The sequence below is a fragment of the Dermacentor silvarum genome, chromosome 2 (genome assembly GCF_013339745.2).
Source record: "Dermacentor silvarum isolate Dsil-2018 chromosome 2, BIME_Dsil_1.4, whole genome shotgun sequence".
NCBI classification, from domain to species: Eukaryota; Metazoa; Arthropoda; class Arachnida; order Ixodida; family Ixodidae; genus Dermacentor; species Dermacentor silvarum.
In genome coordinates this window covers 170095824-170240002 of record NC_051155.1, presented here as the reverse complement: position 1 = coordinate 170240002, position 144179 = coordinate 170095824, and the positions used below count along the sequence as shown (strand labels likewise).

The window sequence follows — 144179 nt, the reverse complement described above, 5'->3', positions numbered from 1 at the left end:
TTTATAAAGTAAATGTGCTATGAGGCCTGCAATATAACTAAAACAAGGCCAATAATAAAAGCATAATACGCACCATCACCCCCAATGACATTGTTGCAAATGTAGCATAGGTTCCCAAACAGCTGGTGGTAGTGGGTCTCACAGTAGGCTAAGCCTTTCTTCTCGTAGTGCCGGTGGCCAAGGAATGGCTTTTCACACTTGGCACAAACAAAGTGCTACAGAGAAAAAAGGACACAAGGATCTTGTGAAGTAATGCATTGGGCATCATCAGAAGCACTAGTCATCTCAGAGCCAAAAATTAATAAACCTGCTACAAAGGCCAACATTGTTAAAAGCGAATAAGCATAGGTGCTACAAATTGTTTTTATTGTAAGACGTAAATTCCACAATCTGCATCGAATCCAAGCAAAAAAAAAATGAAAATAGAATGATGCAGTGTTTGCCTGTGGTATCCCTATACAATTGTATAGTAACTTCCCAAGCAAAGGTCATGTCATGCCCCTTTTGTGAAGGATTGAACAAATAAATGCCACATGATTATCAAATCCAGCTAATATCACGTTTGCTATCTGAATCTTGTACATAATCAAATGTGATGAACTTCCTGTAAGAACTAGAGGTGGAATTCAATAAAACATGAATGGCAGTGTGGCAGGCAGGTTAAAAATTAGGTGGCAAGAAGCCAAGCTAAAGCAACCCTAAATATCACATGTTGAATTAGCCGAACCTGTGCTAAGGTAGAGTGGGAGGGAGTTTGACCTGTCCGAGTCGACAACTCGTTGGAAGAAACAGTGCTACAAGATGGGGCAATACATGAAAAGGAGCATGCAAATACTGAGATATCAATCCTTACAACTTGCCTACACAAGTGGTAATATCTTAAAATGTGAACTCAGTGCTACATGCTGATTTCCCGTGTTTGGCCCCGAGGCATAGGGAGTTGATGAACCAGTCAGACGTCTAATAAGCAGGTATTCATGAAGTTTCAGAGTAATTGAAAACAAGCTTCCCATCTGCATTCCCTCTAACTTCTGAGTTACTGACAGAAAAGCCAGGAATTCATATCATAAATAGCAACAGTAACTAAAATTTGCCATGTCGCCATGCTTCAATGAATTCACAAATGAAAATGATGAAATACATTGTGTCTACCTCGACGTGCCAGTTCTTGCCAAGAGCAGTAACCACTCGCTCCTCAATTGGCCGTCGGCAAGCGCCGCAGATGGGGATGCCCATCTTGTCGTGGCAGCGGAGGACAGTACAGGTCGCCTTTGACCTCGCGTGCCTCAGCGGTCAGCTCCACACTGCATGGAAAAGACAGTGCAGGGGCAACAAGGTTTGAAGCACAGCTCACGTGACACAAGTAAATGCTCCATCTATGCACCTTGCATCACATGGCTAGCTGTAAAACCTCAATGTTCCTCTTATGTACAGATGGTCACACTTTTCAGCTGGCCAGTTTCAAACCTTTAAAACCTGGCCAACAAGATTTTAATGGAAGTTTAATCAAATCTCAATGAGTTGAGACTCAATGAAATCAAGCCTATGATAAAATCCTCGAGAAATAAAGAGAAAAAATCTTAATGATTTGCACACTCGACAACTATTTACATGGAGCTAACTGACTAGACCATCAAATTTAAAACAAGAAAAATATGCATCAATGAGTAGTACCATATCTTATTTCCTATGACAATTTCTGGCTTGCATTTCTGTTTGTTTAGATATGTGCTGTGGTTTGTGCAAGAACGTTACACTACCACTCTGCAATGGCTTTGAATGAGGACCACGGTACATATCAAAGTGAAAGTGATTAACTGAGTTATTGACTGATTGATCCTACAGAGCTGCATGAGAAGCCACAACTAAATTCACCAGGTGGCATGAATGCATTTTTGTGCAAAAACGTTACACTAACACTCTGCTATGGCTTTGAATGAGGGCCACGGTACATATCAGAGTGAAAGTCATTAACTGAGTTATTGACTGATTGATCCTACAGAGTTGCACGAGAAGCCACAACTAAATTCACCAGGTGGCATGAACGCATGTTACTTACACTGATCTTTAGACCCATAGGCAGACATGGCAGCGATTAAAACATTAGATTGATACCCTAGAAGCAAGTACTACAGGACGAGAGCATGCAGCACAAATTCTTACCAGAAGAGCAGAATCAGCTAGGAAACAGAGCAGGTTTTGTGTAATGAAGTCAATTCTTTAACATGTATAAAACCTGGTGCAGAAAATCCAATTTATTTTGCATTTATGCACCCCATTACCCAACTCAATTTGCATTCTCGCTTGGCAGTCTGCCTTTGTAATTTCAGAGATAATTCCAGATTACAGGCTTTTTGGAATTTATAAAGAAAATTGGCAAAGAATGTACAGTAAGCAGACAAATTTACATTGCATCTATTTAACATACCAATCAGCTTTTGCTAAAGAAACTGCACAGATACAAATGCAACCAAAAGTACTCTGTGCAATAAATGTCCAATCTTACAAGCATTACTGACTCCCATTCAAATGACCCCCCCAGCATAAAACATTAAATAAATTCAATAAAAGAAATTTATTCAAATACACAAAGATACTTACCCACAAGCAGTGCAATTGAAATGGTACGGGTGATAAGGCTCACTGCGGAACTTGAGTGGCATGTCATCAATGATGCCGCTAAAAAATAAAGTGTACATGAAAACATTTGTACAGTTTGCAGCAGAATTAACAATGCAGTCAAAGAGTTAAACAAGGGATTGAGCAAGCTGTGAACGTTTCAGTTATGGTGAAGCAGTCAAACAGTTAACTGGGATCACCTTGCAGCACTTTCAGAGTTGGGAAAAGGAAGATAACTTTGCTACGCTCAATTACATAGGTCTACAAGTCTACACAGATGTGACAGCCTGTCAATACGATGCAGGCACCTCAGAAAAGAGAAAGTTTCACAGAGAGCAATAACCAGATGCTGATCACACAAATACCAATCTCTTACTTCAGATTTCAAATCTCTCATGGTACATTTGGGTGGTTCCTACCTGCACTCAGATTCAGATTGCACCTATGTGAAGCCCCCTTTTGACTGGAGGCAGAGAAAGTTTGCCCGAGTTGAACATTCAACTGGTCCCAGATCAATCAGGCACCACGTCACCAGAATTCTATCGGATCTTGGTCACGTTTCCAGGAAAAACGTGATAGCACCTCGAAACACTCCGAGCTGAAGTGGGGAATTCTGAATGAACTAGGCGAATGCATTCCAACCGCTCAATTTTAACCAGCTGAATGTAAAGCATGCCACCAGAGCCAGTTGAATGTACCATTAGCCTACAGCACGGCAGCATAACTTGCAACTGCACCCTCACTTTGCTATCAACATGCCAGCATGAGCTGTCACTGCACTATCAGATGAGTGAGACTTACTGGCACTTGTAGCAGATGTATTTGCCACAGGCTGCAGCCTTCTCCTTTGCATTACACTCATGGCAGAGAGCCCTGCACAAATATGAAAAAAACAAAAGGCACAAGGTGTACAAACGAACAATAAGATTATCTCACAGGAGAACTGTTATACATGAAGTCAAAACCAATAAAGACGAGCTTTGAATGAATATGAATGAATATTTGCCCAGCAAGTAAACTGCAGAACAAATATGTAAATTTATAATGAACACACACAGGAACTTACATTCTCATAATAAAAAATATAGATTTTTCTTACTGCTTTGTTTTCCCTCAAGTTTTACAGCAGGATGATGTTTTCTGGTTAAAACTGTTCAATAAAAATACTTGACATCTTGCTTGCCTGGTTCATCCAGAAGAAAATGAAAAACCACTACTGTATCTGCACCTCGCTGAAATCAGAAGTGACCGGGGCTATGGACTAGTTTTGTCACATGTTGGCAACTGAAGATCTGGATAAACCAGGTAAAGAATGATGCGAAGTCTTATTAAATGACCCGGACCTAGATGTGCATACTTGTTGCAAGATTTGATTATAAACAAACAACAATAAGCAAAATTTTCTTTTAAAGTATTTTGAATAATAGAGAGCTTTAGTTTGTCTGTAGATGTGTTAATGTATACACGGTATACCGAGTTACCAGAGACACAGATGCAAATTCAAGTGCCATCTTTTGGCACACAGTTTAAAGGAGTACTTGCACAAAATTTCAAGGTCGAAATAATTTGTGAGACTGCTTCCTGTGAACACACACACAACATGCACAAAATATCAATAGCGAGTGTAACTTGAAACATTTAAATTAAATGTTAAATTTCGTGCACTTACCTCTGCTCTCTTCTTAATAAATTTTTGCAGAGAACCATATTTTATGGCCCAGATCGTACTCCTTCAACCCACGAGGACAGACCGATAATACTGCAGTAGTTGCTGATGTGAAGCGTTGGCAGTGATGTTTTTTTTTAATTTTCCTTAGATGAGAATGCCAGCCAACAAGAAAATTTCTAACATATTGTTGGACAAACCATCATTAGATGTCCCGAGCACGTTGTTGCTATGTCTCCAGTAAACCACTACTCCGTGAAGGGCGACACACATACGGACAAACTAAAGCTCTCAATTTATGCATATCATTGCACAAAAACTACCAGGCCGAAGCTATCAGACCGATTTTCATACATTTAAAACAAAGCAACCTCCATCAGCTGCTGGTGTGACCCACCTCCCAGCATTCTTGATGAAGCCTTGGTCGGCAAGTGGGATAGTGCAGATCTCGCAACGGAAACACTGTGGGTGCCAGTTGTTGTTCATGGCCTTGATGACACGGCCAATGATGAATTCACCACACTTTCCACAGCAGGGTGCGAAGAGAACGTGGAAGTCATGCTCACAGTACTTGCGCCCCTCAAACTGCAAGAAGGAAAAACACACACAGGAAGAGTGAATTGGCAACATCACATTTACATTGCAACTCCAAGAAAACAAACATAAAAATAAGCATGATTGATTCATGCTGAGTGACATGCACCATGATTACTCTTGCAAAATGAACTTATTCATAATAAAGTGCAAGCTTCAATAAAGTGCAACTGGTAATGATAAAATATGGCTACCAACAACTAGCCAACTTTTAGCAAGTAATCAGCAAGCTGCATGCAACAAATTACTACCAACATGGACATGTAAAGTGACATGTACATTATCTGCTCAGACAACAAAGCTTCAAAAATCTCTTGAGCTGGTGAGAGCCAAGAAATAGAAAAAAAAAAAGAAAGACGTTAAAAATCTGAGGCTGATGAGTAAAGATTCAAGTGCAGAAAACATCAATGGAACTATTGAGATTAACAAGCGTTCCTAATCTAATGGAATAAAGCTCAAAATTAAAAAATTAAATTATAGGGTTTTACATGCCAAAACCAGTTCTGATTATGAGGCACGCCGTAGTGGGGGACTCCGGAAATTTGGACCACCTGGGGTTCTTTAAAGTGCACCTAAATCTAAGTACACGGGTGTTTTCGCATTTCGCCCCCATCGAAATGCGGCCGCCGTGGCCGGGATGCGATCCCGCGACCTCGTGCTCAGCAGCTCAACACCATAGCCACTGAGCAACCACAGCGGGTTGGAATAAAGCTCAGTTCACCTAACAGTCAGTGGAAATTTCTGTCGTGTGAACCTTTTTTTCTAACACAGCTCTGCATCTTTCCCTAATTCTTGAGTCATATTGCACTTTTTGTAACTGTGTATACACTTTTTGGAAATGGGCATACCATAACATCTTTCTGGTAGCTATTGTGTTGGCTCTGAGCTGGTATCGCCACATGCTTCATTTTCTATCTGTAGCCAGAGCTAAGTTCGATTGAGCTAGATGATTAAACCCGAGCCACAGCCACATCTGCAGCCAGAAAGCAATAATGTACAGCTGGCATCAAAACATTACGGCCTGCAGGATGTGAGAAAACAATGTATGCTTCCACGGCCTGCATAGGCAGCCTGATATTCAGGTTTCCAGCCTGTACTAAAACATATGCAATGATAGGTGTTGCATGGCTTTACTGGCTATGATCGCAAACTGCACAAATATTCCACATTTTCACAGATTCAATGGTCAGTAAACTTTTGATGCCAAATGAACAGTGAAGGCGGCCATTCTGAGCTACTGATCGTTGCTCGCCACAAACAAGTGTATCCAATAGACATGCGAGTAATTTGGCACATCGAATAGCCATAAAAATCTGATATGGTCAGTGCGGAAGCAAAGCATAACAAAATTGTTGCAAGGTTCTTGATGGCTATGTTGTCTCAGAACTGGAAAATAAATACTTTCAGGTGATTTTAACATTATTTTACTATGCTTGGCTGCAGGAAGCTTTTGTATGCATGCTTCCCTAGATGTTTCACCTAAAATCTATTTTGGTTATCCCTGGAGTTTATTCAGGTGAAGTGCATACGTTTTACAAACAAAACAGGGTAATGAAGAACCTCCATCACCTACACTGTACTGAATAGAAATTACAGTCCTGCTAACCGAAGTTAAAAAAAAAAGAAAGAAATGTGGAGATATTTTACTCACCTCATAAAAGATGCCTTCGGGAAATGGCCGGAAGCACTGGCAACAGCTGGCAAAAGATGTGAAAAAGGATGGCATGTTAGACAAGTTCACAGCTCAGCAGTGCTGGTAAAGTGGCTTCCGGGAAAACCAAATGACTGCTGCGTGCAGCATTTTTCGGTTCTGCAAGCACTCAAATTAATGGACCTGTGTCCATGCAATCCAGCTGTTACCACACTTGTAAATTTTTTATTGAAAAGCAATGTACATGGCACTTAGTGTTGCTGCCATATATGTCCATGAGAAGTGTATCCTAAACCCAGCCTATGCAAAAAATAAGCACCAGAACCAGCCGAGAGTCCCGATGATGAAATTTGCGTTTGCAGAGGTTACGAAACGTGGAAGACACAAAGGGAAGGCAGTACAGAAAAAACACACAACTACTAGATCTTAGTTTACTGTTAATTTTCTCTGCAAAATAATAATTGAATATTACTTGCTGTTAATAAAAAGTAGCCCTGCAAGCATTTCACACTGTCATGCAAGTGAAGCTAGAGATTTCAGCCATGGATGGATTGAAAAACTTTATTATGGTCCATTGGGTCGCACTAGTTTCCTAGCCTGAAGCGGGCCGTTCCCACGTTGGGACCGAATGGTCTAGCCTATCGGCCGCTTCGCGGGCTCGTTGGACGGCCCATAGCTGTACTGAAAATTTGGAATAAATGCAGACAGCTAATCACACAAAATTTCAGCCATGTCCGGTAATTAACTGTCTGCATTTATTCCAAATTTTCAGCTAAGAATGAAGTGTTAAAAACTGCAGCTGACGAAACAGAAGTTGCTCAGTATCTTCTACTGTGTTAATCGACTAGCAGAGACAGAGAAAACAGAAGGGGTGCAAAAGTGTGGCATGGGACATGATGTCATTGCACTGTAACACTCGTGTACTGCACTGTGGCAATGGTTTACAAGGTACGCTTAAGATGCAGAAAAGCAAGTGTAGATCAGACAGGAATTTTGTGTGAACCACAGACTTTGTAAGCATGAAAATGCCCATTAATAGAAACCAAGAGGTCAGGAAATCCGGCAGATCGCACGAAATGCAGTAGAGCAAGCCCGGCTTTAAAAAGGCTAAATTCTTCGCACACCTGCACAATAAAATAAGCAGGGAATAGAAGCATATAGAGCAATATTGGTAAATACAGAGCAATATTGGTAAAGCAAGCACTAATGGAGGTAACAGTCTCATTAAAAAAGGAATTACCTAATTAGCAAGGGAGCCCACGGAGCCAAATGCGAGAACCAGGAAAACCATGGCTATGTGACTGGTTTGTGCAGTCACCTCAAAAGTTTGCCGACTCTAGGACCCGACAAAAAACTGAATATTTTTTTTCTTTATTCGAAAGTTTGCCCTGCCACATAAAACTAGTAAAACATCTAATATGTACACAAATAGTTTGTTGTCTTCAATGAAGTCTAACTGGGATCTATGCATTAGACCATAGATCTTCCACAGCCTGGGCACACAGCCTAGTATTTGTATATGCAGTGTGTAGTAATAACATATGCGAACAGCATAACGGTGTAAAGTTTTACTCGCTATCATCACAAACTGCTAGGAAATTCAATATGAATGTGCCAATAGATATTTTTTGAGACCAAATCAAACACATATGGCACCAGAAGTGAATCGAATATCAAATATTGTTTTTATACTTTGCGAATAATGTACAGCCGTCTCACCATTAATGTAAACAATTTCGACATCCTGGTATTCACAAAATTATAAAGTTTCTGTCATTACACTACACATTATAAAGCATGCACAGAAGGAGCATTAGGAATCATTAACTGAGCAGTTTGTTTGCAAACTATGGGCTCTACGGAGCATGTGTGGTCATGCATAATCATATAAAGTTTAGGAAGGCAGCCGCAATGGACAATTGATATCTGTATATATGTCTGCGACCAAATCAGAAATGTATTAAGTCTGCGGCAGCGGCAGAGTGAAAAAAAAGCACTTTTCGTGGCAGATGGTGCCATTGTTGTATCAAGTGTGTTGTGATGAAAGGTATTCATATTTAATCAAATGATAGGACACAGATGCTGCATCTATAAATAGCACTAAACAATACCCTGCCAAATGTCTACCAAATTGCGTGTCTAGACAACATCTTATTGCTGATCATATCAGTGATCATATTTAGCTGAAAAAGTCTGGCTGTCTGAGCGACTCAGCATGCTGTCCACTGTGCAAAGGATGAAAGTGATTGCATTTTTGCTTCAATTTATGTTTGATCGTTTATACAGGGTGTCCCAGCTATCACGCAGCACGATTTAAAAAAAGAGGAACGGTGCTATGCAAAGAAAACCTAGTTCGTATTGTTTCCAGTGCAGTGAAGTAGCCGCCAGTAATTTTTTCGTTACTGAGATTTAATTAGCTAATTGTAATTAATTATCTAACTCGAGAATTACTGTCCTAATTATCAAAGTTCAATGAGAAAGTTGTAGAGCAACATGAAAAACTCCCGATACAGATTTATGTTCCTCAATACGTGCTACATAAATGTGTTTTTCCGAGTGTGAAAGAAGCCCGCGAATACACGCTGAATTCCCGCGCGACTGGCCGCTCGAGGCACTTTGCGTGTATTCGCGGGCTTCTTTCACGCTCGGAAAAACACTTATGTAGCACGTATCCAGCAACAGAAAGCAGTATCAGGAGTTTTTTCATGTTGATCTACAACTTTCTCATTGACACTTTGATAATTAGGAAAGTACTTCTCGAGTTAGATAATTATTTACAATCAGCTAATTAAATCTCAGTAACGTAAAAATTTACTGGCGGCTACTCCACTGTACTGGAAACAATACGCACTAGGTTTGCTTCGCATAACATCGTTCCTCTTTATTTAAATTGTGCTGCGTGATAGCTGGGACACCCTGTAGTCAGTGACTTAAAGTACTCAAAACCCACTAGAAAAATATTCATATTTTCGAATAGTGAATATTTGATTCGAGGGAATAATTGAACAGGACAATATTTGAAACATTATTCTAAGGTTCCGAATATTCAAGTACCCTTAAAATTTAACATTTTCTCAGCTAGCCTTTAAGGACATTTTTCCAACTGGAGGTATCAGCCAAATTGAAACTGGCATTTATTGTCACTGAGGCATGCTGTCATTAAAAGAAAGCACATGCACCATTTGTTATTGAATGCACATTGTTTTCATTATTATTTTCTGCGTGGTGAACAGTGATGCATAACGTTATGACTGTGTCGGACACTTAACCCTACTGCATGAACAGCATGGTGTGGACAAAAGCACGGATGTTGACCAGCACCAAAAACACTAGAAACTTCTCTACTAATGTAGTCAAGTGGTACAATGTGCTGTGGCACAAATGTAGGCTACTAATATTTCAGCCTTACACAAAGCAAGCCTGGTGCCAGACTTCGCCGTGGGAGTTCACGATCTTCTCGTGGGGCTCGAACCCGTCTCCACAACGGGTACAAGCCATATTTTCAAGGGACATCAGGAAGTTTGCCTCACAGTCTCTGCATCGTGAAAAAAAAAAAAAAAAAGAAGAAGACAAATGAGTAACACGTAACACAGATCTACAGTACACATCACGACATTACAAAACTTGGTCCAAGAGATTTTACTGCAACAGCAGTACGATGTAACGATTTCACCTTTCTGTTAACCTAAATTCTTTGACAATTGCTCCAACTATGTGCTTGCACTATGTATGTGTTAATGTCCCCATGCAGGGATCCTGCCAGAACTTCTGCACAGAAATTACAACACTTGTGATGCACATAATGACACCACAGAGGGTCTGACAGCAATTCATTCATAATCTCAAGTGAAAAATGCTTCCAGTAAACAAAACACTTCACACACAAAAAAAATTGTAGGTACATGAAAAGCAACTACGATGTCATCAGTAGTAAAAAATTGGGTTGGTGGTTTATAAGATAACAGAATTCTCTCCTGGCATATCCATCTAAAGGTGCCCTGTACTTCTAGTAGCAATACTAGAAGAAAGTGGACCCTCGGTCTTTATAATCAAGGTTTAACATACGAATGAATGTCTAGTATTAAGAGCAGCATTTCAGTACAACAGAATACACCTAACAAAAAAAATCACTTGACTTTCTGGCCATCTGCTCATCATTTAAGCAAAACCTGGGCCGGTACAACGTAAAACTATTCCAATCTGTTTTTATTCCAAATTGGCTCCTGCTCTACCCATATGGGCAGAACTGGAGCCGTTTTGACCTATCACAGAGGGCTAATGGCCGATTTGGAATAAAAACAAATTGGAATAGTTTTACGTTATAAGGGCCCTGATGCCCGAAAAGCTTCAACATATTTAAAGCACATGGAGATTGCTAAGCCCCTCCCACCTTAAAGTTCGCAGTTTCCCTTGCACACACAAAAAAAAATATCGCTAGAGTATTTTTTTCTAAAAATAAGGTTGTTGAGAATGACAACAATTTTTCTTGCAAAGATTCAGCTAAAACAACATATTGTCAATGAGATAAAGGTCTACAACGAAAACATTTAATGGAAAAGAGGACCAAGCATATTAGGCACAAAATTTTAAGGTCTGCAATCTCAAATTATTATGGTAGCAATGCTGCAAATACAAGAAAGGCAGATGTAAGACAGTTGTTTACGTTCACAGCAAACTACTTGTCGACTACCTCCTGAAAAAAGCTGCTATGTTTAAAAGGCAAATGCATAGCGCCAGGAGTTGTATAAATAGTGGCACAGAGACAGGACGGGGAATGTGAGGAAGACTGAGGAGGAAAAAATCAAGATTAAGGCAGGGTACTCAAAGGACGGCCAATGCCTTTTTTCTCCACAGCAGTCGCTTCATTGTGATGCCTACATTGTAAATAATGTAAACATAAGTAAAATTATAATTATCCACTATAATTCACCAAATGTTGTGAAGCCGCTAAATATAAAATAAGAAAAATTTACACCAAATCCACAGGCAACAGTACTCATTCCTTAACATAGATTACAGATATCTATGAAACTGCCATGCAGGCTCCTAAATACAGCATCAAAGGAAAGCGGGCAGCAACACAAAAGGCCACTCCTCTCACCCTGCCCCTTCCTTCCGCTCCTAGTGGAGCCTTATCTATGAATTTGACTCTGAGCCAAGGCATAGGCCACTTGGGGTCACTGGACTCCTGGGCAGCTCTATATATGTATGGCTTAAAGTGGTGAAAATGCTCAAGTGAACTGCTTTAAGCCATAACTTAGTGTTTTCCAATAATGTCACAATCACTGGTTGCTTCTACTACTGAATTGTAATTCCAAAGCTCCATGGTATGTTGTTAGGTGTTTTTTACTGTTCCTACACTTGTCATTTTTTTGCCACTGTGTTGGTCTAAGCTGTGATATCTCCAGCATTACCAGTGCCCTTGGTCCACTTACGGTTTTCTAATACACAGAATGAACTTCGCTCATGTTGTGCTCCTCAAGAAGCACACAAACCTAATTCTTTTGGAGACAAGCTAGCATATGTGGCGACTGATTTGATGCAGTGTTGCCAAGGTTCATCGTAGGAATTATGCAGTTGATCGAAGTAGACTATCAAAAAGCAAACATACTCCTCCACTGCCAAGGGAGCAAGTGCCGGTGCTCCAGGCGATGCATAGAGGCCATCATTCGATCTGGAGGAACTGCCAGCGCCGTAACCACCGCCCCCTCCTCCATTCCTGTACTGCAGGGACGATGAGGAGGTGGACGCAGAGTCGTACGAAGCGGTCATGGACGCTGAGCTCGTCCTCTTGGGTGGCTCGGGCGGTGTGTTGTCGTAATCGGACGAGTTCCGCGGGTCCTGTCGTTGGAGGTAGTGGTGGTTCCTTCCCGCCAGCGGAGTCTGCCGCGTCGTCGGGCTCGTGAATGTTACGGGGGGCGGTGGCGGAGGTGTCGTGGGCTCGCTCACGTACAGAGCGCGCATTCGGTCGTTCAGATGATCCTGCCTCCTTATGTAAAGCGGGCTGGAGTTCATCTGCCACGGGATTTCGTTGCGCCGGGGATTCTGCCGCACGCCATCGGACCCTGCCTTGTAGCGGTTGATCGACATGGCGGCGGTAGTCGCTTCTTTTATTATTCGTCCACAAGCTCGTAAATCTGTCCTTTGTTTTTCTTTCCGCTACCACCGTCGCTTCTCCTTAGAAGGCCAGCGGCTTCAAGGCCATGTCTAAGTGCCGTCTGCGCTGGCCAATACAGGTTTCCTCGTTTCGCCGCTCGCTCGCGCCGATTGGGGATGCGCAGCAGCTGCCGTCGGCCGTGTTCGTTTTTAGAGCGTTTTCAAACTCGAGGGTCGGGCCCACTCACCGGGGAACAGACTCTCATCGATTTCTCTTGGAAGTCCTTCCCGTGCACCTGATTGTTCCTTTCAACGATCCCGATCGTTTCGCGCGCACTCCACCTATTACGAAGAACTCTATTCACGAAACCGAGCGGGTGAATTCTGACGAAGAGTGCGGCAGACCTTCCCCGACGTGGCTTCAGCCTCGAGAGCGGCTTTCGCGGAAATGTGGCACGGATCACGCACGTTGCGGCGCGGGCGAAGTCGACATATGTTCCGGAGCAGGGGCGCACACAATGGCACAATTATAACAGCAAAACGCGGGGCGTCACGCCGACGCCTAGACGGAGGGAAAGTAAAGAGACAACAAAACGCACACCGCGGCGATCAACGGAAAGGAAAACAGAAGGAGGCCTCTCCGCAGACACTCCGCGTCGCGGCAACAACGTAACGATGCGGGCGGAGCCACCAAAGGGCTTCAGTTGCGTGCACAGATTCCGCAAAAAATTCCGCCGATAACAGCGATAAACGATGGCACAGTAGATTCTTTCCGGCGCACCCGCTCAGTGCGAACACTTGGCGGCACAAAGGAAGGCGTTGCTCCGAGGCTGAGTCACACGGGGTTGATGATTGCGCCTCCTCCGCCCCGATGCCAGATGATAGAGGGGCTTGCAACCGAAAGGCATTCAAAACAGCACGTGCGCGGTGCACCGCACGTGTTGAGGACGCGGAGATCGCCGCTGCGCGTTCAGGCAGATCGATCCTCGCAGCGTGTCGTCATGATGTCCAGCCCGCCGAGCTGCGATCGCACCGCTCACAAAAATCGGCTCAGCAACGGACGTCTAGCCTAGCCAGCCCGACCAGACGCTCGCGTCACCTCCTCACCCCGCCGCTCATCTCACACTCTCCACAACAGTCTTCATTCCCGTGGTGCATTGCTATCACCGGAAACGTCCGTTCATTTTCCTGTTTGTGAAAGCGAAAGCGAAACCGAACAAAGCGACGCGCGCAAGAGCGCGCAGATATGTTTAGCGGCGATGGAGACGTTTCGGCTTGGCGGCAGTTGTGCGAGGCCACAAATGAAAGCAGTTCATAAAACTTGTTCTGCACATAAACGAGCATACAAGAAGAAGAAAAAAGACAGCTTCCTATGAGACTGCTAAAAGATCCCCCGAAATAAATCGCAAATAGTCGCACACTGAATAACAAAAAAGAATGCGTCTCTTTTTCTTCCCTGAACACAAATGCCGAGTAATGAAGCTCCACACTGGCTGGAAGTGATTGGGTGACGCCTGTTTAGCGTCCCCGAACGATCCAAATACGCAGCTGCAGCGCTCTACGAATATTCAAAACGCAGGTCTCCCACAGATGCAAATGAGCTCGGTGAAAAAAAGTATATATATATATATATATATATATATATATATATATATATATATATATATATATAATGAAGAGAAAGCTTCTTTTTAAAATTTCTCCTGCTTTTGCCGCTTTTGCTCGGAACGTCGAACGATCGCACGGTTGCACCTCCCACGAAAGAAACATAAGCAATTTCCAGGAATTGATGTTCCGGAAAGCTGCGCGGCACATCATTCCAAGCTGCATGGCGGACCGATAGAAACCAACAGAAAACGCATTTCCGAAACACCTCAAGATCCACGACCAGTCTGTAGCCTATACAATATATTTTTTTATGACAGTAAAAATGTATGCCTACTGGGTACGATCTGGCAAAAAGAGACAGCTTGACTTGTTGAGATATGCTGCTGTAGACACTTATTGGTGGGTTCTATTGGTTAAAAAGTACTAAAAAGCATGTTTGGCATTCGAATACAAGAGAAAACATATTTCCGCTACGCGGGAACTCAAATACAAAACCCTTTTCCAGCTGCCGTTTCAGGTCTGTCCGAGCGCCCGCGGCCACTATATAGGTGGAGGTACGGTTTTTATACAGTGTTTGCCATAATGTCGATTACGGTCGAAGCACACGCTGTGAGACAAATTCAACGGGCAGAGCGCCCATGCATGCGGAACGCCCGCGTGCGGAAGAGTACACATTCTCATTCTCCTAGGTCCTCCGCAAAGCGCAAGTGCGTTATTGAACTAATTTAATTTCTCAAAGTAAACTGCGTCAGAAAATTTGTAAAGTACGACTTACACACAAGCTGCAAACATGATAGCTTCAGATCGTAATTGGAATATACGAGAATAACGGCATCGTCACGTGACGATATCGCCTGATGACGTCTTCGGCAAGTGATGATGTCACCTGATGACGGGATGTGATGCCTCTTGGAGAAGCAGCAAACTGTGCGCGTACCGCTTTTTCTTTGCACTGTCTCCGGGATCGGCCCACATTTTTGTTTGAGCACGACGCACGCGGACACAAAAAATCCCGACCAACTAGAGGCTACCAGCTTCGCTGTAAAAGCCGGCGTCTGTAGCAGCGAAACAGCACCTAAATTCCCACTGGCTGCGACGCCACGTCACGACGGCGCCTCGACGGAGCATGCAGAGCGGGCGAAAGGAAACACCTGCTCCCGCAATAGCACGCTAGGTGTTGCGTGAGGAGAGGGGGCACCGCCGCGACGCCACGTCACCCTCGCTCTTGGAAGCCTGTGTTATCCGCTACGTTCCTCGTCCGCGCAAGCTTGCGCTTTAACTGCGCCTCGGCAAGGCCAAATCAAAACGCGCAAAACGTCTCAACTCGCTCGCTTGCCCGCAAGGAGCGAGTTGCTCGAAGGACCGCTCCTGCAGAGGCGTTCAATTGGACATTAATGCTTTCGCATTCGCAATTCATAAGAAGTGCTTAGGTGTCCTCAGATATTTTTAAATGTACAGTGTAACGAGCGCACCACACAACTCCCAATTCAGCACATCACATCGAACGCGCATAATATTTATGTATTTATTTTGTATTAACAGGCATAAAAAAAGGAGCGCGCAATTTTTTTTTAAAGAACACTTCTAAAAAAATAAACAGAGCAAATTGTTTTGCTCAGATGAATGTCCACATTAACATTATAAAAATAAACGTGCATATAAAATATAAAAAATGCAAACTTTGAGCATGTACAAAGACCTGCAGCGATACGTGTATGCACAATGTATGCATAGCCACGTGCGGTGCACATTGTACACGCAGCCGCGTAGGTATATACAGTAATAGATTATCCGCATTTCTGAAGTGAAGTAGAAGGGAGCACATCGGAAGGAGGAAACTTGATAGGAGAGGCAAATGCATGAATGCGAGCCAGAAATAGCAGGAGAATAGACGAAGAATACAGTCTCAGTAGAACGTATGGCATTTTAAAGAAGACTTCGTAAGAAAATTAAGGGACACATTTGCGCTAATCTCGCACCATCCGCTAGCGCAGTCTGCCTCGACGCGGAAGTAAAGTCGAACGCCTTCCCAACGAATGCCTCTACAACGAAATTACCTGTATAACGAAGGATTTGGTATGTCCAGGCCAAATTCCTATCTTTCATGTATATTGTGAATTCATCTACAGCGAAGACCGCTACAACGAATTTGCCTGTACAACGAATGAATAGAGGCGTCCCCGATGGCTGATTTGTTAATGTACAACGAACGCACGTACTGGCACCGCCACTTCCCTCAGTCGCCACAGGGCAGCGGAGCATAGGAAGAGCCGGTCGACACCTCAAGATAGACCGTGCCGGAGAGTCGGGACACCGCAGTAGCTATGGTAGCCCCCTCACACCCCTTTACTTTCGACCGAAGTGGTTATCTGCTCGGAAATGACGACTGAAGACATCTTCGAAGCCATCGAGGACGGAATGAAAGCGAAGGTCGCCGAAAGCAGCAATGAGCCAGTAGACGAACCAAAAAGCTTAAGAGGCAGGTTAAACCGACTGGACTCGAGACCGTTCTCTGAGTCAAAGATACTCGGACCGTGGCTACAACCGTCACTGGCACAAAAAGCGATGCGTGCATTAGTACAGTACTTGAAGTGCACCGGTTTAAGAGACCGCCTATAGTGTCCCTGTACATCGTCCCACGTGTACTCAGTAGTCATTCTCTCCCTATTTTTCTCTTTCTATTCTCCCTTTCCATTACCCCTAGTGCAGGGTAGCAAACCGGACGCTCTTCTGGTTGACCTCCCTGCCTTTCCTCTCCTTGCTCTTCCTTTCTCTCTCTTGAAGAGGCAGGTGATAGATAGCGGCATTCGAAGCTATGCAGCTGTACCTTGCTTCACTCCCGGATTTCGTCGCTAAGCATGCCGTGAACCTAAATGCCATAGCGTCGGCTGCATCGCCCATTTCGCTGGATGAAGTGTGCGTAAGAAATGAGCGACTAATTTCACAAGCTATCCGTTCAGTTGATCTTAAACAAATATTTCCTTTTGCTGGACGTACATGGCCTGCTCCACTGCGAGCGGTACGATGAGCGACCTTTACAACGAAAAGTGACCTGTATAAAGAAGGATTTTGGACGTCCCAAGCACATCGCTGTAAAGGCGTTCAGCTGCACCTCCCCGAGCGCTACACCCGGAGCGAGCCACGCACCTTCCTAGTGACGGCACTGCTGCTGAGGACACACATCGTGTCCTGGTATCAGTATCAGTCCACTCCACCTTTGATTATACACTGTCTACGGGATCAGCCCAGTTCACCGAACCAGGCAGCCGTCTACGCTAAGGGGAGAAGAGCCAAAGAAAGCAATAAAGAAAAATTGTCTTCCCGCGTATGACCATCCAGCGAAAGAAGTGATCTTGCCTCCAAAAACAGAGAGGAAGTGAAAATCAGTACAGAAGCTCTGGCGAAGCTAGAAAAAAAAAAAGAACGAGAGAGAGAGAGAAAAAAAGAAACATTCCCCCCATTCAGGAACGCGACAGAGAACGTTCCTCGCGAAACAGCAGCCGTTGATGATAACGTCGGAGTGTTTGTGCCTGCCGTGCATTCGTGAACGCCCCGCAGCCGTAATCGGACAGTCGTGTAGAAAGCACGAAGCCCACCACCCTTTCGGCAGTGAGGCCACCGAACGGCGGAGATAGCTTTTCCAGTCGGCCGGAGTGCGAGGTGGCACGATGGGGCGTCGGACTTGCTTCCAGCCATTGTAATGTCGACACGCGCATCCCTGCATTCAGAACTTATCGAAATGTCGCAAGGGCGTCGAAGATATGCAACCGTATAGTATAGTATACTGAGCAGCTGAACGCCTCGACAGCTATATTATATACTGCATGCGTAAGGATTGTCCGCGGGTTGATAGGGTGCGGTCACTGATCACTCCTTCATTGACGACCTAAGTACCATTCTACTCGATATCAAAAACCAGTTTCCCTGCGCTAACCTCATGATTTGCGGTGATTTTAACTTTCCAGACATTGATTGGGACAACCTAACTGCATCTTCACGTCATTCCAGATATCTTTTGGATCTTATTCTTATTTCAACCTCGCTCAAACTGTCGGAATACCAACTCGTGGTAGTAACACCCTTGATCTTGTCCTTGTGTCAAATCCTGAGCTAATTTAGTCACTGTCATCCACCGACAGTCTTAGAGACTTAGCGATCATATGTTAGTGTTGCTCAACCTCGCAATTTCAATTCCTTCGCGCCAACGTTCAGTACAGTACATTCGCGACTACAGCAAAGCAGATTTTTCCCAAATCAATGAGGAAATGGTCGAATTTCTCTAACACTTTGAACAATCAGCTCCTAATAGGTCTATTGATGAGAATTGGTCTTCGTATAAAGAAAAAAGTATCTCTAATAGAATCCTATATATGTACCCCTCGTTCGCATTCGCGGTGATGCAGGGAAACCATGGTTTACAAATTAATTAAGAAAATTATTTAACCAGAAAAAGCGGTTGTTCAGGGAAGCCAAGAGCTCCAATTCAGCACTAAAATGAGAAAAAAAGTACTTGGAGTGTCTGCATAATTATACGAAGTTGCTGAGGAGCACGAAACGGCACTTCTACAACAAGGACTTACTTGACATCCTCCGAAATAATTCCCCAAAAGTTTTGGACTTTGTTAACTCCCAACCGTAGTGGCTTGCATAACATCTCTTAATTATATCAGGATGGTTCTGTCAATCCGAAGGAGCTTCGTTCTGACGTTTTCAATGCGTACTTCACGTCCGTTAATTTTCACCCAGGAACCAGCTGCTAATATTCCTACGTATACCGCTCAGCTGAAATTTCCCTCAAATGCCACCAGTCAGTATCTCGGCAGAAGGAATTTGTAAAATAATTGATAATTTAAAGATATATCCAGTGCCCCTGGGCCTGACAACATATCTGCTAAAAATCCTCAGAGGCACAAAAGTAATATCCAGTCGCGTACTACAAATAATTTTCACGCAGTCTATTTCCAGTGGCCAAATCCCGTCCGAGTGGAAGGTAAGCAGAGTTGTACCAGTTTTCAAGGCAGGAAGCCGCTCCGATCCGTCGAATTATCGTCATATCTCGTTAACGTGCACTGTACGCAAACTTATTGAACATATATAATTTACTCCCACGTGGCTAAGCACCTGGATAATAATTCCTTTTTCTTCTCAAACCAACGCGGATTTGGGTCTGGCTTTTCGTGCGAATCTCAACTTTTTGAATTCACGACTAACCTGCACTTAAACCTAGATTTTTCTAACGCTTTTGACCGTGTTTCCCACCAGCGCCTCATGACTAAACTTTCTTGCCTTTCACTGGACCCGCTGATAGTTTCATGGATTCACTGCTTTTTAACTAATCGTTCGCAGTACATGCACCGTCATCGAAAGTCATCCTTCTGCCTCTACTAACGTTATCTCCGGAGTCCCTCAGGACTCTGTTCGTGGCCCGCTTCTGTTCCTAATCTTTATCAATGACCTTCCTGCTGAAATTTCATCATCCATTCGTCTGTTTGCGGATGATTGCGTTCTCTACCGACGTATCTCTACTATTAACGATCAGTCATTGCTGCAGGATGATTTAACCTTAATCCGAAATTGGTGTTCGACCTGGCTCATGCAGTTAAATGTATCAAAATGTTTATGCACGTGTCTCGTAAAAGATCTAACCTACACTTCTCATACACGCTAAACAGTACCTCGCTATAACAAGTGGATTCTTATAGGTATCTAGGCATAGAAATAACAAGTAATCTAAGCTGGTCAAAGCACATCAAGTCGCTTTCTGCAAGCGTTTCTAAATCACTAGGTTTCATCAGACGATCACTCACGTTTGCTACGGTCACGGTTAGACTAATCTCATACGAAACTTTCATCCGTACCAAATTTGAATACGCATCCCCTATCTAGAACCACCATCAAGAGTACCTAATCCAGGCGTTAGAGGCAATACAAAATCGAGCTAGTCGTTTTATAACATCAAAATATACGATTCTCGGTTGAGCGTTACTAACATCAAAGCTTCGATTGGTCTAACCTTCCTGGCAATCCGTCGTAAGATAGCAAGTCTTTGCCTTTTTCATAAGCTATATTGTGAGAGCCTAATTCTGCCGCCCATGAGATCATCACGACGTCTGTTTAATTGTCACAGTGTTCAACGCATTCATGGTTCAACTAACGCTTTCAATAAATCATTTCTGCCGACTGCCATATCGGATTGGAATGTAGTTCCTGAGGGTATCGTCAATGAAACAAATTCTGTAAAATTAAAACAGTTATTATTACACCAGTGTTGTCCACAGCCCCAGTAGTAAGCCATTTTTATCGGCTTTTTCATTTTCATGTGTTTACTGTGTTACCTGTTTTTGCAATCTGTATTAATGTGTTTTATCTTTGTGACCCGTGGTTACCATTTGTTACCCCCCCCCCCCCCATTATGTAATGCCCATCAGGGGCCCTTAAGGGCAAATAACTGATGATGATGATGGTATGCTTGTTTGCTTCAGGCGCCAATTAATTTAGTCAATTGAAAATTTAGTTTTAGCACATTTACTGTGTCTTCAGAATCATGAAAAGCGTACAGCTGCTGAATCGATCAAGAATTTTCAGTGCTTGAGAGAGTTTTGTCAGGTTTACAGAACGTGGACTTCATGCGATAATTCTCTACAAGAACGTCAGATAAGAGCACAACTATATTTTCATGTCTAGCATACTTGGAAATAATATGTCCAGATTTGAAAAGTATGCCTGTTGAAAAGTATCACTGTGAAAAGCGATACTGACACTGATAGCATGCAGACACCCAACCACCTACCTTCCTACAAATTTTACTAACACTTTATACATTTATTATTGTAACTTTCTGCACAAGTTCGATCAGAAGTGTTTCAATATGCATGCGACATGTTTTAAATATTATTTCCATCATTGGCTTTTACTTTTGATGTATAGTACATTGACGTGCACAATTGTGCACACAGCGTCTAAAGGGGCTCAGAGACTTCGCAAACGCTTGTGCCGAGATGTAAAGTATAAGGGAGGAGTCAGAGAGAGACGAACAGGAAAGAATGACAAGGCCTTACAAACCTCCCCACCGACCTGCACCCCGACATGCGCATACTGTCCGAGTGTTGTGCAAATGTGATTTGTATGGAAACATTACAAATGACGGAGACGTCCGCCCTCATTAAATCTAACAGCGCGCTGTATCCAGGGCATACGGATTATCTCGAACCGAACATACATGTGCTCCTCTTATTTCTGACTTCTCAGGGCTCGGAGCCTGCAGCGGTGTTTAAAAAGAGAGCTCTAAGCGCAAACTAAGCACCGGTATGCGAAGTGTGCTGTCGAAACAGCATATCCTTAATATGTAAACTTCATTAAAGCATAAAAAGCTTTGTGGCACTTTACTAAACTCCCAACCACGTGGCCCACACGGGCAGTCTTTTGACATCTTGTCAAGTAAACGTGACGTGGGAGGGTGGAAAAGGGGAAATCGGGGCTCGAAATGCATTGGTTCACAACCTGATCGCATAACAGCACAAAAGGCAGCTGAGCGTCTCGTTTAGGGCGTTGTTCCGGCAGCTAGCGTTGCCAACATTTGATATACGGTGATCACGTATACAGGGACAAATCGTCCCTGTCACTATCCAAGGAGGAGTTTGAATTCATGCGCATGCGTTAAACATAGTTTTCTCTGCCTAGTCTACAAGTGTCATTTTATGATTTTGCCATGTGCTTTGTTGTCTTGCCTTAGTCTGCAAGTACATTAGACTATCATATACCGTGTCAGTAGACACGCGCTTGTGAAGCGAGTGAAAAAAGTGAGGCTATAAAAGTGGCGTCCGTCCCGGAAATAAATCGATGTTGGAAGTTAGCGCCTGTGTGTCTCTTCGTTTTTCTTCTACGTCCGTCCGTCCGTCCGTCCGTGTGTGTGTGTGTGTGTGTTTTGCGCTACAAGAAGCAAATCTGCAAACATTTATAAAGCTCTACTGCAACTCTATTTTCCTTCGCCGACTATACAGCTCACCTCCTCACTGGTGAGGCTTGACCTGGCCGACTGAAGAGACAATAGGCCCGGAGTTGGGTTTCTTATCAGTAAAGCTTGTTCTCTATCTCTCACACTCGCTAAACGGCGGTCACTACGCGCACTGCGCGACCTCAATGCACCTCTACGGACGGTACGGTACACCTTTCGCAAATATACGCAGTTGGGTTTTACGTGGCAGTACCGACGTGTCGCACGGGACGGCGACCGCGCACACTGCACTGAACCGGTGTCAACGAACTCGACAAGCGCGATCTTCACCATTGCAGTCGCTTTTCTGTCGTGCTTTTCGTTCCAGATCTCTGAACAGCACTGCATCCCGGTTCCGCACTTGTCATCGTTGCGTGACTTCGACGCGCTGTAGTATCGCACCCAGGAATAGGGGTTTTGTGGAAGCAGCAGCGGCCATTTTGAAATTTAATTTATTTTTGCGCGCGAAAAAAAAAAGTTATGGGGTTTTACATGTCAAAAAGGTTACATACATCCCCGGTGGACCATTAGAGTTACAGAATGGGTGCCAAGAGAAGGGAAGCGCAGTCGAGGACGGCAGAAAACTAGGTGGGGTGATGAAGTTGGGAAATTTGCAGGCGCAAGTTAAAATCAGCTAGCGCAAGACAGGGGTAATTGGAGATCGCAGGGAGAGGCATTCGACCTGCAGTGGACATAAATATTGGCTGATGATGGTGACATGCCAAAATCACGATACGATTATGGGGAGCGCCGTCGTGGGGGACTCCGGATTAATTATGACCACCTGGGTTTCTTTAAAAGGCACCCAAATCTAAGTACACGATGCGTTTTCGCATTGCACCTCCATCCAAATGCAGCCGCCGCGCCGGGACCGGACCCACGATATTGAGCCAAGGCCGGTGTAACGTAAAACTATATCAATTTGTTTGCATTCCAAAAGCGCCACTAGCCCTCCGTGATAGGTCAAGGTGACTCGGGGCCCGCCCATCTGGGCTGAGCCCGGGCTATTTTGACCTATCACTGAGGGCTAATGGCGGATTTGGAATAAAAACAGATTGGAATGGTTGTACGTTATCCCGGCAGCAATGCAACGTCCTAGCCACAGAAATACCGCGGCGTATATTGCACGTGAATCGAGCACATCGCTGAAATGTAATAGTACGGTCGACTCCCCATTATTTGATCTCGATTAATTCGACTTTTCGCTTAATTCGAACGCACGGAAAAATCCCGACGAGGAATCATACATTCCTTTGAAGGAAAACTCGTTTAGCTCGAACACGAAAGGTCAATTCGGCCCTCACCGACGACCCCTCATGTGCGCAGCCGGTTACGAGCTAAAAACTTTTAAACACAATGAATTCAGCCGACGGTGCTACTGCATGCATCCCTTGGCGACGACAGTGAGGGCAGGAGCCTGTCCTGCAGTGATGATAACGACTTTCGCTGTGCCCTGCGCGATGTCTCGTTTAGAATTTTGTCGCAGCCGACGAAAGTGTAGTGGCCTGTGGGCGTCTGGCCGACGAAGACATATGTATAGTTATTGTAATACTGCATTGAAGTAGTTGACATGACTATCCTTCAACTCAATAAAAAATTGTATTTATTTTGCCGCTTTTTGTTAATTCGACCTTTCGGATAATTCGAGCGAATGTTGCGGTCGCAAAAGGGTTAAATTAACCAATATTAACAGTATAAATATAATATATATTTTGGCGTATACATGAAATGACAGATGTGTAAGTCATGCTAGAATATTGCCGCTGCAATAATTTCGGGGAGGGGGGGGGGATTGCAGAGCCATAACCCTCCCCCTGGTTACGGCCCTTCAGAACCTGCCATTTTTTTTTCTTCACTAAGAAAAATGGCGGTGTGTATACCTGCTATTATTATTGTAAACGATCACAAATCATTCGTATCGGGGCCCCGTGGTCTACCGGCTCCCGTGTTGCAACTCATGTTAAACGCGATAGTGCATTCACGTCTGCATGGAGACGTTCTATAGCGTTATCTGCGTTTTTGCAAGCTAATCGCACACGACCACATGTTGCGCGAGAGTATGTGCAACGAACTGACGGGCGAAACGGCATATCGTGTACGAGGACATATGTGGGCTCGTCTTTCTCGCGTTCAAGTGCTTATAGGACGCTCTTGGAAACATCTGAACGAAGATCCTCGGAGGGGAGTTGCTGATGTTTCTCCTCTGAGCAATCCTGCTACCATTGTGGGGTGCAAACGACGACCGTGCTGTACTCCTGTTCCCGCTCCGGTATGCGACCCGTGTATCGCTCGCGGCAGCACCGATGTGGTCGATTGAGTTACCGGCACCGGCTGCCAGTGCCCCGGGAAATTGATTGCTTGGATCGCACGCGAGAAGCGGAACGTGACTGGAGCAGGCCCGTCGATACCGCACGGGTCAACGCGGCGGCGCCGCAGTATGCCGAAAGTGCAGGTGGTCAATTTCACAGCTGTCACGCCGCGACAGACCGGAGAGTTGGCAAGCATATATCATTTATGTATACAGATGTATATGCGCCACTCTATACTCCAGTTAGTCGTCAGTCCATTGCTGATGTGATCCCGGACAGCAGCAACTGCACCCTTCCTCCCCACCATAAGTGAGAAACACATCCGTCTAACGTACTGCTTTTAGACAAACTCCACCGTGTGGATAGACTCGGACCTCTGAGAATGCCTTGACTCGGCCGGTCGCTGTCGCGCGGGAATTTGACAATGTGCGCCCGGAATAAAGGTTGTTGTGGAAGGTACATCATGCATCCCATGACAGAGCTCCCCATGACAAGCAATATAACAGCTCGCTCAGAATATATATATAAGAGCCTGAATTGCTTAGAATTGCAGCCCCGGTGCAGATGCTGACAAAACGTTGATGACAGAGCAGCACCAAATGCTTCTGCGCACGCACGCAGAGAGAGAGAGAGAGAGAGAGGACAACTAGATTTCGCCGGTTTCGCGCTCGGCCAACGGTGAGGCGTACAGTCCTGTCAGTCACGGTTGTCTACTAAGACCATGACAGCTGTGCTTTTTGTTAGTTTAGTCTTGGTTTCCTGCGTGAAAAATGGCCGGAATTCATCACGCGGCGGAAATTAGCAGCGTCAGCTTTTTTGGATTTATGGATGAACTCCTGGGATGATGGACTTGCATTAGTGTTGCAACGCTGCATTAGAACCAATCGCCGGACTCTTTCGGTTAAAAAGTTCATTAGTCTAGTTTTCACAATAGATTGTTTAATTACAAACTCGAGTCATTTTTAATACGTAAGCCTCTGCGGTAAAAGCAATTCCGAGAGAATCGCTTTTAATTATCGCACCTTCCTTAGTCCCAAGGAAATCGGACGCATTTTCTGAAACACACTGTATAAAGAGAACACTAAATGTGTTTCGATAAACGAAGTTTTTCAAGACTACGGTTCCATTTATTCGAGCTTTAGTGGAGGAAATGAAGGCACAAGTTGTCCGTCTTTCACGCCGGAACCGCGGCGCATACATCTTATAGTATGACTTAATTGCTGTACGACCAGATATTTAAAGTGAATTAGACGCACAGCATCAGAAGAAAACTGCCTATGAAAATGCCCTATCGTCGGTTGTTTCTTCTTCTGATGCTGCGCGTCTAATTCACTTTAAATAGCATGCAGATCCGCGTGACGTCACGAATTTCAAACTATTTTCACAGTGTTTGTGCCATTTTTGTGCGCAGGAATTTCTTAAAACTAGCTAGGTTGAGTCTTTCATTCATTTAGAACGCAATGTAACCCGCAGCAGATGCTGTCAAAGTTAATGGCGTCACGGCCATTAGCCATAGTGCGGGAATTTCACGGTGGCGTCGCCCACCACTGTTTTACTGCTGCAGTTTTTTCTGTCTCACCAAGTCACCGCACTAGATATTTATAAGACTGACATTTCCGGTTTCCCTCAGTAGTTTATACATATATATTTACAAATCCAGATTTACTTGAAATATTTCTCGAGCGTTGGTGCCCTTTTAATGCATATGGATGGCATCGCGATAAGCAATCTACTATAGCTGAAGAAAGAAAACTGACGTGCGACCCGTTAGGCGACTAAGAGGAGAACAAAACCGGAAGAAGCGCAAAACTGTGTCGAGAACAGCGACTCGCGCGCTCTATTTATACGTTCTTGAACAATGTCCAAACACATACGACGCGGGAGGGCAGGAGCAAAGGAAGACGCCGACTGACTCTACACGTAATTAATGTACAAATGCAGCTCACGACAGATTTACAGGACCAATATGAGGCCACTGAACGAGGACCCTCAAGCATGATCAGATGGACGTTGAGAGCAGCACAAGAAAAGTGGAGCAGCGACTACTGCACGCATGCGCTCGCTCGGCCAAGTGACAATTCTGTTTCCCTACCAGCATATAGTTGACGTTCGCGTTGACGCGGTCCACATATCGTGCATTTAATTAATTAAGCGCGTGCTTCATATATAAACGTATAACGGCGCGCTACAGTTTATATGTGAGCAAAACAAACTGCGATTACACTTATTGGAGAAAATATCTAATTGAGAACAGATGTGCAATAAATCTTGCGTTCAAATACGTCGTCGACCAAAGCGCGCGCGTGCCTCGTCAACTTTTTTTTTTTTTTTTTTAACTGGTAGATCGTGGCCTAGCATCGTGAGCTTGTGTGGGAATGAGTCGCATGCAGAGTATCATATGAAATGAGAACAGCAGCCTTTTCGGAGCTACGGATATGAGCGCGAGACGACGCAGAGAGGAGAGCGAAGTGTGTGTAGGACGTCCGGCCGTAGAAGGTCAACTCAAGCGCGCGCCGCGCTGCTTGGGCTTGCGAGGCCTGCGTCAAACAGTGGCAATATGACTCACATATTACAATTACTGACGTTGTTTACGCACAAGATGAGCGCCTAATAGACGCAAATGAAGAACGAAGCGTTAATAATAATAATAATCGCGATCATTATAAGAAACCAAACGTGCAACGAAAGAAAACAACGAAACAAGCAGCTTTTCTCAGCACCACTCTAAAGACATTAGAATTTAACGTAATGAAAAGACACATACGCTGTCTCACGTGTCCAAATACAACGCGACGAAGCCTTTGATGGGCACGATAATCGTCTACGCGCAGCAGACCGCTCGTGTTACCGCGTACGTGATGAGTCGCCCACTTGACACACCCAGAAGAGAGCGGAGGATGGCTTTGAGAAATTTCAGTTTATTTTAACTATCGGAACCGACACGGAACACAGAGGCTTGTCGCACGACGTTTAGGAACACTATCTAAATGATAACGATGCACCGATGCACTGTTTTCAGTGACACCGAAACCAGAATCACAATCGCTCTGCTGAGAAGCCGCGCAACTTCTCCTGAGGTAGCAGAAGACACTCCTGTGAAATGACGGTATTCAACAGGCCGCTCGAGACAATTATTGTTAAATAAAGTGTTCCACTTACCTTATGTAGAATAGATGAATTTGGACGCCTCAACAACGCTACTAAGGGACTTCAACGCCTATACATACAGCAGTTGTCGCTTCCCCTGCAATCGACTACAAATTTGGGCATGGGCCATATTAATACCCCGCAGCATATTTATAAAAATTAATTTACAAATAATAATACTTTTATAATAAAAATAAATCAAGATTATTTATATGTGTTTAAAACTATTATTTTTAGTTTATTTGTTTAATAATAAAATTTTATTATTTTTGTGCGGAGCTGCACACATATGATTGCGATTCGGCTATGGGCGGTTGCGTGGGGAAGTATTCCATTCGTCATTGATCTGTTTGTGGCGCGTCGGTGCCGCGACAAGAATGCGGTCGGTGCTTTGCCACTGGGAAACGGAAAACACCGCGGAACATCGGAGTGAGCAATTGCGCGGCTGAAACCAACGGAGTCGCTGAAGCTTCTGTGATCACGTCAAAATTTGTCAACGGGCAAATACGCCGCCGCAAAGTAAAATACAAACATGGCCGTCAGAGAAGAGAAAATATGCACGCTCGCCGCCTCATTTCTGGCGTTTCTGGTTGCCGTTTGTCGAGCCAGCGCTCCGATGGACATTAAAATGGACGAGAAGGCCCACAGCATTCACAGGGTTGATACGGTGAACATCCTGGTCTACACTTCTCTGCTCATCCTCACGGTGTGCATCATTTGGCTGTTCAAGCGACGCCGTGCCCGGTTTCTCCATGAAACTGGACTAGCGATATTGTTTGGTGAGTGCTTGTCTGTTTGTCTATGCAGTAGTTTGTTGCCTTGATTGATAACTGACTGACCGTCAGGTAATAAATTTGCAAAGCTGTGTAAGCCGGCTACATTAATCACCGAGAGCAACTTGCGAATTCAGTTGATCGCATTCGTCCAGTTTGCTTGCGTATACCTGTTGACATAAGGATTGGACAGCCTCTTTGATTTCCCGCTGTGTATACCTATGCATTTTCCTAACTACATATTGTGCAGCAATTTCTTATAGTTACTACCCGTGCCGCATCTGGATCAGGCTGCTCTTCAAGATAAACGAGCTTGCGCGACACATCTGTGCCGTTGCAGACGCGCTGCATTACAAAGCGCACGACATTTGCTCTTTTCGATATATGAAACAGCCGTTTGGCTGGAATCTCTGCCTCGAGTCCTCAGTTGCCGCGCGAGTTGCACGCCCCCCTTCTCCCCCTCTCTCATTTCCCTCCTCTGCGCTCGTCTGTACCGCTTTTTCACGATGTCGTTTGCTATGGCAATTCTGTGTTCATGGACGGACTGGGATCGTCAACCTCTGTAGTATAGTGGCTCAGCGATTGCAGGTGGCTGTAAAATTTGGAAGCAAAGTAAAATAACGGCCGCCTTTACGGCATTGCAACCGTTCGTTTCGTTGATCACCTTGCGGCGATGCCGCGTCGGCAGCTGGCGGCTTTCAGCGCCGTCTCTTTGACTTGTAAGCTGAGCGATATAAGCCGGCAAGTGGCAGCCTGTCACTCGGCAGCGGCTCTCGTTGCCTCGTACTCCTAGGAGTCAAACCACTGGCCGCGCCTCGCCACAGCCATTCCAATGCTGGGTGCGGAAGAGGTGAGGCAGGATGTATGCGCATACGAGGTGTATGTAAACTCGTATGCAGGCCTCGACAGCCCCTGCAGATACAGCTACTCTCGCGACGTCGTTTACGTTTGGACTCATGCATCGGCTGCATATGTGTATGTTATGTCTACATTGGAAATGTGTCTACGAAATTAAATCTACTTCCCTGCCACTGTCTCTAGAAGTATGCAATTTATGTTTGTGGCAGAAACATAAAAGTTTAGTTAGTACGTGGATGTGACTTTTGAAAGCTGAGCGAACCAAAGTATTGCGAAAACTTCCATAAATCCCTTGGTTACATGCCGACACGCATTTTGTGTTTTTTCTTTGTTTTTGTGGCTAATTGTGTTAGCGAAAAAAGACACCGACGAGCATAGAGGGGGCAGGGTAAAATATTGCCTACCTATTGTCCACACCCCTTGACCAGCTAAGTTATTTTCCCTTCAAAGCTGCGTCTTTGTCTGAATTTTATGTTGCCACATTTTTCATTGAGGTGTGCAGGTTTTCAGCGGATCTTAGTACAAAACGTGGACATATAAAGAACAGGGCAGTAATATGAGCTGGGCATTCTATAGCACTTTTGCCAACATGCTCGGAAGTTGTGGTCTAGCGGTCTACCTGCGATACAGTTTCCCACTTAAGACAGTAAAGTTCTGTGGTGTTCAAAATAATTTATTGCTTTAAATATTTGTTGCTGATCTTTATACACTTAAGCCCACTTTGCTGTTTGTTGCCATAAACAAACACACTCTGGTCCTCGAAGTTTGCATGTATGCAATGACACTATACCTTATATTTCATTTTTAAGTTTTACGAATTTTAAAAAATTGCCTGTGGGGGGGGGGGGGGGGGGGCAGGTAGCATAATTCTTATCATTGAGCTGGGTTATGCGATGAGGCAGACATTAGTAGCACGACAAATCGAAACACATTTCGGAAGTGTTGAGCTGCAATAACCACACAAATCGTTGAGCTGGATAATAACCACACGTTGAGCTGGGTTATTCCAGCTCAACAATGTGTGGTTATTCCAGCTCAACGTTTCCAATTTGTGTTTCGATTTCTCGTGCTACTAATATCTGCCTCATCGAATAACCCAGCTCAGTGGTAAGAATTATGCTACCTGCCACTGGCATTTTTTTTCAAATTCCGTAAATCTTAAATATGAACACCCTGTAAACGAATGTTATGCTGACTTGCGAGTTAAATATGGGGGAACCTACTGTGGTGGCTATGGTGTTCTGCAGATAAGCACAGGGTCACAGGTGCAATTTCTGGCCGCAGCACCTGCATTACGATGTGGGCTAAGTGCCTCCGAAGCAAGTGTGCTTAGATTTACGTCCACGCTGAAGAACCCATAGTGGTCATAATGAATGTCTTCAGTTGATGCATCTGGGTCATTCTACGCCAACTGATCCAGACTTTGCGCTCGACCATCTTCGATTTCTAAAAAAAATCATGACTTATTGCGTTACTTTGACAAACAATAACCCAGCTTGGTTTTGACAAAAAAAAATTTTTTTTTCACGCCGTGGCCGCCATCTTAAATTTGCAGCGGTCACAAAATCTAGTCTAACAAAAAAATTTGTCAAAAATAAGCATTTTTACCAATGAGTAGGAAACTTTTTTATACATGTAAAAGAGATTGTTTTTCATATTTATATATATATGAACTTGAACTGAATTTGTTTTACTTTTGTTTAAATATAAAACACGGAAGAAGGTACAAAAAGGTGGAAATTCGAAATTTTAAATAAAATTTTGTTTTCACAGCAGTCATTCCAGCTATTTCTCCATGTTGTCCAGAAGGCGAAGAAGCCGATAAATATGTTTGAGATGAAAAAACATAACGTGTGTGTGAAAAAAAATTGCAAACTTGAAAAAATTTGCTTTTTGACGCATATTCAGCCGTCAATTGCATAGTGAGGTGGTCCAAGTAAAAATATGGAAGATAGTAAGTTACACAGTACAATTCAATGGCATTTATTTCTGAAAGTTTAATCGGAACAATTTTTGTTTTAAGCGAGAAAATAATTCTGGAAATTGAGTCCTTGCGTTCATCACCAGCGTTGCTCCGTGCTTGCTCTTCACTGCAGTGCACGCTAGAGCCGACATCAACGAGGCACATAAAAAACACTGCACCGTGCTCCAAGTGGAAGCTCTTCATATTTTGCTTTTGAAAACTTCGCTGGCTTGTTCATTCAGATATCGTCACTTTTTTTAACTCTTGGGTTGCCGAGTATGATGTAAGTCCTGTATGCACCATTGAGAGGGATAAAGGCTTGATGTGGTAAAAGCTCCGTATTCCTTTCAATGGTAGCGCTCTTGCAAACTGCCCAGTGAGGTCAGCTTTGTTTTGCTGAATAATTTCTTGGGGTACCCAGAGGGCTACGAAACATTTGATAGTTCTCTTTGACCATGTAAACAGCTCATAAGGGGTGAGTATTTGATCTTTGTATGGCCTCTGGATACTTGCTCTTGCTGCCAAGCGCTTCACAGTTCCACCAACGCCATCGCAAGCACTCTTGCCATGTGAGGTGGCAAAAAAACTCCATTCCGCTGAAAAATGGAAATCGTTTTTATGGTAGCAGAGGTTCATGACATTCTTTTTATTCTTGTACTGAAAAGCTGCACCATCGGAAAAGTAATGAATTTTCTTAACTTCTGGTAGATCATTTTTCAACTTCTTCAGCACTTCGTTCTGAAATGACCAGACAGCAACTGTGTTGTGTTCTAGGCAGTATGAAATCACAACAAACGACTGCACTGAAATGTCTGCACTGTTCTCTCGTGAACGGAAGTATATGACAATTGGGTGCAACGTGGCCTGCGTATTTACCCAGTGGTATGATTGCGGGGCGTCTTGAACAATAAAACTATAGTTCTCTGCAAACTCCATGAGTGCGATTGCATCGTCTAAGTAAAACAGTGTTCTTTCATTCCACCGCTATCGGAATGCGGCCGCTGTGGCCGGGAATTGAACCCATGACGTCACGCTCAGCAACAAAATGCCATAGCCACTACGGCAGGACTAAAGTGACTAGTTGGTTAGTTTGAAATGTCTGTTTCTTGTGTACTTATAAAGCCTTCTGTTTTCTGTGGAATTAATAAAAGATCTTGACAAAAACAACCTTGTTTTAGACCAGAACTCTGCATTGATGACACACAGAAAGAGACACATGTATCAGAACTCGGATAATGATTGTTACAGGGGAACAGCTCAGAAATCTGACGGAGGCAAGGAGATGCAGGAGTGTGCTGAACTGGGCTTGTTGGTGCACATTGAACGAAATCGAACATTGCAAAAGACAACATATATTGCAGACGACAGACACAGCGCTGGGTCTGTCATCTACACTGTACATCCCGTCTTTTGTGCTGTTTGATTCACTTCAACTAAGAGAGGCACAAATAAGACACACAGTGTTCTTTTGCACTGTTTCTCTGTAACAAATAACCAACAAGCCCAACTCAAAATGCTACTCAGAGAATGACATGTGGGAAGAAAATGGTAGAGTACTTGTGGCGCTGCATAATTGAGGCTTCAGCCCTATCTAATCTCAAAATGACAGGCTCTGGTTAATTGACTGCCTTTTTGTTTCACAAGTCTGTTAAAAATAGATGAAAGCATGCGACATAACTTTGGCTGATACGAAACATAACATACAGGGTTCTTGTGATTTGGACTTTTGTTTCTATGGAATCCAATGTAACTGTCCTCGCATTCATTGTAATGTAATGATAAAGATGTTCATGATAAATATTTTAAAAAATGCTTGTGGTTTACATAAAATGATGGAAATGACAACAGCTGTGCAGGGGCACTAAGCTACTCTCAAAAGCATTTTAATACTAAAGAGAGTGAGATCAACTGGCTGAGTGCAGCTGTTAACATACCATGGGCCTTTAGTCTTCCGTGGGAACATTTCCAAAAGATTATGCAGCTTTGGAATGTGTGACTTGTTTTGCACATTTTATACAGACTTTTCTTGCCAGTCTTGCTTTTAAAGCTACCCATAAAGTGACTGGATAAATTTATTGTGTTAAAATCTGTTTACCTTAATTTCCTTTATAATGATATACTAGACAAAATGCGAGTTGTACCCCTCTAGAAACAAAAGAACACTTCCTTGAAGTGCAGTAGACCCTTTTCATAATTGTAAAGCTAGCTTTCCTGCTAGGTAGTTTGCCAGACTCATGGCGACGTAGTCATTTTTGCAATGTGCACATACGAGCGCAGTTTGTCTTATGTATGACATGGAAAATGTAGGTTTGGCCCTTGTGATGAGGACAAGCCCCAGCATGTGCAACTAGTGCTTTTGCTTCACTTGAAATGTGACCGATGACATCAGTAGTTATGCAAGTAAGCAATGCAGGGAAGCGCACTTGGAAATTTGTAGAAGAGTCTCTTGAAGATGCATGTGACTCATCTTTAGACTGTAGTAAAGTTAATGCTGCAAGGCGTACAAGCTAGTTGACTCCCAAAATTTAAATTCCACAGACAGGCACACTACAAGAAAGAACCTGTATAAATGTACTGATCTTGCAACCGCTTTTGCAGCTTCTTGGAACCATTTATTTTGTGTTGAACGCCTAGTTTGAACTTCATGGAGGTTTGTGAACACACACATCCTTGGCATGTGGGAAACTAATAAGTTCTGTAAACTGGCAAAAGTCACTAGTATGTTGTAGCTCTAGTATATTTTGTTTCTTTTTGTCAGTGTACTGGTTGATTGGGATTGGTTACAATTGAAAAGTGTGCTGTTGGCTCTTTGTATGTCTGAAAATTGTTTAATCTGTAGTTTTTGCCATGCCATCTTTCTTGAAAAACATTAGAGGGTGTATTAGAGAATGTGCCAGACTGAAGAAGCGGTTGTGTTGGTTTCCTCAGCATTGTGACACTTTCCCTTCGATTTGTGTGGCAGTGGTCAGTCTGATTTTCAAGCTACCATTCATAACAACTTCTCAGGCTTGTCTCTTAATATCAAGTCCTCAGTGTTTTAATTTCTCTGTTCCAACATTTAAAAGCAGCAACTGCTAGTTTCCCAAGGTGCCATGGCAGTAATGTTAGTCTATGTCGCTATTATCATCTTCACTTTATGGCACACAGAAACATGACTCTATGTGCTGTCTGTATTTCTCAAGCAAAAGTTTTGAAAGATTTTCTTGTGACACATTTTCTTCTCCCACACAGTGACATCAAATGTTAGTACATCTGTACTGCTATGTTGTTTCTTAGGTCCAACTGCTGGCAGACTGTGTGCTAAAAGGGTGCTTTTTAATGTGTGCTGTTGAATCGCGGCCTTACCTCCCTGATGCTACTGTCTACTCTTGACTGTCATAAGATCCAATCTCTCTCTCTGTGTCTCCCAGTGACAATATTTGTCTTGTCTTTCTGATTGCAGGTCTCATAGTTGGAGCAATAGTGCGATATGCAAGTGAGGAGACTGAAATGTCACATGTGCGTGTGGTGCCCGTTCAGGGCAGCAATTACAGCGATGCCGTCCCACCAGACAATGTGTTTGTGATGTTGGAGGTCGCCAAGAGCGACATAGGGCACAAGGAGAACAAGACCTATGCGTACACCTTCCAAGGCGAGGTCACCGATGTCGAGAGCAAAAAACTGAACCAGAAAGTAAGTCATCTGTGTGTGACTCTGACAAGTTTTTGTGTGTGTAAATTTTTTGCATGCATGTAATATAGCTTGAGCTAAATATATAGCTTGAGCCAAAAATGCTGTGTAGGAGCCTTCATTTAGCTTGTCCTTTCACTGATTTAGTTTTGTGTGGACCTGTCACGGTGAGCTGCAGCTAACTTGCGCTAACTGGTTCTCATGATTTTGCTACATTACCATTCCGCATCTGTCTTCCTTTTTTCAAACTTACCTGTTGGTTCCCTCAGCTTAGGCCAGTGGCTACGAGTAGGTTGAAAAAGAGGAAATTGTACTGTGAACTTGGTTCACTGTTTGGTCTCTTATGACTGGTGAAACAAAATTGCATATTTTATAACTTTGTCTTGTAGCTCACAGATACCAGTCACCTGGGCATGACTAAATCGGGAGAGAAAGCTTACACGACACAATACTGGATGTTGATAGCATGTCTAGTTGTCTGGCAATGACTTATCAATGTGTCTCCACATATGGAAATTCCAGTGAAGCTGAAGATTGCAAGAAACCTGTAGGACTGCATCTGTTCAGTAGCAGACGTTACTAAATTCACCTCCACAGCACCAGCAATCTTTAAGATGATATACAGTGTTAAATTGTTCTATTCTCTAGGGAAAAGGCACACAGTGAAAGGAAAAAAAGAATATAAAGTCATGGTTTTTGTGCTAGTGATAGTTGTTTTTTTGCGACAAGCCCATAATTTTCTCCCTGAGACAGGAGATGGCATGGTTTTGGACTTTTCTCACATCACATACAGATGTTTCTGGGTTAATTTGAAATATTTTTTGTATCAAGAATTCAGGTCAGAAGGTTCAGCTACATACTAGAAAATTGCACAGCCATGTCACTTTGACATGGTAGGCGACAGTTCTTTGTGACAATTTCAGTACATATGGACATGTATTTTACCACACACAAAGGAGCTCACCCTTTGCATATTGGTAAAGGGAAAAATATTTTTCAGAGAGTTGTGTTAAGGTGTCAAGATATCTCATTTTTATGATACTTATTTGCTTATGGTTATGCAAACAAGCAGTTACGGTTACATTGGCTGTCAAGATGGCCAAATTTTGCATGTTGGATCTAGTAAGCATTGTTTTCATATTAGTGTCTTGTGTGTCGTTTACTTTAGAAGTGCAGCATATGTTCTATCTAAACCCTATGTGGTTATGCCCCTTTCATCCATTGTGTGCGCACCTATCATTCTGACAACTGTTTAGTAGCGATGGTGGCACTGCTGCTGTGGTTTAGAAAAAGTGATTGAGAAAAATAAGAGTGCTAATTTCCAACTTGAGTTGGAAGTCTGTGCACTTTCGCTCTTCCTGTTCCTTATTTTCCTGAACTGTTACTATGTTGTGGATACCGTTAGAAAATGTAGTGCTGACAAGGGCAGGAACGTATGAATTTCTGTACAGATTTTCAAGACTTATTTCTGAGTAGTTGGGCTGAGCACAGGATTCCTGCTAAATAGATATTGCTTCATCACTGCTCAGCTTCATTTCTGAAATCGGGACATGTGCCCTAAAGTGATTAATTAGATATAATTAATGACATTTTTTAATTAGCTAACATGCTGCAATTTGTGTCGTGACCAGTGTCCACTTATTCAAGCAAACCATCGATAACTCAGTATAAAAGACTGATTAATCCTACAATTCTAGCGATGTTCGAACCCCAACCCTTTGCTATAGCTTATGTGGTAAGCAGTGTTGTGTTGTCCACAACAAGAAAGAGTTTCGCAAGAAGGCAGAGGCTTGAAGTGATTAACAGTGGTAAAACAAAGGATGTTGCTGAAGCCAATGAGTTGACAAGGGGCCTGACAAAGACAAGTGCCCTTGTTGAAACGTTGGCTTCAGTGTCATTCCTTATTTTAGCACTGTTAATCAGTGTTGTGTTGTGGTACATTTTTTTTTTTCTTTTCCATTCCTTGCACTGTAGTCCAAAGTGCATGCTTTCTGCTTGGGACAGGGGTGCAGTATGTTTGTGGCTCAGTGGCACTCATGTAGCATACTTTATATTAGGCATCTGAGTGTCACATTGTTTGTGCCATGATTGGTGCCTCTTTGCTAATTTGCTGTCTCGTTGCAGGCGACCTTTGATCCAGAGATATTTTTCAACATTATCCTACCACCCATTATATTTAATGCTGGGTACAGCTTGAAGAGGGTAAGTTCCAGTGCTTTCAACATTGTTTAGACCCGCCACAGTGGCTTAGCAGCTAGGGTGTTGCGCTGCAAAGCACGAGGTCGTGGGATCAAATCCTGGCCGCGGTGGCCGCATTTCGATGAGGGCGAAATGCAAAACACCCGTGCCCCGTGCATAGGGGGCACGTTATAGATCCCCCTGGTGGTCAAAATTAATCCGGAGTCCCCCACTGCGGCCTGCCTCATAATCAAATAGGTCTTTTGGCGCGTAAAACCCCAGAATTCAATTCAACATTGTTTAGGCTCCCAAGCTGTTTTGAATTTACTTTTAAAGAGGTATTATTATATATTGTCTTTGGCTAAAATGTGAAATTAGGTATATAATGCCGAGCTCTCGAAATGTTTCATGAACAGTTGTATAAAACTACAGTGACCACATGTTCTTCATTGACCACATTCAGGGGAGTTCAAGCTTGTTTTGAGCTGATTCTTGATTTTGGTGTAAATGCATATTTTAATAACATGAATAGTCTGGTACTATACCTACGATTTACCTGTGAGTGTTGCTGGTAGCATAGTGTAAGGAAAAATATATAGTACATGCTTTCCTTTTTTTTTTTTTTTTAGAAATTCTTCTTCAGGAACTTAGGCACAATAATGACCTATGCCTTTGTAGGAACAACAATATCCTGCTTTGTTGTTGGGTGAGTGACCATTACATTTTTTTCCTTCCTAGTTGGAATGAAGTTATGCAAGTTAACAGCGTGGACGTTGACCAAGGACATGAAGATTGTAAACAAAGAGGACAAGTGCTGTCCTCGTTTACAGTTAGCTCGTCTTGACCAGAAAACCATTGCTTGTAGCTTTTACTGTGCCCCAATAGGGTCCACAAGCAGTGCAACATTTATCACTGCATGCTTAGCTTCAGCAAGATGTTGATTTGAGGCCAATACATAGGCCCAAGAAAGCAAGAATTCCTGACATGTGGAGAGCACTTACATGCACTGTTTTTATTCTAAGGAACCTTAGATTGTAGACTACACAAGCTCTGTTGGTATTTTACTGCTGCAAAATGTGAATACAATTCATTTACGTCCAGGTACTTTATGACAAGTCTGACTGAGTGACCCACTTCTATCGAGGGCATTCTGCTTGCTGCATGTTTGCGGAGTGATTGCATGTGCAACTGCTGCCAGGCACAACATTGTCAGAAGCTCCTAGGATGTAAGGCCTGCTCGTTAAGATGCCAACCATCAACAACTTGCATCTGAATTAGTAGCCATGTAGCTTTCACTCCCCATTGAGAATGCATGTGCGCATGAACTGCATGTGCAAAAAGTTAATGTACCCTCCTTGTGTTGAGTGTTTGGTCTGTTCCTCACATGATTTAAGGGAGACCTGCAATATTTAGGTAGAACTGAAGGCTTCTGTAGTTGGAAGTTACACATTTGTGTCATTTCCATAAAGCACTTGTAGGAAAAGGAAATAACTTGAAGGAAAAAGAACAGGACAGGTGCTGGTCTTCAACTAATTTTACTACATGAAAAAACTCCCACAGGTTGTGTGGGAACAGAGAGAAGGTTTAAATCATTGCACATTCGTGCCACCATTCCTCACATGCGTATCGTGCTGCTGCTAAGGTAGCCACATTCTTACTTGATCAAAGTGATCGATAGGGTGCTCATGCATTTATTGCCTGCTTTTTTGATGCAGTAAGCTTCATGAATTAATCTACGTTTTTCTAATAAGAGAGAAATTTCAGGGATGAAAAGTATTTTTTGCCACTGAATTCAACGTTAGAGATACAAACAGGAACAACTTTTCGTTCCTGCTTACAGACGTGTTAACATATAACTCAGTTCTTTGGCACTGGCAAATATTATTGCCTTAAAATAAAGTGATTATGATTCTTGAGCCATGTAAAAAGTGATTTTTCTGAAGTTTCAGACCAGCGAGATCATTATAATAATTAAAGGTTGACAAAAGATACAGTGGTTGTTTCACAGATGCCGTTGACAACCGCAGCATGTAGCGTGCTCAACTGAACCAGACTCCTCACATTGTAGCAGCTTTATGCCTCGTTTCTGTCTACAGTGCTCGCACTGTATTTGCAAGCAGAGCAACCTTTGTTTTCCTTTTCCGGCAGCTTTTCCCCTATTCTTGCATGTGATCACTGTGCTTGGTGAGTTTTAGTTGCCATGCTATTGCTTTCTCAATCTCGTTCTGTTGCTTTTCAGGGTGATCATGTATGCATTCCTAATGTTCATGCCACATTTGGACTTCACTTTCAACAACTGTCTCTATTTTGGTGCCATCATCTCGGCTACTGACCCAGGTATGTGAAATTCTCTGAACCGGTAAATAAAATGTTTTGTATTGACATGTGTCAGTGGCGGTAAAGGTGCTTGGAAAGATTATACCGTTGGAGCATAAAGCGCCATGTTGTCTACTGACACTGTATACAGCTTCTGTGGAAGTTGCAATCTTGTTCTTCCTTTTGTTTCTATTCGTGAAGCTGCTAAGGCTTCAGAAATTTTGCACTTCACAATCGGCAGAGGGTTCTCTGGTGCACAGTCGTTTAGTGACAAAGTATTTGATTAGTGACATAGTATCTGACGAACAAACTCTCATAAAATTAGAAAAGCTTGATTTGTCATAAGTATATGGCAAGGAGCTTCGTTTGAATTAGCTGCATTTATTTTTGCAGTAGTTCTGATGTCTGTTTGGTGTAGGAATATCTGATATATGGTTTTTTTAAATCTTTGTTTTCCTGTTCACAAGGCACTTAACATTTGTGGTTTCTCTCTTTGCAGTGACAGTATTGGCCATTTTCCATGACCTTCATGTTGATGTGAACCTCTACGCTCTAGTTTTTGGGGAGAGCATTCTAAATGATGCTGTAGCCATTGGCTTAGTTTCGTAAGTCATTTTATTTTTTGGCACGCACATGCGCACGTGCACACACGCACGCACACATGCACGCGCGCACACTCTCTCACTCTATACTCACAATTACGTGTCTTTTGCAACTCATTTAATACATAAATATAAGAATGGTATTTAAGGAACATTCAAGAGTTACCAGCAATTTAAGCTAAATTGATAGCTCCGTGTTATGGAATAGCTAAATAGCATATTAAATATCTCAATAGCATAGTATATTCCAAGTTCTCCTGCATGCTACAGACTGATTGTGTGTTCTTGCGCTTGTTTTGTGTTGAGATTCAGCATGTTACTGTGGTACTGTAGCACTTAAATGTGTTCTGTGGCTTGCTTTCAGAGCAATTTCTAGCTATGAAGAGAACAATAACGAAGGAAAGGAGTTTGAAGTGGCTGCAGCATTTAAGGCATTTGGGAATTTTGTCTACATTTTCCTCTGCTCATTCATGATTGGCTCAGTGACTGGATGTGTCACAGCACTCATATCCTTTTCTTGGCTTTGTTTTTTGTATACAATTGGGTACATGCCATCTGCACAGCATGGACACCCAAAATTTGTTTTATCTGTTTTAATGCTGTTTAAGTTGTTGTTGCTGGTTTAAGGACATTTGCTGAGCAAATGTCCTTAAACCAAATTGAAAAGGTCATTTTTTTTTTTTGCACACACGGTTCATTGTTTGCTGTGCAGTTTGTGCCAAGTATCCTGTAGCAAGGTTCTAATTATGTTTCTGCATTTCTTGTGAAATAAACATATGTAACATTGACTGTTCATCTTGTGCAAGAAATGTAATGGGTTGGAACCTAAGATTTATCAGCTTTGAAATTTTGTGTCTATGTGTCAGAAAATTGCTAACTTATGTAGTTCGTCTGGAATTTAATAGAAAGCGTATTAAATTTTACAGAGTTACCATACAATGGCTGGCTTATACACCATGATGGAATGCCATCAGCTTGCTCCTTGAGCAATGTGTAGCCATGTTGTGCACATTCTTGGCAGGCTGTTGGCATACCTTGGGAATAGAGCTCGCCTCATGGTAAATTTAGTGTTAAGCACTCGCAGTAGTGTGTGGCTGAGTGTTCTTTCCAATCCTGTGATTCCTTGACTGTGCCTCACATCACCAAGTTCACAAAGCTGTGCGATTTCCCACTACTGGAGAGTTGCCTCTTCGTACTAATGTCCTACACTTCTTTCCTCATTGCTGAAGCGCTTGACCTTACAGGTAGGTGCACATTGAAGAACTTTGATTTGGCTATAGTAGGTGCATTCCATAGAGTGACGTACACACATCACAAAATGAACAAGAGAGCAGACGCATAGTACACACTCCTGTGCAGAGATCACCCGAAAAATGAGGGACTTGTGACATGTTTAAAGGAAATGCTGCTTAATGTTAAGAAGGCAAAAAGCACCAAGGAGTTGGATTGTACTGTTTGTAAAACAAGACCAATTTCCTATTTAAAATTTCAAAATGCTGTCATTCCTTTGTGCTTTTATTTGTTCTACATGGTAGCATTGTTCCACATCATGCTTGTCCCATTTTATGTTAGTCATTTTATGCATTACATATTGTCGAAAGCGAAATTCTGAAGATTATAGTGGTCATGCCGAAACTGAAATTATGGGCTCTGAATGACATGTTGAAATTTAAAAAAGGTCTAACTTAAGTATCCACACTCTATCTTACAAAGCCCTAACTCAGGGTACATCCTCTGCCTGAAATAACATTAAAATACAATATATTACGGTGTAGTGGTCAATGCACCTTGTCATAACCAGTTATTGCTGCAATGATATCAATACAGTTGGTACAGTGATATCAATATGAATGGGTAGCACATAATCATGTTAGTGTTATAACCAGTTACTGCTGCCATTTATATGTACAGTGGTACCATTATATGTGAGTAGCACTTAATCATGTTTCAGTGTTAAACAGCTGCCATTCTTCAAGGAATATTCTGGCCGGTGGTGTGTAATGATGTTAACAACCTTCATAATATTTTATATTGTGACTTATGGGTACAGTAACTTTTGTCTAGTGACATTTTCTTACGCGCAAGCGTAGATGCCCCGTCTGTCAAGTCGGCTAGAATATGTTTGACGCCATGAGGGGGCACCCGTCACGGTTGCTCAGTTAGCTAAGGCATTGCGCTGCTGAGCACGAGGTTGCGGGATCGGATCCCGGCTGCGGCGGCCGCAATTTCGATGGAGGCGAAATGCAAAAACGCCCGTGTGCTTGCATTTTAGTGCACTGTTAAAGAACCCCAGGTGGTCAAAATTAATCCGGAGCCCTCCACTACGGCGTGCCTCATAATCGGAACTGGTTTTGGCACGTAAAACCCCAGAAAGAAGAAGACGCCACGAGGGAAGCAAGTGCTAGAGGAGGAAGGCGCCTGGAGGTGAAGAGAATCGCCGCGTTTGCACCCTTTCCATTTGTGCTTTGACGCCACGGTGCTCGCTTTGCATGTTTGCGGCGTCTCTTAAATTAATTAAATTATGGATGTGTTACGTGCCAAAACCACGATCTGATTATGAGGCACGCCTTTGTGGGGGACTCCGGAATAATTTGGACCACCTGGGGTTCTTTAATGTGCACCTAAATCTAAGTACACTGGTGTTTTCGCACTTCGCCCCCATCGAAATGCGGTCGCCGTAGCCGAGATTTGATCCTGCGACCTCGTGCTTAGGAGCCCAACGCCATGTGGCGTCTCTTCTTTGCATGTGTAGCAATATGCGCTCTCGCTGTGGCACACCAGGCGTCGTACTGTCGAGATCAATGTAGCGTCCGTGACCTCGTTCACAGCCTTTCTGTTTGTGCTTCGACGCTGCAGTGCTCGCTGCGCGTGTGTGCAGTGTCTCCTCTTTGAGTAGCATTACGCGCGTTCCCTGTGGCACACCAGGCGTCGCACCGTTGAGATCAATGTAGTGACCACATTCACGCCCTTCCTGTTTGTGCTTCGATGTTGCAACGTCTTTGTTAACATAGGCCGTGGCAATGTTCATGTTCAGTACGTGAAATGCCAGTCTGTGCTTTTAACCTTCTTTATACTTCAGGACTTTCCTATGAAATAACTTGGCAGTTGTTGATTTAATCATACTTTATGCACAAGGTGAGAACAAAAGCAGCTGTGTTGCTCCTAACCCTTGTGTGGCTGAGAATCGATTGCTGCTGTGATATACTGCTCACAGCGTCACAATAGTGCTCTTCTTTTATATTATTTCTCCTTCTTTGATGTTTTAGTACCAGCAGGATGGGGTTGGCTTGTTACCTTTGCTTATATTTCTTTATAGTGTCATTATAGTATAATGTAATAAAGACTTTCTCAAATTGGCGTTTTCTTGTTGAGTCCCAGTAAACTGAGAAAAGTGCATTCCATGTTTCAAAAAGCTTATATTCTTGTGACCATTCGTGTTGATTGAAATTCTTTTGTGTTTTGTAGGTATTGTGGCTGTACTGTTTTGTGGAATCTGCCAGGCCCACTATACGTACAACAACCTATCAGTAGAATCTCGGTTGCGGACAAAACAGGTGTGTTGGGGCTTCGCTTTTTGCTGAAGGCTCTTTTGTTAATTCTTTTTGTTTCACATGCTTGCTTTAGAAGGTCATTGTATCTTCTAAATAGGTGTGCTGAGGCCCTGTTTACCTATGTGGCTGCACCTCACCTTGAAGCATTTTTTAGACATCCTTGTTTTCTTGGGCTGGCCTTGTATTGAACTAATAAAATGTGCTAAATATGGTGCTCAGTGAGCTAGTGTATTGTGTGCAGTGGAGACCAACATACATTGACATGTATCATTTGTGCATACATGAACAAGGTGGCCATCTATTGAGATTGGTTTGTGGGGCACAGCGAGTGATAACATAGAGCAGGCGTGAAAGGCTGTTCAAACATCGTTCAAAGTCTGTCTATGGCATAGCATTTCGAGATAACGTCAGCAAAGAGTGTTTTGCAAATTGAGCCAGCTTTCAGATAAGGGGGCGGATGCCCTTTATGGTATGTAGCTTTCGTCAAGTATGTCTTCATCCTTTTATCAGTTTGGTTAAGTGTTTGCTAGCTCGCAAAAAAAAAAAAAAATCCTGGGTTCACTGTTTGAAGCTATGTAGCTTTCTTATATATTTTTACGCAGATGTACTTATAGATTGTGAAGTTGGTGCAGGGATATTGAAAAGCCCACTAAAGTTATTGCAGTATAGTAAAACTGAAATAGGTGCTTTCACGAACTTGTTTGCTGTCAATGATTCACTTTGCCCAAATTACGCTGGAGTCTGCCTGTAGCAGCTGATAACATTAGAGAACTGGAACATAGGTTCATTTCTTCACTGTCTATAACACATTTCATCACGTTAAACTAAAGTGTGAAACACTTAAAGGGGTCCTGAACCACTTTTTATTGAAGTCGAGAAATGCATTTGACCTTAAAATACTCTATTTCAGAAATACTTGCAGCAAAAACTACTTCAATGCATTCCGCAAAAGCGGAGTTATAGGAATTAAAGATGCTTTTCATCCTCATCGAGGTGCTTCCAGTCCTTTTAGAATGCCTTGCACTGTGAAGGCTACGGCAGAGTGAGGTGGTGCCCCCAACGCTGTGCCTACTGAACATCACTGTGGCGTGGCGTGCAGTTAAAATTTAATTTTAGATGTTTGCTACTGCTGCTACTTCCAATTTTGGCGCCTATGATGTGCCAAGCTCGGAGGCTATCCCTTAGCTTACGGTTGAGTTTACGGTGTCTCATCCCTTGGCTGTGCTACAGTGCACTAGAGAGCTACGCACGGCTATTCTAGCACCGAGTGACATGCGTAGCGCATTTATTTTCGCGCTTATTTCTACAGCAATCGCACAATTTCTGTGGGTCGAACAAGCTTCCTCATCGTGTTCGCTCATGTGAATACGTCTGCAGCGTGCGCATCGGCTAAGTGATGGATGCCGCACTCCGGACTTGCATTATAAGGATTCCTAATATAACGAGCTTCGACCATGATGGCAACAGACCTCGAAGGCACTGTGCTTGAGTGTGTGCAACTCGGGAAGCAGATGACCTGTTCGTCAAATGTTGGCTCTTAGGTCTTCAGTCACGTTACCTACAGATATCAATCGGAGCTCGTGGTTTTCCTTAGCAAGCCGCAGTGGCCATGATATTATTCTACGCTGCAGATGCAGCTACATGCAACTGTAGTGGCTAACTAGGTGCACAACAGGGCTGGAGTGTGCACTCGCGCTCATGTGCTCCAGTCTGGCCAGTGCTATGTGGGGCGAACCAGCTATGTCTGCCAAAGCGTTTAGCTAGGAGTGGCGGCCAGGAGTGAGCGCATGCTGGCAAGCATATGTGTGGTTTGACCTTAAGTTTCGTGTGGTTTGAGGCTAGTTGAGTGTTCAAAACTAATTGAAATTAGCGAGACCCGACAGCTATGGCACTGATAAGCAGTGTTATGACACTGATAAACAGTGTGGCCTAGGTTTCATTCCTACGGTGGCTGGGCGCAGCCTAGTGTTTGCAGATGTTAGTCGCCGATAGTTGTACTTCTGGAAGTCTGCAATTCTGATCTAAATTCAAAACACCGTTTTTTGCTTGCATCAGCCTGTTTATTAAACTGTGTCAATAAAGACACACAGTAACAGTAGAAAGAAGTGCACTGATCCAAACACCCTTCTTGATTGATGTCAGCCATTGACCAGTAGCTGCTGCGTATGGGAATCTGCTATATATGACGAAATATGGCAGCTTCGAAAAGAGTCGGGAGAAGGCTTTTGTTGAAAAGAGTGCTTGAGAAATAGGGGACTCAGCACTCTACTTGCAAGCTGCACGCTCCCACACGACTGCAAAATTTGGCTGAGATGTTCACAGTAGCATGTGCTATCCACGGACTGTGCTTTTTCACCAAGCACGAGGATTAGTTCAGGACCCCTTTAAGGAACACTTAGCCAGGTCTAACTAGGGTAGACATGTTTCCCTTTTTATTGACTTGGAGTACAATTTCTTTCTGTTTGCATTTTCCAGCTCTTTGAATTACTAAATTTTCTAGCAGAAAATTTTATATTCAGCTACATTGGTGTCTCCATGTTCACATACAAGAAACACAGATGGGATGCCGGCTTCATCATGGTTGCCTTCGTATCCTTTGCTCTGTCGCAAATGTTGAAAATGCTATGTCGTTTACCTGCATTTGTCATGAATACAGTTTATTGCATATTTTCTATTTTTTGTTGGTTGTGATAGTTTTCTGGCGAGTTGGGAAGGCATGCCTGATTATTTCTTGTGATTTGGGAAGGTGAATTTCATTCTCAAAGCTCAAATGCTATGTTAAATGTAAGGGTAAAATAAATATATAAATAATGCTTGATTTTATTAACCCCAAAATAACAATGGTTGCTAGTGAACAAGTTGTCACAATAAATTATCTCTAGTAATGAGGCCTTTCATTGCTGTGGATTTTGTCAAATCAGTATTTTAGTATTTATGTTCCAGAGTTTTCATGTGACCACTATACCAAGTTTGCTTTAGTTGTATTATATGGTGATAAATTTAATATTTATTGTTGTGAAATTGCCCCTCTGGCCATGCTTTGGTTTATATTATATGCAGGCTTTAACAGTAATTAAGGTAGTAGCCACCACTATCAACTTTTTTTTTTTGCTGTGAAGGAAATTCTGGCTAAGTGAATTGCATCTTTTCCTACATTGGCTGATGCACGAATGTCATTACATGCTTATTACAGGCTAGTTGATGAGATTCTGTGAGACTCCATGATGAGATTCTATAATTCCCAAATTCAAATGCGAAGAGCAAGCTTCATATTTTGAATAACCAGGAGCAGATTTGCTTTGTCTAGAAACAGCATAAAAGCTTTTTTTTTTTTTTTACTTTTGCAGGTCACAGCACTGTGTCTTATTTTCATTGGCAACTTTATTATTTTTGTTGTTGTTGCTGTTTGGCATTTATTCTGGAGGTGCATGTCTGTGCTAGACCAGTCAGTCATTTCTCTTCGGATGTGCCACATGTTGTTGCAGCATCAGTCAACGCTAGGTCAAGGCTATGGCGATGGGCTACTGGGTATGTTCAATTACTGACAGCAGTGGCCGCATTTTGATGGGAACAGAATCTAAAAATGCCTGCATATTGGAGTTGAGGTGCACTTAAAAAAAAAAAAAGTTGTCAAAATGAATTTAAAGCTCCTCTATTCTGCTTGTCCAGGTCTCTTGCAGCCTGAATGGCTTGCAAGAAGCATTCTACCCATGGTTAAGAAGCTTTCATTAAGTGGCAGTACATTCCATCACAGTTGTTGCAGATTATTTAAAATTTCATAGACTTCTTGCTCTGAATTTTTAGTATATTACTATTATTTTTTCGTTGCCACTAAATTATTCAGATAAAGACTTGTGCTTTTGGTGTGCTTGTGTGTGTGTTATGTACAAACAAAGTGTTCAGCTTTTCTTTTTTTCAGCCACTGTATTATTTAGGCAAAGGTATACCATTTTTTGTGTGTGCTTACTCTGTGCCAAATCTATGCTACATACTCGCGTGTTATAAAATTTCACTATTAAACGAGGTTCCTAAACATAATAATTGTTTGCATGTCCTCTGACGGCATTTAGCCCTTGAATGCTTATCTATTTCATCTAATACCAACATATACCAACGTTGCGTTTAAGTGCTTAAGCAACATTCATTGTGGAAATGTCAAGTTTGTCAAGTGGTGATGGCAAATAATTTTGCACAGCACCACTCTGTCATAATTGACAGTTTGCTATGTAGCAGTTGGGATTAACCATGGGTAAGCTTACACTTAACCACAGGTAAAATGCTTCATGCAAGTTGGGCCAGTTGTTGCTTTGCGACATTAAAACCAATGAGTGAAATAAAGATATCACGTAAGGGAAAATGTTAAGCTTAACGGTGACATGAAAGAACCGTATCTATTTTTTCATGACTAATTACTGGATTGTTTTTCCTGCATTTTGCACCTTTGTCTTGTGGCCATTATTTAGCACTCATTAAGCTGTATTACCTCCTCTAGCATGAAAGCTGACAGGTGTGTGTACAATAGCTTGTTGTTGCTGCTTGGTTGGCATTATGTCCTCTATCATGTCTGCTTCGTTAACTGAAAATGTCGCAGCTAGCAATAGCAGCTGGGAGAGCACTGTACATCTACCCACTGACATTCCTGCTGAACCTGGGGAGAACGCACAAGATCCCTGGCTCTTTTCAGCATGTGCTTTTCTTTTCAGGTGCGTCTTGTTATGCCTCATTTGTTGGGCCGTAAATCAGTGTAGTTGACAATGGGAAAAGAGAAGTGTGGTATTGCCTGCAGCTGCAGTTTTCCACAGGCTAGCAGCTATGTCAAAAAAAAAAAAAAAAGAAGAAAAGAGATATCTACCTCAACAGACTTCTTGCAAGTTGTCCAAAATGTTTGAAATGTGGATTTGTTAGTAGCTTAGAGAGGGTGCCCTCTGTGTTACTTGGCTTTGTCAGCTGCCCTGCCCTAGCACTTCTCTTTGTTCAAGAAGCTCAAAATTCATAGCTAACATTGATTGCATGCAATCAGCGCGCTTTGGTTACCAGATTGCACTTTAACATATAGCTGAATTTAACTATTTGGACCTAAAGTTATTGAGGTTGGTTTTTAATGGCAGATAAAAAAAAACAAACAGCCAGAATAAAGGAAAAGTGAAGTTGTGCTTGATACTATTATACTCCATTTCATACATCAGGTGCAACGCTGTGGAAACTATGCAAGAAGTTTGGTCACCAAAATTTATCACTCCACGTGTTCCGTCTACTTTGCTATATGCCAGCGTGCATGTGAGGCTGCCACGACGAACTGCAAATAAAGAAGTTAGGCACAGACACTTAAGACTGCTTATGTGTGGGAATGCAAAAGCACTGTCGTTGCTTTGGTGAAATGTTTTCACTTAGCTATTCATCAGCATGGTGTAGTGCACATTGTAAACTTGCACGGCGTTTTTTTTTTTTTGTTTGAGACATGATGGCAGTGGTACACTCATGATTTGACGTCGGTAGTGTTGTTATTGTTTCCTGCCACGTATGTAACTCCTACCCATTATGGGGGATTGGCCAAGAAATAGATACGCGGAGTGCAGTGGTGCCATTTCGTATTGAAGGATCGTTAGCGTGTGATAGAAGATGACGATGGTGACCTGCACACCATCAAAAGTGTTGCGCAGCGGGGCCATTTCGTATAGAAGGATCGTTAGCGCATGATAGAAGACGATGACAACGGTGACCCGCACACAATCAAAAGTGTTGCATGAGCTTTCGCATATAGGGAAGACATGATGCCGGGTTGTGTAAGACACTGAGAAGTTTAACGTCAAACCGAGCATTTATTGACGTGTTTTTACTCTTTGTGCTGTTGGCCATTTTTGGTACCATGTTTCGGACACGCCGCCGCCAGCGGAATAGGGCATATAATGATTCCGCATTGAAAACCACGAAAGTCAAATTGATCTAAAACAATGTGTTAGCAGCCGTATCAGTACTTGGTTTGTTTGTTTTTAAGGGTAAATTCTTTTTTCATTCAGAACTGAGCTTATATAAAGAACATTTTCCCCAAAATCGGTCAAAAAACACTGAACTATTTTTAAGTGCGAACGCAGCCACCTGCACAAAGTATCTCTTGCTTCTACAGCGTTGCATCTGATGTATGAAACAAGATTATAGTCATGATTACAGACGTGGATGTTTTTATGTGGTGCTGCAATAGAAGAATGCAGAAAAAAAAAAGCTTTGTAAAAAGTAGCATGTCACTAACAGTTGCAAGTGACGTTTTCAAATGTGCTCCTGTATATTCCTGTGCATTTCTATATATTCTAGTAACAATCATCATTATGAGTACACTGCAGACCTTAGCCTAAATATTTTTAGTCACCCATGCAATTTCCCCTAATTTTGTCACTCAGTGTAATTCTCTGCTGGCCTTGACTGCATTTTCGTTCTCTTGGAACTCATTCAGTTATTCTAATAGACTGCTGGTTATTTGTTCCATACATAAAGTGACCTGCCCATTGGATATTGCATAATCAACATATTGAGCTTTCTTTTTTATTATTTGGTTAACTGCTATGCGCTACTGAACATTCATCACTTCGCTTTTTTGTCATTTCAAGTTTCCTGTTTGTGACAGTATAGGGCATTCCAGCTACAGTATAGACCACTTATAACGTAACCGCTTATAGTGCAGGACCGGATATGTACGGTCGGTTCAAACTCCCCCCCCCCCCCTCGAGCCTTGCGCGCGACGCAAGACAATGCGCTTCCTTCCCGCTTTCCTCCCTTGTGTGTGCGAGATTGAGGCGCGATCACCGGCTCACCCTCGCACACTTTCAGTCGCACATACAGCATACGGCGACAATTTTATTGCCCTTTGACTTTATACGGAACCTCGCGGCGACAGCTATGGCAGCTAGAAATGCGCCTGGAGTGTCCATATAATTGCTATCGCAATAAAATCATTTTGGTTATAGTGTGGTACCGCTTATAATGCGGATATTCGCGACTCCGGTGACTTACGTTATAAGCAGTCTACACTGTATTACAGACATGAGCACAAGAAAAAAGAAACGCACAGGACAACCACCGTTGTCCTGTGCGTTTTTCTTTTATCTTGTGCATTTCTCTTGTGCTCGTATAGCCTCCTCTAGCGTCATCATGCACCAACTGGCCCAGCAAACCACGTTACTTCCTGTTTGTGGCTTTGTGTGAAACAGGCATGCTTCCTCGTTTGCAGGTTTGCGGGGTGCAATGGCATTTGCACTGGCCATTCGAAACACTCTCTCTGAACAGAGGCACTTGATGCTCACAGCCACCTCGCTCATAGCCATTGTGACGGTGATAGTCTGCGGTGGCTTCACTACACAGCTCCTGGCATGGCTGAGCATACCGTGAGTGCTTGCTTTGCTGATGTACAGAGCATTACTGGGTATGGGGGGGGGGCATGATGGACAAAGGGGCTGGTGAGGCAAACCTTCATTCTGAGTGTAGAGGAAATAACTAGGCGGTAGCATCATGTGGCAACAGTCACGCCTAGTCGTAAACAATAAGAGGAATCATGTGAAAGACACCCAAGCAAATGATGGCAAACACACTTTTCTAGCCATCTCGTACAGCTGCGCCAAGTTCATCGTCTGCTCGTCTTCTGCGCTGCTTGGCGCTAGATGACCCTCAGTGGGACCATTAAGAAAAGGTTTTTCTTAACTTCATTATGCAACGTTTTTCTATTTATCAATATTATACATTGCTTTTAAATTGAGAAACACACACCGTTTATATGTATACATCATCATCGTTAAACTGAGGTGGAAGTTTAAATGCTGGCCACGTGATGTCGGTGCACAGATTACCACTTGCGCCGCGTACGCTCAAAATTATGCATTACCTGACGACTGCGTCGCCTGTGCGCCTCCTTTCGCTAGACGTGTAGGACAAGCACACATGGCCTTGTAGATGCATGACTCGTAGCCAAGTGTGTATGATTAGCCCTGTTTGATCAGGCCTTTATATTGAATGACTTACTTGATTTGAGTGAGCCTTCAACGTTGAGCCATGTAGAGTGCTCTGTAGAGTGCTGTGCTGGACTGAATTTGTCATTTTGTTCATGAATAAATAATAAGTGAATGCAGCTAACTTGAGTCTCTTTAGTTCTTAGAAATATTATAAGAAGTTTTTGGAAGAAGGGTCAGTAAAACAGAAAAAGTGTGTAATACAAAAATGGTCTAAGGGGCATAGAAACCGAATGATGCTGCAGCACTATGGCTGGTTAAGTTGCACTCTATATAATACAAATAGTGAACATGCAATCATTTGCTTTTTTTTTGTGGATTGCTACTGTGTATTGGCAGTGACGTTAGACTTGCAATAATGCAATGTAGAAGAACATGGCAAATTAATTTACATTTGTGGATAAGTTTTCTTGACCATGGATTGTGCAAAAAAAGAAATAGTGACACCCCGTTTCAATTTAAGCACTCAACAGGGAATAAATAGATGCAACATGAACTTTGATGTGCAAACACAGCAGCACAATGATTAATTTGACACTGTTGTGCCAGACTGCAGTGAAATTCATATTTTGTTGCTGCACTTGTGAGCCAGTGACTTTTCTCCCTGACGAAAACTCTATGAATCAGTGAAATTGCCATTTCTCTCTTCTGTCTTGCTTTAGGGTGGGAATCGAAGAGGAGCATGAAATGCTTCAGTTCACTGGTATCAGGCCTGTGAGTGTTGCCCTTCTTGTTTTTTGTCCTTCTTGCTCTTTGTCTCACCAAATGTCCAAACATAAGAAATTACAGTAGAAACTTGTTATTTCGTATTTCCACCCACCGTGGTTGCTTAGTGGCTATGGTGTTGGGCTGCTAAGCACTAGGCCGCGGGATCAAATCCCGGCAACGGCGGCCTCATTTAGATGGGGGTCAAATGCAAAAACACTCGTGTACTTAGAGTTAAGTGCACATTAAAAAACCATAGCTGGTCCAGATTATTCCGGAGTCCCCCACTATGGCATGCCTCATAATCAGATCGTGGTTTTGGCACGTAAAGCACCATCATTTCTTTTTAAGTTTGTATTTCCCAAAGCTCACAAAAAACATCAAATTATTGAGCATCTAAAGTAAAACCAATGCAAAAACTTGTTTCGGGTCATGTTCCTCTTAATTAGCACATAAATAATGGCTTTTGCATGGGATGGCTAGATTCGGCGGCACGGGAATGAACTGGTGCAGCTAACAGGGCGGACAGCCTACAAGTGCTACATCATCTTTGAGTTCATGCATTCGAGAATCCATCCACCATGAGCAAAAGCAATTATTCATGTCCTTAAATCCTATTTCACATGCTTCAATGTTGCTGTGCGAAACGCCCTGGATTTGATTGCTTTGGATTGTGTTGGCAATGTTGTGATCTGACAGCGTCACAATGTTGCTGACTGCAACATCGTGCGTGCTCTTCTCTAGCTCTCCTCTTCATTTAAACACCCTGCATGGCACTTGCGGTGTGTGTCCTATTTTCAAATTGACCAATGCGCATCAAATTGGTGTTCAACTAATGAGCATCCTAAACCATATATCATCGTATATCAGCATATATGTTTGGCGGGACCATTCTATGTGTATGAAATATATGGATGTTTTTGATTGAGTCGTGACTTACGAGGTTTCACTGTATTAAAAGATAAGAGCCCCGTTTTGGAGTGGTAGTTTGAAAGGTAGCGTGTCTACATGCTTGTCTACTTTGAAACTGGTGAGGGGAAGGCATACAGGTAGGGCAACATTGCATTTTTGATATTGGGGTCTGGTACTGTCACATTTAATAGAATTTAAATATGGACAGAGGGCATGAGTATAGACTGTTGAGCCCACTTATAAGAATCACAGTTGTATGAATGTGCATTTATTAGGAACAAAGGCACCTTCACTGTCAGAATATTTAGGTGGAAAATGGCTCCCTGTCACAGATATAACGAACATGAACGACAGAAAGCTGACCAGGTTGGTAGGGATTCCTGGTGGGAAACACAGGTGCACAAAACACGGACAGATGACACGGTGTTTTAGTTATTCTTCTTGTGCTTATGTTTTGTACACTTTCCTTTCCGTACCGCAACAAATGTGCAAGGACCCAAAGGTCTTTATAAAGACCTCACTTGCCACAATCTGCTTCACTGCTGTCTTCTTGCTGCATTCTTTTCTCATTTCACTGTGCGCAACACACTGTAGGAATTTCCAGAGTTGCATATTCATGAAAATGATCAAGAAGCCAACATAAATTACACAGCCATGAGGTTGAAGTTTCAGGTGTGCTTCTTTCTCATTGTCTTAGAACATTTGCACGCTTCCTCATGCTTGTTGGTTAGAGTTGAACATAATGCACTTATTTGCCTCGTGATGAAAACGGGGAGGCAGTGCCACAGATTCTGAGCTCTTTAACAGCTTACATATTGTCCTTCAATTGGCAGGTCTTCATGAAAGGCCGCTGTGCCAAACGTTTGTTAAAAAAAAAAAAAAAAACCTTACTACTGACTCTGTTACAGTAAACTTTTTTGTCTCATTTTTATTTTTCTGTATGAGTGCTCGCCGGACCTATTACGAATGCTCAAATACAGCAAATGAATCCCACAAGGCAGTGAAGTTCGTTATAAGTGAACGTTACATCAGTGAAAGATGTACCCAGTTTAGAAATATAGTATTAGAATGGTTAAGGTTTCTGTGATTGTCTAACATTCCAGTCAATAAATTCAGGCAGCAAATTAGGCTTCCTTAGTTAACTCTATCGGCTAGTATCATTTGGGTGGCAAGTTGGGAGTCGGGAAATATAGCTAATTTGTGGAAAACCAATACTCGGTTATTTCTTTTTCTTTATCTGCTTCACACAGTAGTAGCCTGTGGCCGGGTGGTTGGGGCCTAATTGCAAGGCCCCAACCACCCGGCCACAGGCTACTACTGTGTGAAGGAGTACTGACATATATTTTTGAAGCTGTGCTAACTACCACATGATTCTTGTACTGAAAGGAAGACATTTAGGAATAATGAAGGCTGAGAAAATACAATACTTTAATTTGACCCTAAAGTTGATCTTGAAATGCTTGACTTGGCGTCATCGAGATTACCGTGACATTATGACACTGAACAAAATTTGCTGATGTTGTGGAACAATAAGGCTAAGTACAATGACGTTGCCCATAATAAATATAATCAATAGCATTGTGCAGATATTTGTCTGGCTGCACTTGCATGTGGTAGCCACAGTGATAGCAGGAAAGGCTCAAGCAAGCCAGTACATCATGACACATCCGCCTCATGGTTACCAAAACGATTTTTAGGAAGAGGTGTTACAATAAATTATTTAGTGTGACCTAATGCTTGTCAGTGTTCTTGTTTAGACGGTTTGGGCCTTCCTTTGACACACACAAAAACGAAGACAAGTTGAAAATGTCAAGCCAGCACTCTAGGGAAGAATCTTGATAATTTTAGGAAGCACAGACAACTGATTGAAGAGCAGTGAGCTAGTCCAACAGAGCTACTCTTGGGGTGGTTCGGTGTGTTATAACTAGCTATACTTGTAGTACAAGTGCCACACAAAGCGGATAATAACAAATATAATTTTTCTTTGTCTTGTCTGGGTCGTTTAGTCGTAACATTTGTGGTGTGAATATCTCTAGCGGCAAGCTAGTGTTGTCCAGCCAGCCTTTTGCCCTTTTACAGCTCTTGCCATTTTCTTGACCTGGGTTGCTTTCAAGGAGCATTAACAATGATGCAATTGACGCCTTTTTAGTTGTATATTATTATGTAACTAAGAACAAGAGGTCCCGCTGCAGTTTCCAACTGTAGGACCTCTTACTTTATAACTCCTCCTGTATATATGTTCTATTAGTGAAACAAACTTGAATCTGATGCAACATATATGGCTTGGACGATGTACCACAGACTGCAGAATCAGCCACAGGACGAGGTGTGCCTGTGTCATAATAAAACGTGCAGTACCATCATGACACTGATTTTCTGAGATTCTTGGCACTCTTTGGCCATTACTGGCTCTTGTGCAGCAAAACCATATATGTACATCATCATCATTATGGACCTGATCTTCTGAGCATGTTTCAAAACCACAGTATTGTGTTTACACAGCACAGCTTGCTTTCCATTTATCCTGTTGGCAGTCAGACACAGTTATTTATTTAATACTTCTTCAGTTATGTTGTGCATATCTTGTCTGTTAGTATTGCAACTCAACAAATGGTATTCCAGTAATGGAAAATTATAGCTTAGGCCTTAGAAGCTTGCTTCTGGTCATTTATCGTGTCTTCAAATCATACATGCAAAAAAAAAAGTGTAATATTCATTACAGACGGCTTGTTAGGTGCAAATAGAACAAAAAATATGCTGAAAATGATATTTAAATTTTATATGTCACTGATAGTACTGAGCCCTGTGGTACATAAGTTTATTTATTAAGAACTAAAAATCAAACGCAAAGGTAATGCAGTCACCAGTATTAGCTGCATAGGAGCATTTGGTAGTTGTTTTGGTAACTATAATGCACTGGTTTGCATGTAGTTGACATGACTGGCTATCCCTGCCAGTAAAACAACTTGATTTATGTCTATTATTGCTACAAGCTTTAAATGTTTGCGATCACTGTTATGTTTCTCTCTGCATATGTTTGCAGTTGGTTGTGGTACCTGGTGCAAGGCTCTTTAAACTGCTTTAATTTCTGCCATGCTTTGTGTTCGTGAATATTTTAGAGATTTTTACTGCCGCATATAAAGTGGTGCACGTTGTTCTCTTGCACCTTTCAGGGTTATCAGGCAACTCAAAATGGGGTGGTAAGGAGCTTCTCTTTGCACTGCCTATGCTGGTAGCTTTTAGCTTCTGGAATGGCTTCTGCATATTGCGCAATATCGGTGGGCCTAAGTTAGCACAGTGAGGTGCTTTGCACTCGCAGATCAGTGGCATGCGCTGCACTGTTACCGAGTCATACATGGAACGCGGGTAGGCTACTGCTGATGCTACCACACTGTAGCTGGGATAACTGGAGCTCAGTGGAATGTCATCTCGTCAGTGCCCATTGTCACCGCCAGTGTTGTTTGGTGCTGTGCAGTTGAGTTTTTTAGATACTATTTGAAGTTGTTGGGCTGTTGATGATATATATAACCTTTGCTCGGTGTTGTTTATGGCTATGCAAAGTCTGTTCCCTAATAGTGGAAAGCTCAGGCATTAGTGTCAAGCTTATTTAATAGTGCCAAGCTTATCTAATAGTGCCAGTCTTACTTCCTAGTGATATATTTAGCTTACCAAAAGGTGATTAGCTTCCTCTTAACAGCTCAAAATGGCATAATTTAAGGACTGTTCTGAATCTATTTATACATTGCATCACACACTTAGCTTCAGTGCCAAGCAAGGACCATTAGAGTAATGAAGAAATTTGACTTAAAGCAAGTGTGATGAGTCTTTTCACCTAGAAGAGCAAATGTTTTGTTGGTAGTGACATTGTGACCAATATTCAGAATGATGATTTCAAATAACTCGCAAATATTTTTTTTTATGCTGTGACTGACTACTATACTTTCTGCTAGGCATCAGTGAGATGACCTTTCATGAAGCAGGTGCTGTGGCACCCGCAGCGTTTGATATTCAGTATAGATTATAAAAAATTTGCATCATTAGGAAATCATTCCTTGCTTTGTGGATGTACTGTTTTCAAGCAAAATCATTTATAAGCACAGAAATGTATCCACAGTAGGCCTTTGGCGATAGCAACATTATACCTACATAATAAATACCTACCTACAAAATGAATGTCGGAAAAATTGTCTAAGCACCTTCACATTTTTTTTTTTTTGAAGTATGTGTTTGTGTCTGCTACTTTATTACTGCATGTATAGATGTGGAGCGGACTGTGTAGTGTAAAACGCATACTGACTAGCATAAAAAAAATTCCAGAACTGACTTTTCAAGCTCCATACTCCCATCATGTGCTCAAAATGAAAAGCATGCTGGAGTATTATGGGAAATGTCTAAACAGACTTACAAATGTAAACATTTACCCCTCTGTTCTCTTTCTTTGTTGTTGGTTTGATGGTGAATTTACATTAAAATAGCAGCAATCCTAAACTTTTACTAAATGCGTTTTTTTTTAAAGGGGCCCTGAACCACTTTTTATCGAAGTAGACTTAGTAGAGAAATGTATTTGAAGTTTGAATAGGCTATTTCAGAAATACCTTGCCGCAAAAAGTACTTCAATGCATCAAGCAGAAGTGGTCTTATTGGCAATCAAACACCCACTTCATGGTGCTTCTACTCTTCAAAACCTTGCAATCTGAAGGTTACAGCAGAGGGGGGTGTATCCACAACGCTCCGCCTACCGAACGTCACCGTGGCATGCAGTTCAAATTTAATTTTGGATGTTCACGTAGACCCCACTACTTCCGATTTTGGCGCCTACGATGCGCCGAACCTAAGCCAAACGCGGTCGTCCTCAGCGAACTGCAGCCCGCTCAGCCAGTGGACTCGCTGCGTCACCCCGCGGCAGCCGTGGTATCTACGCTATGTAGCAGACTGCAGCTACATGCAACTATAGTGCGCATGCACAGTGTTTGCTGTGTGAACAACAGGGCGTGAGTGCGTGCTCGCACTCATATGCTTCAGTCTGGCCGTGCTATGTAGTGCGGACTGGCTTTGTCCTCCACGTGCTTGACCATCAGATAGTAGCCACATCCACCTTGTGCATTTTGAAGCGCTATCAATAGCTCAATACGAAATGAAGTCTGCCAAGACAGGAGCAGTCAGGAGTGAGTACGCACTGGCAAGCGTGCGTGTGGTCTGACCTTAAGTTTTGCCTGGTACAAGGATAGTTCAGTGTTCAAAAGTAGTCGAAATTAGTGTGACCTGACGGCAACGACACCGATAAGCAGGGTGGCTAAAGTTAAATTCCTACGTGGGAAGCCGCAGCCGAGCCTGAGCAGACGATAGTTGGCTTCTTCCGGAAGTACGTAATTATTATCGAAATTTGAAAACAGATTTTTACTTTAGCATGTTTATTAAACTGCGTCAATAATGATACATACAGTAAAAGCTCGATGATACGATCACGGCTAATACGAATTTCCGGATGATACGAATTTTTCTGTGGTCCCGGCTGAGCCCCATTACTTTGCAACGTGCTAGAGAACGGTTGTTACGAATCGATTTTCAGCCTGCGTCGGTTGATACGAATAAACGCCGCCCCACCGACGGCCGCGAAAGAGAACAGCGCGCAGTCACGCGCTTTCTCTCCTTCTCTTTTGGTGCGGAGGCGCGGCGCCGGACAGCGCGGACTCCGCAAATGGGCGCGAAGAGTTTGAAGCGGTGGCGCTTCAAGAAATAAATGCTTTTTACGTACATGTGCCTGAGTGAGTTCACCTCTGACTCTTTAATTTAGCTACAGTCGAATCTCGTTAATTCGAACACGCTTATTTCGAACATACCGCGCACCGACAATGCTATTAGCAGCGCGCCAAATCCCGCGGCGGCGCCTCCGACCGGCATTGCTCCGACACTGCCATAGAGCAAAAGCTCAGGAGAGACCCCTCAATGCTGCGCGCGAAGGAATGGGGAAAAAAAAAAGAACCCGCGGCGGAAATTTCACCCTCTCTCAAATTGCAAGGTCGCCGTTTCTGCATCGCGCCGGAACAAGCGTGTACGTGCCGACTAGAGTGTTCTAGACAACCGTATTCTAGCACACACACTAGTGCCGACGTCTCAGCCACGCGGATAAAATGGCAGTGAACCCTTCTCCTCTATTTTCTAGTCACATGTTGACCTTGCACGCTGTGGCAGCAGCGCAGAGGGAAGCAGCGGCGGAGGCACAGTCGGGCCAACGAAACTGCCACACCCGCAAACGCTCGCTTCCCAATAACGGCAGAAAACGAAACTTCAGGGGGCGGCTAAAATAAGCTGGCACCAGCACGGCGGCGGGCGCGCACGGAGATGTGCGCACGGAGTCGAAGGTGAGAGAGCTACGAGGGAGTTGAGAGGGAGGGCGAGGGGAGCCACCGAAGCGGCGGAGTTGACGCGGCCAAATCCGCTTCCCTGCCGCCCTCCTCCCTCACCTTCGACGGCCTCCGCGCGCACCCGTGTGCCGGCGCCGCCCGCTCGCTCCCTGAAGCTTCGGGAAGCGACCGTTAGCCGGCGTGGGCCGTTTCGTGGCTCGCGCTTGCTATGCGCTTGCGCGCCGTGATATTTCACGACTCGCACCGTTCGTTCATCGTGCTATGGTGCACGAATACTTCAAAAATACGTCCTTTTAATTCGAACAAATTTTCGGGCCTCTTCGACTTCGAATTATCGAGATTAGACAGTAGTTTTAATTGTGTTTCGATGATACGAATTTCGGCTAATACGAATATTTTTTGTGACCCCGTCAGATTCGTATCATCGAGCTTTTACTGTACTAGTAACAGTAGGAAGAAGCACGCTGATCCAAACACCCTTCTGGCCAATAACAGCCATGTATTGGAATCTGCTATATTACGAAATAAAGTGTCCAGAAAAGAGTGAGGCGCAGGCTTCTGTTGAAAAGAGAGTGTTTGAGAGAAAGGTGACTTTGCACTCTGCTAAAAGTTGTGCACAGCATGTGGAGCTCCAGAGCTCTTCATGGCCGCGCACAACTAGAAAACTTTTGGCTGAGATGTTCACAGCAGCGTATGCTATCTACAGACTATGTTTTTTCACCAAGCCTGAGGGGTAGTTCAGGACCCCCTCTAACATACCATATATGCTGACTGTGAACTGCGTTGCTGCTTTTCTCGTGAAAAAAAAAAAAAAAAAAGATTTTTACTGCAGTCTTTGTTTACCTTTATAAATAATGTGTTTTTGTTTACTGCCAAACTGACAGACAAGATGGTGAAGACAAAAAAAAGGTTTTGTCGGTAATGTTTCTATCCGACTTCACCTGCCTGCCCATGTGAAGACTGATGTAACTCAAGTTACATCGGGTTTATGCGAACTAATTTCCAGGGGTTGGTTCTTGTTGTGTATTAACTTATCTGGGGGAGCCTGTGTGAGTTGGCAGACATTCTTTCCAAGGTGGTAGGAAAAGTAATGGGCTAGACCACACCTCAAAGCAGGCGTAAGCATAAAATGCTGCTACACCATCAACGTGCATAACTTACCATCTTGTTAAAACTTGATGCTGGGCTAGTTGGCTCGTAATGCTCAAGAAAAAGATGCTGCTCAAAACGGACGAGGGCGATAAGCGAGAAGCATGCTGGCTGCCATCTTGTCTATTTTGCACAGTATCTTTTTACCATCTTGTGTTTGCGGCAAGATGGGGCAGGTTTTGTGGGACTGTGGTTTGTAAGCGAGAGGATAAGAATTGTAGTTTAAAAAATGACAAATTTGCTGTTTCTGCTTTGGCTGTATCCTGGACTCAGGCCTTGGCAGGTATGCCAAGCTGCAGCACAGCTGGCTCAGTTCCTCCTCTTCCTCTTTTTTTTTTTTTTTGTTGGCTTGAGACCACTTACTCTTCTTGCATTGGTCACCATCTTTATCGCTGCAACATAATTTATAAGTGATCAGTAGTGGCTGCCTCAGACTTCGTTTTTATTGTTAGGAGGCTTCTTTTGTCCTGCGGCATGTCCAGCTCTACTTTTCAGGAACCACTAGGTCCTTGAAAGGCATCTCTTGCTTGTTATCTTAGAGTGACAGTGTCAGATTTGAAGAGTTGAGCATGCAGGTTCCAGCTTGACCAGTAGCGCAAAATTGTCTTTCACTTGTTTTTTTTCTTTCTGGCAAGTGGCCAGCATAATCTTTTAAGGTTTTGCGAGATTGGGGGGTCTTGGCATGATTGTGCAAAAGGTGCAAGACTTTATAAGAGCTTGTGGCCACCTTTAAAAAGCATTTTATGCACAACAAAAGGGCTGTGTAGTTGCATTGATGGGAATGTGCATAAAGTAGACTGTCTTAAAGTTAAACTTTGTTAAGCAGCATTCTATGATGAGCTGAACAGTTCAGGGACATTTCATTAGTTTGCCATAAATTTGGTATGCCTCTGTTAAAGGGGCATTTGAAATGAAAATAGGCTATTTCAGAAATACTTTGCCGCAAAAAATACTTCAATGCATTCAGCAGAAGCAGAGTTATTGGCAATCGAACACAGCCTCCGCTGTTCTCCCATTCCTTCCTCAATGCCTTGCACTGCGAAGGCTACGGTGGAGTGGAGCATGGCCACAACCCTCCGCCTTATAAATGTCACTGTGGCGCGTAGTTGAAATTTTATTTTGGTTGTTAACGTAGACGCCACGACTTCCGATTTTGGTGCCTATGACGCGCTACACGTAAGCCTACGCGGTTGTCCTTAGCGAGCCGCAGTGCGTTTGGCCAGTGGACTTATGGCGACACCCTGCGGTGGCCACGGTATCTACACTGCATAGCCGACTGCAGCTAGCAATAGTAACTCCGTATGGGAATCCGCTTTATTATGAAATAAAGTATCCAGAAGAGAGCGAGGAGCAAAGCGAGCGTTTGAGAGAAAGTTGACTTCGTGCTCCGCTTGCAAGCTCCACGCACCACGTACGACAGGAAAACTTGGCTGAGATGTTCATAGCAGCGTATACAACCCGTGGACTATATTTCACCAAGCCCGAGGGGTATTTCAGGGCCCCTTTAAAGAACCCTTTTCCAGGCTCTACTCAAAATTTTATATATATATATAGTTGTATAGTGCCATCCAGGGAGCATTCTGCCACAATAACTTTTACAAAGAGTTCAGTAATAGCGGAGATGAAAGCATACGACATGTTGTCAGGTGATGGAGCGAGAAAGGGAGAAATCCTCCCCACAGCAGTTCTTTCCCATTGCGTTGCTTTCTCCGATATCGGAGGCCAGAGCCCATGCGATGTTCACGTCACAATCCCCATCTCTCGGTTTTGTGCACTCTGTGTTTTACGAGAATCTGAGTTGTCTGGGCTGCTGCTGGCTATTAGTGCAGTGAATCTGCTTCTGGCAAGGAAAGTTGCTCCTCTTAGAAGGAGGACTTGTGGGCTTTTGTTTTGAAGACACACTTGTCACCGTGTGATCTATGATCTATGCACAGTGCTCATCTGTTTGCAATGCTCAAGCCTAGTAATGGGCCCTTTAAGGGTAATATTGATAAGACAGATTTTCAAGGTTCCTGCATATTCATTTTAATGGAAGTATGCAGTGCACATGACTGTGATTCAGTTGATATTTTGTGCACGTTATGTCAAAGGGCACTCTGTGTCCATGGTGTAGGTTGCCATGCTACCACATTTATAAGTTGAATTTCGGGCATTGAGGCATTTGAGCTCTGGCTCGTGGAGCACGAAAACAATACTTAATTTGCTGGTCTCATTGAAGTTGCATGTTTCATAATCATGCTTTTGTATCCTGAGCTTGAATCTCTCTCCAACCATGGTTTGACAAGCATGTGGCTGTAAAGGACTCATGAGATTGTATTAATTTGCCTTGGTGTCAGACATTATCAGGCAGAAATTTAATTATTTTAGCTTTTGCAAGAAGGTATGTATGAAAGGCTGGTTATTGCATGCCTCTGTGCTTGTAGTGTTTTAACTTTCTAAGTTTCGGAACAATTAAAAAATTTCATGTTTTATTTTGAGAGGGATGGATAAAGAACTTGTAATTGGTCAAGGTGCATGCTAGTGCCTTCAATTTTGCATGGCTTAGGTAGCATGTGAATGGTGTACGCAGTGGCTTGCAATTTTTGCACTAGTGCCTGCATAGTCAGCTCGCTGACAATTGTCTGCATGATATTAACCATGCAATGCTTGATATTGTTGACTAATATCAGAATCATATGTTTTTCGGGAGTGCCTTGTGAGAAAGAAAAGAAAATGGCACCATGCATGTTGGTAAGCTGTATGTGGAACAAATGAGATGCTGCAATTGATATAATTTTAATGAATTTAGGACTAGCTTAGTTTCGTTAATCACAGTATTAGGGCCATATTACTGCTGCTGCATATAACCAAATGTTTTCACGGCTAGCTCTGTTTGGGCTTTGTTATTGTTGGTGTCTGCATTCAATGTTAGGTGCTTTTCAACAAAGATGATAGCAGCTAGATTTGCGCAAGCGTGTTGTAGAAATGAGCCTATTGTGCAATAAAGTATCTCTATAGTTTTGATTTAATATTGAGCAGTTCAACAGCGGTTTTATTTTAGCGGCTGTATTTCTTTAGGGGCCTTTTGTACTACTAATGTAGTACTCTTAAGCTGTCTTTGTCTTATCTTTGCACTTTTTTCATACCTAAGAATAACGTCACGAAGCTTTAATTTACTGTCTTAGGAAATTTTGTATTATTGCAAGCAGCTCTGGACCTGTTACGAAACGTTTGTTATGGCACTGTTTTATGGCAGCTGTAAACATGATGCCTTTGCTGGATTATTTTCTTGTACTCAGGCTGGCCAGGTGCAAACACCACCAGAATTGCAGAGCCCACCACCACAGCCAGAATCAAGGACTCCCTATGAAAAGGCTTGGCTAGTGCGCAAGTGGTACAACTTTGACGTCAAGTATCCTTTGTGGTTTCGCCATGTTTGCAGAGACTCTCTGTTTTAGAACACGTAATGAGGCAGCGTGAAAAAAAAAACTGTCTTGACTTCTTGTGTAAATGTTTTTAAGGTTCTTATCACTGGCACAGTTTAACAGAGCGTGTGTTTCATGAGATACAGTTAAACCTGCTTATAACGAACCTCCATATAATGAATTCCTGGATATAATGAAGTTTTTCTATTCCTCGCTGTTACTCCATAGAAGCACATGTATTTGAGACCTCTATGTAACGAAGTGGCAGCAGGAGACCCCCTCGATATAACGAATTTTCCCCTCCGACAACCTAAAGATTTCGCCCCAAATTTTGTCATTTTTGCGCGAGCAGCAACTGGAAGCACCTTCTCCGCTGCGACGGAATGCGAAGCGACCGCACGTGTGCGAGGCGGCCCTGCATCCCTTGACCCGGCAATCTTGCCGCCGCGGGCGTGACCTTTCCCCCTCCCTTCATTCAAACCTGATCCTGCCGCTTGCTGCAGCTGGCCTAGCCCGCCAAGCGGGCACACTCTCCTTTTTCAGTTGATGTTGCCGACGCGCTGGTACACACTGTGACACATCGCACTCGATGAGCGCAGACATGCGCTGTCAGACGCTGGCGGCGTGTGGAAGCGCCGCTGGAGAAGCGAGCGAAGTGACCTTCGTGCTGTTGTCTATCGCTTCAACGCAAACTGAGCGCCGAGAACACACAGCACGCACAAAGCTACGAGCCGCCGACGCACCTACACTTGCCCCGACGCAGATCGGTTTCAAGATACGGCTTGCGCGCCGCCGCGCACTACGCAGTTGATGTCAGAGTACAGTACAATGCCGCCCCGCTATCTCTCCCCCCTCGCTCCCTCGCCGGTGCCTTGAGCGCAACGAAAGAAGGCGCGCTTCCTCACTGCATTTCTTGCGTGTGCGAGATTTAGACGCGCTCGTCGGCTCCCCTCGCACGTTTTCACTCGCACATACAGCATACGGCGCGCGGCGACTGCGTTATCGCCCTTGGACTTTATAGGGAATATTTATGAGCCAAAACCAATTTTAGGGCCACAACGCGTCATAGACACCATCTTTATATAGCAAATACGGATCTCAAGGGCCATACTTTTTCTGGCGGAAACCGAAAATACGTCATAGGTTGTCGCCCCCGGCACTTTGGGCGACCAATGCCATCGTCAAGCCACCAAGCCAAGCTACATGAAAAGTCAGCCACAATACGTCTACCTTTCACACTTCATTGCTCCATTGTCAACTCATGAACACTGGCCTGGCGCTCTTTGGCCACACCTGGCCCTTACGCCATTAAACACCATACATCATCATCATCTGAAAAGTCAAAATGGCCGCTCGGGCCGGCATGGGGTGGCAGTTCACAACGTATGATGCGGGAACGGTCCCACAGTTGCGACGCAACAGCGGGGTTACCAATGCATTGGGTTCTATGGGAGCTGTGCCGGGACCGGCCGTAAACGACGTAACAGCCAGGAAAACGCAGCACCCGGGAATGTAACAGCGGGGTTCTACTGTAACACTATACGACGCTACGACGCCATCGTGGCGCTCGCTCTTCATTTCCGATGCCTCGCGCTTGTGCGAAATGACACGCGTCCACGCATCCGGTACCCTGGTGTGACATTCCAAGGATGAGTGCTTCGACGAAAACGGAAAACGGGTGCGCGTTACAATTGAGGGTGCATTAGAATCGAGTAAATACGGTAAGCGTTTCTTTTTTGAATTTTCGTGCCGAACCTGCATATAACGAAATCCTCTTTATAACGAAGTTTTTCGGGAATTTGTCAATTTCCTTATATCCAGGCTTAACTGTAATAAAGTTTTACTTGTTGAGGATGTTTGTACAAATTCATCCAGAGTGAGCGTCACCCTTTATGCATATTGTTAAACCACACAGCAAACCATATATTTGCTACATTGGTTGAAACATTCTGTGGATGATTGCAGAGATTGTACATATTTGTATTTTGAGCACTTTCTAGAATCAGTATTGTCAAAGCAGGTGCAGATAGCTAAATTGGTTCAAAGTTTTGTAAAATGGAAGGGAAAACCCAGGCGTTGCCATTGTAGGATTATATTATTGGTGGCCACCTGCAACTTTACTTGCCATTATGTGTGTTTTTCAAAAATTATTCTGTAATTGTGACCCGCCGCGGTGGCTCAGTCAGCTAAGGCGCGCTGCTGAGCACGAGATCGCGGGATCGAATCCCGGTCGCGGCCCACATTTCGATGGAGGCGAAATGCAAAAATGCTCGTGTGCTTGCATTGTTAAAGAACCCCCAGGTGGTCAAAATTGATCCAGAGCCCTCCACTACGGCGTGCCTCATAATCGGAATTGGTTTTGGCACGTAAAACTCCAGAAAGAAGAAGATTCTGTAATTGTGCACTGAATAGGTTACGTATATGGATTAGCCCTCATCTTTTATGCAAGGATTTCTTTATTGTCCTAAACTTACTGGACGACTAGTTTGAGATCTTGAAAAAAATCATAATCTGTGAGGTTTAACACCATAAAACCGTAGTCTGGCTATGAGTGACACCTAGCAAAGTGCTCTGGTTTAATAGTCATCACTTTGGGTGCTTCAGTGGACACTGAGATATCGCTATACGAGCATTTTTGTATTCCACTTGCATAGTAATGCAGCTGTGGCAGCTGGGAATGAAGCCTGCATAGTCATGCTCAGCACCAGCTTGTCAGCAGTGTGGACAAAGATGAGATCATTTTCCTGGATAAGTTTCCTGAGGCCTCTTTTTTTGTAGTGGCTGATATTTTGGGGGTGTAGTCTCACATTCGATCCTGCTGCTGATTAGCTAGTCTTTTGGCCTGCTCGTGCATTGTGGTTCATGCTCGAGCAGGCAAGTGTATCGTTTTTAAGTTTTACAGAATTTTTAAAACACACTTGTATCAAATAGCATAATTTCATTCCTTGAGCTGGAATATTCAGAGGTGGACTTTACTTGCACGAGGAATTGAAACACATGATCAACTAATTAATTACTTTGCCAACATATATTACAATTGACGTATTGTAACTGGTTGGTTTGCGAGTCATATCCACTGGAAACAAATTTTGAGTATGCACCATAAAAGTCACAGTAAAAATGCACTGCTGTTCCAATTACTTTTTAACAAAGCACTTTTTTTATGCATTGAAGCACAAAAATAACTAGAACGCCCTTGTATTTCGTCGCACACTTGGCAATGGATATTTTGTAACTGGTGTCGTCCTGAAAATTCATGTTAAGTGATATGCCTTGCGAACTTACCTGTTTCAATTCATAAATTGCAATGTGCCGTAAAGTAATTAATCAAGTTAATTAGCAAATTTCTCTTAATTATTTGAATATGTGTTTGTATTTCTGTGTGCTAGTAATGTCCGCCTCTGAATGTAGTTCCAGCTCAAGGAATGGAATTAAGCTATCTGCTACACGTGATTTTTCAAAATTCTGTAAAACCTAAAAATGATCACCCGGTATATGTAAATGTTGCTAATAAAACTCTCTTCCATAGATAGTAATCACTCTTTTCATGTCCTTTAGTCGTCTTGTCCCTTCGAGCTTTCTTCAACATGAAGAACATGAAGAATGCACCTTTTTGTGAGACTGTGTAGGAAACAAGCTCTAAGGTTTGTGTGTGCTACCCTCCTTGACTCGCATGGCCCCCTAGATTCATGAAGCCCCTGCTGACGCACAGCCGTCCGACGCTGCTGGACACGCTGCCCCAGTGCTGCCTGCCCTTGGCCCATGTGCTCACCTCCACGGAGCAGCTGATGCAGGTGAGGCTGCCTCGCTCGCCGGTGTCGCCCCTTTCGCAAGAGTTCTGCCCCCTGCGCCATTCTCTGGCAGATGAACAACCGCCGTCCTCCGCGGGACACGAGCTCCACTTGTGGCTTTGAGGACGAGGGCATGCGTGGCGACGAGCCGCCGGCTGGCTCGCTCAAGCTCGGCACCCATTCTCCTGACCCTTCCACTGACTCGTCAATGTCCCTGCGAGCCTCCCACCACGCGCATCACAGTGACTGCTGATGCCTTTCTCTCCTGCCTTCCTCGCTGTCCTCCTCCTTTGCCTGCTGCTGTCTCCGGTGCAAGCTGCCCTTCCTGCCTGCCTGCCTCCTTGCATGGCCTCTGTGACTGTGCCTTGCTACTTACCCATATTGCTCTGTTGCTGTCGCGGTATTTGTGCAGGTTCTCACAGCCTCGCCGCTTCACACTACATGCCTTACGTATAGCACAATGCGAGTGTGAACTTCTGCACTGTTTTTTCAAGGAACAGCAAAGACATGCTAGAAGAAGTGGACAAAGCAAGCATGTGCTTGTTCTTGTGTCATCCACTCCTTTCTGTTTTGTGTTTGCTGTCCCTGTTAGAAATGTTCTCAGTTACTGTTGGCACGGCTGGAACGAAACTCTTGCACAGCTCCTCTCAGAACTGTGCCTTGCTACTTATCTGTGTTTTTCTGTTGGGGCTCTGAAGGCTCACATGTGCTGCCATTGTGGTGGTGATAACCTCTGTACTGCAGCGTAATGTTTGCTCTGTGTGCTTTATGTAAAGCAAGTTACAGGTTTAAAAAGTTACGCTTGTTTTTAAAATAATCAGTGTTTGGAGAGAAGCTTAAGAAGGTGGGCCAACCAACCACTGGCATTGAGGTTATGTCTTGACTGTACTGGTAGCTTATAGAAATGTTTTCTATCAGAATTTCAATCACTGTTAGCATTCTTGTATGGAGACCTGAGTTATTGGTTACGAGGCTGGAATAATCCCAGTAATTGAGTTTGGGTCTTGTAATATTTCCTCTGGTGCATACAGTTACTGGCATGTATGTACATGTTTTTAATAGGTGTGGTGGCTACATTGGTCTTACTTGGGTGGAAATTTTCAAAGATATCTTTATCTGTGGTTATCTAGGAATTTTTTAAATCATAATGCCTGTAGCATGTCAGCATATCAAGGGTGGACAGAGAACTGAAATCAGCAATTTATGTTGTTTTGAAGGAAATGCTGTTTTCCTGTTTCTGTTGTCAGACTTAGTTTGTGTAGTCATTTCACAGTTGTGCATTGATAGGGACACTCTGGTGTGATTTCTCTCGTTCTGTGAACATGGGATGATAGGCCACCTGTTCTTTTGGACCTGTATATATATTGGCTGTTGTTAGACATTGTTATCTTTATTTTAGGATGTTTTCTTGTTAACTGTTCTACTTTATCTTTGCTTCAATTAGAAAAGCTGCTGCATAATCTGCACTTGTCTGCTGCCTGCTTGTTAAGTGCACGTGCATGTAAAAATGCATAAACATATCTGACTCACGCATTTGTCCTGGTAACCACTTCATCACCAACATTTTATTTTTGTTCTACTAATTTTTATGTTGTATATGACTTACTGTTCAGCTTTAAAGACTTGCTTGAATACTTGTCTTTTTCTGCTTTGCATGATTTTTCTGAGCAGTCACTAGTGGTGTTGTGCATCAGGAAAAATTTCATCCAAAGCTAAAAAGGATTGGCTACAATGGAGCATAGTTATACTGCCATGAGGGTTTCGTTTGTGCTGCAACAATAGAATTTGGTGAACTTAGTGAAGTAAACCACTCATCATGTGAAGTTTCACTTTATGCTAAGTGCCATGCTTCCTAGGCGACCACTCATGCCCTTAGAAAAATTGTGTTGCATGTAAAGCTGGTTGTCTTTAGGAGGTTTATATCTTTTTGATATTAATCACTTTCTTTAGACGTTAGTGCAGCAATGAGGTTTGAAAGGCGGTTGTACAACTCTGGTCAGTCTAACACCTAGAAAGTTTCTTGTTTTGTTAATTTGCATATACCTCCAGAGCACAGCTTGAGGGATCTGAGATGTATAATGATATATATTTGCTTGTCAGGAAGTCGCTAACATTGTGAAAAAAAAAAAAAAAAACATGCCTTGTTTGCATGTCTTCTAGTCTGGTTTGGTAGCTCTATTTTGTTACATTTATTAAATAAACTAAAGGCAGAACAGTGGTGTTTAATATTTAATGCCCTGCACAGTTCATCCATTCTTGGTGGCGCCTGCCATGGGGCTCAGAAAATCTGTGATCATTATCTGTGATCATTTCTTATAGTTACGTGCCTCTTGGCTACAAAGCACGGCCTCAAATGGCTGGAATGGGGGCAGACAGAGAAGGCACATAATAACTCAACTGGCTAGCAAATGGCAGTGTTTATTGTGACAGTGCAGTAGTAGCATGGTATTATGAAAGTTACCAATTTGGTAATCAATACTTCTGTTTTGTATCTTCTCTGTTCATCCTTGTTTTCATTCTGTATTGTTTTCTTCCACCAAGCCATGATTGGCTAACTAGCCTAATGTCACGTGCTGACGCAGTTATCGGATGTTTGGGTGTCTATTGTATAATTCTATCTAAATTTGCAAACTGAAACTTCATGTGCTAAGCCACATGGGTTAATAATTACATTGATTGGTGTGAAGGAGGCAGCATACTGTTTCTTAGGAATGGTGTTGCTGCTACATAATTCTCTTGTCAGCTTTCTACTGGTATGGAAAAGGTAACTTTTTCTTGCACTGTCACGAAACACTTAAGGGGCAACCACAGGCATGCGATTTTTAAGTGACAGCGACAAGTGACCCTGTAGTGTGTCGAGTCTGATATGGTGCAACCACGTGGACCGCGAAAATAGGTAGCCACAAACTTTCATTGTTGCCTGGTCAAGTACAATCATGCACCCTTAAAAAAAATGCAAATGTACAACAATGCGAACGTTTTAATCAGAGTGTACTAGTATAGGTAGTTTGAATATGCCGTCATTGCCAGTGAGAAGCATTCCGCGTCGCCAGTGCTAGATGCTGTGGCACCATCTGGTAGGTGGGAATCGAAACATTTGGGCGGCTTTCCCTGGCGTCTTAGGCCTACAGCTTGAGGTGAGACTAAGCGAAGGCTGATTCTACCATTTACAGTGGAGTCTCGTTAATACGATCTTCATGGAATCAGAAAATACAACCTATCATCCGAAGATCGTATTCCCCAAAGCATGCTCCAAATGTATGAAAATAGGCATATTCGGTGACAAACTAAGGTTCATGAGGCGTCGAGTGATAGTGCTCCACATAAGATGTTATGCAAAGCAGCATCACTTGATGCCACATTAACCATAGCCAATGCACTTTTATTCAGCAACATTGAAAGAGCTCGTCAGTTTGCGCTGGACTTTCTTCTTTTCAAGGTCTGTAAAAATGTTCATCTGGAAGTTAAAAAAAGAAGCTGCCATTTTCTGACTCAACTATACAGCAGCCCACAGCCAGTCGGTGCAGCCACACTGCCGCGACCGCATTAGAACCGCCAGCGCTGTGCCGCATGCATTTTTCCTACAATGTGGCTGGGGCTTAACATGTTGTTCGGGGGTCGTTGGAATCTTATTTAGGCTAGTACACAGGAATATAAAGCTACGAGTTTTAGAAATACTAGTAAAAGCCCACTTCTGCAGTCATATCCAATTTCAGGCGAAAATTCACTCGCAATAACCGTATAAAAATACATTGCTCCTATGGTATTACCATAGGAGCAGTGTGGTAATACCACATTGGCCGGGAAAAGAAAAATATAATGTCTATTGGTGTTTTGTGGCTAAAGCGCCCTTAGGCGTTGATGCACCCACGCTGACGCCTGGTGGCACGTCTCCTCCATCACGACTACCAACGTCGATGACCATGAGCAACCGTCGTGCATATGGAAGCTGCACTACGCTGCACACGCTAGCACAACGCGAAAGACGAAGCACGTAACTGACACACTAATACAACGCGCAAGACAAAGCACGTAACTGAATCGTCACCGAGTCAAATCAGCGCGTACAGCGCGTCGTAATTGCAGCCTCCGCGATCAACTTCAGAAACATTTTCAGAGCTAATTGCGGAGGCCACGCTCCGCTGTGCTGAGTACGGTGAACGCCACTACCAACGCCACCTAGGTGGCGTTGGTAGTGCTTCTTGATGCCAGCGTCCCTTCGAATGCTGGCATCGAGGCGTCATAGAGCTGAGACCACCGAAGCGTTCACTGTCGGTGCGCGTTAGTGTCATAATGCAGTACTTCTCTTTTCTGCTCGTAGGCGGCGGCACCGCCCCGAGCAAGAGCGCGGGTACACGGAGGAGAGTTAGATATATAAGGCGCGTCTGTGTAGCTCTCTGCAAATGCGTTTGTGGCGCAATGGGTTAAACGCTCGGCGATCTATCGTCGCGGACCGAGAGGTCGTGGGTTCGATTCCCAAATTTTGCATGGTTGTGGAACTTTTTCTTCAAAAACAACAACGTATTACACTGAAAAACGTATTACATAAAGTTGTATCAACAAGGTACTGCTGTATTTCTTGCTGTCACGTTTGAGCGCAAGTAGCAAGAGCAAATTCAGATTGAAGTGAGCGGTGGGTGCTGCCATGTTGCTACTTGTCGCTACAAGTGAAATTTTCTTGCTGGTCGTCGACATGACCGGCAACATGACAATTTCTGGCTGACCGATGACAAGACAAGTGACGGCGACATACTGCCCTCCACGACAGGCAAACGGGTCGCTTGTCACCATCACTTGAAAATCACATGCATGTGGTTGCAGCTTTAGAGACCTTTGATGAAGCCATGAAAGCACCACTTCAAAAACCATAGAATCGAAAATTTTGTCACTTTATTTTAGAATACTGCTTACATAACCACTGAACATAGTTCACTAGGTAAAACTGCCCAATGTGCAACAATTATTAAAATTTCAGTGTTTTTCTACTGTGCAGTTTGTCTATTCTCTGAAGTTGCCTGTTTTATTTCCATTGATAGTAGTGACTGATCTTGCGCACACAAAGAAAAAGAATTAAGTAGCTTTGCACTGTGCGCTAATCCTGGAAGCAGGAAAGATGACAGAGAAATGGCAATAAACTGAATGAAGAAAATTATCATTGCACAATATGTTTATGGAAAATACACTGCAAAATGCCCTAGTTCACAGTTCTGTCTCAGTAGAAGGCCTCTACATGTGAAACACAACACGAGTCCTCAGATATGTTGCGGTTCACGAGGCATCACACTATAAGAACGATGTGGCAAAAGCACCTTGAAATGCATCAGTTTAGCTTGTCTATGCCACAAGGCATAGTCAAGCCATGACCAGCATACATCTGTGTTGTAAACTGCCGATGAGCTAACCATAGGTTGATGTGCCGTGGTGTATGTAAAATGTGCTGCCGGTCACGGCTTGTGTATTCTTGCAGTACAGTGACAATATGCTGATTTATTTTCACAAAAGCCGGCAAAAGTAGCAGGGACTGGCCTCATGGTCTAATTTGTGGAATTCACTATGAATTTCTTTCAGTACTATCACAATTAGATCGGTTGATCGGATCGCTACAGTGCATGTGCGTTTCTACAGCACTGTGGGGTTGCATGTGGTTGTTTGTCAGAGGCGAGAAATGTAAATAAAGGAAAATCTGCCATGACAAGATGGCAGAGTAAAGCCAACTTTCCGCATCACGGAGGATTCACAACAAATGATGTCAGGGCTTTTTCAGTTTCCTTCCTTCCTCCATGCCCTTACACACTTAAATTACCCAGCAACTTCTAAGTTATTTTTTTTTTTTTCATTTTATGCACACAGCTATTTAATGTAGGGAGCTGGTTGAGCCCAAGACCAGGTTCTGCATTTAGATCCAACAATCGGGCCTAGTTATGCAAGGTCACCCACTGGCAGTCAGCTCAACCACCTTGTCAAGATGTGTGCAGAGCTTCATGGGCCAAGTAGCAAGCACTTATTGCTCTTTAATTCATTCATTTTACATGTGAAGCAATAAGTCACTGCAGAGAATAGCCACTTCACTATTGCGTGATGTGCCTACCTTCTGACATCAGCAGCCAGTGCACCTGAGCATGAGAATGCTGTGCATTTTGCTCACTACGGTGATTATGGAAGGATCTAATCTATCGGAAAATGAGCAGGAGCACTTTGAACTTGAGGGCCAGAAAATTCAGCGGAGTTGTGCCATAACTTCATTTTGAGGCTGCTTTTATAGCTATATATCAAGAAGTTATATTGGTTTACCATCTTCTTATTGATCGTTCAGAAATTTCATTCATTAACAGCTATGTTAAGCTGAATCCGAAATTTTAGGCTTGTCAGCAAAATTACTGGTGTAGAACATGGCCAGCACATAGGGGCGTATATACAGCTTGTTTCTTAGCCATTCAATTCAGAACATTATCATACTGAAGCCTTCTTTTTTTACCTGCTCTGGTGGTTCAGTAACTTCTGTGCTCATTTGCTTGCTGGCTTAATTCCGGACTATGGCTCAACACATTAATGGGGGCAGAATGCAACATGCTTGTGTTCTTAGATTGCTGAAATCTAAGTGCGCAATAAAAAAATTCAGGTGGTCAGAATTAATCCAGAGTCCTCCACTGCAGTGTCTCTCATAGCCTTGGCATTCCTTCAGAGCATTTAGATAACTCAGCGAGTCAATTAACCAATAAAATCTTTGGCCAACTCATTATTTCTATGCACATACATATTGCATCTCCATCAGTTTGCCCAGCAATGCCACGCTCATGGCACAAATGTTCGGGCATTGAACACAACATAGCTCAACACATTACACCACCTTAAGGATATGTGGTGCTCAAGAAAGTGTGGCAATATTGCCAAGTCGAAGTCTTATCCCACTTCCAGTGCTTTCCCTTTGACCTTTAGTCATCTGCTGCATTGAGCCTTTGTGTGCTTGGCGAGCATTGCCAGCTTATGTTGAGGCACTTTCATCCCTCACCCCTTCACTCCTCCTTAGGAGGACATTCGGCCCCGAGACGACGACTCAGACACAGACCTGTGCCTGGACGAGAGCGACTTTCACTTGCCCGAACGCAACAGCGCCTCCTTTCGGGGATCCCTGTCCCGGGTAAACTCAGCTCTTGCTCCCCAAGTGTTTGTCATTGAGAAACAACCCTCACAGCAGCCTGTCCCAGCTGAAGCCCGCAGGGCCAACCTTCCCACAGCTCCCCAGTTTTTCTCATCTCTGTCACTCGGGTCTCTGTGATAGAAAAATGTCTTGATGTGATGCTTCGTGCTGATGCCCTATCCCCTCCACAAAGCACACCGTGTGTTGTACCAGTCAACATTGCAGGTCTTGGTGCATCCGCAGGCGTAGAAGTTCCTGCTGCAAAGTTTTCGCAGCTCTTAGAATAGACTGTATGCTTAGTCATGTGTTTGCTTGCCTTCCCCGACAGCAGCTCTGCTTTCAGCCAGTGCTGTTGCAACTAAATCACTGTGTTGCTGTTGGCCCCTTTTACATTCTGGCTTGTGGTCTTGTTGCTTCGAGCACTTTTTTTTTTTCTGATCTCTTTTTGCCTTCCCTCTGAGACATGCGACCATGTTTCTTGATTAAATGTTCAAAGTGTAGCTACTTGTTAGAAATCAGCAAACAAGCTCTATTTTGGCTTTGTAGAGACTGTTTACCTAGACACAACGAAAGAAAACCTTATTCACCTGGTAATTTAGAATCTTCACAACAGTATTAAAGTGCAGCTGAATTTGCATTACTATCTAAATGATAGTTGCTATAGTGAGCTTTTGCACACTGTGATTTAGAGGATGTAGTTTCCACTGATGACGAGGTTGTTCAGCTGATAGTCCCTTCCTGTCCTTTTATGAAGCTGTGATAATTATTGCATACCTAATTTTTTTATTGCATTGTAAGCACATCTTGTTTAAGGAAGCAAAGCTGCATTCTTCACTCAAATGATAGGTTGTGGACTCAGGTTCAGATAAAAGTGGTAATTTTTAATTGTGCCTGAGTGGAGTTATCTAAACAGTTGAACTATTCCTCCTTGTTAGAGCATCTGAACTTGTGCAAAAACGTGTTTGAGGTAGTGATGTGATAAAATTAGGGGTATTATCAATATATAGCACATCAGTTTCAACTGATGTGCTATATATTGCAGCCTTCTCTAGCGTTCACTAAGTACAACCAGCACAAAATGAGGCAGATACGGTTTAGTCTACCTTGTATCAGTATGTGCCATTTAGCATTACCTCATGGCGCATTCAATATCAGCTATCCTTTTATGTGTGACATCTACAGAACATCTAAAGTACAACAATAGATTTCAGAGGTGCAATGCACATTAACTGCGTAAGCACAATATTTCAACCTGGGATGTTAATTCTGCAGCCATAGAAAGACACGTGTTGTCAGGCACAAGATGTTTCTCCTTATTATGTCCAAACTTGTTTGAAAATGCTGTGGTCGTTGAGTGAATGTGAATTCTATGAATTTGTGTACCTTGAGGTAGGTGACTAAGATTGTATGTACTGAGCCTGAAGCTTGCTTTTGAAATGCTTGAAGCAAGTCTTAACTGGCTTGACCTTGGCAGTATTTGCATTTTTGTATCTAGGTCTCAATCAACTGTTGTTGGTGCCTTGAAGTGTGCGTGCTTTTGTCTATTTTTCATATCACAGCAATAAAGCCTTGATATTTTCTTTCAATAGTGAGCACAAGTGGGCAGGGAACACTGCAACTGCGGGAGGGTAGTCAGTGAACATAACTGGTCAAACCTGGCTGTAACCATATGAATGACCTTTGTTAGCATGCTAGAATAGTTAAGCTGAGGATTTTTGTTAGGCTAGCACAAGCAAACAATACATGTGAAGAACTAGGACATTTATGACGGTGCACACTGTTTTTGGAACAAAGTCACATGGCGGCCATGCATCAAATCTTTGATGTTTTGTGGTGTTGCTTGAGAGGTTGATGGTAGCACAACAGACACACATGCGATAGATTGTTGGGAAACGGGGCAGCGCTTGAGTTTTTCTCTTTCATTGGCTGCAGTTGGGACTGCTAACTTGCTTAGCAATGCAGTTCGGCCGTAATTTCCCCGCATTCTTCCCTCAGATGTTTTCATTTGTTGAACATGGTGTGACTGGCACAGGTCATGGTACATCTGTGTTGCTGTTTTGATCGAGCATGCCATTGACCCACGCAACCTGAATAGGAAAGTTAAGCTCTGGGCTCAGTCGATTTGTATAAATGAGGAAAGCAGGGATCGTTATAGAAGAGAACTGAAAAGTAGTGTGGATAAACCTAGATGTTAATGATTATTTAAAGCAGTTTTCTTAATATGTTTCTTTTAATCTAGAACAGCGTACCAAGGGACACTGACAGAAGGTGGCTCACTTAGTGCTATGTGTGTCCTCTTTGTGCACCATCTTCTGTTCCTTTCTCTTGTTGTGCTCTTTTAAATTCAAGATGTTCAACCAGCGAGCCCAAATTCCAATGTTTTCAAGTAATACTTTTTTGCCCTCATTAAAAAAAAGTGAATATTTCAAATTTTAAGAGAATATATAAATGCCACGTCTATACGTAGCATGATAAGAACAGATATTTAAGGTACTATATCAAATAAACTTGTTTCAGTGTTCCAGGTAGAACGAAATTCCAATTTTAAATTACAATGTTCTTGGGGCATTAGTCGAGCGTCTGTTTTGCAGAAATGGCAATCATGGAGCCTTTGAAAGTGTTCTCGCTCTTTATAAAATATTCATTCTTATTATTGAGCTACTGAGTCGCAAGAGCAAATCTCAATACATGGAAAGCAGATTTTCAGCAGTTTTTTAATGAAATTTGGCAGCTAGGTCAAAACATTGCTTCTGTCGGACAATTTTTTTTTTCTATACAATGGATTTTATGCAAGTTAGTTTTTGGATACTGCAGCTAATTTTTTGTCCATTCCAGTGTACTTTAAGGACTTCTGAGCGTAGAATGTTCATTGTGGTTGCATTAGTAGTCATGCTAGAACCTGATTTGTATCTCATTTTGTGCTGTTTGTACTGTGATGAGACTTAGGGATGAGCATAGCCTTAGGGAGCATATTCTTTAAGCAGTAAATACATTTTAGTCCTGTTTTAAGCAGTTTAGAGGGAAAACCTACAATCCAAGGAAAGCAACTTGGGACATAAGGAAAGCTATTTAGAACTCCACCGAACAATAAACAGAAGTAAAGATTTTGTTCTCCTACAACTGAAGGTCATTTGGATTCTGCTGCTGAAAGTTGAAAAGTATCCATTGTAAATCAGCACAAGTAATCTGTACATGAGCAGCGGAATAGTTTTCTTCTTTGGTTGCAGCTTTATTTGAATGCGCCAATAACAGTGCCAAGATGCAGGTGACAACCCCACTCAGCTTGCCCCAAAAAATGCGGTGATACCTCGTGCATAGCGTACGATGTGTGCACTGCATATCCCTGGAGATCCACATCACCTTTGTGATGTAGATTCACCTTTCTAGCTTCATGCCACATTCGGGTGGATGACAATTTTTCCCTTTCATGATACTTCTTCCACCTTGCAGGATTCCACAGAACTAATTTTGCCGTATTCTGTGTCCTTGTGCTTTGAGTTGTCGATTAATTCACCCTTGCGCTGCGATCTGCTAGCCTCCTGGTTATCCCAGATGGTAGAGCAACTGCCCCGGAAAGGCGTTGGTCCCAGATTCAAATCCCGGACCAGGACGAATTTTTCCTCAACTGCAAAGCATTATTTTTCAGAAACCCATATGGGTTTCCTTTGTAGCTTCGTGCTACATTCGGGTGAATTGACAATTTTTACCTTTCATGGTACTTCCTCCACCTTGTGGAATTCCACAGAACTAATTTGCCAAATTCAAACACAAATTAAGACTTATGCTAATTAATTATATTTTATTTCAGTGTTCCTTAAGCAAAAGGGCCTCTTCGTCGCTGTCATTTTCCCTTGAAGACACCTCATAACCAACATCCAAGTCCTTTGACTCATTCATTAGAAATTCTACTGCATCGTTCATAAAAATTGTGGCCTTTTTGCTTTGGTCTGCTGTGTTGGAAAACAGGAGGTGTAAGCAACGCTGACATTCGATAAACTTTGTTACGCCATCTGTCGTATAAAAGCAAAATATACTATAAAATTTTAGTTTTAACCAAATTCTGAGTAGATGGTGCAATGTATGTTTCATGGCCATGAATTATCTCGGGTACGGCCAGAGGTGTGCATCGGCAGCCAGGCACAGCACTTAACACCACAAAGCCCAACGTATTATTTCTGATATGCTGAATTTGATGCCTTAAAACCGATTTAAGCGCCGGAAACTCAATGTAGAGCCCATGCTGGCAATTTTAATATGCTGGAGGTAGTTTTCAGTTGTGGATACAGCGAATCAGTTACTAATTAATGAACTACACCACTAATTAGTTCTTACATAATTATCATTTCACTGTTTCTTTCGTACCAATATTCCCTTCATGGCCAGAAATAAATGTGAACAAGTTGTTTTAACTTTCTTTGATTTGAAATGCTGTTGTTTGTTTAAAGACTTAAAAGTGCCCATAGACCTCTGTTGGTGATAGTATTTCTGGCCCTCTAATGCACTATCTTCTTTTGTGCTCTGCCCTCGAGCAAACTAGAAAGCATTTGTTGATGGATCAGCATCTGTGCTTGGTATTAGTGCGAGTGTATCTCGTTGCCGTCGTGCTTCTTTTAGTGTTCAGATTCCTATAAAATTGCTCTGCAGCAACCCTCCTCGTTCTTGCCCGCGTCTCAGTACTTCTGGTACCTGGTACATATCTCATGTGCCACAAGCTATCACAGTGGGCTCTACACTGTCATCTGACATGAAAGCCACAATCGTTGGGTTTGTTTGAACACTTCTGTGGAGCTTGTTCGCTTGCTGGTAGGGAAATGAAAAAGAAAGTAAAAATGCCAAAGTATGGTTGCTCATGAGTGGTTAAGTATTATGAGCAGTGCATGTGCTGCACCAGGTTTGCATAAATGCATTTGTAAGGATGAAAAAAGAGTGACAGCACAGGGAAGCAAGAAAACAACGAAGTCAGCAGGATGCTTTGCAGCGCCCCAATAGTGTCTCACTTTATGGATAACTTGCTCTAATGACTAGTTGTTCTTTACTGACCTTGCAAGTTAACAATTTCTGAAATGAGAATTCTACAGTATGGATTGGTAAGCTTGGGTGTTTATTCCATATTGCAGGTCAGAATGTATCTTCTGATTGACTCTTACATTTTCCTTTTGACCTTATTTTCCTGTTTGCGCTGTTGTGTACACCTAATGTGTGCATCCCTTTGCAGTCAAACCTTTTTTTATGTGCAGGGATGTTAATCATTCCAAAGAGACGAACATGATTAGGTGTCCATGTTGTAAATGTTAGATTCGTCCCCTTTGTTCACGTTACGGGCCCCAAAAGTCTTGAAACCTGGTCATGAATATGACCTTTTGATGTGTACAATCACCTTTATTTATTTGACCTGCATTTTCTTGAGTACCTTTTATTCTAGTCTTCTGTTTCTTGTCTTTTTTTTTCTTGGATGTCGTTGCATGATATCGTGAAAAATGATTTTGACTGTAGAAGCAGTGTAAAGCCCATACCTCAGTGTGTATTCATGCTGTCCTTTGAATGCTCACACAACTTTTTTGTCGCAAGCGTGCCAGCATTTTATTTGCGTGCGGCGATATTTTCATTTGCTTTTACTAGCTTAATACTCAAACTTTGCAAAATGACAAAGTAACAATGATACTTGCGAGATATTTTATATTGCAAAGAGGGAAATTACTTTTTGCAATAGATTCTCTTTTGCATTCTCTGTGCCGCTTAAGACAGCTGATACATCTAATTTTTGCATTCTATTGAGTGTACTACATGGTAAGAGGATTTGTGTTGCATGCTGGGATCACATGGTTAGAAATATCTTTTTCTGCTGTGTAATGTACCAACTCTTCCTTGCACTTTTGATTATTACTTTTTAGTGTGTGCGTGTCTTTCATACTGCAGATGGTTTCTTGGAATGCATGCCTGCTGTAGGAAGTTTTACTCCATCTCTATGTTCAGATACAGTTGAGCTCACTTATAATGGTTCTCAATGCTTATCATGATCTGAATTTTTATAACTGCTAATAGTAATCATGTTTGAACTGATAATTAAGTTAGATCATGGTTCCTCCTCAATTCTTATCATTTTATCATTGATTAGGACGCTGCAAGTTGCATATTCGTCTAGGCTTTACTGTATTTTTGGTGTCACATAGGTAAGCATTCATCTTGGCAAGGAAATCTAGAAACATTGATTTCCTCGAGAAGTGATTCCATTATTGAAAAAAAAAAACAGCTTGCATTAATCACGTTTAAAGACCAACAGTTTGTCACATCTTCAGCTTACTTTCGGAATTTAGCTCATTAAGAACAGATGTGTAAAATGAGCTAATCTTCTGTTGTGATCGGATTCACTATAAATGGGCTAGGCTGTACATAGACTGCTTCGCTGTAATCCATCCCCAGCAGGAATGCATTTTTCTAGGTGGCAGTGATGTTGATGCCACACTATTGCTTTTTCATTTCGCTTTGTTGCCAAGAAAAAAATATATATAAATGTTCGTTAGGTCTTAGTAGTCTTGCTGCATTCAGTCTGCAAGACACTGTGTGTGTTCATCATGAGACAGTCGTTCATTTCACTATTTTGTTTATATTACAGGTCATTTGGCAGAGCAGGCACCTGCTCTTAATGCATTGTATTTTCAGTGTTCAGTGCACGAGTAATTTGTGCCTAATTTCTTTTTTGTATGCTTTTTCTAGGGTGACCTACAACCATGTTTATTTCCTGAAAAATAAGAACATTTGCACAACCCTAGGCAACAATGTGCCCTTGCATATGGTGTGTGTGTGTGTATTAATAAATTTTCTTTCAGGTGATGCTCTGTGTTGTTGCCTTTTCTGTTTTGTTCTTGTCCATCTGTGTGCTGGCATTAGGTTGTGACTAGGGTTCGGGCAGATATATTATCGGCTCTTTCAAAAACTTCTTTTAAGGCCCAGCATTCAACATTACGGGGAAAAAAAAAGAATCTAATGGTTTACACATTTCTGGCTCCGATACAATTTGCCTTATAATTATCATTCGCTTATACTACACAGTCTGAACCTCTTTGGTTCAAGGGAAGCTGGGATTGTTGGCTGCTGTGAAGGGGGTGTGATGCTTTCCATAGCTCCTGTGTGTCTGTGTTTAAAGGCATTAATTGCTGTCATTAGTTTCAAGATTCTATAAAAGATATGCCTCTTCTTTGTTTATTACAATTGGCACAGATTACGAAAAAAAAGTGTGCGTCAGGCAGATAGTGCAGTTTTTGTATTCAACATTATTAATTGAATAGACAGATATTACATGCATGGTAAATTGCAATTTCTGATATTACTTTTATTATGAATTTATTCAGGGCACGTGTTGTAATTGTGCAATTCAATCTAACCCATGCTGAAGGCACGTCCATTTTCTTGCAATCCTGACACTAGTGCTACATTCGAAATACCCGTCACCAAATTGTGTGTTGAAATATAGTGTACTTCTGCATACAATTTTCTTCAAAAGCATTAAAAAAATTATATATATATAATATTGATGGGAGGAGTCTAGTGCGCAACCGATGCCAGTTTGGTTGGGACGATGCATAGTAAAAAAAAGGTGCCAGGACATTGACTAAAAAAAAAGTAATTGATTACAAAGATAATTACTTTTTCATTATCTGATTGCCTATTCTGGCTTGTGCAAGTAATGTATGCCTCTTCGAGTAATTCACCGAGAGAAGTGAAACTTTGCTACCCACCACTGGCAATAGCTTTAAAAAAATCTTTGAATTAAGGAGAAAAGATGGCTTGAAGTTGTCAGGGGCTGGCTGCACATTGGCCCATCTCTCGTGTTAATACTTACACCATGTGTTAATACTTGGCACCACCTGTTAAAACTTCCACCTCGTGTTAATACTTATACCAGCAGCAGAGGAAGCCGCTGGTGGCTGGCACCTTTAACTTCCTCACTGAAATGCACGATGAATGGTAACAAAATTTCATTTACATTTGGGATAATCATTTCTAGTTTTCAGAGGTGAGCCTGTTAATGATAGGTGTAACACTAGTGCACATAAAGCACATTTATTTGTGTAGATTGTGGGGCACAGTTTTGTTCTTGGATTTATGTATTTTTTAGTGTTCATCTTCTGTAAGTGAGAAAATTGTGACGAGGGAGACCTTGCTTTAAAAGTATGCAGTCTGCTTCCACTGGCACGAGTAGTAAGTGACTGATAATTAAAAGGAAATTACAGTGCAGGTAAATGTAAGAGGCAATGCTGCCTTTGCAGTTTTATTAGATTTTTCTGTGCAAAATTTTATCGGTGATATCTGACCGCATGTCTGCATTATTGCATTGTAGGTGTGCACAGGCACACCTGCAAAGTTGGGGGCCTAATCTACTGTCTCTTAGCGCCTTCACCAGTGTATGTAAAACTGGATTTACACGAGGTACATGATCATGAACGAATCAATCACGTGACGTATGACATAGACTGGATCACTTCAGAGCCAGCATTCGCACTGCAGCAGAGAAAAGCAGACAACAATACGTATGACGTAACCCTACTCTCCCTTTTCAATGCATTGGTGGTGGCGCAAACTCATTTGGAATGCTACGCACGTTCGCTCATGGGCCACCGAGCTAATGGTGTGTGAGCTACGCATTCCTTGCCCACATTTTCATTCAGTGAGCGAGTGGGACAGGAGTGAAGATAGTTACTGTCAGGCATTTACAGTATCTGAGCATTTCTTAACTAATATCCCACCAGTGATCTGGCTTTAAGCTGTTTTGTGAATTCTTTCACGGGGACCAAGTGAGCGAAGCAGAAATGGCTGACTCCCGTGATACGCAATCCCCAAGCTCAAATCACAATTTGCTCTGTCATGTGAATACAGCTATAGCTGCCAAGTTTAAAAGCATATCGAATGGAGCCATTGAATACTTCACCAGTAATGATGCTATAGGAAACTTGCTCTCATTATTCAGGCGCAAATCACTTCTGCAGAAATCCCCAAGGTGGAGGAATATTTATGAAGCAGAAAAATTCTCTTCCACCCAAAAGTAGCATGGAGCTACAAAGGGAAACTAGCCCATATGGATTTCTTGGTAAGAAAGCATTGCAGTTAAAAAATTTATCTGGTTCTATAGATTGAACCCTGGAACTAATGCCTTTCTGGAGCTCTTTCTCTACCATCTAAGTTGGCAGAGAGGCTTAGCAGATAGCAGAGTGAGGCCGAGTGAATCAAGAACTTGGAAGTGCACGGAACTGAATGTGGCAAATCAGTTCTGTGGAAATCTGCCAAGGAGGAGCAAGTTTCGTGAAAAATGAAAATTTTGTTATCCACTGAAGTGTACAATCTTTTCCTTTCATTATTCAAGCACCTTCAGCAGTGCATGTGATACGCTTCCGAATTACGTGTCTCTCATTGTCACATTATCACACACCATGAGGCAAATCTTTGGCTCTTCAGTGGAATGAAGGGGTTGGATGTTTGGGGAACGTAGTCATGGCTTTCGCTTTCCTTGCTCCCCCTGTGAACATGGCTGTGGCCGGCACGATCTGTCGGGCATGTGGTATGCTCTTTATCTCTGTCATCCTCTGGCTTAACTAGAGTGGCTGAGTACAGTGGAGTATAACCTAAAGATCAGCAATATAATGCATGATCCCTTCACTGCACTGCCATACAGTGATGTGCATTTTTCCCTTAGAACCTTTTTTTTTTCTCCCAATTTCATTTTGCAGCGGCCTTGCGTTTGCTCAAATATTGCGACAATCACATTGTATGGTTCAAATCATCCAGCATGGTTACTTGCTTGATTCATGAAGCAAGAAATTCCGGCAGAACGCATCTCATAATGAATGTCGACGTTAATGCGTTAAAATTGGGTGATATTTTGAAAGTGTAAAACCATGAAGAAATAGTCTTTTTTTTCTTGTCAGGTAGGGAAACGGGGGAGAAATCAGGGGCATTGTTTTAGTGCCCAAAGTCTGGGATTTTTATCGGTACCTTTACAAACGATCAATGCAAACAACAGTCTCATTTTGAACACAAATGGTCTGCTTAAACAAGCGAAATCACTCATAGGAACATGAAATGTCCAATAGACCTGCTCACAGATCATGTGACGAACTCATTTCCAGAAATACTCATTGTCAAGCATTATTAATATATTTACAAGAAGCCATATTAACAAAAACAAGACTAGTCTGGCGATTCAGTCTTCGTTTTGTTCTTCAATTTTTTTAACAATGGAAAGAAAGTGCAAGCAGGAGTGCATGTGGGCGTGCTTTGCAGGAGGTGTGGTGCTTTCCATTATATTGCAAGGCTTTCAAATTGTTGACATATGTTATCATGTGCAATTGGAAGCATTTCTGTGCTCATCCTAGACCTGTCTGGCTTTGAGTCCTTGCCTGTTGTCGTCCTGTTTTACTGGTTCCCAGTATACATTCTTTCAACAAAATAATGCAATACCAACTAAACGAATCGGTTACCTTTTTTTTTTTTTTTGAACCTTACGTATTTGGGCAAACATCCTCTCAATGTCACAGCTACCACTCGCAATTTAGAGCATCGTCAACGTTGCGTTTATTTGCTTCTCGGTGCATTACCACTGTTTACATGTATGGGGCGTACGGGAAATGCGATGCAATGTGCCATTGCTGTATTCTTGTGAATGCGGCTACGAAAAAATTAACAAGCTTTCGCTCATTACGGCAGGCAGGCACTGAACGTAATTTTGTCTATGCCAGATTTCGCTCATTAGATGAAAATGAGGCATTTACCATATTCATATATTAGTGATATTATTATTATAAATTCATGAACACTTGCTCACAGAAGGTGAGCAGCCAAGTTGGCATCAGAGAGGTTCAGTGAATAGCAGCACATACCCAGTACCACATAGCGGTTATCCAAGTTGGCGTGAAAACGCTTCATTGAGGTACGCATGTCCCGAGACAGTTGGTACGAAATTTTGCATGTACTGACCCATGTTGGTGCGACGATTGGTTTTGAACCCTGTTCCTTCAGCACAGCAGCCGGATGCTGTACCCATCAGCGACGTAGGTTGGTGGGAAGAAAACGGTTAGAGACCCAGGCAGACAGAAAGAAAGATAGTTTCAAAAGTGTGTGAAGTTCCCAAAGCGCTAATCACATTAAAAAAAAAATCTCATTGGCCTTTGTCTAATTCTCTTGTCGTAATTGGTGTCCAAAACATGGCGGCTATTATGTCACCTGGTTGCTCTTGTCATCTGTTGTATGGCAAAGAGTGACTTTCGAGATTGGTTTCCATCACCCACTGTGGGGCGGATGTGGACATCATTAAGCGCACAGATGAAGACAACTTTGCATTTTTTTTTCTGGGCAAACCAGCGAATACCAATGCTATGTGCCGTGTTGAACAATACTTACTATAAAATGCAATCTTCCTATAAAATTTCAAACAGAATGAAGCATTGGTAAGCACAATGTCTTTTTCAGTTTTTTTTTTAAGGGAAAAGAGCAAGTCACCATATAGACGATGTGCTCACTTCTGTGCTTGCAGGCTATCAAAATTCAAGAAGAGGTTTTACAATCTTCAAATGCAACTTTTCTTTAGTGATGTCAGCTCTCTGTGGGAACATGCAGAGATTTTTGGGAGCATAATTTGTCACCCTAGCTGACTTGCTGCTTGCGTTTAGTGTCCCTTCAAGCGCCCCAGAAGTTAACAAGATGAGGAATTCTCGCTGTGAAATAGTTTGTTCAGTAATGATCATATATATATCTGACTGCCTTGCTGTTGCACTGTTCGAGTTATTTTTGGCATTGCGTTACGTCTCTTATGTAATGTTAGTCATTGCACGTTCTTTCTTTTCTATTTAGAAGTACTTAAAATTCTTAGCTTTCCACCTTACTTAAAATCTTTGTTTGCTTTTAAATTTAAATTTAAAAAAAACAAGGGAAAGATGGATTAGAAAAGTTAGGTGGCCTCATATTGGCTCTACTGACTTTTCTGTGTAGATTGCAGCGTCTGGATAAAACAATGTGCCTGTGGGTCTGCTTTGTATTTTTTTAATTGGTGTCGTCAACACCATGTTGCAACTGCCAGGCCATCGTATAGCCAAAGCATAAGTGAAAAATGTGCAAATGCACTGAAAAAAGCTGAGTGGGAATAGCATTTATTACATAGACTGAATATCATTTTGTAAAGAAAGGCACTTTGTACCATAGGAGGGAGACAAGCATTGTACAAATGGAAGGCACTGGAACTGATGCCATGTGATATTTACAATACTAATTCTTAAAGTACAATTTCAGTGGCGTACAATGCGACATACTGCAGCAAGAGAAATTCAGGAGCAGACTAACACCTCAAGAGAAAGCCTCCGAGCGTCTGTTCAGAATTGTGTCAGTGACACTTGGCTTTCCTTGTATGCTGTTGAAATAGTTTTCTTCCAATCGTGGCATCTGTTCCACGGTCTTCCATCATTTATAATGTATGACACATGCATCCTTTCTTTTGTACCAAGTGTCCTTGCGAGATAAAATTCAGTCACTGTTTTCATTTTTCTTTTTTCCATGTGTGCCTAAATTTCTGTGTCTGTTTCTGTGACTTGACAAATTAGTTCTGCCAGGCTTCAAGCAGACTCTCAGCGCAGGATTATGTAGAAATCACAGAAATGAAAACATAGACATAGTGCTGTATTCCAACTAAATTTTATTTGCAAGCATGCGTACATATGTACATTCATGGCATCAAGTCGATACAAAACCACCAATCAAAAATGAAAGAATACATGCTTGATTGGTTACTGATTGGTACGTGCTTGTATCATCTTGATGATATAATGAATGTATATATGTGTGGTGTTTGCAAATAAACATTCGTTGGAAGCCAACACTCAATGTTTGCGTTACTGCGATTTGTGTGTAATTCTGGGCAGAAAACCTGCTATGGATTCTCAATTCCAGCTTGCCCAAATCAGTAACTTGTTCTGCCAGGCCGTTATGTATAGTTTTGGCTATGTCTGCAGCCTCTTTGTGTTCCATGTTGCATGCACATCTGTTTGCCTCTTTTGTCCAGCGAGCATCACCTTTCTGTGGCCATGTGAGCTTCTGGTATAATTTTCTTGCAAGCACTGTTTTTGTGACGTAGTCTATTGAAGTTGCAAATGTGAAGTTTATCTCTGACTATGCATGAGCGTGTTTTTTGTTTCCTCTTTTTTTTTTCTTCTCCCTGAAGGGAAGTGCGCATTTCAATGTTGCGGGAGATTCTGGACAGCTGCAGACTAATTTTATGTGAAGCAAGACGACAGCAGCCTGAAGCAAAAGCCAATGTAGGGCAATGGACATATCGAAGCATGGTTTGTGTAATCTTTTTTTGTGTGTTTCTTTTGCTCATTGCTTTTCACGAAGTAGGTGCACTCTCAGCGTGGTGCGGAGCGTTGTTGTCACGCATATGTAGCATTGGTTTGCATGGTATCAGTTCTAGTGTCTGAACAATCTATTTTGTTAAAGTTTTTGTTGTTTTTTTTTCAGTTCATAGCCACTGCTTTTTTGTGCTGATATCTTTGCGTGGTTATGCACTAGCATCAGAGCTTGTTTGCAGTCTAGGTCTAGAGCACCAAGGGGAGCCAGACTTATCCAGGAAATAGAAAAGAAAAACTGCTTAATTGCTGCACCAAAATTGATTGCTTTGAGCTTTAATCGAAATTTATTTGATGCGTACACATCCTAGCATTACTATTTTGCCATAATACCAGGACTCATCTGTGAACTGGAGTTTCTATGGTGATTTCTTGCGACGCTGTGCTCGATGGAACTGTGTGGGCCTCTTATTGCCTTCTATGGCTGCATGCTCTTAGTTTTTATTTACAATTTTGCAGTACTGAAATACACAGTATGCAAGACTAATTAGATCCATAGACTTGCGGGAGTAATAGTCTCCAACACTACACTTTTTTCTGTTGTCTGACATGTCACACAAAAGGAAGAAAAAAATGTTTCAGCACATATTTCTTTGAAAAGAGTGTCACATATGTTACTACCAGGACTCTTGTTTGTATTTGTCATGGTAATCAGCTAAAATGGCAACCTTAAAACACATACATACTGGTAAAACCATTTGAGTTTTTTGTCGGCTTGTAATACTAGATGTAGTTTTAGTTGGCTTTTATTTCGTTCTCTCTAATGAACTGCCACTCTTCAGCCCCTTTGACAGAAAGGGGCTGAACGACTAAAAATTTAACGTAGGAGCTTCCTGACTGTTATTATTTTTTTTTTTCTGAGAGAGGACTTCTTTTTCTGGGCATGGCAGATGCCAAATGTAATAAAAAGTCTCTAATCAAGCGTAAGCTGGTACGCATGTTTTGTGCACCAGGCAATGAAAAAGGAACACATAACTGATAATAATTACTGCAGAAATATGAGTTGGAACATGATTGGTTCTTGTATGCTAAGTAGTTTTGTTCAGGAAAACTGTCATGTGTTCCATTCTTATTTCAAAGCAAAAAGCAACATGTTACAATCCAGAGTGTGAGTAAGCCTTTCCATTTCATTTTGGCCCACCAAATGACCACATTGACCTCACAAATGACCACATGCAAATTGCAAAAGAGTTTGGCCACACCTGGTATAATAATAATAGTGTATCAAGACTGGCGTGAGATGAAAGCAGCACATTTTGTTGCTGGCCTTTATATCGGCTTAGGTAGGATCTCATTAGCTTAGCTAATACCTGCTTCTTTTCTCTATTTTGTGGCCCTTGTTTGGCTAGGAAAGTTGTATCTTATGTAATTGCAATTACAGCACCTGAACTCTTTTTCTTTATATTGTAATAACTCCTAGCTTTGTGTGGCTACACATCAACTGGAGCATTGTTGTGGTGCTGACATTGTTCGACACTGCCATGAAAGTTAAGAAGCTTGTTTTATTGTGAGACTGTGTACTCTGCTGATCTGTTGCTCTGCATTAGAATAGACACTGTCAAAATAAGTTTATGAAAGGCAGTGCCTCTCTGCAAGTCCTTTGTCTTCTGAAAGTGGTCTTTGAAATTGAATCAGCAATACTGCATCTTTAATTAGACCATCATCATCTAGCCAAATATGTAAAACCTACTAGCGAAGACAGCTTGAAAAAAGTTGGAAGTTGTTAAAGCTAGTGGCCATTCTCATTGATTATCTTAAGTGATTCTGTGGTAACATCAGACACATTATATATTATGAACTGTCATGCATTAAGTTGCCTCGTTGCTGCACAACCACACAGCCAACAACTGTGTTCATGCAGCCAAGTAAGAACTACCATCAGATATTTCCACATCCTAATGTGGAAACAACTTGTGGCACATTAGTTGTGCCTATACCATTTTCTAAGGCTGACAGGTACATTGACAAGACAGTGTTGAGCATGTCTTTATCACAACTCTTATCACAACTCTTTGATTGACCTAAAATTGCTGATTTATAGAATGCCATGGAATTTTTGTGTGGTTAAGATGCAATTTATGAAGGAGCTGTACAGTACTTATTGTCATGGAATGTCGGCGGAAGCTGTTGACAAACATTTCATTTTTGACTTCTTTTAAAAACAGATGTTAGTTCAATTTATTTGGATGAGTTCCACATGTACATCGAAGACATTTTTTCTATTACTTTTTGCACCATGAAGTTTGGTGGGTAGCACCGCATCAGTTCTAGAAATTGCTGCATGCATGTTATTTATGAACGAGAGCGTAAGTACATTTTGTGAAACGGAACCATTGATACTAGTTCTGAAAATGGGCTGGAACATTGTCTACTTGCTAGCAGCCTTTAAATGAAGAAATATACTCACAAAAAGAAAACAAGTTTTGCTGTAGGAGCTACTGCTGCAGCTGTTGGGAAGTGAGGAGCTGAGATCATTGCTGCTTTTTGGGCTTAAACTTCAAAATGTGAAGAGAAGTCATAATGTTTTTATCATTGGATGGATTATGTGCTCATTCATGGAACACCATTGGCTCCACAAAATCAATGAAATGAGAACAACAAACGGCATATACCAAATCTTATCGTTTTTATGTACTCTCAGGTTCAGTGATAAAATGAATGTTAAATAATAGAAGGATGCCAGCATAGATTAGAGATCAAACCTAGTTAGGTGACATTCTAGTTGACATTAAGAGAAGAAAGGAAGGTTAGGCTGGTTGTATAGCACGTAGAACTGATAACTGGTGTATTAGGTTAACATAGTGGGTGTCAAAGGAAGAGAAATGCGTTCAATTGTGCCAGAGGATTTGATGGAGTGATAAAATTAGTGAATTTTCAGGCGTATGATGGGATTTGTTCATGGAAGACAGCATAGTGTTGATTTCTGAGACAGCGCTGTGTCCTGTAGTGGAATTGAAATAGGCAGGTGAATTTAATCATGACAATAGCTTATTTTGCTTTCCCTTTGCTCTTCTAGTGTGACTCTATTGAGGAAGGGGACCTTGGACTTGGAAGCAGCCTGACTGCGCTAACGGCAACGAGAGTACGGCTCGTTGGCATGCAGGGAGATGCTGTCTGAGTGCGCCGTTTGCTAAGGGTGCTGTTATGCCTCCCGGAGGCATTGGTGCAGGGTGATAGTGCCTATTGAAGCGTGCACGTGGTCCTCACAGTTCACAGAAAAAGCAGCTACGGTGAATGTCACGTAAATTCGAGAATCATCACCGCACTACTAAGAAAAACGATGCTAGAGGCACTCGCATTGAGAAGTCGCGTAACTCTACTGCAGTTTTTCTGCACAAAACTGTTTTACTGTTGTGGAGCCACAGTCTGGCACATACCTGTTTTCTTCGATGTAGTGTTTTGCACGCACAAGTCGATGTCTGTGCGAAAGCAGTGTTTTTGTCTATTTGCAAAGTCAAGGCCACAGGGGCTTTATTTTACTTGGCACTTGTGTTCTACAAGTTGCACAGTAGGCGTAGTTGCGGGGCTCATCCCCACCATTGTCAATGGATTTGCTAGGAAAGTTGTTGAGGGAGATGGCAGATGACTTAAACCTCATTTGTGTGTGCGTGGTTGAGGCACTCTCGCACTCTGCACATTCAGGTGTGCAGTGTCCACGATTGTGGTACCAGTGGTTGTCTTAACAGTGCTTATTTCTTGGCAGTGGCTTGCTGCATGCTTTTTCTCTGCTCTAGCATCACAGTTGATTCCGTAGAGAGATATGTTTTACATAAGGCCAGTGGAAGGCAAGCAAACATATCATAAGAAGTTTAAGGGGAAATGCATAAACGCTATATGAATTATGGCCTCTCGGCAGATAAAAAGAAAAAAAAAACAATAATATTGAGTTACGTTAATTGGTTACATTACATTTATGAACAAGCATATATGGTATCTTTTGCTGAGCACGAGGTGGCGGGATCGAATCCTGGCCACGGCGGCCGCATTTCGATGGGGGCGAAATGCGAAAACACCCGTGTACTTAGATTTAGGTGCACGTTAAAGAACCCCAGGTGGTCTAAATTTCCGGAGTCCCCCACTACGGCGTGCCTCATAATCAGAACTGGTTTTGGCACGTAAAACCCTATAACTCATATGGTATCTTTTGCTGCAGGAAAACACTTGGTGTGCCCAAAAGACACATAAAAAGGGGAAGGCAGTTTGCAACACTACCTGGAGTTTCTCAAAACATCTCTTTCTCGTGTTGCAAGTTTTGTGAGTGTTTGTCCAAAAGTAGTTGATAACAGCTTCATTATCATCCTTTTAAAATTTATACTGCATTCAGAAACAAAATGAAGCATAAACTGGCAATTTTTCGTGTTATTTTCATGCTCACACACCAGAAGAAAAAGGCATTAGTTTATAAAAATATCAGGAGCCTAACTGTGGCCTTATACAACGGCTTTGTAAATTGTGTTTCTGGTGCAAAGTTTGAATAGAAGTTTGGCCACCATTTACTTTTGTAATAATACTTCTTGTACTATATAGTAAATGTTAAAAAAGAGTGTTTATTAACTTTTGTTATCCCTTTAAAAAAAATTGAAGAACTGACATTTTTATTTCGTGGGGGTATGCCTTTTTTTTTTTTAATCTGTTAGGGTGCATTTTTTCTCGCCATTAAATTAAAGCTGTTTGTGAATTACAATCGAGGTCGTGGAGGTAGATCATTTAACATGGACTGATGGACTACCAAACTTGCTGCTTATCTTGTTGGACTTTTGTACAATCTTCAATAGCTGACACTATGGTTCTTCTAGCAAACTTCTCTTGCTCATCATCAGCATACTCATTTGGAAAGTAAAATAGTTAGACCTACAGTTTAACTTTGATGTGAGCCCATACATGGGCAATTTATTCAAATTGTTGGCTGGATGAACTGTTAACCCTTCCAGCACTAATTCCTTATTGATAGCGTCTTGCACAAGGTTGACATAAGAAGCTTACAGCTGAGCAACTTGGTACGAACTTATTTCTATGCAATGCACGACAGACAGGATGCTGTACTCATTTGTTCTCTTTCTTTCTTTGGACCCTGCCTGTCGTGCTGTTCGTAACAGTGATGCACTGATTTGGCAAAACCCGAGAGTGGCATTTATTGTTAAGTAAACTGCAGGAAATGTGTAGTGAAGCCTGCAGCTCCTTCTTTTATAGGCATAGCCATGTCCCCTGGTGATATCTGCTTTGGTTTGTAGAACTGAGGAAGAGCTTGGGGAAGCTTGTAGCTTGGGGAAGTGCTGCCCAAATTAAATTTAAATCTTTATGCCCTGAAAGAAAGGGCATAAAACTGCATAATTAAACATGACATCATTGCACCTCTTGAGAAGCTGCTTTGCATCAAAGGCCGGCCACTCCTTGCTCTAGATCTGAGGTCGCACTTTTAATTCTGTGAAAGTCCACTCGAGTGTGGACCCCAGGCACCTGGTGTCTGCCCCAGGCACCTGGCTGTCTGCAGCTGCACACATATGCACTGTGACTGGGTATGTGCAGCTGGATATGTGCCCATACATATATATATATATATATATATATATATATATATATATATATCAGTGGCGCACCGACGAGGGGGGATTCGGGGGTCGTAACCCTCCCCCCCCCCCCTGAGGCCCACTTAGCCCCCCCTTTTGTTTAAGCCCTTTTCTTTCCTTACGCATTTGAGTACTGCAATTAAGATGTAAGGCGCGCAATCGTCTGCACACTCGTAAAAAGCGAAATTTTTTGACAATTTCCCGTGAAGAAATCGAAATTAGTGCTGTTTAGATGGTATTGGCAAACTGTCAACCCCCCCTGGCAGAGATCCTGGGTGCGCTACTGATATATATAGGGTATACAGGGTGTTTCAGCGAACACTTTCAAAAATTCTTAAAGGTTGCCTGTGGCAGATAGCAAAATTCTAGTTCATCAGCTCGTCAACTCGAAGTGGCGGACATTACGTGCACAAGAAATTGAAATGCATAATCGAATAATTAACAGAAATTCACTAATTAAGTTTTTAACTAATTACCTGATGGCCCATATTGCAATTTACAAATTGTAGCCATGGAGTTCACAAGGCGGATCCACTTGGAACGAATTCTCGGGATGACACCAGTTTCGAGATATTAATTCCTGAACTTTGCGGAGAAATGCATTGGCGTCCCAGTTAGGTTCTTAACAAAACGTCGCTTTTTGCATTGAAGCACAAAATTAACTGGAGCGCCAATGCATTTCTCCGCTAAGTTCAGGAATTATTATCTCGAAACTGGTGTCATCCCGAGAATTCGTTCCAAGTGGATCTACATTTGTGCCTTGCGAACCCCACGGCTACAATTTGTAAATTTTAACACGGGCCATCAGGTAATTAGTTAAAAACGTAATTAGTGAATTTTTGTTGATTAGTCGATTATGCATTTCAATTTCTAGTGCAAGTAATGTCCGCCTCTTCGAGTAGAGCAGCTCATTAACTAGAATTGGGCTATCTGCCACAGGGAACCTTAAATAAATTTTGGAAGTGTTCGCTGAAACACCGTGTATATACATAGGCAGACAAACCCTTAGAATAGCCACATTGCAAGAACAGTAACCATTCGCTGCAGAAAACTTGTATGATTCACAACAACCAATCTCTACAAAAAAAAGCATGCTTTGCATTACGTAGATGTCAGTTGGAGTTAAGTCTGCTTAATTTTTGATCAGTTGCATACATGAACCCAAGAAGTTTTCCATATGGGAGATGCACAGTGGCAAGAGGTTGTTCCTTTGCTCACCCAAAACTAGTGGGTCCCCTAGGGGATTCCAAAGCTACTTGTTGTGCATTCCACTTTGAATACTGACAAATGATTCCGAAGCCAGGGACTGCCCTTCTCACTTGATTGCTTTCGGGGATACCCCCGCTTTTGCATGACGTGGTGTCTGGTGCGATGCCTCCGTGTAGAGATTTGTGTTCTACTTGCTGACTTAGCCAATAATCATCCGCTGAAAATGGTGTCCTCAAAAGTAATTGATATAGAGCTCGGGCTTCACTTGAGAGGTGCTCTTCTTTCTGGTGTATGCTTTCTCATTTCACACCATTGTGCTGCTTGTGTTTCTTGCAGGTGTATTTGCGTGATTGAGCTTTTGTTTATAGCAAGAACATTTATGGCACTTGTATTAGCTTTAAAGCATTGTTTGTACCAGTGTATGACTCTCTTATGGCACTGATGGCATGAGGTCTCCCTTAGTGATGTAGATTTGTGTGTAATTATGCAGAGGATATTGCATTGCAATAGTTGCTAGCCAGTGCCAAGCACTCTCAACACTTTCTCACCTCGGACGTAATCTCAGCGCAAGCTGAATTCTTATTTATGGACTTTGCCTTTCAAGTCTGACATTTCGTTGGCGAAAAGAAAACAAAGGTCTGAGGCATATTTCTGCCAGTGCCAGTAAATTGTGGGCTGTATTTCACAATGTTGTTTTTCTCACCTCGGCTATATACAGCATTCTTTTTATTTTATTGCTTGCTTTCTTGCTTGCTTGCTTGTTGGATACAACATGCTGACATCTGTCAAAAGAGCTGTCATTGAAAGTTTGCTTATGGGTATTACAAGACAAGTGTTTTTATACAGACCCCATATGGGGTGGGTGGAGCAAGCTGGAGAGGCTTTTTAACACTGCAATACAGTAATCACGGTTGGCCTGTTGTCGTTTCTCCGGTCTCAAGTCTAAATATTCATGTGGTCAGTCCAGTATACTCTCTTTATGTGCTCAGTCACAACTTATTTCATTGTCTGATTAGCTGTTAACATGTAGCTTATGTTTAGGTCTGCCTTGCTGAAGTGACTTGCAACTGTTGAAATGCCCCTTCCCTCTTGCGCAGCTTGTGGTTGTCTGCACAGTTCCATGGTGTCATTATGATTTTTCCCAGTGTTTAACCATGTAGGTTGATATTATATACTCCTGTGCTTATTGTGTTTTGTTTCTGTACTCAAGGGCTTTGTCTGGGGCTTATGGACAGGATTGTTTGGTATACTGTGTAGTTGCTGTATTAGTGACGTGGGGTTGTCCCAAGAGCTTCTGTTTAAGCTTCATCTATTTTAAATTGAAGAATAGGTTGCCATGTTTTCTGTGTGCTATTGTTTTATGCACACACTTGTGTTTATAGTTGGTGCTTATAGCACTTGGGCATTCATTCCCATTATGTTTATGAATTAGAGTGTAATTTTGTCTGATTTTTCGAACTCCCGAGCCCTCATAGCTACACGGAGTTGCAGAGAGCTTGTAATGTGTCTAGTCATCAATTTAGCCCTTTTTATGCTCTTTTTTTTTTCTATCAATGGACCATCTAGGATGTTCAGTCATTTTTTTCGTTGTTGTTGAGTGGTACTTTTACCAATGGAAAGTGTTTCTCTCTCTCTCTTTTTTTCACAAATGTATCTGTCTCTACATTTGTGCCTCCTTTTTTTTGTGTGTGCTTTATTTAGTCAGAAATGTGCAATTGCAAAAATGCAAAGTAATGTTGCTCAAGTGTGTGATGTGGTGCATAATACAGAATTCAATGCTGAGGCATAAATGTGTGTTATGTAGGCTAGACCACGTTCCAACTATAGTTGTAATTCATGCTTACTTTCCATACCTCGGAGGGGAATTGGCTTCGACAGACGTGTAAAATATGACTGGCTGCAATCATACATTCAGTATGGCATTAACTGCTTGGTCCACTGATTGACATACGAATGAGGCGAGTCAGTCGTCTCCTTTTTGATGTAAATAGAAGACAGTGACTTGGATGAATGTTTTCACGACTTATGTAGCTTGTTGCATTCCTTGCCATAATGTAGCAGTGTATGAAATGCATTGGCATTTTCATTCCCCCTTTTATTTTTTCCTTTATGGCATACCGTGTGTGACTTTCAGGAAGTGAAAACAAATAAAAGTATTTCTCTGCTTCAAGAACTATTGTTTTCATGTCTGTGACTTCAAATCTTGGAAGCACAGTTTAGGTTGTGCGAGTTCTTTGACACATAAAAAAACAAAAGATGCGGCCGTCCTGTCAAACGTGTACAGAACAAAAAGTGTTCTGGGATAATCACACTCTTATATAATATTTTCAGTGCTTTCTCTCTTTTTCGATGCTTACTGCAGTAATTATTTTGGCAAAAGAGCTGTTTGGAATTTCACTGCACATGTGCAACTTACGAGGCATGGGTGGGCAATTATTAATGTGATTAGCACTATTTGGAAGCACCATCCAGTTTGCGGTGCGTATCGCATGCCCCAGGCCCCAAGTCGGCTTATAGCTTGGGCCACTAGGTATGTGCCGTCTGCTGCCTTGCCGAGCAGACATGTACCACTAAGTATGTGCCCGAATGGACAGCTTGCTGCTGTCTGGCCTAGTAGACAATTTGGGTCACTGGATATGTTCCCGAGCAGAGAACTTCGACACTGCATATGTGATATTGATATATTCCCGTTCTTGGCCAAACCCCCAGAATAGATGTGCCATGGTGGCACAAGGGGTATGTAGCTTTGAATATAATTAAGCGATAGCGCACCGCATCCTCAACGGAACCCGCCGCGGTGGCTCAATCAGCTAAGGCGTTGCGCTGCTGAGCAAGAGATTGCGGGATCGAATCCCGGCCGCGGCGGCCGCATTTGCAGGGGAAATGCAAAAACGCCCGTGTGCTTGCCTTGTAGTGCACGTTAAAGAACCCCAGGTGGTCAAAATTAATCCGGAGCCCTCCACTACGGCGTGCCTCATAATCATGTATAACTGATTTTGGCACGTAAAACCCCAGAAAGAAGAATCCTCAACGGACACCTCCGCGTCGTGCGCGGTCGCTTGATGGATAGCCATTGCAACGAATATGCAGCCAGCTGTTAGTGTTACCGCGGAGTTTAAACTGGGGGTGCAGTGATTACAACAAGTATACTCTGTCGTGGTATCATTCAGCATTGTGTTTGCCAGTGAGATTGACACTTCGTGTGTCTGGTAATGTGCCCATAAGGTTTCTTGAATCACGGTTGGCATGAGGATACAATAATTTTAATAATGACCATGACTTCTAAAGTATATCACCACTCATCACAAGAATGATTGCCAATCGCATTGTAACGTCGGCAGTCATCTTCAGAGCATGGATGCGCCGCCATTTTTTTTTTTTTTCGCTCAAGTAGCTTCGTGAGACTTTGAGCCTTCCCTGGAGTGTCGACCCCCCCCTTACGCTCCTCCTCCCCATATTCCCGCAACTCGCTTGCCCGAGAACACGCGCCCTTTTCCTCGGCGCATTTCCTCGCCTGCCCGAGACTAGAGTACACTCTACCGAGACGAACGCGTGAGCAAACGAGCGAGTGACAGTCCCTCCCCTTATGTCGTTTGCGCGAGAGCTCACGCGCCGAAGTACTCCCTGCCCCCTCCTCTCCGCCCCCTCCCCACCACTCGCTTGCCCGAGAGCCACGCGCCTTTTCCCTTGGCGCACTTCCCGCGATGAACGCGCGACGGCCCCCACGTGGCCGATTGGGACCGACCATCGCGTACATCAGACAGACGGCAGCAGTGCCTATAAACGCGCTGACTATCGTTCCTGCAAAGTATTACGTCTGTGTACGCCGCGTAAACAGCTGACAATTCAAACAAAATCCCGCGCGTCTTTCTCGGAGAAGCGATTCTCGCCGCTAGCAGAGATGACGTCACACGTTGAGCGCCTGCAGGGTGAACAACTCCGGAAATTTCAGTGAAACGCAGAGCGTGCAACACCACCCGTGGAAATGCGCCGCGCAGAAAGAAAAGGCAGACAAGCAAAATAGGGCTGAAACCGTAGACGATGATTGCAAAATAAGCGACAGCACGAACGAACGAGCAAGCAAGTGAGCGAGCGAACGAACGGACGTTTTCCTTGCCGAGCGCCCCGCCAAGCTTACGTGCGACGCATGCAGTCTTGTCAAGCTTACTTACGCATTGGGTGGCTTCGAGCCGAAACCTTTGACACCTAGCTAATTTTCTAGTACAGTCTAACCTAGCTGGCTTCTTGCGATGAGCTTATAGGGGGTCACGCGCTTTAACATGACAGAAAAAAAAACAAAAGAATAAAAAGTAAACATTTTGCATTATTTAGCAACTGAATTGAAGGCGATAGACATAACGGAAACTTGCTGAACTTGACAATTTTGCCCCGCTTTGTTTGTGCAGTTGACTGTCCTGGTACTCTACGCCTTTCTGGGTGCCTCTAGTAAGATGGCGTCAGTTCTAAGGAATTTTCAGAGCTCCAGACAGACACAAGAAAGGGAGATAGCGCTTGTCTTTGTTTCTCCATTTCTTGTGTCTGTCTTTTATATCGCGCTGAGTTACTTGTCCAGCTACATAGGTTTTGCTTGCTGAACTCCTTGAAGAGGTGGTTGCAGCAGTTCCATATGTATCAGAAGCCTGCGCTATTCCATTTCTTAGCTCTTTCCCGTGGTTTTCGAAACCGAATCAAATAGCGATGGCGCCGAATTGATCAGTTTTCAGATACTGTCGAACCATAACCTTTATATCAGGCTTTGAAGTCGACGGGTTCACGATTCGTCAGAGACATAACGCTTAATTTTAACACGAAAGTGTTTTATGCCGGGGTCCACCAAGACTTCACTGACGTATTTCCGTCACGGAAATACGTCATAGAACATAACACAAAGAAAGAAACCAGAAGAAAAAGTTCCACAAACATGCAAAATTTGGAAATCGAACCCACGACCTCTCGGTCCGCGACGATAGATCGCCGAGCGTTTAACCCATTGCGCCACAAACGCATTTGCAGAGAGCTACACAGACGCGCCTTATATATCTAAAGCCCAGACCACACGTACGCTTGCAAACGCGCGCAAGCTCGCGTCCGCACGCCCACGCATGCGCAGACGGTGCGTCACGGCTCGTACGCGTCGAAACGCGGCGCGATCTCGGTGATCAGCTCCTCTCAGTTATCGCGCGCCTGGGCTGCCTCGCTGCCTCGCGTCGGCGCGCCTGGCTACGCAGCGACGGCGCGGTACATTAAACTCTCAGTTAAGCAGAATTATATCATGCAAGAAAGTGCTTCTTCTTCACTTTTCGTGCTGATCTAACAGCTCCAAAAAGATAACAATTACGTTTATAGATATCGAAGCATTTTGAAGCACTTTGAAGCATTTTGAAGCATTTTGATACGAAGTGGCGTCTGCCAAGGTGTAAACAAGTGAAGCCAGTGGCGCGCGCTGTCGCGCGTATTTGTGGATGCAAACCGCCATTCCTCGCTAGGCGCGGCAACCGCAAGGCGCGTAGACGCGAGCTTACGCGCGTCCGCAAGCGTACGTGTGGTCTGGGCTTAACACTCCTCCGTGTACCCGCGCTCTTGCTCGGGGCGGTGCCGCCGCCTACGAGCAGAAAAGAGAAGTACTGCATTATGACACTAACGCGCACCGACAGTGAACGCTTCGGTGGTCTCAGCACTACGACGCCTCGATGCCAGCATTCGAAGGGACGCTGGCATCAAGAAGCACTACCAACGCCACCTAGGTGGCGTTCACCATACTCAGCACAGCGGAGCGTGGCCTCCGCAATTAGCTCTGAAAATGTTTCTGAAGTTGATCGCGGAGGCTGCAATTACGACGCGCTGTACGCGCTGATTTGACTCGGTGACGATTCAGTTACGTGCTTTGTCTTGCGCGTTGTATTAGTGTGTCAGTTACGTGCTTCGTCTTTCGCGTTGTGCTAGCGTGTGCAGCGTAGTGCAGCTTCCATATGCACGACGGTTGCTCATGGTCATCGACGTTGGTAGTCGTGATGGAGGAGACGTGCCACCAGGCGTCAGCGTGGGTGCATCAACACCTAAGGGCGCTTTAGCCACAAAACACCAATAGACATTATATATCAATGTGCAATAAACATTACACTACTTCTGTGAAGACACGTTTCACTTTCGTGTTCTATACCGATTCCTATATAAGAGGGATCAACCACATTTTTTTATATCATGCACATGCTAGTTGAATTAATCGTGATATTGAATAGAGCAGCCGTAAGACCGAAAGCATAACAGCTGCAACATCGATACGAATTTCAGGATATTTTTTTTCGCACGCCCCCATCTCTACAGCAAAACAGATCGCTGAATTCGGCTTTGCCGCATAAAGACCCTTATTGTGGCGAAGCCAGCTTTCGCGGCCTTTCGCTATTGAAGCGAAGCTTTGCAAACCTTCCCGGACTCTGTTTGCTGACCGTGGCTGCTGCTGGTGTCTTGCCTGACAGCTCATAAAGAGAAGAATTACCTGCCCGATGGTGGAATCGAACCACGGTGTACCAGCACAACCCGAAACTCTAACCATCAGGCTACAGTCACGCACATACTTCTCTCGTGCCAACGCCTACTATAGCTCGTTGAGACGACTGGCACTTGCAACACGTTTCTTAGCACGTGCAAAAACACGCGTATGCTATAGCACTTGCGCGCTCACTAGCTAATTTTCATTAGGCTAAATACGCAGGAATGAAAGGCGCAAATAATAGCCAACCTTACCACCGTCTTTCGCGTCGTACTTCTCTCTGCACACATCTCACCTCACCATTCTTCTCTCAACAAACGTCAATCATCGGAAGTTCGTCCACGTGACCTCACTGCGTCGACGTCTGACAGTCTGTATTCTCATGATGTTGCTGTTTGCATTTTAGCTTAGCTTGTGAACGCTGTAGTGCAAAAACAGAAATAAGTAAGGAAAGGCAGGAGGGTTAACCAGACGCACACCTGATTTTCTACCCTGCACTAGGGAATGGAGATAAAGTAGTTAAAAGAGAAAGAAGGGAAGAGAGAGAGAGAGAGCACTACCCGCGCGCACACTTGAAGAAACGCAAGTCTACAAACGGTACTGCAAGTACTGCAACACCACCTTCGTTGCTTTCAGCGCCAGAGGCGAAGCGCACAGCCATGGTCCAATAATCTTGGCTTCTGAAAACTGTCTCGAGTCCAGCCGGTTTAATGCTGTCTTGGACGTCATAACGAGAACCAAAGCACTGGACATACTGCTGTGCTGCTATCTTGCCGAATAGCTCACGTACAGTTACAGCCATCTGTACTATCCATAAAGATGTGCCGGTGATCGGCTCTGTTCTCTACAGAATGACGCAATGCAACAACAAACGGTATACCTAAATGTCCTCACTGCACCAAATGTTCGCCTCCAAGCGCACAATTCCTTCAATAAATCGAAGCTTTCAATGCCTTCTTTCCCGGGGTATTGCGCGTCTGCTAGGTCAGTTTCTCGCCGACTAAACTGGCCCGATACCGGAGAAAGAGTAATCCGCGGTTACGCGGGGTCGCGTGGTGGGAGTCTTACGCTTATTTTAAAAGAGTTGAATGTTGGGCTAGTTGGTATTTTGATATAAGAACCATCTTGAAATGCAGCGCAACGGGACGGCACAACAGAGAGGAAGACGAACAAAGGCGCTAACTAACAACTGATTTATTGAAGCCAGACCCACAGGTATATATGTCCACAAGCTGCGCAGGCGTACCGTTACAACGTATATGGAAACCATCAAAAAAGGAAGTGATTACACCAGGCGCGAAAGGAATTTCATTTCTGCATAGTACAGTTTAATCGATGTATCGCTTGTCAAGAGTGTGTAAGCCATTGTAAGCAAGAGTGTGGAAGCTATTTGGGACGTGCCCGGTGTGCGCCCCCCTGGCTACACCCCTGCTTGGACATGAAATAAAATTGTACGCATCATACAAATATATAAATATATGAATTATGGGGCTTTACTTGCCGAAACCACGATCTGATTATGAAGCACGCCGTGATGGGGGACTCCGGATTAATTTTGACCACCTGGGGTTCTTTAGCGCGACCCTAAACATGGGCGTTCTTGCATTTCACCCCCATCGAAATACGGCCGTCGTGGCCGGGATTTGATCCCGCGACCTCGTGCTTAGCAGCAAAACACCACGGCCACTAAGCAACCACGGCGGGTGCGTACGCATCATGCGTCTCTTTGCATAGTATAAATAATCAAAACGTTTCACGAAAGCTCCTCTTTACCTTGATTCCGACAGTGCGTTGGGTATGCCGTAATGTTTTTTTCCGGTCTAGTATACTCGTATGCTTGTTCCAGTGTGCTGTAGAAAAAAAAAAAGGCTTCGAAAAATGCGTTTTACTTTAATGTGAGTCTGGCACCATATCTCTCGAGTCCAATCCCGTGCTTATGCAGTGAGGCTGCAGAACTTCTTCAGCGGCTATGAAATGATTTCATCAGATAGAGGTCTTGGAAGAGCAAGTTGAAAATTTTCCCAGATTTAGAGTACAGTGTATATGAACTGAAAGTGCTTTTAGGAATGAGCTGGGGTAATTAGAACGAGCACAAATAATGCGGTTGTCATAACTGCCTAGTGATCGAGCAACTCCGCATATCACATGAAGTGTGCTTGGTGATTTGTAGACGATTGCTGTAGACAGAGGAGTGAAGGTATGAGCCGAAACTCTGCGCACACACAATGAAGTCCTTGTAGGTTCCGATGCGAGTCCTTATTTTAATTAAGAGGAGAACTCATAGCGGTGGAAGCCCGCGTACGCAGGGGTTTGATGTGCGACGTTACCGCAGCTATGGAAAGCGGCACTCAATGGGTGGAATCTACTGTATAAACCAGAATATAGGTCGAACCCTCACCTTGAAGTGAAAGCAACAACGAAGAGATTACCGAAGCGCGTTTACTTTCACAACGGCCTTGCCAGCGGTAGCAAGCGCGCACTGAGCTCCCACACAATATCCGCAAGTGCGTCCTGAAGCTGTGGCTACACTGCACAACGCTTACGAAACGACGTTTTACGTAGGCTGCACACGGACGGTGTTGAAGACATTTGAACACAAATACGATTCGCAGGAATTCACAGGAGCCTTGCGGGAATTTGCGCGTTTCGCAGAAGCATCGATTGTAATAGTAAATCATAAGACAGCTGTACTAAGTAAGAATAATAGTTTTATCGGCCGTATAAGCGTGTAAATATGCGCTTACTAACTAAATTAACAAGCATGGTATCACGCGCGCACAAGCAAACATGAACACATCTTACCCGATGGGAAAACGCCCGCTATGAAAACGCTGGCGCGAGGAAGAGAGGCAGCAGCAGCGAGCGAATTTACCTTCGTGCTGCCTCTGGCTTCAACGCGAACTAAGCGGCGAGAAAACAGCGCACACGAAGCTATCAGCCCTCGGCGGGCCTAGACTCTGTGCCCATCGCAGATGGCTTTCAAGATAGGGCCCGCATGGCCGCGCCATACGCAGCCGTCGCCGGAGTAGAACGCACTGACCACTGATTATTGCAATTATATGGACACTTCAAAGCAGATTTCTGCCGTCGGCGTCGTCGTCGTCGTCGCCGTCGCCATCGCCAGTCACCGTGAGGTTCCGTACGACGTCAACGGCGATGAAATCGTCGCCGCGCTCCGGACGCTGTATGTGCGAGTTAAAGGGCGCGGGGGACGCGCGCTTTCACGGGGAGCGAACGCACGTCGGAGAGGAAACGCGCGTTCTGCGCCGTGCTCCCTGAAGGGCTGCAGAATTAAGCGTCTCGTTCCTCCTTTACAATCACCATATATAGAGAGCAACCGCGACTTTTTCCGTCGCGCGAAAGGCCGTGGGGGGGGGGGAGGCACCGTTGAGCTTGCGGCACCAAATGCGTATTTATATAAAAAATGTCGCAGTTTCGCCCGAAAGGCGAAGCATCGATTGCAATAGCAAATTAGTAGAGAGCTAGAGAGCTATTCGGAGTAGGGATAGTGGTTTTATCGGCTGCATAAACTTGGACACATTCGCTTACTAACTGAATTAACAATCGTGGTATCAGCGCGCACAAGCAAACATGAATAGATCACACTGAATGACCGCAGACAACGACTGTCAAAACGCCGCAGCGGGCGAAGGCTCACGCGGTCTATCGCTTCAACGGAAACTGAGCGGCGAATGCACAGCGCATACAAAGGTCAGAGCCGCGTGGAGATAAGAGACAGTGCGGGCGACCGCCAACGCAGGGCAAGTTGTGCAGAGGAGAAGTTGTTGGCAGAGGAGAAGCTGCCCCCCCTCCTCCCCCCCTCCTTCCCGCGCTGCCTTCCCGCTTTGTTGCTTTCGCGTGGGAGATTGAGTGGCAAGATACGCCTTTGGTGCTGGAGCACAGTGCCGCCCCACCTCCCTCCCACCCTCCCATACCCCCACGGCCTTTCGCGGGACGGTCGCGTTTGCTTTCCGCCGTGAGTTCGCTCTCCGTGATAGCGCGCGTCCCCCCCGCGCGCTTTCGCTCGCGCATACGGCGCGCGGCGACGATTTTATCGCCCTTGGAATCTATACGGAACCTCACGGCGACGGCGACGGCGATGCCGACGGCGACGGCAGAAATCCGGTTGAAGTGTCCATATAATTGCTATCGCAATAAAACGTTGCGAGGCGAGAAGGTGGGTAAGATTTCCGACGCTGCTCGACGAGTGTCCCTTTCTGATCGCGTGGAAAACCTCCGAGCCACCCCCAGAGGGACCGGCAACAGGCACCAACGCCACGCGCGTTCGGTGCGAACGCGGGCAAAACGCCGACGGCGTCGACAACAGTTCTGCGCGTTGCTGGTGCTGCTGCATGTCCAAGTTTATACAGCTGATAAAACTACTATCCTAACTCCGTATAGCTCTCTACTAATTTGCTATCGCAATTGATGTTTCGCCTTTCGGGTGAAACTGCGACAATTTTATCTTGCACATTTAATATTTAATAGTCTCAGAAGATTTAGGATCAAAGCCATGCGCCGTGAATGTTATGTTTCATGACATTTGTTTGCGGGCTGCCATCTCAACGTCCTGAGGAATACTTTAGTCGAGAGAGCATTCTCTTTTGTCATATAGGTGCTCGAACCAGGTCTCATAAGACCTGGTTTGAGCAACTATATGTCAGTTGAATAGTATAAGAATGTACTTTGCGTATACGACATCATAAACAAATAACATGCATATATCTAAATACATGCGAAGCCCCAATGCAACGCCGACGGCGGAAAAGATTCGTTTTGATTGGTCATATAATTAGTATCGCAATAAAATGTCTTTATTGATAAACATTTAAGATATACGTTTATGTACGGAACATCACGGCGACGGCAACGGCGAAAATTTGCCTGGAAGGCCCATGGTGGCACCTGGAAAGTGGCGTGCAACGAAGTTGGCTGGGTAGGTTAAGATGGACGGCGTCCCTTGAGTTACAGAGGTCTCGCACGCTTTGTGCGTTGTATTGAATTCTGTGAGCAGTTTTCAGGCCCGAAAAGTGCTTGAAACGTACGCACGACCTTTTGCGCTACCGCCTGCATCGTCGGACATGGAAAGCGAGCGCTCTATGTTTCTACAAACCGCGTCGAAAGCAGGGGAACCTGACGATTACGCTGAGCAGCGCGCGGTCCCGAAGCGCGGTAGCCGCTGTTATTGTTGCTTGGTAAATTGTCCTGAACATTACGGTCGTAATGCTGATGTGTGGTTCTATCAGTTCCGCGGAAAGCCGTATGAAGCGGAGTTACGGGAGCGCTGCATACATACTGTTCGACGCGTGAATTAAGTACGCAACAGAAACGCTGTCTGCAACGTATACATGTAGGATATTTACAACCTATACATGTAGGGTAAGCGACGCTGCTCGTTCACCTGCCGAGCGCCACGAACGCATTAATGAGGTTGACCACGCAAGGTCAACAAAGGGCTTCGTCAAGGCTATAGTGTACTAGAATAATGTCCTAGTACACTATAGTCAAGGCCAGCCAATACCAACCCAAAGTAGTTTCGGAGCGCGCAGCCAACACCGGGCAGATTGCAACACAATGGCTGCCAGCATGCGAATTTGTGAACTGCCACCGCGCACATACACAACTTGAAGAATGTTGTGGAGACAAATGTTGAAAATTACGCGTAAATGCCGTCGTGCATGCTTCAAAAGTGCTTGCGCGAGTGACTGTGCTGCAGAAACGGCATGGGGCCACTGCAGCACGAATTCGACGGCCGCGGCCAGCATTATGGGTTTATTAAGAGCAATCTTTTCGTCCATTCATTGTCGCTAATCGCGCGAACATACCTCATAGAACTTTCCTGTATTTAAATGTCGTATGACTTGCTAGTAGCAGCGCGCCGAAATAGTCCATGCATCGCCTGCACGTCGTAAACGTACTGGGCGTAGAACAGCTTCCTGCTTTTTCGAAAAGTGCTTGGCCTGAAGAAGTCTTGCACGCCTAAAATTCGCCGAAATTCAAACCGCAGCAAAGGCGAAAGTGGTAGCTCCATTGCGCTCCTGATCTTTCAGCAGCCTATGGCCACCTTTCCGCCTACTCGAAACCAACGAACTCGCCGTAGGGGGCGCTGTTTAGCGGCACTATTGCAGCGCCGCCTGCGCAGCGAGTCTTTCCCGTCTCGTACTCAGCAACAGAACTCAACAGTCACTGAACCACCGTGGAGTAGAGGTGGTTCAGTGAATAAGTACGCAACGAAACGCTGTCTGCAACGTATACATGTAGGATATTTACAATCTATACATGTAGGTTAAGCGACGCTGCTCGTTCACCTGCCGAGCACCCCGAACGCATTAATGAGGTTGACCACGCAAGGTCAACAAATGGCTTCGTCAAGGCTATAGTGTACTAGAATAATGTCCTAGTACACTATAGTCAAGGCCAGCCAATACCAACCCAAAGTAGTTTCGGAGCGCGCAGCCAACACCGTCATAAACGTACTGGGCGTAGAACAGCTTCCTGCTTTTTCGTCCACAAGTTGTCGCCGAGCGTCGCGTCGTTGGCACACCGTTTCTTCTCGTTCCTCGGCGGTCATGGCGGCCTCCCATTGACTTCGAACCTCGCGTCATTTTCCCCAACGTCTGTTTTCCTTTTCTGTTTCTCAGAATAAACGTTCATGCCTCTGCCACAGCCATCGCAACAGCATGCTGGGCTCCCGTCACCAACATCGGGCGTGATGTCAGCGCCCCTCCGACCAACTAGCTAGGTCCGGAAGCACCGGCTCCCTCCCCTCCACACACACACACATTCCCCTTTTCGGTGACCTACTTTCTGTAAGTTGGATCCGCTTCCGTGGCAGCCCTTTCCTCCTTCTTACGGCACTATCCTCTCCTCATTCTATCGGCGGAGAAAGTCCGACCGCCGACAATGAAAACGGAAAAAAAGACAATAAAAGCTATTCGCGGTAAAAACATTCCTTTTAAAATACGCGATGCACTATATGAAACCTATTCAGTTTTACTGAGCTGTGCAAAAAGTGAAGCTTCACTACACTTCTTGGGCGGCTTTCAGCGGCCACTTGATGTAAGGTGGTATAATCAGCCATAATGGAATATACGAAGAAATCGAATATTAAATTGATCATGAAATAGACAAAAATATTCGGTAGGCCGGTTTCGGCTATGTTCGTATATCAATTGCTCGATGGTTGGTCCCATAGAGCCAAGAATCGTAGTGTGGTGGTCTCGTGGGATGAAGGCCCATGTTTGCAGGCAGTGCCGTCGGATCTGGTTTAGGCGAGGGAATATCCACAACAGGTGTTTGATTGTAGCCGCGGACGCTCGAGCTGAGCAATATGGACAGGTATCCACAAATGGTCCACGGAGGCGTTGTGGCCAGTCATAGGTTACGGATGGGGTAAGTGCCGCCCCCACACGGAGTATCCGTAACACCACCTCCTCCTGGCGGGTAAGGCTGCCTGGGAGGTTTGAACCACACGGTGGAATTAAATCTCATGTGGTGCAGCGGATAATCTCCCTGCGGTTGAGGAAATTACCTTGGGAACAGAGGTGGGCAAATTCCCTCCATTTTTTGTTTTCCTCCCTCACCCTCACGATGCAAGTACCGTCCTCACCTCACCCTCACGTTTAAAAATTTGACCACCATCGCCCACCCTCGTCCTCACCTATAAAGAAAATTATTCGCCCTCCCTCACCCTTACCCTCAGCACAAAAAGTTTCACCCGCCCTAACACTGAAAAGGCTACCATCCTTCTCTTACGTGCCGTTTTCTACAATTTCAAATAAACCATTTGTTCGATCAGCGAGCTTAGATTACACCTCTGATTGTCTAGTGCCATTCCTACTATCAAAACGTGCCACACTGCTTTGATTTTGGGCGCTTCGCCATAGGTCGGCAAAATAAACGGAGCTCACTCAGACTCGCTCACAAATTATATTTTTTGCTCGGACTCATCAGAACTATACTCAGCCAGGCTCACTCAGATTCAAACTCACCAGATCTATACTCAGCTGGGCTCACTCGGACTGCGATTCACCAAAATTCTACTCAGCCGGGTTCACTTGTACTCAGACTCACGAAAGTTCTACTCAGCTGCGTTCACTCGGACTCACTCAGTCAGACCCAGAAAGGTCTTGGCCCACAGATGTCATGAACTCAGACTTTTTGAATTTCTTGAACATGTCAATGGCAAAAATATTTTCATACTATGGCTAATTATAGGAGATGCCTAATTTCCTAATGTATAGTATTTTTTTATATCGCCGTGCTCTTATTACAGACGTGACGACCGCGAGAAGCTGACGCTGTATCTTCGCGCCTAGAGACTGTTTCTTTTTCCACTTTTTCCTTGAGAGCAGCGCCGGCGCCGCTCTCACGTACACGGCCGTGTTAAACGTTCGCCGGCGTCAGGAGTCGGCACTCCAATAGTTTCGGTTCGTTTTATTTTCATAATGATTCAACGGCGCCAGCGTGACTGCAGCAGCGGCAAACCGTGCTTTAAAGGACCCCTCACCAGGTCTGGCCATTTTGAACTGACAAGCGCAGTGCATACAATTCGCGTTAACGATCGTGCCTGCAAAGTATTACACCACTACGCGCCCCGAAAAGAGCTGAAATTTCAAACGAAACGTCCTGAGCCCTTCTCGCGGGCGCCGCGCTACAAGCCGGAGAGTCGACGTAAATCGGGCAAGCGCGCCTAGTTCGTCGTGCGGTGACGTCACTCACAGTGGCATTTGACTTTCAGAATTATTCAAGGCAACAGTAGTTATTAGAGCGCAGCTCTTAAGGCGCGTATACTCGTATAGTCCGACGTAGCGCCCACGCTACGTCACGTAGTGCAGCCAATGCAACCGGGCGCGGCCAACGCGCTCCGACCAACGCGCTCCGCGAGGAGGAAAGCGGAGGAGGAGGGTGCAGAGGAACAATGAGACGAAAAGCGGAGTATGGCGAAAGCGTGAGAATAAAAGCTTAGTGCCGCACCAGACGGGCTCTGCGGCGATGATGGCTACAAGATAGCGCCAGAATAGCGCGCGTCAGTCTGTTCAACGCTGACGCCACCGATACCATATATGGAAACAAAGCGCGAACTCGTCCGCTGCGCGAAACGAGACAAACCAACACCACCTAGATAGCACAGGCCTACGCACTCCGATCCATGACGTCATGCTATCGTGCCCAAAATTTCCATTGCCAAGCATGGCGTGGCAAATATGGTACGTCGAAATCACCGCTGCTTACTCGGGCGCATCCGCATAATTAGATTCTGTGGAAGTCGGGCCAGGTAGCATGACGGCATGGATCGGAGTGAACAGGCCACGTGCTATCTTGGTGGTGTTGGGCGAGCGCAACAGCTCGTGCGCGAGACCATCATCGGAAGTGAGCCGCGCAGAAAAAAAAAAAAAACGCGAGAAAAAAAGAAGAAAAAAAAAAAAGAAAGAAAACGGAATGAAGACGGGGCTCGTGACGTACCTGTGACGCGATCCTCCAGCTCCGGTATGGGAGAACGCAGGGAAGGAATTTCGCTTGCGGAGGTTAAATGGGGGGACAGTGGAGAGATTGTCTATGTTAATTGGCGGTGACGCTCGCCTCCTGAAATCATGCGTTCGCAACGCTTGAAATATTTCTATCTCGGCTATTAACGAACCAATTCGAAAAATTCTTGCGGTAGAACGTTCCCTATAGATGGCACGTAACAACTTCCAGCGTATGACCAAAATTTGCTATGTGGCCTGGTAAGGGGCCCTTTAAGCACTTTTCTTTCTAGATGGGCGTGCAGATTACCAGGAAAGTCTGGCCAGCTGCTGCGCAACACGCTCAAACGTCATTATGCTACGGGGCTGCTTGGTTCCTTAGCCTTCTAGGTATCCATATATATAGTTTTACTGCTTTTTTTGTTGTTAAGAGCAAAGAAGTTTATTTGCTGTCATGAAAGCCCATGGTGCTTCAGAAGAAATGGGATTGTTTCGGCGGAAATATGGCATATCGTTAACTTTTTAAGTAGCAGTTTTGCCCGAAAGGCGAAGCAGTGATTGCGATAGCAAATTACCAGACAGCTATAGTAAGAAAATGAAGCAGTGTTATCGCCAGTTTAAATTGTAGTAAACCAGCGCTTACTAATTAGCAATCACGGTGTCGCACGCAGAGGCAAATATGAACACATCTCACTCGACGAGCGCGGAAACTCGCTGTCCGAACGTTGGCGTGATGAAGAGGGCCACAGCGGCAAGCGAAAACAGCGATTCGGAACTTCTCAAAAGGCAGGCTACATGAGCCAGCCCTCCGAATTCTCAATTCTTCGAGACCCCCTCCTAGACCAATTGAACTCCTCTGGGTACTGGCGCACGCGGGCAACCCTGGAAACGAAGCGGCCCATCACTCTGCTCGAGCGTATGTCAACCGGGCAGGGCCAGCTACAGACCCAGATAGCACGCGAGACCGCCTGGTCACATACAATGAAATTACCCTACACTATCGGGAGCAGCGCCTCCAATATCCACCTCCTCATAAGTCGCTGACCAAATTCGAACAAGTGACCTGGAGGCAGCTCCAACCTCGCACATTCATATCCCCAAATCACTTAGCTCTCATACACCCAGGCCTCTATTCACCGGAATGCACCCTATGCGGTGCCCCCAGAGCAGACTTTCATCATATTCTATACACTCGCTCTGAGCTCCAACCACCATCCGATTGGCAATTAACAGACCTAGAGAGATGGGAGATCGCGGTGTCCAGCTCCGACCCGGCTGCGCAAAAGCAGCTGGTGGGCTGGGCTTTGAGAGTCGCCGAGGGTCACAAGCTCACGGCCACCCTACGAGATATAGAGCCGACCCACTCGTAGGTTGTATATAAGGCTCAAATATTAAATGTTTTCCACCACCACCACCACGGCAAGCGATCTCGTCTTGCTGCTTTCGGCTACAACGAGCCTCCGGAGCTAAATGTACGCGTCCTTCAACACTAGCCGCGCGCGAACAGAGCGGCACGGAGCCACAAGCAATCGCGGCGCACGTATAGCCCAAGTATGCCGCATCAGATTACTTCCTATTGACCCTTTTCGCGGCGATCCCGTGGGCGCTGCCATGTTTGATCACGTGGTGACCCGTCCATTGCTTGCCTCAACTGCCTCCGTTGCCTCCGTGTTTACAATGGATGTGTATGACGCCGGTGCGGCTTAGCAAACCACTGTTTCGGCAGATATCGTAGACGGTGACTGGGTGGACGACACGAAGCTTCGCCCACAGCTTCAGAGAACATGCAAAAGCGCTTTCGGAGCTGATTAAGCTACGTCCAAACGGCGCGAGCAGCACATATGGTGCTTACTCTATAGCGGGGCTAAATATGAATTTCAAACTTTCCGCTCCTGAAATGGATCAGGATTAGTGTGTTTTGCGCTTCGTTCTTTATTTGGCAAATTATTTTGAAGCAGCTCATATTTTTGACTCAGTAAAGTTCGTCGGTGAGGTCACTATCTGATTATTTTCTGCCTAATCACTCGCGGTTGTGCTCAGTTTCGTTAGGTTTGTTGTTGCTGCACTTAAGGCTTGATACGTAGCTATTCTGTACACTGTAATACCTTGTAGCAAAGACGTATTATTGCTGGTAACTCGCTTACTCTTGTGGACCGTCACGAAACATTTAGCTTCGACCATTCGTGCGCTATCGGTGTAGTCCGTCATTTATTGTGTGTATAAACTGCACATATATTCAAGTGTGCGCCCATTCACTTATTCTTGACACATTGGCGAAAGAGTGGGTGTAAGTTTCCGTGCCGGTTGGGGTAGATGGGTGTGGATACTGTGCGCGAAACCTACTATGACAGGAAGCGGCGCTACTCCCTTTATCATTGTTTAACGAGCGGTACTCACTCTTGCCAACGTACCGGGGCTGAAGCCCTATCATTGAAGGTTAGCGATACAACGCTGGCGGATGAGCAAATTTGTGTATCCTAGAGGAAAACCGTACATCTCAAAGTGCCGGTAACACGTACGGACAGTTGCAGCAGTGGTCCGCGAACTTGGCCCCACATATTCATTACATTTCTTAATATGCCAGTCGCTATTTTTGCAGCCAACTACTGCACGCGTCTTCGATCCACATTATTCAAACCAGCATGAATGGAGCAGAGTGCGTTAGCGAAAATTCAGTTGCATTTCCGAAAGCTGCTCGCACAAAAGCAAGGTAGAAGCGGTAATGGTTTCGTTTTCGTGCGCTGTCGCTGAGGCAACGTATGGCGCACCGCCGTAAGCGCCATCTCGTTTCTCTAGAACAAACTGCTCCGGCAAAAGGGTCAATAGTTAGGGAGCTCGCGGCCGCGCTTAAGCACAGAGACGGCCCGGTTGGACAGGCGATCCAGCGACGCAACTATCCGGTTTCGCTGGCACCCCCCTCCCCTCTTCCCTTGCTCTATCCCTCTTCGCACCGACGTAACTACTATTTAGATTTACCGGTGTCCGTTCCATCACCTCTTAGCTCCGCGAAAGCCACGTTGCCGCTAAAACGACATTGACTGCTGGCACCATCCCGTCTGTTTACAGCTACGTTGTCTCGCATGTTGCTCGCAAAAAAAAAAAAAATAAAAAAAAATAAAGATACGATCCTAATCCTTGACTTAGGTGTCTGCTACTGGCACTCGCACCTCGGCGTTGGTGTACCCTGGTGCATTGTTTGGGTTAACTTTGTGTTTTCCTTGTGTTAACATTGTGTTATTAATGTGAAGTACGCACGACACAGACACAGATGATGCTGGTCAATTTTTGATGTAAACGACGTAGACTACTCGTACACTACACTAGACCCGGCGTCCTCCTCGTCGGAAACTCGACGGTAGACAACAGTTCGCTCGGCATCCTTAATTGTCGTCTTCTTCCATGGCGAACGGAACTGCTGGGAAACCACCACGCACACGGAGCCAAACCTGTACTTATGCGGTGGGTATTGAACGTGTACGATTGTGTACTTTGGTGTATGGCAATTAGACTTTCCTTAATTGTTTCTAATTATTACTGACACTTAATTAGCTCTTTACTGTACTAAGCATGTAACCTGATGTCATATCTATCATCAACCTTAAGTAGAACCATCGGTATCTACCTGTTTTTATTTTTCTATGACTTATTTTTAAATTTCGTCCCGGGACTGTGACAAACCGGAAGTCGGTCCTTAAGCGGAAGCTGCTGCGCAAGAAACAAAGAGTGTCACTTGGTGCTCGTGCCACTAAATGAAGGGGCCGGGGGGGGGGGGGGGGGGGCGGGGGGTGCACGGGGTGGAAGCGAGTGCGTAACAGGTTGTGGTCCAGAGTTTCGCTCTGCTAAATGGGGCGGCAGGGAAGCGAAGACGCAGGCGAAAGCTGACGCTTTTCGTCTGGACTGCATGACGCCTTCTCGCTGTGCCCTATACATACAGGGTATTTCATTTAACTTGGCCCAAACGTTAAAAATATGCGAATGCTACGTAGCTGGAGAGAACCAAAGTAATGCTGTTTGCCATCGCTTGGAGGTGCTCAGAATATTTCTTGCATTCCGCCTAATTCGATAGTTATTCTTAATTAATTAATCAACGTATCAATTATTACAATTAGATGAAAAGTGTCAATGAGAAAAGTTTAGAGCAACATGAAAAAAAAATTGGCCATTATGGACGCCTTTCTTACTGTTTTAGATTTTTTTAGTTATTACAGTTATCACGAGTTAAGTCGTAGGCTCGGTGTGAGCGGTGAATTAAATTTTATGCCTAAGTGTCAAATGACCCATTGAGCGAAATGCAGCTCCACTAACGTGAAACCTGGGAAGGTGCGAAGCATGCAGTGATGCACCGCTAATGGGCTCCCCATTACGACGACAGCATTTTCCTGAATGCATGCCAGTCATGGTGGCTCAGAAGCTAATGCTGCTTTTGTGAAGCATGAGGTCACGTCTTCCATTTATGCCACAGCGGTTGTATATCGGCAGTGGGCAAAGTAAAACCTTTCGTAGTAATTACTACACTTCGCTGATAGTTAAATAAGCCTGCATTAATGCACTGAAAAGCCGAAGCGAATACTTTCCCAGCAATAAGTATGTTTGTTAATAGCATGAAGCTTACCATTACCTTTTTACATTGCATGGCTATAGATGGCGAACTAGATGGAACATGAATTTATGTGCTGAGTGCTGTCGTGTTTCTAATAAATCGCTGGCGGTGTTTTTCATGCCGAATGTTTCAGGCTGGTTATGGGGATTTGAAAACAGAGAATTTGTCGGAATTCATGAATATATAATAAGCAGCTATTATTCTGCTGTGCTTATTCTTGAGAACCAGTGCAACATCTTGACGTTGTGAAGGTTGAGCTAAAGCACTTAAGCTGAATGCTTACTGTAAATAAAGTAGCTCGACTGCCGTTGCCATGCGTGAGCTTAAGAATACAACAAACAAGTTTTGGTTGTACTTTAGACGAGCTCTAGCTATATTACCGACATGTTTTTATCTTCATCTTGATGTTTCTTTTAGTTCACATGTCAACAAACGCTATTCGTGCCCGAAAATCCTCAAACTCAAATTTTTGTTTATTTTTTAGAGCAAGAAAACGTAAATGCTAGGGTGTTTACTTCGGATGAAGGAGTGCGCTGACCGGTGGTGATCAGTGAAAAAAAAAAAAAAAAAAAACAATAATCTCGGAGTGACGCAAAAAAGTCGCCGTCAGTCCCCCCGCCCTGGTTGCCGCTTTCAGTGACTACAGTTTTCAATAGGTTTAGCTACAGCTAACACCAACTGCCATTTATGACTTTAGTGAGTTAAATGTATGCTTACACGCACATCTGCGCTAGATAGACTTCTTGCCATGCACACTTCAAAACTTTATAATTTAAACCCACCACGCATACGATCTGAGTGACTTTATGTACTTCAACGGGGAAATGGTTAGATATATAGATAGGTAGATATATAGACAGTCAGCCAGCCCCCAGAAAGTGTGTGAAGTGCGCTGAGAATGCTAACCGCAATAAAATGCCACTAAAATGGGTCCTGAGCGAAGAAGACTTGCCGGAGCGATGGCGTATACGTGACGAAAGGGCTCGGAAACGTTATACTGCCACGCAAAAAAAAAAAAAATGGTATTATATACGCACAAATATCCATGCTCGCCGGTAGCTCTGAGTAGCCAGTGCCAGCGCGATCGGCGGGCAGCCATCTTAATTCTATTCTTTTCGGAACGGTGCAGTCTCCGGTTATATATATATATATATATAATCAAATTTGTTCGTCATAATAATGCATGTTTAGTGCGCACACGTCACTTTGACGCGGTGAGTTTACGCGATATTGTGACGTCACGTGACAGACGACGGTGGCGTCGATTCGGAAAGAACTTCTTTCTTCTTTTATCCGGCTTAATCATTCATAATAGTGTGCACAAGTTATATCAGATGGGGAGTTCTGGCAGTTTTCGCGACGTCGTGTGACAGACTGCCGAAGTGGGCGTGGCCCGAACATTTTTTGATCAATCGTGGAGGTCTAATGAGTGAAATGTAATAGAAACAGATTGGAATAGCTTTACGTTACAGCGCCCCTGCTGCTATTTCGCACACTTTCTGGGCCACATTGCAAGTTTTTGCTATCGTGTTTAGCTTTCCAATGATGATGATGTTGATGATGATGATGATTTATTGGCATTCCCTTCCAAACGGGGCGGCGACAAGTAGCCACTAGCCTGCTTGAATTAATCAAGTAATCTATAGACATTTCAGTTTAGCATTTTGTCGATCTTCTTTTTATTGTCTCTTTTCATTAAAATGTCTGCATCTACCGTGTTTAAGTTACCTATGCCTGTAACGCATCTGGTCCTATCAATTTCTTCCCTGCTTTTTTCCCCACCAATCCTCTAAACGTCTTTTGCTTATCTCGACTATACTGAGCGGTTGATGTTTCTGTCCACTTTAAATCCCACTGCTTCTGGAAGCTGGACCCTTCCTACGGGTCTCGCTGAGTGAATGCCTTCGCATTCCATTAGGATGTGCTGAGTCGACTCCAGATTTTTACTGCAGCAGACGCATGCCTCATCCTGTGACGAAGATTTGCTCCTGTATGTTTTTCCAAAAGTTGACAGCAGCGCCAAAACACACAGCTTAGCGAGATGACGAAGCAAAATTGGATAGACGCGATTCAGATTTGCGATGACGATTCGGAACTCTTCTCGCAAGGGTCGCCCTCGAACGCGACAGGCATGAGCATTCGAAAGCTCGGGCTTGGGCTACGCGAAGCTCAAGCTCAGGCGGTTGGAAAATTGTTTCATGTTATTTGCAGTTCTAGCGGCTGGCGTCGACGACACTGGTGTTATAAAGGAAAGAGTCGCAGCGTCCTCTGGTGGCCGGCGCAATGTTGAATCGACAACTCGTGCAACATGCCTATGGCCTCCGTAATGCTCGCTGGCCTTCGGCAGGATTTGTCGCTGCTACTGTCCCTCAGCTGCTCTCGCATACCCACCCACCTCATCTGGCGTTGTCCCACACTACACTGACGTCACTACCTGCCGAAGGTATAAGGCAATATACATTGAAGTCACCCACCGGACTATAATCTACCGAAAGAAAACAAACTATATGTATACGTAAAATGTACCACCTGTTTTATGCCGCAGGACAAACTATCGAATTACCCCCCCCCCCTCCCTCCAAAAAAAAAAAAAAAAAAAGAACAGTTGCAACATGCACTCGTTCTCGGAACATCTGGATAACTTCATTGAAGTGAGTGTGATACATCGCTTAGTGCGGTTTATATATGCTATTCGCCGGCCTCCATCTGCGCCGCGCCGCTGTTCGACCGCTTTGAATTTCCATAATGCCGTTACCTATCATTTACCAATTTCCAAGGCCACGTTATGGTGTGATGGAGAAAGATAAGCGCGACGTCTGGATCGCTTTAATTCTATAGCGCCTTTTGGTAAATCCTATATAACACTTCCAGGTCGTCTGTCAGTGCAGCCAATTTCATTTGGCGCGACGAGCAGGTTTGGCCGCTATGGCCCGCCGTCTTCCTCTAACGCGTGGCGATGCACCTGTGGTTTGCTGCATCGTATTGCAGTGGAGTGTGAAAGCGCTATAGCGTTGATAGTGGTATTTCTTCGTTTGTATCAGCGGTTTTTGATCGAATAGCTTCCGCTTGCGCGCCGCAATTTCTATCCCCGCTTTTGCGATTAGCTCTTTCACATGCTCCGAGACATGCAACAAAGATAGTAAAAAATGAAATTATGGGGTTTTACGTGCCAAAACCACGATCTGATTATGAGGCACGCCGTAGTGGGGGACTCCGGAAATTTGGACCACCTGGGGTTCTTTAACGTGCACCTAAATCTAAGTACACGGGTGTTTTTCGCATTTCGCCCCCATCGAAATGCGGCCGCCGTGGCCGGGATTCGATCCCGCGACCTCGTGCTCAGCAGCCCAACACCATAGCCACTGAGCAACCACGGCGGGTTGACAAAGATAGTAAGCTAATAAGTAGAGGTTGACGAATATAATTTTTTTTCGAACACGAATCGAATACGAATAGTAAGTATTCAATATCGAACGAAATATTGAATCGTCGAACACAGACGCGTGTGCATATTTACAGCAGGGATATTTATTTCTTTACAATTAGGTCCCATGAATGTACTCACTAGGCCGAAAAAGACGGCTATCAGGGACGAAGAATTGGCTTTAAACGCAAAATCACGAATTGTGACCGAAAAAAAAAATACTGAACGAATAGCCTATCAACATCTTTAGAGCCTGGTTGCAAACAAATTTTCCAAGAGTTAATAGCTGCTATACGGGTGTTTTATTTTAGCTGCACCATTTTTTTGAAGATTGCCTGTGGCAGATAGCGCAATTATAATCCTTGATTTAATCAACTCGATGAGGCGGCCATTACTTCCACAAGAAATCCAAATGCCTAATTGAATACTAAACATAATTATGCTAATTAACTTTTAGTTAATTATTTTACGGAACATATCTTAATGTACACACTGAATTAAGCCAGTGAGTTTCCAAGGTGTACCCACTTCGAACGAATTTTCTGGGCTGCGCTACTTTCGAGATAATTAATTTTCAAAGTGTCCGACGAAATACATTGGTATTCCATTTACTTTTGTGATTCAATGCATAAAACAGTTTTTTCTTTTCAAAAAATTCGCAGTTCCGCCCGAAAGGCGAAGCATCGATTGCGATAGCAAATTAGTAAGGATAGTAGTTTTATGGCCGTATAAAGTTGTAAATATTCGCTGACTAACTAAATAGACAAGCACGGTGTCACGCGCGCACAGGTAAACATGAACACATCTCGCTCGATGACCGCGGAAGCTCGCTGTGAAAACGCCGGAGTGAGAAAGCGCGACAGCAGCAGCTGGAAAATTGACCTTCGCGCTGTCTTTTGTCTCGCTTCAACGCGAGCTAAACGTCGAAAGCACAGCGCATACGAAGCTACCGGCACTCGGTGCATGCACTTTGCCCCCATCGCAGATCGCTTTGAAGATGAGGCCCGCGCGGGCGCGCGCTTTGGCAACATCGCAGATCGCTTTCAAGATACGGCACCCGCGCGCCCGCGCTGTGAGCAGCAGCCGACGGAGGAGAACCCCCCCCCCCCCCCCCGTCCCTTTTCCTCTCTGTCGCCTCGCCCCCGTGCCTCGCGCGCAAAGGAAGACCACGCGTTCCCGGCCTGCCTTCTTCCCTCGCGTGCGCTACTGTGATAGCAGTTAGACTGTGCGAATTTGAATTGCGCGGCCGAATGTACGTGATTGTTGTGGTACGCGATGGACGAGGAAGAGGAAGAGCCGGCGCCTGGCTCCGAGTGGGAAGCCATGTCACCAGCCTGAGCTGCCGGATCTGGGCTTTCGTCCCGAACGAGCCAAGCAGTGCATCTACCCAAGTCCGGTGTTCCTGGGTGAGCTGGGAGAGCGGCCCGGGCTGGCCCTGTGCCTGGGCTGAGCCTGCTCCACTGCTGTGTGAGCATATGACGCCGGCGTGTTCCGGTGCAGCCGAAGCGCGTGTTCCGGTGCAGCCGTGGTGGGCAGACGTCCCGACCCAGCTGCCACACGAGTGGTTCGTCGTGTGCCGGGCCTCCGCCCCGGCCTCCATCCCGTGCGTTACCCGCTGCTAGATTCATTACTGCGACTCTTCGTGTCGTGAGTGTGTGATACTGACACGTAATTTGATGTCATCCTACAGTGACGCTGTATAAGCGACAGACAACTAGGAAGTGAATTGTGTGTGTTATCGTGTATGTCGTCATAGTCCCGTCCCGGTGTAATTAAAGCCTCTCTGTGTTCATTGTGCCATCTGTTTGCTCTCTGTGTTCATTGTGCCATCTGTTTGTTTGAGGCCTGGGCCCACAATATCATCATCACAACTACATTGCGTCGTGATTGCCGGCTCACCATCGTACGCTTTCACTCGCTCACACAGCGGACGGTGCTCGGCGACGATTTTATCACCGTTGGGCTTTGTACGGAACCTCACGACGACGACGATGGCGACGGCAAAGATGCGCTTGGAGTGTCCATATAATTGCTATCGCAATAAAAAGTAACTGGAACGCCAATGCATTTCATCGGACACGTTGAAAATTATTATCCCGAAACTGGTTCAGTCCTAAGAATTCGTTCCAAGTGGATACGCCTTGCGAACTCACCGGCCATAATTCGTATATTAAAATATGTGCTGTAATGTAATTTATTAGAAAATAATTAGCATAATTATGTCAATTATTAATTGTGTGCTTTGATTTCTTGTGTGAGTAATGGCCGCATCATCGAGTAATTTAGATCAAGGATTAGAATTGTGCTATCTGCCACAGGCACAGACAGACAAATAACTTTATTCACTAGGTCCAATTTTAAAAATTTGGTGCAGCTAAAATAAAACACCCTGTGGAGGTGTACAAGAACGATGAATAAATGGTTGCTGAAAAGCGATAAGAAGTTGTGGAGAAAAAAGAAAGGGGAAAAAAAAGCAGCTTAAGGACTTGTGCGTCCTAAAAACACGTAGAAGGGCCCGTTTCAAGGTAAACAGCACTGGTCGTAGCCTAAAAGATAAAATTGTGCAGATAACACGCACTGTGGGAATCGATGTTATGCGAAGCATTTTGCAGGTATCTGGCTATCCAAAATTGTTTGGGGTTCCGCAAACCGTTGTCAGGTGAACCAACGTGTTTGTGTAAATTGAGTAAATTGTAAATTGAGCGTATGGGTCGCGATAATGTGTGTGTGATGATGTCGACCACGTCGAAGACGATCGTATGGCAGCGAAGGCATTATATCTACGCTGGCCGTTCGACGCGAGCGTAGACATGATGATTGTTGGGCCCTACATGGCTTAGTGGATGAGCGTAAGCGAGGGAAACACGGATTGTGACGTCATCGAAAACTACGTGTTATAGAATCGTACGTAGTGCATATGGCTATGTCATGTGGTGTATGTTAAAACGACGATGGTATTTTTACTCCAGAGAAGAAATGTTAAAACATGATTAACTTGGGTGATCATGAAGTTGACAGAACGTCGCACTGTGTCTATGTAGCGTAAACTGCCACGATGAAAATATTGGGGAAACTAGGTCGTTCCCGGAGATAGTGCAGTCTGGCACGGCGCCTCAAAGCGCGAGCTGTCACGAGGAAAGAAGACGAGAAAGTGTCACGTGGCCCACGCGCCGACTGTTTCAAAGAGCGGCTGCATTTGGAACGAGAGAAGTATGCGTGCTTATGGACGCGTCTATATGGCTGTTTTGGCCACTATGTAAATAAGTTACGCGCGTATGTTTTATATTTGTATTAAATACAATGAAAGATACCATGGCAGAGGTTCGATTCCACTATCGGTCGCACATTATTTTCTTTTCATTAAAGCGAACCGAGACAAGAATCAATCTTCCGCAAAGTGCCAAGAATAAGGCAAAGAATGCTTCGCAATAAAAATGCTACATGACTAGACGGCCAAAAACACTTAATGGCAGACTACAAGTCACACTCACAGGTAGGTTTACCCGCCGTGGTTGCTTAGTGGCTATGGTGTTGGGCTGCTATAGGCACGAGGTGGCGGGATCGAATCCGCACTACGCTGTGCCTCATAATCAGATCGTGGTTTTGGCATGTAAAACTTCATAATTTAATTAATTAATTTTTAACAGGTAGGCTTCCGCCGAGAAACTGAAAAGAAGACGCATTATCCATTTTGTTTCTGCATTCCGTTCAAAACTTCTGTTGTTGTTTTACTTTTGGCAATTTGCCACACTTCGTTTAGCAGATGGCGAATAGTATTGAGATTTTAACAGTCGGTGGTTGCGAAATATTTATTTAGTTTCGAATATTCAAAAATGGCGAATAGTTCTATTTCAGATGCGAAGTGTGTAATATTCCATTAGTATTCGAAACTTGGAATATTCGCCCACCCCTACAGCTAAGTATATTGTTTTTTAATTCCTTGACGGTTAGGTTTTTTTTTCTATAGATTAGCATACTGTGCTCACATTCTTCAGTGTCAGCGGTGCACTTGATGTTTATAAGACGTTGGGGGTGAGAGAGCTACTGTCTTTTCTCCTGTGTGATGGGTGGGAGAAAGAGAGGGATAGGAGTGAGAGAGAGAGAAGTGGGAAAAGGTTCTATATGACGGGTTACCAACCCAGGTACCGTGGGCTGTGCTTTCGGTGCCTGTGCCCGTAGAGATACTGTCTGTGCACTTGTGACGTACTCGTGTGTGTATAGTGCTTGTAGATAATTTCCTTCTATTTTCTTTATTGTTGCCTGAGTAGTGTACTTGAGATTTTGGGACAGTCAGCTCTAACAAAGCCTACCTTCAGTTTTTTTTTTACGTTATAGAAGAGCAGTCCTTTCGAACGCAATTTACTTGCGCTTTTCTCATATTGAACTGTTTTCTGCGGACTTCTTCCTTGAGATGGCCTACAAAGTGCGCACAATTTAGTTGCACCTGGGACTTAATTATCTTCGCTGCAGCTTCGTCTGGAGCGGCTACCCGGATGTTCCCGATGCCGTTTACGATTCGGTGTAGAATTCATTCGCTGCTCTTACCGTCCAAAGCTCTGCAAACGTTGCCGTGTTAATCGTTGACGGCACACAGTTGGCACCTGTCGATGCCTAGTTTCGTTCTGGCTTTTTTCCCACTTCCTGTGTGCTTAATCGCTTCCTGAGCTCCTATCTCACTTCCGGGTCTTGCCTTTTGTTGAATGATAAATTTAGCCAGTTTACTCAGTCCTACATGACCGCGAGGGCTCGTAAATTTATTACAATGGCGCTTCTTGATGAGGTCCTTCGCTGTTTGCGAGAGCTCGCGAGTGGCCTGTCTACAATTACTTAGCCCCTACCTTAATTGCTTCCTCGATCTGCAATTACTTTAGCTAAGTTGTAATTAATTGATTGAATGGCGTCTCTTATTCGAACCAAAACATCAGTATATATACGCGCATTTGTATTAGGAAGCTTAAGCGGTAATTAATTGGCAGCATTTAATGAGGTAGGAGGAGGAAGAAACTTTATTTAAGGCCAGCACTAAGGACCCAGTAAAGAAGAGCGCTTGCTCCGCTAAGGCCCGCTGATGATCCGCCGAGTCCGAGTGAAGCCAAGCACTCCAGGAAGGAGGGGGAGGAGGGTAAGGGAAATAAGGAGAGGTAATGGCAGTGTTACATGAGTACAGGATGTGTTCTGTATCTGCCCTTATCTCCGGACAGTTGGGGCAGTGAGCTTTGCTACGCCATCCGAAGTTGCAGAGCATGAGTGGGGTGAGGAGAGTGTTAGTCTGAACTTTGCGAAGGACATGTGTCTGTTCCGTGTTTAGTGAAGGGTGAGGGTGGGGTAAAATTAATAATGGTAAATTTAAAATTAATAATGGTAAATAATAATGGTAATTAATAATGGTAAAATAATGAGGTAGCCGCGTGACGTTCTATAGGACTCCCTCAAAGGGGCGCAATTAATTTCCTTGGCTTCCTCTACGAAGATAAAGGTTACATTTTTAGGCGAGGCTCGTTTCCAAGTGTTAATACGTGCGATAATTTCCTCAAACAAGATAAATAAATAAAACTCAATAATGCAGGGAAACTGAGTGCTACGAAACCGTGACGACTATGGGATGACGATTGTGAAAATATGACGATGGTTTAACGACGGCGACATGCCGATAATTGGATGCCGACGACGGCACGACGAGACTCGGATGACGAAGCTGGAATGACGGCGACGGAATGACACCGACGGCGTCACGACCACGAGCACACACCTTGATATCTAAGCTAGTGGACAACTTGGGTGACTCGTTCGGCGTAAGAGGCTAGATAGACAGCTAGACTCCAAATACTTGAAGTAAGCAAGAAATGCTCATCGCATTAAAAATCATACAGATTAAGTAATTTAGTGATAATGTTGCGCGTGAGGAACAGCCCCAAATGCGATCAAACGACATGCGGTAACGTCTATATATACAGAGAATCAGAAAAGAGGAACACTTTTAGTCTCAATACGCTGATGTCGTACCGTAGAGAGAGAGAGAGAGAGAGAGAGAGAGAGAGAGAGAGGAGAGGGAGGGAGAGAGCATTAACTTTATGCAAAAGAGCTCCCTAGCGTAGGTAGCTCCTCCGCTTTGCAGTGGGTGGTCCCCTCAGTCCAGGAGTCCAGCGGCCTTAGCTGCCCTTCTCGCTTGGTTGACGAAGTTGAGCTGATCCGGTGAGTCGGAGCTGGACAGCGCTGCCTCCCATTGCCGCGTACCGTATAGCAAGCGATTCCTAAAAAAAAAAAAATATACTGACCTGAAAAATTCGAATACTGGGTATGTACAATTGCCATTTACAAATTACTATGAGGAATCCATAAGCGTGCAATTATGCGCTTAAGAGTTTCTCGTTGTTATATGCTTGCAGAAGTGCCTAGGTTATTCACCTTGTTAAGGGTATTTCGATCGATGCTAGCGTGACTTCGATAAATTAGGTTCGGGCAACACAATTTGTTTTTGGAGGAGCCCGCTGGTTAGTTAGGTTTGTTAGGTGTTCGCTAGAATGATGATAACGAAAGAAAATGACTCAGTGATGTCGTGGCTGCTCCTTTTACTTCGCCAAGAGGTAAAGCTATACAATATTCAATATCATCCCGCGCCGCCGCGGCCGCTGCCGCCGTCGGCCGCCAGATTTCATTATCTGATGCTCGAAATATCAAGTTCGGAACAACGAGCGTTCTTTAATAAAAGTATGCCGAGATGCCGGGACTTATTCATTTCTTTTTCTTTTTCGAGATAATTTCTGCGAGGTACAAGCTTGTATTTAAACTATGGAGTTTTACGTGCCAAAACTACAATCTGATTATGAGGCACGCCGTAGTGAGTGACTGCGGAATGATTTGGACCACCTCGGCTTCTCTAACGTGCACCTAAATCTAAGTACACGGGTGCTTTCGCATTTCGCCCCCATCGAAATGCGGCCACCGTGGCCGGATTTGATCCCGTGACCTCGTGCTTAGCAGCCCAACGCCATAGCCACTAAGCAACCACGGCGGGTTTCCGCAAGATATATGAGGCCAACATGAGAAAAGTACATTAAGTAGAGGCATGTAGCCGCGTATGATGCAGGTGCTAAGTACTAAGTTGTAGTCCGTTAACTAACGAGTATAAGGAATGAACAGGAGGATGTTGTCTGCAGGCACACCTAGCCTTGCAAAGCCATTCCGGCGTGGTATTGCTCCACCAGCGCTCCTCCTTTCAGAAAAGTATTAAGGTGCGGAAAATCTATAGTTGCGTGGTTCAGCTAGCTGTAATTCAGACGAGCAGCGCGAGACGGGTGGGCAAGACGACGCGCGCAGCGAGGCGGAACACACATTGGCTCACAAGTTCGAAACTTGTGAGCCATCTGGAGCACGATGCCGCTGCTTCTGCGCTGACTCCGCGTTCAATATCGACCGAACAGTTTGTGAAGACTTTAAGGTTTTCATGTTACGTTTTCTCCAAGTGTTCGAATACCAACGATTGAACTTCCGGAACAGGCGTATCGCGCTTGTTGATAAATTAAGGAATTGCCAGCTGGGAGTTAGGGTTTTCTATGACCATAGCGCCATGAAAGCATGCAACTTCGCACGTCATCGAAGGCGATTTTGGAAGTTTTACCTCGTGCCAGGTTAAGTTAGTCGACATTACTGCGTAAGCAGTCGTACAGAGGCTAGAATACGAAACGATGGCAGCCGATACTTGTGGAACACTTTGACACTCGCTACTGCTTGTGGCAACCCCAGGGTAACTCTGAGGCCTTGTCGATGAAATTTGCGTACTGAGATTCACATGGCGAGATCAGTGGCAGTTGAAAAAGCACGCGGTTAACAATCAGTGCCGTATGTAGTTTCGTTATCGACAATGGATAACTTCCCCAGCTTGTACCCGCCAATATTCGGAGGGCGTTCACACGGTTTACAAGGGCTGTAAGCGTAGCGTCCACGGTACGCCGCCTGTTCTACTTGGAGTCTAGCGTGACCCCCCCAAAAATCGCATTTATCTAGCTCGTTGAATTGCTGTATTTCTGATAGGCGTCTTCATACGCGTTGTATTAGACCACAGGCCAGGAAATAAAATAAACCGAGACTTTCCCGCTGTTATTATTGTTAATCCTGACGTAATAGTTAAGCGGAAAACTGCTAGGTGGAGGGAAGTAATTAGATGGAAAATGAGATATCCACCCCATCGTAGCAATTGCTACAAACTATAAAGGAAACCCATGCGGGGTTTCCCATACAACGTCATATTTATCAACAACTCGAGTCTCGAGTTGTTGATAAATTCGACTTCGCCCTGCCATCTGCTAGCCGCCTTGTTAGCTCAGATGGCAGAGCGGCTGCCCCGGAAAGGCGGTGCTCCCGGGTTCGACTCCCGGACCAGGACGAATTTTTTTTCAACTGCGAGTCTTTTTCTTCGAGGAACCCATATAGGTTTCCTTTGTAGCAATTGCTACGATGGGGTGGATGTCTCATTTTCCAATTAATTATTTTTGATCCTATATTGAGATGAGGTTAGTCTTTGCAAAGATAATATATTTTATAAACTGTCGCTTTTGCTGATAACCCGAGAACGAAATGCAGACGTCGACGGCGCATATTGATACCCGGAATTTCATGTACACTTTCTGCAAGGCATCGGATAAACCAGCCATGGTCACCTTTAATAATACGGCCGGCCTCTCGTGATTTCCCTCCAGTTACTGAACACTGCCCTCGACTTGTCTTGCATGGATCAACCACTGAAAAACGTGCGGGCAAAGCAGCGATGGTGGCCTGTTACCGACGAAAATTACTTAACATTGGAGCACACAGTCGTAAGTTTTAGAAACATAAAAAAATGTGGATGTAAAAAAACAAACAAACTTGGAGGTTAACAAAGAAGCTGGAGAAAAAATTAAGGACCGCACAAAGAGCGATGGAACGAAAAATGTTAGGCCTAACGTTAAGAGACAAAAAGAGAGTGGTGTGGATCAGAGACCAAATGGGGATAACCGATATTCTAGTTGACATTAAACAGAAAAAATGCAGCTGGGCAGGCCATGTAATGCGTGGGATGGATAACCGGTGGACCATTAGAGTTACAGAATGGAGGAGGAGGAGGAGGAGGAGGTGGAAGAGGAGGAGGAGGATGAATAAACTTTATTTGTGTAGCAGATTTGTGAGACCTAAGCCTCTCTACCTGGATGACGGCCTCGAGCCCTTGGGCTCTGGCGGCATCTTCGAACGGATACCAAGAGAAAGGAAGCGCAGTAGTGGACGGCAGAAAACCTAGGTGGGGTGATGAAGTCAGGAAATTTGCAGGCGCAAGTTGGAATTAGCTAGCGCAAGACAGGGGTAATTGGAGATCGCAGGGAGAGGCCTTCGTCCTGCATTGGACATAAAGATAGGCTGATGATGATGATGATGATGATGATGATGATGATGATGATGATGATGATGATGAAATGTGGCCACTAGCTGTTGAAAAGACACACCTTTTGGTGGTGTTCTATGTGGCTTAATAAATCGAAGATGTTATCTTGGGCAATCAAACGCTGTCTAAAGCCAGTCATACATGTTGGAAGAGTCTTGCGTTGTTCGAGTCACCATGTCAGTCGAACGCAGGCAAGCTTCTCATCAGCTTCGCTACACGCAATATTAAGATTATGGTCGACGTGACGCCAGGCTCTGTACTGTCATTGCCAGGTTTCAGCACCGGCACAACCCAAGCCGCCTTCCATAATGAAGGTGTGCTTCCTGTCTCACAGACATTGTTGAAATATGTCAGAAGGCTGCTCCGAAGTTCCCCAAGGAAGTTGGAAATCATTTGGTTGGTAATCCCATCGGGTACAGGGAGCGCAACGTCGACGGAGGGAACAGAAGGATGATTCAATAAATTTCAAATGAGCTGTGTCTTGTTGAATTACTAATAGGTTTTAGAAACCCTCTGAAGTTTTCCTCAGGGAAAGCCAATCACTTGTGAGCGGAGATTAGAAAAAAAGTCTGCTACCTGCATAGGCACACAACTGTTGATATTGTTATTGTATAAATATAAATCTCTGTTATTATTCATCTATGGATCCAAACTACCTTGATGCTAAGGATCCAGATGCTTCCTCATGTATTTTAATCATTTTTGTATCCTTCTGGCAAATAACTTCAATTCAGTTCAATTGAAAGTCACAGGCCTGCGCGGCACACGCAGCACAGTCACAGCGTAAGCTGGTTGAACGGCGCAAGAGTAGCTCCAATTTCGGCAACGTGTCTTCGCCTCGATTTTGACGAGAGTGATCTGAATGACGCCCACGCCGCTGCTGCTCACGCACGAAAAAAAAAAGAGAATGAAAATTTCCCCATAAATTACAGCGTAAGCTGTTATGGGAATTTTCATTCTCATTTTTTTTTTCGTGCGTGAGCAGCAGCGGCGTGGGCGTCATATTCTTGGCATCCTAAATCCCGTGGTTCTCAATGAAAAAGTTTTGTCCTAAGTGTTGTAAGACGCCACGGGTTAGTTGCGCAGCTGCCACTGATGCCATTTTAAAGTCCTCCGGAACACGGGGCATTATCATTGCGCCTCTTGTATTTCAGAATGCAAGTGTACAGCCGCATGTTAAAAAAAAAAAAGAGTAAACAACATTGGTCATCTGTAGCAGCGATTTTCCGCAGGCTTATGATATATAAATTATTGAGATTAATTAAAAAACAAAGTTGGCACCATTAGTGGTGCCGGACTGACTACTACTAGTCAAAGGGATGGTGACATTTCCCACACGAAAAAGAAAACCACAGCAGAGAGTACAGGAACACGCTGCACAATTCCTGTACAGTTCCCACTCAGACATGCACAGTTCCGTTAGCAAGTGAAAGTATTGAAGAGTCCGAGACCGCACCTAGAAGATCACAGTTCTACCGACGAGACAACAAACGCATCTACGCATCTACGTAACCACATTACACGGCACATGGCTACACATATATAAAACGAACTTAAACGTACAATGCCATTTACATGACCCATTGTTGTACAGTTGTAACAGTGCGCTCAGACACGAAAATGCAATACATATCTAAGAGACGGCTCGCGTATTGCTCGCGGCTTTCTTACTCCGAGTGCGGCACATTTCGCGTGAGGAGCAGGCCTTACCGTAAATACTTCAGCACCTCAGAGTTGTGACCTTATCCGTCTTCAAGCTGGTGATAGATAGACAGACATTTTTAGAATTTTTTATTTATAGAGCAATGAATACCGGGATGCCAAATTTTAATCCGAAACTTAACATTTAAAGGGGCATTAAACAGGAAATTAAGTTGAGCTTTATTAGTAAGTTACGCTTCTACAATGCGAACAAAAAGATCCCTCTTACCGTAGCAGGTGTCATGGTGGGTCAGAAAACACGAAAAAGGAAGACTCGTGGCGATGCTGCCTTGAAGTTCCCGCACCAGTTCACCGCGAAGTCATGAATTTTGACAGCATCTTCGGGGGCCTAGTTAACGGCTTATCGGTAAGGATGAACGAAATTATGTTCTAAAAGAGCCAAACACTGAACCTACTAAGTTTCAAGAACATTTAGTGCGCCGCAACGGCCCAAAGAAGAAGACGTACTCTTAAATCCGTCACGCTGCACTCACGTGCGGAGGTTTCGACGCTAAAATAATAATAAAAAAGAAAAAAAAAGAAAAAGAAGGTGCTTCGACTTCATTTTCTCTAATAATAACTAACGAAATAATAGCAAAATGAAGGAAAAAATTTGCATAGCTTGCACTGGAGGCGCAATGCTAAAGAGACAGCGGAGCTGATGGGCACCTAGCTAGTCCTGGCCTTTGGGTTAGGCTAACCAATACCAAGTCATCCCCAGCAATTTCCGAAATTTATTGATTATTGATCGATTATTGATTAGCTATTTATTGGCTATTGATTGGATATCGCAAGGTATTGACCACGTATTTGGGCTAGGCTAAGCACTACCAACTCATCCCCAGCACTTCCCGGAATTTATGGATTATTTGTCGATTATCGATTAGCTATTGATTGGCTATCGATTGGTTATCACAAGGTATTGGCCACGTATTTGGGCTATGCTAAGCACTACCAAGTCATCCCCAGTACTTCCCGGAATTTATGGATTATTTGTCGATTATCGATTAGCTACTGATTGGCAATCAATTGGCTATCGATGACTGACTCCGCTTAAGTTGTCGCAACCATGCTTAGCTAAACTTAGCCAGGCTCAGCTTTGCTAGTTCACACGAATATATGCCATTGCGCTAGGAGCCTAGGACCCTTTTTTGCATTACCCTCTGGATCGGCCCACATCCCACTTTTTTTCTGTTAACAAATTACGGCCGGCTTAAACAGTCACAAAAAAAAAAAGACCATAAGTGGAGAATTCGTTGCTTTCATGAGATAATTTTTGTGCAGTGACTGTGTTTTCAAGCCTCCTTCCTGGCCTTGTTTACATATATACATGTATGTCGGGTGGGTTCGGTTGGGTTCCCCCATTTCTGGAATCTTAAATATGCATTCAAGCGACAAGAGGTATCGACTTGAACTCTCAGAAACAAGTTTTGCATATGCTTTCCAGCTTGCGTAAATTTTGCAGGAACTAGGGTGACCGTTGGAAAGCATGTGACCCTTGACATTTGTGAACAAAGATATGCGCGCGCTCGCGCGCGCATACCGGCTGGGCGGGCGCCTCCTCCTGCCACGAGTCCCCCAACGCGCTCGCTTCCAGCCACGTCGCGTTAGCGTCAAAATCCCCGCTTCACACGAAGACAGCGCCACGTTCGTCACTTCTCCAGCGCTTCACCTATAGATTTCTCTTTCTCTTTCACTCGGAGCTGCTTTCAGCGCTAAAAGGCGCGAGCAGTGGACGAAGGGGGCGGTCCGGGCAGGGGAGCCGGAAGTGCAGTGGACAGCCAGCGTCGCTCTTAATCCAATTCCTAACGGCAGTGCGGCCGCCTCCCCCCTCCCCCCCCCCCCTACCCTCCACCTCTATTTTCTTGTCTTTTTCCCTTTTTTTTGTTCTCTCGGGGCGGCGCTAGAGTTGGGCTCGGGCTCCGCCGCGGGGCGTCTCGGTCGCGAATGCGAGCCGGGCAAGCAGCAATCGATAGCGGCAACAGCAGCAGCAGCAGCAGCAGCAGCAGCGGTCGAGCCGCGGGCAGGCTCGAAGACGCGACGATCTCCGCCGCTGAGTGATGCCGTCGTGTGCCGCCGGTCCTGCAGCATTCGTGCCGTCGTCTTCGTGCGACGCGAAGCGGCCCCGCCGAACCCTGTCAGCGGACCCTGCGGCACCGTAGGGCCGCGCGGGGTCGCGGACGTCTACCGGGCTGCACCGTCCATGCACCGCCGGCCCCGTTCGACGTCGTGCAGACTCCGCCGCCGCTGATCGGCCGGAATTACCGGAAGAGCATCAGCAGCAGCCAGCCACCCAGCCAGCCAGCGCACGCGCGCTCCTTATACCCCGTGAGTTGTTGTGCGTGCTCGCCACCTCGGCGCAGCGCGTGCGTTTGAGCGCGCGCCCTTTTCTCCTGCTCCTCCTGCTCGGCGCTGTAGCGTCGCTTTCCTTACCGCGCGCGTGGAGGCGTCCGCTTTTTGCAGTGCCAGTGGTTTGCACGCGCGAGTGGCACGAGCTGGTCGGGGGCACGCGTCCCGAGGCACTGTCACTGCGGTCTCACCTAGATCGTCGTCCCGTGGCGGTGTCAACCTGGTGGCCGGAAGAAAAGGAGGAAGGCCGGGGCGAATGTGGTTTTCCTGCAATGGCAACGTACCACGCTGCCCGCCGCGCCGCGGCTCTTTCCCCGTTTTCGAGCGAGCGCGTGCGCACACGAGCGCGCGTGTTTCGGACACAAAGGGACGCCGTTGGGCTGGCGAGCGGCGCGTCGCCCGAGTGCTGGTGGTTATTTCGCGGGAATTCGGGAGCGCGCGCGCGAGTCTTTAGCCGTCGTGCGAAGGCTCGGGAGACGTTGTCCGCTTTGCAATGTGCTTCAAAGGACACGTTGCGCATCGTCTGATCTGTACTTCGCTCGCCCAGGCATGCGTTAACATCACACTCCTTAACACCTGCGACGGAGACAAGAAAAGTATAATCGTGTTTTCTTTGTAGCCACCCACTCCGAAGTTCCGGTTATTTCACACTCCTTTTTAAGTGATATTTTAGTGATTTAGACTATTTCAGCTGTGCAGATTGCTTTCTTGCTCACTGCTCCGGAAACGCCAGACACGTATTATTCCCGCATATCTTATGTTTAGCCTTGCTTCTAAGCTTGGGAATGCACTATTGGTGAAGTACATGGTCAAACATAGTTAATTGCACGCTCCCGCAGACGCCCCGATTGCGTGCGTATGTTTTGTAAATGATCGCATCACCAGCTAGGTTACGTACATGCATTATTTTGCGGGGCCTATTCATCCGGCGTGCTAGAGTGTTGCGTGAACGCGTTGCTGAAAGGGCGTGGTGACACGGCAACGTGCTACCGTCATGTCTTGTTAGGCTCCGCACAGTATTGTCACGACAGCGCGGAGCATCACGTTCTTTTGTTACTGCCGGAGACCTCTTGTTAATGATGAAAGCTCTCCAGGACCTACATGCATTTATCACGGCGTGTATGAAAGCGAACAAGGAGCATCCTCGTTGGCAGCCTCTCCGAAGCCCGTACAGGAAGTGCACGCCTTTGGACCGCAGAAAAGAGTCTACAAGGGGCTCTCGATGCTCGCAATCTCGACGTCCCCTACCGAATACACGCCTTTGCTACCAGGCAAATGGAAGCAGCGCAGAGTAGGTTGTTACTATTTATTTAAAAATTCATTTGGCTCCGCACTCCATTGTGCCCCATCTGCGGCCTTGACGACCACCTAATTTGTACGTAACCTCATGGGGTGTTTTGGTGAACCCTTTAAACGCTCGACACGACACGCAACTTCATCTCTGTGGGGTTCTTAGGGCGTGGCAATGTCTTTGATCTGAACTGCTCCACACTAAAGCACATAGCGTTGCTGCAGGATACAGGCGTCGATGTGACTCGGTAAACAACTTTTGTGTTCACGCATTTCTCAGTGTTGAGCGTGCTTTGCTTTGCTTATCTCACCGACTTTCTTTCATTTCTCACCTGGAGTACCATGCTGAGCCTGTGGCTAAACTCACCTCTCCATATACCATTAAACTCTCACTCTCTAGGTTGTTTACAGAGGACCCTGACACACCGACCCTCTTATCTGCGTCAGCCATTACGCCGCGCCACCGATGTTGGTCGGACGCTGATTTCTGCACGCCCACGTATTTTCATTTATCACGATGGAGCGAATGGAAGTTTCCTGGAGCTAGACGCATGCACGTGCATTACGCAAAAGATTGAAAAGCGCTGTTGGCATTACGTTCTAATAAAATGTTTGTAGATCTTTGAAAAGTATCTTAGGACTAAGTTTGTCGAAGGAAAGAAAGCACGCAGTGAGGCATAGCGAACAGTTGACATTGAATACACGACGAATCAAGTTTTTATGTAGCTTAAGAAGAGATGAAGTTTTGAGGACAATTGAATGGCTCTTAGCTGTGTAAGAGCTGGATAATCGCGCTTTCCATAAGCGCTAGCCTCTGTCCTTCGAATAATTGCCCTCTTATAAGCACCCTACGTTGACCAAGCGCACGACACATTTTAGTGCGTGCTTCAAAGAGCTTGTGTAAATACCTTCAGGTAGGTCTATCTTACATTGGTTACTGTCATTGCTTTGTGCTAGTCGAAAACACGCAAGCACGCAGAAAAAGCTCCATTCGCCGGGCTTCTTTTGCATATATAATTATGGTCAGCACAAATTATTTATTCGTGTAGTGGGCTCTGCAAGAAAACCTATTTAGCACTCATTATAATGAAATCGGGCTTCTTTATGCACCTGGTATAGGCCGTGGAAAAACAGCCTACAAATTTTATCCCCCGCATGTACTATACTTTCCTTTTGCTTAAGCTTTGGAAAACCGCGGAAGTAACGATTATCGTTTTTGGCGGAAATGTAAGTTTCTTCCACTTAACGTCACTTTAAGCTTCTACACTTTTTCACGCGCATTCACGGACTTTCCTATTAAAAATACGTTAAGATTTCGTTGATCTTAGGTAAATTAATTTTGTTTGCATTCGTTTGGTAGTTTGAACTGAAAATACCAGAGCTGCGAAATTGTTTGCTGCTCACTGTAGGTGAAGAGGTCCATCCTGCATCACCCTTAATACAAAGAGACACTGTGACGACAAAGAATAACTTTGTTTCTTCGGAGCGGATTTTCATTCCCTTTGCTTTAAATGCCCTCGCAAGCTGCTGCGAAGTCGATTAGAAATATCGCATCCCAATACAGTTGCGCCTGAGAGAGTCCGCTACGGATCGCTCGGCTAGGAAAGAAATTCCTCGTCCTTTTTTTTTTTTTTTTTTTTTTTTTACCGAGCGTCCACTGGTTTCCCTAATGAGGCGCGTCGAACGAAACGTGATTTGTTTCCTAACCGCCTCCGGTTTGCGCGCGGGCCAACTCGGGGAGGCCAAGTGTGTGATTTATGCGAACCGCAGCCTGAGGACTTTGCACGTTCGGTATACGTAGCGTATTGCCAGGGAAGCGCGATGTCTCTCGGCTCCTTTTCTTTTTTATTTATTCGTAATTTTGTTAGCGTCGAAATTTCTCGAGCGAGCCACTTTGAACGCCGGAATTTTCGAGGAGGAGGGCGCGGGAAGCTTTATTAATAGGGAAGTGGGTCGCCATGCCTGCTCGCAGCCATACCTTGGCGTAATTTCTGCGGGAAATACACGTTCAGGCCCCGATTATTAAAATTATAAGGGGGTAAGGAATTTTAGCGTCGCGCCTATAGCTGCCGTGCCAAATACGCGTTGACGTGGTCTCACTTGCCCCACTACTTGTCGTGGGCGCAGTGTGTATCTTAAAGGAGTGAAAACGAATATTCGTGATTTTTCTCAAAATAATTCGCATTGTGCAGTAGTACTTTAAGATAAATAAGCATTAACTAATGCTAATTTTGTCTCCCTTCACTTGATGTAACCAAGAGCTTTTCATTAGATGCAAAGCTTCTGATTTTGGGACGGTGGTAGCGGTGGGCACGAGTTTATGTACAAGTATGAGCTAGTATGGAGCTTATGGAGGCTTCTCAACCAGCGAGTCAGCCGCTGCGTAGTCTCTGTTACGTATGGTTCAAGAAATCTAACCTAATGTGGGATTTTTTATGACGACGACATCTCGGGAAGGACGGTTATGTGAGTTAAATATGCCTTTATTATTTGTTCCTTCTGGTTCCTCTGATATGCGACTGAATACTGGTTTAAAAATAACACGCGTGAGGAGAGAAATAGGCTAATAACAATAAAGTGGTTTGGGAAAACATTTGTTCATTTCGGGCGAAGCATTGACAACAATAGCAAGGCTTAAGACTGCGCTTCCTGGACGGCATTCTAACGATATGCAGGCCCGAAACGTTGGCGCTGCGCAGCACGCGAGGCAAGTGCTGCAGCTGAAACAGCGCTGTGGCAGCTACCAGGCGTCTCAAAACAGTGGCTTGACGTGGAGCGCCACCAGTGGCGCTGCAGCATCGCACTTGGATGGTGCGCGAGACGAGATGGACGGTACACTGTGCCGACGGAAAATCGTCGGCGGTGCCCATTGAAAGTATTACCTAGGTTTAGCTTGACGTTTTGTCCGTTCAACTCAGACCAGTGTATGCGCACAGATGCTAAGCGGGAACGCTAGTGTTCGTGCGCACAAATCTCATGCCAGTAGTGGAAGCCAGAACGCTACCCTGGCTCGGGAAGAGCCGATTGAACAGAGCGTCACGGTGCGGCCCGCCTAGCTACGCCGTCTTTTGCAGCCAAACGCAATGCGCCTCTCTGGAGGCCTTCTAACACTCAACGCGTGGGTCGCGCATGCGCCATTAATACCAGGACAGCACGACAGTGGGAGCGTACCTCGAGTGTGTGTATAATTTCTGCCGCAAGGACAATAATTAAAGAACAAGACACTAATTTACAAAACGACAAACTGAAATAACATTGCAGCGACGAGCGCCTGTAGAGCGTGCTTTGTTGCAAGTACAGTGTTTATGCGGCAAAGCCAAAGTTTCGACAGAAAGAGAAAGCTTGAGAAAGAACGCCTTTCTACACTGCTCGATAGACAGTGAAAGTACGAGGTAACAAGGAAGGCTGATTACTTGAAAAGTTAAAGACAAATGTTTGCTCCTGACAAAGCAATAGAAAGAGAATGAAAGAAGTACGAGCACGTTGAAATCAGTGATATGTCACAGAGTAGCAAGCGCCTGTAAAGCGTGCTTTTTTCAGAGTCAGAATGTTATGCAGCAAAGCTAACACTCATATCAAAGGAGGAAATTTGACAGTGACTGTCTTTTAGCGTTGCGTGGTAGACAGAGTTGGGTCAAATAGTGACGTGACAGATTCTGTGGACCATGCCTGCCTCACCTACTAAACCCGGCCTTCCCGCGCTTCGAGTATTTATTGTTAAATTGATCAGCGACTCTGTAATTTCGATTAAGAACATTTTCTCGCGTAAATGACAATGATTAGGTTCGCTTCGGCCTTCTGTTCTCGTGTTTATTTCTTCGAAAAACTCTTTGAGATAGACAAATGAGCGTAATTCTCCTACTGTCGTAGGTGAGCCTCGGCTCAGCAGCTTCTTTGTACTCCAGCGCCCGCGCTGTTAACAGGTCTTGGGTAACGAAGCTCACGTCAAGCCCAGACTTACCCTTGATGGAGATAAGTGTTATTTATAAAGATGAGGCCGGCTGTGCCTCCGTGCTTCAAGCGTGCCGCATATTGCCTCTGGGAGGTACTTGCTGATTTTCTAATGTTGCCCGATGGAATACAGCGAAGCGCATGTATAACTCTGGTAAGGAGCTATATATATATAAGGAACCACGCAGATGCCTCTGGAAAGTGGCTACTTAGGCAGGAGCACTTTACTCGAGGAGTAAGAAAAAGGGTATTGCGATGGGATATTGTTCTGAGCCATAAAGGCTAGCAAGCCAGGCTTCTGAACGCGCTGCTTAGATCTTGCTGTCAAGACCGTTACGTCAATTGTTCCGCATTCTTTATTAACACGTTTTTCAATCATTTCCAAACGTGTAGGCACGTATTATTGTTGCGCCGTTCTGTACTATAGAAACGATATTCGTGCGCAAGAAACATTACTTGACTTCAGCAGGCGTTTCATAAAGAGAACCATCCGGGGAATGTGCGCAATCGTATTAAACAGCAGAGGGAAAGTTATCACATTTTCTTTGATGCAGAGGCTAGTGCGTGCTGCAGGTTACTCTAAATATTGCGATACTTTTTGCTCAGAAACGCAGTATCAATGCGGTATGTAATGGTTATATTTGTATACATACACGCTGACGCCATTTTTGTGCGCATGAGCATTAACACACTTATGTAGAAGGCCCTTCATTCTTAGGCGAAGCACCTAACTAGTCTTCAAGCCGATATGACTTCCACAGTTCTTCCACTTTACGACCTCATGCTGTAACTCCGATGAAATGTAATCTACGGTACTTCTTTGCTAAGTTAGGCTCCGTGAATCTTTATGAAATGTATGCGCGCAGCGTCAAGCGGCCACCATAAGGCATTATGGCGTATTCTGAGAGACGACACTGTGCCATCTGCTTCTTTCCCAGCCACATGCATGCCACACAATGACTGGTGAATTAATTACTTTTTTTTTACCCTTGAAATTTGTAACGCAGCAGTAACTTGTTCGTGGGCATTCAAACGTTTTATCACTACAAACCGCGCTTCAATAGCCCTCGTTTTTTTTCTTTCACTGCATGCTCGAAATAAGCATGTGTTAATAAAAGCGGAGGAGGAAGAGGAGAGAAAGAGAGAAGGCAGGGATGTTAACCAGAAATGCGTCTGGTTGGCTACCCTACTCTGGGGGACGGGAAAGAGGGAATAGAAAGATGAGATAGAGAGAGGAGGGGGGGGAAGGAAGGACACGGTGAACTCGCGCACGCACGCCGAGGGCCTGAACAATTGAATATGTTAATCAAAGTTTATTATTGACCGATCATACCGCCAAAGAATTTACGTTTACTGAATTTGTTTTACCTACCGTCCAGACACGCTGGTATGTGTGCACGGTAAATATGCGCAAGGCTATAAGCCTAACATTTGCGCATGAGCCCGGCCTCAGCTTTAGGACGTGTACAAGTATGCAACTTATTACAGCCTCGTCGAATACACGTGTTATAGCAACGTCCGTTGCTACCTTCATCTCGAGGGTCTTTCATCGCTCGGGTCATGCGTTCTTTGGGTCATCCTGGTGTCGTCGCCAGTCTCTAGACTGCCGAAATTTACCAGTGGTTGCCTCTAAGCCCGTGCAAGTCCGGGAAATTGCAGAAGCATCGTTGACATTGTTTAACTGGATCGGCAGTGGGTACAGCAAAAAGAGGCTTCAAAGGGACGCTGACGTTCGTGCGACTAACCAGAAATTGACCGTCAAGATTACCATAATTATCTGGGAACAACTTGTGGCGCCGGATATTCTGAAACGCCGTGACAGTGCAACCAAGAACGCAGAAAGAAGCGCGAATTGCAAAGAGACCTAACATCAAATACAAAAGACAGTATTTACAGGCAGCATGTAGAGACGATATACGTATATAGGCAGTATATACAGAGGGAAGGCAGGCTCTACAGAATATATTCAGGAGAGGCAGTAAGAGAGAGTCAGTTAGCCGGACCTGAAAGCGGAGGTCAGTTTAGCACATAGTTCCTGACGACACTAAAAAGAATAATTAAAGACGCGATATTTGAGCATCTAAAATAGGAGAGAAGGAGGGAGGACTTCCGGGGCAATGCCGATGATGAGCAATGTAAGTGCAGCGCTTCGCACGCAGCTTTTGCGAACACAAGACGGAACTTTCAGGGTTACTATACTGGTTGTACTGAAAGTGAATGTCTCACTTTTTGTTTTCATTCTCATAGGAAAGACGCACTTCATTATGCTAGCATACGGGGTCAGAAGAGCAAACGACCGAATGGCACCATGTTGCTGAATATGAAGTGTCTCGAAGGGCGTTAATAAATAAACTCTTGTTCTTTTTTATACAATAATTTCTAAGAACATTTATCGCATTTTATGTCACAGGTACTGCCGCACGCGCGGCGCGCGAGTGAATTGCGTGTCTCTGCGTATTGAAACAGGTGTGTACTTCAAACACCTGTTCGTTTTTTTATTCTCTTTCACGGTACTGGAGGTAACGAGTTATACAGAAACAGCGCATTGACGGTGATTGACGGCGACAGCTTATCCCAACATCGGCATACGCTAGCAATATACAAATCGAGCAAACCACTCATTAATCTAGCGACCTTCTTTTTTTTTCTCCCAAGCCCGTCGTCTACATAATCAACCGGCACAAGCCAGAACTTGTTTTAATGTTTCCAGGTGCAGCTTTTTTCCTGCCTTTTATAGAACCAAGTAACGCGCTGATTTTACTCCCCCCCCCCTTTTTTTTTCTTTTTTTGTGCTCCTCTACATCGTCATCATCAAAGAAAGATTATCGGTTCGGGTCGTGTCAAAAGCTGTCCGCCGCCACTTCGCGAGAGCCAAGCGAACGTGAAAAGATTGTGCGCGCATTCGTTTCCTCATACTTCTAGTTATTTTTCTTTCTTACCTCCTCTCTGTACCTCTGTTCCCGTGATCCCCCCCCCCTTCTTTCTTCTCCAATATCCTAAAAGTGTGTTCATTCCATTTCGCAATCTCTTTAATCCGTCTGTCAATATCCATCCGGCACTAAAAGTCGCGCGCTTGCACCTTTTGTTCTTTTTTTTTTCCGCAACCAACTTGTCTTACGACGTTCGAAGGGTCATACGGCCGGCGCACCTACACCTAATTCGCTCTGACGCGCAGTTGATTCTTCGCCTACATCCGTTATACGTCTCCTTCTCCTCTCAGATGCCTCGGAAATCGAGGGTGGTATGATTTCCTGCAACCGCGAGAATCGGATACGAAAGAAATTTTATTTTAGACCTCTCTTCGCCTTGCGGCCTCCATACGAGTGACGATTTTTTTTTTTTTGCAGAACATGACATCTGAAGGTATATGTAATGAAAAACGACAGGAACAGCGTCTGAGAAAAAAAAAAAGAAAAAAAAAACAAGAACATTCTTTTTGCTTTCTATCGCAGTAAAAAAAAAGAACGAAAATAGAGCAAGATAGGGGTTGACCTTCTTCCTTGTATTGATTTTGTCATCTGTTAAGCTTCATTTCGTCGCTCCTGTCGCCTCTGTGTCGCCGCGGTGGCAGCAGCGGCGGCGGCGTCGGGTGTCGCAGGTCCCCGGCCAAAACAGCGAATGAACGGAAAAGCTTCCCGCAACGACGAGCGACCGATAATTGCGAGCGGCCGAAATCTCTCGGCGCTGCGTGCAGCCTTTCGCTGCCCTTTCGGTACACATTCTTTCCGATTCAATCTTCCTCTCGGCTCTGCTTCCTCTTTCAAACTTTCGCGGCATCCTTCTCTGTTTTTCCTTCTTGTCACCGCGTCGTCGTAACTGGTTATTAAATTTCCTTTCCGGCCTATCGTCACCGAGAAGAGAGAGAGAGAGAGAAAAGCCGTGGGAAGGGCTGGACCTGGATGTTTGGAGGCCTGTATTCGTAGCACGGTGCTCCCTGCAGTGCGCGGAATCATGCGCAGTTAGCTCCGCGTGTAATCAGCCGCGCGCGGTGTTCGGTTGTGACAGCGATTAGTGGGACGAATGAGGGCGCGGAAACACCACGAAGCGTGGAGAGGCGTGAAAGACGAGCGCTTAGCGCTCTAATGAACACTCAACTGTATCTGAAAAAATATGGACAGAGAGGTAGAGAAAGAGAAATGGGTGGAGGGAGGGAGGGAGGGAGGGAGGGAGGGAGAATCACTTTTGCACGTAGCGGTTCTGCCTCCACCGCTTATGTGTTCTGCCACCGCCAATGAAAGAACTTTATCATTTTGACGTCATAGACGGTGAACGAAGCTGTATGTTACTCGCTGCATTTTGTCTAATTTGTACCGCGGTCTTCGGGGGCTTTTGCCGCGTAATGAAAAGCCCTCGCGCGAGATCTAGAGCACTTTGCGGGCGAGTTGTGAGGAAACATTTCTTACTTTTTATATATTTAATTTTTTTCCTTTGCTCCTAGTGTTCCGGGAGAAATTTGACTTGGCTGTCTTTTGTCCGCCAAACAATACCCCAGAGGCTTAAGCTTGAAAAAAAAATACCACTTGCGCGCGTGAATGGGCAACGCCGAGTGCTCGAATTAGTTCTAACTTTCGACTGATTAGCTCCTACCGAATTAACTTCGCTGACAGCCTTCGTGGCTTTTTTCTGGTAGTGAAAGGTGCCTTATTTTTAAACCACATATGTTCATCGTACATGTATATCGTATTACGTGGGAAATGAGGTCGGTATCGGGTAATCAGCCACGAGTCTCGGTATGACGGAGGCGCGTGACGTATCGCCGAGGAGCTCCAATCAAGAGCTCGCCACGCCTTCGCAAGCTAACATTTCTTGACGCCGTTTCGCTTGCTGATTTTTTCTCCGGAGCTGTGAAAGTTGACACAACTAACTTAATATAGATAATAAGAGGTTCGAAAATCCGCATCTGTGTCGTCATGCTAGCGGATGCATCTATTTTATTACAAAGTTAATATTATTCGATACGAAAGCATATATACAGTGGACAGAGGGGGAAATAGGGAGGGAAATAGGGAGGGAGTAGGTAGCAACTGCCACCGAAAGGGGCAAAACGCCTGCCTACTCTCTAGGAAGGAGGGAATAGAAACAAAGGTTGAAGGCAGGAATAAGGGAAGTAAAGAGGAAATAAACACGATTTTACAGGTCAGAAAGACTAATGTGAAGCAACGACAAAGAATAGAGAACGTCAGTAGGAATTGAACAGACACGCAGGAACAGAACAGAACATATAGGTCACATTAATTATAAAAAATAATATAAAATAAAACGAAAACGAAGACGTTAAATGTCTCGTCCCTCGCAAAGTAGATAAAATGCTCGCAAAGTAGATAAAACACTCGGATACATGCAATCATCGAGGGCCGTATATACCGCAGACCAAGAAGACTGTGCTGACTGTGGTCCCTCAGTAGCAACGTGCGCTGTGCAATGTATGCAGGACATTCTAATATCAGATGCCCAAGTGTCTCGCAATGACGACACATCTGTACGAAGGGCGCACCTTCTAGCAGGCAAGTGGTTCGACTTGAATGTGGTGGATGTCAACCTACTAGCATGACGACGGCACGGCTCCGAGATTCCCGCGTGGAACTTATTTGGGGGGCGTTAGTTCAGGGTGATACCACACCGACCGCAGTCTGAGAGAGTGAGAGTGAGAATAAGGAAAGGCAAGAAGGTTAAGAAAGATCTCGCGAGGCTTGGCTACCTTACACGAGGGGAAGTGAAAATAAAGAAGGAGAGGAGAGTCATTGTGCGCGCAATCGCAGATAGAAGTTCACTGACTCTGAAAGGTTGAGTTGCTGTTTACAGTATGTACCATAACAAACGTTTGCTTATTCGGGCTGATAGCTGTGGTGCGGGACATCCTTTAACAAGAGACAACGGTCTATAGACAGCCATTTATTACTATATTGTTAAGTTGCGGAAGTCACATATACAGGTGCATTTACAATATATACAAGAGATGCAGCGATACATAAACCGGATGGCTGGCGAGAGCGATTCTACCCCTAGACGTTAAATCGTCTTCGGACTGGCGATACTTTTAGTTGCGCCGTAACATAACCCCCGCCTGCAAAGGCGCCGTCTCGGCATTAACTATAAGGGCGGTGAAACGCCGAGGTGGCCTGCAGTAGGGGCGTCATACAACTGCTTAAGAACTGAGGTCCGGAGATGGCGTGGTAAAACGAGTAAAAATTCTGGGTCCTTCAGGGCGTAAGCTGCGACGGTAGAGAACGTCGTCGAGGAGCACGAACATGAGCAACGTGGGCTCCGAATGTCCAGAATTGAG

The 144179-nt window shown here is 44.2% G+C and overlaps 2 protein-coding genes across 10 annotated transcripts in view; one reads left to right on the top strand and one right to left on the bottom strand.

Annotated features, from left to right (window-relative positions):
• LOC119442097 (LIM and senescent cell antigen-like-containing domain protein 1) overlaps nucleotides 1-13935 on the bottom strand; it is a 21337-nt gene extending 7402 nt beyond the window's left edge. Inside the window, 9 exon segments of the mRNA XM_037706831.2 lie at nucleotides 74-215; nucleotides 1153-1248; nucleotides 1250-1304; nucleotides 2602-2679; nucleotides 3421-3492; nucleotides 4683-4870; nucleotides 6531-6576; nucleotides 9940-10065; nucleotides 12142-13935. Of these exon segments, the coding sequence (XP_037562759.1) occupies nucleotides 74-215; nucleotides 1153-1248; nucleotides 1250-1304; nucleotides 2602-2679; nucleotides 3421-3492; nucleotides 4683-4870; nucleotides 6531-6576; nucleotides 9940-10065; nucleotides 12142-12620 (1282 nt within the window). The 5' untranslated portion in view covers nucleotides 12621-13935.
• A 14050-nt stretch (nucleotides 13936-27985) lies between these two features.
• Nucleotides 27986-97385, top strand: LOC119442095 (sodium/hydrogen exchanger 7). 9 transcript variants are annotated; one of them, XM_049661892.1, is made up of 20 exons: nucleotides 27986-28462; nucleotides 34720-34949; nucleotides 37071-37148; nucleotides 37754-37830; nucleotides 39364-39461; nucleotides 39940-40045; nucleotides 40407-40550; nucleotides 41183-41286; nucleotides 43508-43596; nucleotides 46069-46182; nucleotides 48185-48296; nucleotides 50816-50969; nucleotides 52250-52301; nucleotides 56378-56404; nucleotides 63997-64109; nucleotides 67808-67916; nucleotides 74941-75051; nucleotides 81766-81844; nucleotides 88253-88373; nucleotides 91453-91468. In XM_049661892.1, the coding sequence occupies exons 1-18, from the start codon at nucleotides 28216-28218 to the stop codon at nucleotides 81799-81801; spliced, it is 2001 nt and encodes a 666-aa protein (XP_049517849.1). In that variant the 5' UTR covers nucleotides 27986-28215; the 3' UTR covers nucleotides 81802-81844; nucleotides 88253-88373; nucleotides 91453-91468. The 9 variants fall into 9 exon arrangements, with proteins under 9 accessions (XP_049517849.1, XP_049517848.1, XP_049517852.1 ...); XM_049661891.1 differs by lacking the exon at nucleotides 81766-81844 and having other exon boundaries at nucleotides 91453-97385; XM_049661895.1 differs by lacking the exon at nucleotides 74941-75051.
• Nucleotides 97386-144179: the final 46794 nt, after the last annotated feature.

Bases quoted from the DNA above. Each gene is read 5' to 3' on its own strand.
- LOC119442095 (XM_049661887.1), top strand. From the start codon at position 28,216: ATGGCCGTCAGAGAAGAGAAAATATGCACGCTCGCCGCCTCATTTCTG. The intron at 28,463-34,719 runs GTGAGTGCTTGT...TTCTGATTGCAG, and splicing joins TGGACTAGCGATATTGTTTG to GTCTCATAGTTGGAGCAATA. The intron at 52,302-56,377 runs GTGAGTGTTGCC...TGCACCTTTCAG, and splicing joins AGTTCACTGGTATCAGGCCT to GGTTATCAGGCAACTCAAAA.